Source organism: Bombus vancouverensis, chromosome 18 (assembly GCF_051014615.1).
Source record: "Bombus vancouverensis nearcticus chromosome 18, iyBomVanc1_principal, whole genome shotgun sequence".
In the NCBI taxonomy this organism is placed as follows: Eukaryota; Metazoa; Arthropoda; class Insecta; order Hymenoptera; family Apidae; genus Bombus; species Bombus vancouverensis.
The window spans coordinates 4,505,066-4,642,092 of NC_134928.1; the positions used below are offsets into that span (position 1 = coordinate 4,505,066).

A 137,027-nucleotide genomic window follows, 5' to 3' on the forward strand; every position below is an offset into this window, starting at 1 on the left:
GTAACTTCCTTCCCGTTGGAGATATTTCGACGTTTAAGCGCTCGTTGAACTCCATTTCACAGTGCTAATGCGATGCACAACCATTTAAGCGTCGAAACAAGCAAAATATCTCGCAATTCGCGAAAATTTCGATTTTTTGGACGATAAATGGCCGTAACTTCCTTCCCGTTGGAGATATTTCGACGTTTCAGCGCTCGTTGAACTCCATTTCACAGTGCTAATGCGATGCACAACCATTTAAGCGTCGAAACAAGCAAAATATCTCGCAAATCGCGAAAATTTCGATTTTTTGGACGATAAATGGCCGTAACTTCCTTCCCGTTGGAGATATTTCGACGTTTAAGCGCTCGTTGAACTCCATTTCACAGTGCTAATGCGATGCACAACCATTTAAGCGTCGAAACAAGCAAAATATCTCGCAAATCGCGAAAATTTCGATTTTTTGGACGATAAATGGCCGTAACTTCCTTCCCGTTGGAGATATTTCGACGTTTAAGCGCTCGTTGAACTCCATTTCACAGTGCTAATGCGATGCACAACCATTTAAGCGTCGAAACAAGCAAAATATCTCGCAAATCGCGAAAATTTCGATTTTTTGGACGATAAATGGCCGTAACTTCCTTCCCGTTGGAGATATTTCGACGTTTAAGCGCTCGTTGAACTCCATTTCACAGTGCTAATGCGATGCACAACCATTTAAGCGTCGAAACAAGCAAAATATCTCGCAAATCGCGAAAATTTCGATTTTTTGGACGATAAATGGCCGTAACTTCCTTCCCGTTGGAGATATTTCGACGTTTAAGCGCTCGTTGAACTCCATTTCACAGTGCTAATGCGATGCACAACCATTTAAGCGTCGAAACAAGCAAAATATCTCGCAAATCGCGAAAATTTCGATTTTTTGGACGATAAATGGCCGTAACTTCCTTCCCGTTGGAGATATTTCGACGTTTAAGCGCTCGTTGAACTCCATTTCACAGTGCTAATGCGATGCACAACCATTTAAGCGTCGAAACAAGCAAAATATCTCGCAAATCGCGAAAATTTCGATTTTTTGGACGATAAATGGCCGTAACTTCCTTCCCGTTGGAGATTTTTCGACGTTTAAGCGCTCGTTGAACTCCATTTCACAGTGCTAATGCGATGCACAACCATTTAAGCGTCGAAACAAGCAAAATATCTCGCAAATCGCGAAAATTTCGATTTTTTGGACGATAAATGGCCGTAACTTCCTTCCCGTTGGAGATATTTCGACGTTTAAGCGCTCGTTGAACTCCATTTCACAGTGCTAATGCGATGCACAACCATTTAAGCGTCGAAACAAGCAAAATATCTCGCAAATCGCGAAAATTTCGATTTTTTGGACGATAAATGGCCGTAACTTCCTTCCCGTTGGAGATTTTTCGACGTTTAAGCGCTCGTTGTACTCCATTTCACAGTGCTAATGCGATGCACAACCATTTAAGCGTCGAAACAAGCAAAATATCTCGCAAATCGCGAAAATTTCGATTTTTTGGACGATAAATGGCCGTAACTTCCTTCCCGTTGGAGATATTTCGACGTTTAAGCGCTCGTTGAACTCCATTTCACAGTGCTAATGCGATGCACAACCATTTAAGCGTCGAAACAAGCAAAATATCTCGCAAATCGCGAAAATTTCGATTTTTTGGACGATAAATGGCCGTAACTTCCTTCCCGTTGGAGATATTTCGACGTTTAAGCGCTCGTTGAACTCCATTTCACAGTGCTAATGCGATGCACAACCATTTAAGCGTCGAAACAAGCAAAATATCTCGCAAATCGCGAAAATTTCGATTTTTTGGACGATAAATGGCCGTAACTTCCTTCCCGTTGGAGATATTTCGACGTTTAAGCGCTCGTTGAACTCCATTTCACAGTGCTAATGCGATGCACAACCATTTAAGCGTCGAAACAAGCAAAATATCTCGCAATTCGCGAAAATTTCGATTTTTTGGACGATAAATGGCCGTAACTTCCTTCCCGTTGGAGATATTTCGACGTTTCAGCGCTCGTTGAACTCCATTTCACAGTGCTAATGCGATGCACAACCATTTAAGCGTCGAAACAAGCAAAATATCTCGCAAATCGCGAAAATTTCGATTTTTTGGACGATAAATGGCCGTAACTTCCTTCCCGTTGGAGATATTTCGACGTTTAAGCGCTCGTTGAACTCCATTTCACAGTGCTAATGCGATGCACAACCATTTAAGCGTCGAAACAAGCAAAATATCTCGCAAATCGCGAAAATTTCGATTTTTTGGACGATAAATGGCCGTAACGTCCTTCCCGTTGGAGATATTTCGACGTTTAAGCGCTCGTTGAACTCCATTTCACAGTGCTAATGCGATGCACAACCATTTAAGCGTCGAAACAAGCAAAATATCTCGCAAATCGCGAAAATTTCGATTTTTTGGACGATAAATGGCCGTAACTTCCTTCCCGTTGGAGATATTTCGACGTTTAAGCGCTCGTTGAACTCCATTTCACAGTGCTAATGCAAGGAACAACCATTTAAGCGTCGAAACAAGCAAAATATCTCGCAAATCGCGAAAATTTCGATTTTTTGGACGATAAATGGCCGTAACTTCCTTCCCGTTGGAGATATTTCGACGTTTAAGCGCTCGTTGAACTCCATTTCACAGTGCTAATGCAATGCACAACCATTTAAGCGTCGAAACCAGCAAAATATCTCGCAAATCGCGAAAATTTCGATTTTTTGGACGATAAATGGCCGTAACTTCCTTCCCGTTGGAGATATTTCGACGTTTAAGCGCTCGTTGAACTCCATTTCACAGTGCTAATGCGATGCACAACCATTTAAGCGTCGAAACAAGCAAAATATCTCGCAAATCGCGAAAATTTCGATTTTTTGGACGATAAATGGCCGTAACGTCCTTCCCGTTGGAGATATTTCGACGTTTAAGCGCTCGTTGAACTCCATTTCACAGTGCTAATGCGATGCACAACCATTTAAGCGTCGAAACAAGCAAAATATCTCGCAAATCGCGAAAATTTCGATTTTTTGGACGATAAATGGCCGTAACTTCCTTCCCGTTGGAGATATTTCGACGTTTAAGCGCTCGTTGAACTCCATTTCACAGTGCTAATGCAATGAACAACCATTTAAGCGTCGAAACAAGCAAAATATCTCGCAAATCGCGAAAATTTCGATTTTTTGGACGATAAATGGCCGTAACTTCCTTCCCGTTGGAGATATTTCGACGTTTAAGCGCTCGTTGAACTCCATTTCACAGTGCTAATGCAATGCACAACCATTTAAGCGTCGAAACCAGCAAAATATCTCGCAAATCGCGAAAATTTCGATTTTTTGGACGATAAATGGCCGTAACTTCCTTCCCGTTGGAGATATTTCGACGTTTAAGCGCTCGTTGAACTCCATTTCACAGTGCTAATGCAATGCACAACCATTTAAGCGTCGAAACAAGCAAAATATCTCGCAAATCGCGAAAATTTCGATTTTTTGGACGATAAATGGCCGTAACTTCCTTCCCGTTGGAGATATTTCGACGTTTAAGCGCTCGTTGAACTCCATTTCACAGTGATAATGCAATGCACAACCATTTAAGCGTCGAAACAAGCAAAATATCTCGCAAATCGCGAAAATTTCGATTTTTTGGACGATAAATGGCCGTAACTTCCTTCCCGTTGGAGATATTTCGACGTTTAAGCGCTCGTTGAACTCCATTTCACAGTGCTAATGCAATGCACAACCATTTAAGCGTCGAAACAAGCAAAATATCTCGCAAATCGCGAAAATTTCGATTTTTTGGACGATAAATGGCCGTAACTTCCTTCCCGTTGGAGATATTTCGACGTTTAAGCGCTCGTTGAACTCCATTTCACAGTGCTAATGCAATGCGCAACCATTTAAGCGTCGAAACAAGCAAAATATCTCGCAAATCGCGAAAATTTCGATTTTTTGGACGATAAATGGCCGTAACTTCCTTCCCGATGGAGATATTTCGACGTTTAAGCGCTCGTTGAACTCCATTTCACAGTGCTAATGCAATGCACAACCATTTAAGCGTAGAAATAAGCAAAATATCTCGCAAATCGCGAAAATTTCGATTTTTTGGACGATAAATGGCCGTAACTTCCTTCCCGTTGGAGATATTTCGACGTTTAAGCGCTCGTTGAACTCCATTTCACAGTGCTAATGCAATGCACAACCATTTAAGCGTCGAAACAAGCAAAATATCTCGCAAATCGCGAAAATTTCGATTTTTTGGACGATAAATGGCCGTAACTTCCTTCCCGTTGGAGATATTTCGACGCTTAAGCGCTCGTTGAACTCCATTTCACAGTGCTAATGCAATGCACAACCATTTAAGCGTCGAAACAAGCAAAATATCTCGCAAATCGCGAAAATTTCGATTTTTTGGACGATAAATGGCCGTAACTTCCTTCCCGTTGGAGATATTTCGACGTTTAAGCGCTCGTTGAACTCCATTTCACAGTGCTAATGCAATGCACAACCATTTAAGCGTCGAAACAAGCAAAATATCTCGCAAATCGCGAAAATTTCGATTTTTTGGACGATAAATGGCCGTAACTTCCTTCCCGTTGGAGATATTTCGACGTTTAAGCGCTCGTTGAACTCCATTTCACAGTGCTAATGCAATGCACAACCATTTAAGCGTCGAAACAAGCAAAATATCTCGCAAATCGCGAAAATTTCGATTTTTTGGACGATAAATGGCCGTAACTTCCTTCCCGTTGGAGATATTTCGACGTTTAAGCGCTCGTTGAACTCCATTTCACAGTGCTAATGCAATGCACAACCATTTAAGCGTCGAAACAAGCAAAATATCTCGCAAATCGCGGAAATTTCGATTTTTTGGACGATAAATGGCCGTAACTTCCTTCCCGTTGGAGATATTTCGACGTTTAAGCGCTCGTTGAACTCCATTTCACAGTGCTAATGCAATGCACAGCCATTTAAGCGTCGAAACAAGCAAAATATCTCGCAAATCGCGAAAATTTCGATTTTTTGGACGATAAATGGCCGTAACTTCCTTCCCGTTGGAGATATTTCGACGTTTAAGCGCTCGTTGAACTCCATTTCACAGTGCTAATGCAATGCACAACCATTTAAGCGTCGAAACAAGCAAAATATCTGGCAAATCGCGAAAATTTCGATTTTTTGGTCGATAAATGGTCGTAACTTCCTTCCCGTTGGAGATATTTCGACGTTTAAGCGCTCGTTGAACTCCATTTCACAGTGCTAATGCAATGCACAACCATTTAAGCGTCGAAACAAGCAAAATATCTCGCAAATCGCGAAAATTTCGATTTTTTGGACGATAAATGGCCGTAACTTCCTTCTCGTTGGAGATATTTCGACGTTTAAGCGCTCGTTGAACTCCATTTCACAGTGCTAATGCAATGCACAACCATTTAAGCGTCGAAACCAGCAAAATATCTCGCAAATCGCGAAAATTTCGATTTTTTGGACGATAAATGGCCGTAACTTCCTTCCCGTTGGAGATATTTCGACGTTTAAGCGCTCGTTGAACTCCATTTCACAGTGCTAATGCAATGCACAACCATTTAAGCGTCGAAACAAGCAAAATATCTCGCAAATCGCGAAAATTTCGATTTTTTGGACGATAAATGGCCGTAACTTCCTTCCCGTTGGAGATATTTCGACGTTTAAGCGCTCGTTGAACTCCATTTCACAGTGATCATGCAATGCACAACCATTTAAGCGTCGAAACAAGCAAAATATCTCGCAAATCGCGAAAATTTCGATTTTTTGGACGATAAATGGCCGTAACTTCCTTCCCGTTGGAGATATTTCGACGTTTAAGCGCTCGTTGAACTCCATTTCACAGTGCTAATGCAATGCACAACCATTTAAGCGTCGGAACAAGCAAAATATCTCGCAAATCGCGAAAATTTCGATTTTTTGGACGATAAATGGCCGTAACTTCCTTCCCGTTGGAGATATTTCGACGTTTAAGCGCTCGTTGAACTCCATTTCACAGTGCAAATGCAATGCACAACCATTTAAGCGTCGAAACAAGCAAAATATCTCGCAAATCGCGAAAATTTCGATTTTTTGGACGATAAATGGCCGTAACTTCCTTCCCGTTGGAGATATTTCGACGTTTAAGCGCTCGTTGAACTCCACTTCACAGTGCTAATGCAATGCACAACCATTTAAGCGTCGAAACAAGCAAAATATCTCGCAAATCGCGGAAATTTCGATTTTTTGGACGATGAATGGCCGTAACTTCCTTCCCGTTGGAGATATTTCGACGTTTAAGCGCTCGTTCAACTCCATTTCACAGTGCTAATGCAATGCACAACCATTTAAGCGTCGAAACAAGCAAAATATCTCGCAAAACGCGAAAATTTCGATTTTTTGGACGATAAATGGCCGTAACTTCCTTCCCGTTGGAGATATTTCGACGTTTAAGCGCTCGTTGAACTCCATTTCAGAGTGCTAATGCAATGCACAACCATTTAAGCGTCGAAACAAGCAAAATATCTCGCAAATCGCGAAGATATCGTTTATTTCGACGAAAAATGGCCGTCATTTCCTTCCCGTTGGAGATATTTCGACGCTTAAGCGCTCGTTGAACTCCATTTCACAGTGCTAATATAATGCACAATCATTTAAGCGTCGAAACAAGCAAAATATCTCGCGAATCGCGAAGATTTCGTTTATTCTGACGAAAAATTGCCGTCCTTTCCTTCCCGTTGAAGATATTTCGACGTTTAAGCGCTCGTTGAACTCCATTTCACAGTGCTAATGCAATGCACAACCATTTAAGCGTCGAAACAAGCGAAATAGCTCGCAAATCGCGAAGTGTTACGTATCAATTTGTTTGTTTAAATCGATCAAATTTTAAATTTAAATTTTATTGAAATTTTTTTTTTTCGTTTGAGTTTGAATTTAATCGGAAGGGAAATAAATTGAAATGATATTATTGTGTATGTAATACTGATTTAAATTTCTAATTAATACGGTAGTTACTGCCACCAGAAATAGTCTAAGGACTATTTCAAAATATTTTATTTGTATTATTTTTTTTTTTTACGTTTAATGGGTAACGTTAACTGACGTTTAATGCAACTGGTAAACGAATTCCACTTTTCGGCTAACCTGCTATGTGCAGGGATACTTGCACGGGAGAGGATTAAAGCTGGGTACAATAAATATTTTTCCTCGTTGAACGGATTTTTATTTGAATGTAGAATTGCTTAGATTATTACCTATATATATATTTTATTAGCTGGATATATATATTTTAGCGTTGCTGGATTGGATAGGAATGTGAGATTTTTCGTTGTTTTATATAAATTTATTTTTACGTTTGTTTAAAGTTTAAACAATGATTCTATCTTCAAAACCCTTCACGGAAATAAAACGAGATCGATGATAGGAAGTTCTAGTTTGATTCTCGAGTGCAACGAAATTATCAGAGAAGAAGGAATTTTCAAAATTAATTTTCTTACCTTGAGGACAAAAGTGCTGTCGGGTGCCATTACTTCGCCTGCTCCGGTGATCGTTGGTGTTTTACTTCTGGGTTTTTTTTTTTACTTGAACTTGAATATAGTTAATTTCCAATTTTCTTTATTTATCTTGTCTAGATACACGCCTTACAATTTACTAATCTGATTAATACAGTAAATGCTATATGAAAGTAATAACAAGCACGATAGAAATGAGTACAAAGAATTAAAATAACAAAGATCACAATAATGAGCACAATATGGTACGTAAATTATAATCAAAAAGCGCTCTGCTCTATGTTGCTACGCTTATTTATAATGCCATCCCCCACGGGGTGGTGGTCCACTGGGGGTATGCTTCCGTGGGAATCGGGATGTTGCAGTTTGGATTTCTTGAAATCGTACGTGAGAGAATGCGGGTTCCATACGTCGACTTAGTTCCTATCAGTCCTGTGCTTCTGCTGAGCTAGCGTCTAGGAGGCTCGAAGCATTCCATGCTGATCTAGTCCTTTCCGCGAGAAACTTCCACGTGCTGTACCGTGGGAATTATCTGTGTTTCTTCGGCGCGTGTAAGGGCTGGCGGCCGCAGCATCATTATCACTTCGATGCTTGCTCGGGCAACACGCGCAACTCCGCTGCTCTCCCACAACCAGGACCTCCTTCTTTGAGTTATTTTTCGTAAGTTTGGATATTCGCATATTATGGTTGTTTTTGCGATTTAAATGTTTTTCCCTTTTTTGTTGTTCCCCTAGGCTTCGGTGATCGACGTTCGGACAATGTTTGCGGAGGCATTTCCATCAGAGGTTCCTTATTATTATTATTTTTAGATGTATATATATGTCGGAGATGAAAGGAAAGCCGAAGCCCTTCCTTGGAAATTTTGGGAACATCCTCTAGTACCTTGGCCTAGATTTTATTATAGTTGTAATTGTTTAAGATTTGTAATAAGCGAGATTGGGTTCGAGGTGACAATCGGTCGCTGAACGTAGCCACGGTCACGGGATGGATGTTTTATCTAACGGAGGTCTGGAGTGGTTGTATGTGTTTTCCGAGAAGTGTGGTTGTGGCGGCATGCGGCCTCGAGAGCGGGCCGAGCCACGTGTGATGTTGCCTCGGAGGTGCCGATGCAATGGGACATACATTGTATTTAGTAACCAAAACTCCAGGCAGAAACTGCCTAGCAACGGCGTTTGGAACTCTCTCGATGCTTCCAACGAGTGTGCCTAGCAACGGCGTTTGGAACCTTCTCGATGCTTCCAAACGGGGATAGAAAACAAAATGCAATCGTACAGGGAGAAAAATCTCCACGAGGCTGGCATTCTTGCGATTGCCTTGGAGAGTGATACATCGAGCGTTTTCGAGGATCGCATTTGCGTCTAAGTTAGTTTCGCTTAGTAAGGAGTTATCCCGGTGACCGTGGATTCGTTTGAACTCAAACATTGCTAATAGTATTATTTAATTTAATTATTCGTAGATCGTATTATTCATTAGGCTTAGTGTTTGTTAGACTTATTATTAGTTGTACTTATTATTTGTTAAGCTTAGTGATAGACCTGTATATACGTGTAAATAAAATCTCGGCTTTGTGAAACGATGGCTAGTCCACATGAAGAGTCGTCGCGCGCCCAAAATTCGAATCCTGATCCGACATATATATATATATATATATATTTTAAATGTGTTATCTATTTTATGTTTGTTAAATATATTTAATTTTATATTTCCCCCCTTTTAATTAATTATATATATATATATATATATATGTCGGGTTTACATTAGAATTAGGGTTAGGGGCGTGAAACGAATCTTCGTTTGGGTTACACGTTGTCGTTATGCAATAGAGGAGACATTGACTAGTGCAAATACGATTATTATAGAACCGGACAAGTAACCGTGGTAGTTAGGTACTCGAGAAACTAATGACAATGATCCTAGGTTCAATAACGAATCCGCGGTCGACGGGATGATAGATGAACGTACACACAAAATCTAAGTCGGACGCGTAATATTCACTGGTCGTAAAGAGTTACTACTTTCATCAATGAGATCGCGAGCGAGAATGCCTTTCCCGTCCCGATGATGCCACAGAGGAAAACTATAACGGGGTGTGTCTAAGGATACGAGATCATCGGATTCGTCGAGAAAAGCCTTCGTTCAGAAAGTAAGGGAAATTGACGTTGCTGCTAATTGGTCAATCTCCATATCGGTGGTTAGAAAAAGATGCTAGTCGCCCTCGAGGGAAAGTTGCTAGTGGGAGACGCCGCTCGTTGAAAAATATGTCTCCCCTATCTTCCCGTAGTTGGGACAAAGACTGTTTGTCTGTTTGAAGGACTTTAGTTAACTAAACCTTAAGATTTATAACGGGCCCTCGGGCTAGCCGAACATGTACTGCGGAGACGCATCGACATCTGACAATCATCTTACTCGAAGAATAGGGTCTGCGCGTGGCGAGCCACGGGACAGAAACCGTTGGAATGTATTTTGTATATAGTATAGTGTGATACCATCCATATTTTCCTGGGGGAATCATAAGATCAGCACTACTTACTATGTTACCTACGTCAAATATTAGATGTAGTAACCAATAAAGTATTTTTAATCCAATTATAATCCAATGGCTAGCGTATTTATTCAAGTTTTTATATATATCTTCGACTGGTGATTCCCTGTTTTCTCCCTTCTGATTTCTTTGAGCTCGTTGAACTTGCGTTTCTTCAGCTTGAAAATGTTTAGAATCCTTTTCCTTAGTTACCCTTTTTTCTTCTTCATTTACTTTATTCACAGCACCTTTATTTTTCTCTACCTTTTCAGGATGAATAGTTTTACTGGAAGTGCTTATTATAATTAAATTATTATTTATTTGTATGGAACGTTTAGGAATATTTTTGGTAGATTTGGAATTATTCTTTGAATTTTTATTACAAACCTTTTTGCTTATAGATTCTGTTTTGGATTTAGGGATAGCTATATTTTTATTTTCTATAGTGTGATCTTCTTTGCAATTTAATGATTTGGCTTTGAGTTCGATAAAGTTTCCCTCTGATGGTTTTATAGAAGTTTTTGAGTGAGATACACTCGCTATCTCTTTTCCTATTATGGTTGAGACATTCACGAAATTCGTGGAGTCTTGCTTTTGTATCTTTGCCAAGTCGAACGTGGAGAGGCAATTCGCACTTCCCAGCGGGTCCAATATCTCTGTGATATTAGGCAGTGGATAAGCGTTGCCTGTCGTCTCGTCGTTCAATTTCCTAGTTTCTGCTTCGTCTGAAGGTTCTTTGGCACTAATATTATTTATCTTGTTTGGCAACTCAGAAAATTTCTCACCCATGATCCTATCTATGGCACCGTGCGTCCTCTTATTATTTAACGTGAAATTATCCCTTATCACAGCAACGGAGTGGTGTTTGCATTGAAAAGTTGGTTGGTTGAAATGATCAGCATCTCTCCTTTGATTTAGATCTCTATCGAGGTATTTATTTGTGCGTTTTTCTTCCCAAGTTATTGCTCTTGTTTCTCTCCTGACATTTTCTTCTATTCCCGGGTTGTTTAGGTGTTTCCGCGACGGCGGTACAAATCTCCAGTCCTGGCGGTTGTTTCGGTTATAATTATTCGAAGGTGTCGGATGTTGGTATCGAAATCTATCGTTCGCTTGTTTTAATTCTCGCGTTGTTTTCACGGCTTGGCGGTACGCATCGTCCAAGGATTGGTATCCTGCTATTTTTACTCGTAAATACACCTCGTTTGGGAGCCCCTTAACGAAAGCTTCCCTCGTGTCTCGATCTATCCTATCTTGAAATACGGTGCCGTACTCGTACCTTTCCCCGTTCATTATTGCCAGTCTGAGATCTTTGACGCGCTCTATGTAGTCCAAAATATCTTCTCCCGGTCGTTGAAATATTGTAGCTAATTCCCCTTTATATTCGTTAACCGTTTTTCCCGGATCGAACATATCTTTTAATTTATTCCCGAAATCGTTTAAACTTATTATTTCTGTGTCTTCTATGGCGAGGAACGCGTGCCCGCGAAGCTTATTTGTTAATAATTTTACTAACTGAGATTCTTGATGCCTAGGAACCATGTTTCGTGCGCGCTCGCATGCTCTTAAAAATCGAAATACCGAGGGTCGATGTCCGTCGAACACTGGTACTGTCTCTATTGCATCTTTTAACTTAATTGATTGGGGATTAACTTCTATCGGTATTGTCGCTTGCGAAATTATCGGCGATGATACGGGTGTCTTGATTTCCTTTTTTATTTTCAGTGAACGCACATCGTCTTGTAATTTATTCATTGTTGTACTCATGTCGCGAAAATTCGCATCCCATGCTTTAAGTTTTTCCGATAACACCAAGATCATGTCTTTGTCCAACGATTTTAATTTAGTCGCCATTGTTTCTCAAATATACATCTTATTGACAAACGTGACAACCTTAGTCCTCTGTGGAGCGTATCGAACCGTTTAAACCAACTTTAATCCTCCGTGAAGCGTATCCCACCGCTGCCACCAAAATATTTACTATATATATATTAAATGTTACGTATTAGTTTATCGACATCGATCAAATTTTAAATTTAGAGTTTACTGAAAAATTTTTTTTTGTTGTTGAGTTTGAATTTAGTCTGAAGGAAAATAATTTGAAATGATATTATTGTGTATGTAATACTAGTTTAGATTTCTAATTAAATACGGTAGTTGCTGCCACCAGAAATAGTCTAAGGACTATTTCAAAATATTTTATTTCTATTAATTTCCGTTTAATAGGTAGCGTTAACTGATGCTTAATGCAACTGGTAAACGAATTTCACTTTTCGGCTAACCTGCGATGTGCAGGAATACTGGCACGGGAGAGGATTTAAGCTGGGATTAATAATTATTTGTAGTCGTTGAACGGATTTTATTTGAATGTGTAATCTCCTAGATTATTACCTATATATATATATTTCATTAACCGGATATATGTATTTTTAGCGTTGCTGGATCGGATAGGAATGTGAGATTTTTCGTCGTATATATATATATATATATATATATATATATATATATATATATATATAATTTATTTTTACGTTCGACTTCTTCTTCTCTTTTAGTTTCACTGTAACAGGTTGCCGTTAGAACCGAAACTCAATTCATTTCCTACGATGGATTTTGTTACCACGATCTTCTTGCCTTTCGAGTTTAATAATCGAGGATGATTCTAACGATCCTCTCTGTGTGGGACTCGTGTGATTTCGCAAGCCTTGCCCAAAGACGGGTAGTATTTTACCAACAGTGGGAGGAGGAATGCGAAGATCGACGGGTGTTTTGATAATCGAAAACACCGTTTGCACAAGCCAACACAGCGAACGATCCTTTGATTAAATTTCCGAAGGGAAATTGTTCTCCTATTACTCTCTTACAATCGCATGCGACGGTGGCAAGAATATCGGTTATTAGCAATGCCGGTATCTCTCTTAATTTTCGATTGACCCCGACGATGTATTTAATAGTCCTCTCTGTGCGGGATTTGTGTGATTTCGCAAGCCTTGCCCAAAGACGGGCAATATTCTGCCAACAATGGGAGGAGGAATGCGAAGATCAGTGGGTGGTTCAGTAGCTGAAAACACCGTTCGCACAAGCCGACACAGCGGACAACTCCTTTTTATTTAAAGGTTAAACGATGATTCTATCTTCGAAACCGTTCGCGAAAATAAAACGAGACCGATGATACGAAGTTCTAATTCGATTCTCGAGGGCAACGAAATTATCAGAGAAGAAGGAAATTCTCAAAATTAATTTTCTTACCTTGAGGAGTAGGCGCTGTCTGGCGCCATTTACCTCAGCTGCTCCGTTGGTCGTCGAAGGTTTTACTGGGTTTATTACTTGAACTCGAATATAGTTTACTATCAACGTTTACTTTATTTTTCTATTTCGATACGGACAGAACAATTTACTGACTAGATTAATACCGCAATTACAATGCGCGTTCAAGATAAAATTTTCTTTTTACTTAGTCGCGGCTCTCTTTTCTTGACGGAAAACTATAGACTCCGAAGCGCAAAATACTATACAAAATTTCTAAAGATGAGCGCAATAACGAACGTAGTAACGAAATAATTAACAAAAGTGAACAAAATAATTATAAACCGTAATAACGAAGATCGCAATAACAATGAACAAAGAATAATGTAATAAGAATATTCACCAGGATGTTAATGATGATCGATAATTGGTGAGTATTATAACGATAATGTTAATGAGTGAGCAACGTAATAAGAATATTCACCGGAATAATAAATGATAATTGAGCTTTGAGAATTGATAATTAATAATGTTCACCAGAATAATAATGTTAATCGCTAAATGATAGTTATCGAGTCTTTTTTGCTCTACGTTGCTTGCTTATTTATAATGCCGTCCCCCACGGGCTGGTGGTTCGCTGGGGGTACGCTAATGATTGTTTTTGCGATTTTGATGGTTTCCCTTTCTTGTTGTTTCCCTAGGTTTCGGTGATCGACGTTCGAACAATGTTTGCGGAGGCATTACCATCGGAAGTTCCTTATTATTATTTTTCTTTTAAACGGCTTTTGTTTTTATGTATGATAAATATATATATATATATTTTAAATATGATATCTATTTTATGTTTGTTAAATATATGTATTTTAATTCTATATTTCCTCCTTTTTAATTGATTATATATATATTTTTACATTTGTAGTTGCGCACATATTTTATTAAAGAAAAGTGTTAACAATATGTTTTCATGATTTATTTCTCGCGCCCGACTTCCATTGATCCTTAATATTCCTGTCGCCGTGACGCGTGTAAATCTAACATGGCTGCTCATAAATGTCATCAGCAAAGTTATAGTAACGGGTCTTTAAATTTTGTTTAATATCGAAGTAATTGTCTGCCGCTCGTTTTCCTTACTCTACCGCAATTAGACATTTACTTATTAATATTGCTTTAAAGTATTGTTCGTGTGAATATACGCATATATATATATTTTATGTTGTGTGTTTGTAATTCTTCGATTGCGTTATTTATTGTTTTGAGTAGTTTATTTTATAGAGTATTCGATAATATAAAACATACGCGCACACATGCATATATATATGTCGGATCACGATTCGAATTTTGGGCGCGCGACGACTCTTCATGTGGGCTAGCCATCGTTTCACAAAGCCGAGATTTTATTTACACGTATATACAGGTCTATCACTAAGCTTAACAAATAATAAGTACAACTAATAATAAGTCTAACAAACACTAAGCCTAATGAATAATACGATCTACGAATAATTAAATTAAATAATACTATTAGCAATGTTTGAGTTCAAACAAATCCACGGTCACCGGGATAACTCCTTACTAAGCGAAACTAACTTAGACGCAAATGCGATCGTCGAAAATGCTCGATGTATCACTCTCCAAGGCAATCGCAAGAATGCCAGCCTCGTGGAGATTTTTCTCCCTGTACGATTGCATTTTGTTTTCTATACCCGTTTGGAAGCATCGAGAAGGTTCCAAACGCCGTTGCTAGGCACACTCGTTGGAAGCATCGAGAAAGTTCCAAACGCCGTTGCTAGGCAGTTTCTGCCTGGAGTTTTGATTACTAATACAATGTATGTCCCATTGCATCGGCACCTCCGAGGCAACATCACACGTGGCTCGGCCCGCTCTCGAGGCCGCATGCCGCCACAACCACATTTCTCAGAAAACACATACAACCACTCCAGACCTCCGTTAGATAAAACATCCATCCCGTGACCGTGGCTACGTTCAGCGACCGATTGTCACCTCGAACCCAATCGCGCTTATTACAAATCTTAAGCAATTACAACTATAATAAAATCTAGGCTAAGGTACTAGAGGATGTTCCCAAAATTTCCAAGGAAGGGCTTCGGCTTTCCTTTCATCTCCGACATATATACATATATATATATATATATATATGTAATATCGAAAAATAAGGATAGAAATTTTTTTTTGATTACTTACAATTTATTAATATTAAATTGAATATACAGATATAAATTGAACAGAGAACGATATTTATTTAACGGAACTAAATGCAATACTCGTATCTATATCAAATAACTTTACAGTTATTTGATCACTCTCGTCACAACGAATCTAACACACACACTCTCTCTCTCTAACAACTCTATCAATTCTCACGACTCTACTCTTCGACGACTCGTAACCTCTAACGACTCTACTCTTCGACAACTCGAAACCTCTAACGACTCTACTCTTCAACGACTCAATTAGCTCTGCTCTTCGCCAATACAATCCTGCCCGGTCGTGCTCGCTCTTGCTCTCGTCCTCTCACACACACACACTTTTCGGCTCACATACTTTGGCCTCTCGATTCCTTGAAATATGAAACCGTACCTCTGTTTTGACACTGCTTATCCTTTCTCGCGTCGCTGTTACTATTTCTTTTGTAGATTATTAGTAGTAGTTTTAGTTTAGAAAATAGATTATTTATATGTTTATATAGAGACATGCATGTTTCGTAATGTAGTTCTTATTTTATAATCCTTTACCGGAATGTAGGCTAGTTTTAAGTATGTATCTTAGATTATCGATTTGAATCAATAATGTAGAATGCGCATACATTAATAGTAGTTTAGTTTAGAATATAATTTATATATTTATATATAGACATGTAGTATCGTGGACGAAAAGCCTAAGAGATATCGGGCGAACCATGAACAATGTCGCGAGAGCCGAGGCGCCGTCGAGTCCATCAATGTGTCATCGGTCTTTTCAAGTGCATAGTTTCGTAGAAAAGACCTACGTGACCCTGGCTACGAGCGTCTGCAGAACACATGTGCCTAAAAAAAAGACAACAGAATGCGACAACGGCCAGAGAGTCAGTCGAGGAGCAGAGTGCGAGTCGAGAAACAGAGTTTGCGAGTGGCGTTGCCGAGAGAGTGTTGATTGCATTTTGTGAAAGTCGAGTCGTTATCTAATTATTTAGTTGTGCTGTTTTCTGTACGTTTGGCGTGAATAGTTCAGGTTGAACAACAATCGTCTTTTTCTGTCCGATTAACATCTGTATCATCCATTCCTTGTAAATATATTATATCACGATATTACAGACATGCATGTTTCGTAATGTAGTTCTTATTTTATAATTCTTTACCGGAATGTAGGCTAGTTTTAAGTATGTATCTTAGATTATTTATTTGATAGAATGCGCACACATATATGTCGGAGATGAAAGAACACCGGAGTCTGTAATTGAACAATTGTAGTTATTCAATCCGATTGTAATTGTTCGAGAGTTGTGATAATGAGCTTGGGCTCGAGGCGACAGTCAGTCGCCGAACGCAGCCGCGGTCACGGGACGAACGCTTTGCCTAGCAAAGGTATGGAGTAATCCTATAGCTCTCCTTAAAGGAAATATTCGTGGCGACACGCGACAGTAAACATTCCAACGGTTTCTGTCCCGTGCCTCGCCACACGCAGACCCTATTCTTCGAGTAAGATGATTGCCAGATGTCGATGCGTCTCCGCAGTACATGTTCGGCTAGCCCGAGGGCCCGTTATAAATCTTAAGGTTTAGTTAACTAAAGTCCTTCAAACAGACAAACAGTCTTTGTCCCAACTACGGGAAGATAGGGGAGACATATTTTTCAACGAGCGGCGTCTCCCACTAGCAACTTTCCCTCGAAGGCGGCTAGCATCTTTTTCTAACCACCGATATGGAGATTGACCAATTAGCAGCAACGCCAATTTCCCTTACTTTCTGAACGAAGGCTTTTCTCGACGAATCCGATGATCTCGTATCCTTAGACACACCCCATTATAGTTTTCCTCTGTAGCATCATCGGGACGGGAAAGGCATTCTCGTTCGCGATCTCACTGATGAAAGGAGTAACCCTTTACGACCAGTGAATATCACGCATCCGACTTAGATTTTGTGAGTACGTTCATCTATCATCCCGTCGACCGCGGATTCGTTATTGAACCTAGGATCATTGTCATTAGTTTCTCGAGTGCCTAACTACCACGGTTACTTGTCCGGCTCTATAATAATCGTATTTGCACTAGTCAATGTCTTCTCTATTGCATAACGACAACGTGTAACCCAAACGAAGATTCGTTTCACGCCCCTAACCCTAATTCTAATGTCCGCTCCGACATATATATATTTTAAATATGATATCTATTTTATGTTTGTTAAATATATGTATTTTAATTCTATATTTCCTCCTTTTTAATTGATTATATATATATATATATTTTTACATTTGTAGTTGCGCACATATTTTATTAAAGAAAAGTGTTAACAATATGTTTTCATGATTTATTTCTCGCGCCCGACTTCCATTGATCCTTAATATTCCTGTCGCCGTGACGCGTGTAAATCTAACATGGCTGCTCATAAATGTCATCAGCAAAGTTATAGTAACGGGTCTTTAAATTTTGTTTAATATCGAAGTAATTGTCTGCCGCTCGTTTTCCTTACTCTACCGCAATTAGACATTTACTTATTAATATTGCTTTAAAGTATTGTTCGTGTGAATATACGCATATATATACATTTTATGTTGTGTGTTTGTAATTCTTCGATTGCGTTATTTATTATTTTGAGTAGTTTATTTTATAGAGTATTCGATAATATAAAGCATACGCGCACACATGCATATATATATATACGTATCCATATGCATATTTTCTTGGCGGTGTAGTATTCATACGAAATGAAATGTCGATTATTTATTTATCCTTTACCGGAATGTAGGCTAGTTTTAAGTATGTATCTTAGATTATCGGTTTGATAGAATTCGCACACATATATATATTTCTGACAACGTAACCTTCATTTTCTAATAATAATACGATATTGTATGTTTTATGTATTCGTTAAACTATTAGTAGTTATTCTTATTTCCTGTTTTATTTAGAATTGTTTGTATTATGTATTTTATTTATTGGTTGGATCTGTTAATCGCCCTCGTTTGTTAATCCTTCCTTTCGTTTCGTGATGCCGCGTGTTCGTTTGTGCATCCAAATCCTTACTCGCGTGTTTTGTATAGAATGGTTTCTTGTTCTTGTTACGGCGCGTGCAGAGCGCGGGACGTGACACCCCCGCCCCTGGAGTTCAAATTTCCATAGGAAATTTGACTGATGGTATCTCTGAGTTTGCTCAAGGCGAACGCAGGTGTCGGTACTTGAATGACTACCGGTGCTATCGATATCCCTTGAGGTTGTGCTGTTTCATCATCGATATCTCGTCTTCTTTTGAGGTATAGTAGCGGATGGGTGACTGGGCCGTATATTGCTCCACATCCGTAAGTTTCACGTAGCTGGTATCCGTGTGCGGCTATATCTATTATTGTCTTAATTAATTTAAATATTGTGAGTATTCCAAATATTGCTGCACTGACAGTTCCAAATTCCATAAAACCTGTCCATAAACCTGATACGGCAATTTTCGCTATTGTCGTTAATGTGTTTTTGTCCATCATTCCCAGGATGTTTACTGTTCCAGGGACGATTGTTTTTCCTGTTGCTCCTCTGGCCAATGTGTTCAAGACTGCAGAATTTTCTGCCGGGAACATGACGTGGTCCAGTAGTGCATCGAAGTCTTTTGGGTATATATTCTGCTCGTGGCCAATGACGATGGTGCTGAGTATCGCCACGTTTGGCGCACGTCCGGGTGGAGTTCCTTTACTTGTACTGGAATGCATTTGACTATATGGACCGCTTCTCCTACGATCAAAGCCATGTGTTTTTGGTTGTGGTGTATGCGAATTCATCGGGCGGTAAGTTTGCCAAGCTTAAAGCGTTCTCTATTAGTTTCTTCTGTGTGGTGTATCATGGTATAATGTTGTCGTTTGTCGTTTCGCTTTCGAGTTTATCAGAAATAAGAATAACCTTTTATCATCATTAATATATGTATATATATAGAAAGAAAATTTTTATATTTATATGTATTATTATTTTTTTTATTTATTTTTTTTTTATTGTTAAAACCTTGTTTTATTTTAGGTTTTATGTACATGTTATCGGTAAAAATAAATATCATGAATTCTACTTGAGTTATAATTATATAGATATATGCATACGTACTGGTAAGTAGTATGAATGAGATTTGTTTTATTGTTATAAATATATAAATATATATTATCGATAGGAATAAATATTACAAGTGTACCTTGTCTTCGAGTATATATATATATATATATGTGCGTGCAATGGTAAATACGACGACTCAATTTTATGAGTCACTTGCATTATCAATGGAAGTGAATGTCATAAATATCGCCTATTTTACAACATGCGTGTATATATATATTGGTGAACATAAGTGAAAATTATATGCATAGTTATAAATGTTGTTTGTTTACAGGTGGATAGCATCAGTACTTGGTTTCGTGGGTAGCGTACCAATACTTTACAGTTCCTCTGTGCGGATTGCTATTCGTGTTCTTCCGTCAGTCGTTCAGAGAATGGTTGATGAGTTCGCCATCAGTTCTGTACACACATATAAAAATAGTTAATATATATATAATATCATTTATATAATTTTCTTTTGGATCTGTTCCCTTGTATGAATACTGTATCTTTGTATATAATATAATATATATAATATGTTATAATTATGTTAGTTGTTATTTATTCCTTAACTCTCTCCCCTTTTCTTGTGTGTGTTTTTTTTTTTTTTTTTTTTTTTATTAGTACCTAACATTGCTATTATGATGCCGTATTATATTGCATTGGCTGTTATTTGTATGTGCGCGCGACAAATTTTTCAACATGGTCGCTCGCTTGTCTCTTTGTTATGGCGTTGGTTTAATGTCAACAGTGACGTGTTGTTGAAATAACTAATTAATTGTTAATCACTATAATTTTATTTGGTAGTGTTCTGTAATATTGTTTTGTGTATTGTGTTACCAGTTATTTCGTGTGGCATAACTTTATTCCTTTGCACTGAGTTCAATCATGTCTTGTCGCCAATATTCAGTTAGTCCATCTTGGTTAATTTCTAACCCATTTATGTGTTTATTGACCTTTCCTTATTTTCCCTATTAATTTATTATTGCATGTACTTGCTATTTGTTATTATTTTATGTAATGGAACAGTTCCTTATTAGTGATTAAAATTTATTTGTTAGATTAACATTGTCTGTAATTCTTTAGATTCTACTTATTTGATGCTGCGTCACTTACCTGGATCATTCCCACAACGTCGTCCAATTCTTCGATATGCCTTGGATACTTACTACGGTTGCCTTCAATCGTCTTATATCTGTGGCTATAAAGGTACTGTTTAATTCATTTAATTTAATATGTGTATAGTGCATTGTGTGTGCGACCGCTATTGTGCATTACAAAATCCACTTCTACATGTTAGATGTAATAATATAACAATACTACGTAGATTAATACATAATAAAATATCCTTTTACTCCGGTTATATTTATTACTAACTCTCAATTAATCTATCTTAATTATTTTCTAACCACTTTCTATCTTCATCAGCTATTTTATTCCTTCTTGTTAATCTGCGAAATTCATGCATGTACACTTCCTTGTGCGGTGATTGATTGTTTGCGAGGTGAGTTGCGCTTTCGTTGTTGTTGAACTAGCACGTTTTACTTGCAAACAGTAATTGGAGCATTCGTAATAGACTTCTTTTCCTTTTCCAAGTTTCCGCTGTCTGTGTCATTCGACGAACAATGTCAAGCCTCCACAGCACCGTGGTAACATTTAGCAATGCTGCTCTTTGCATTAAGGCTATTGAAGTTAATTCGTTCGTTTATTTCCAGCTGGTGCATGGTGTTCCGCTAGTAGGGAGCCATAACCTATTTTGCACGTAGACCTTCTTTTATGGTGATTACTTGTTTACAAGGTAACTTTCACTTTCCCTCTTTTAATTATTTACTGAATCGACACGTTGTATATTTAAACAATAATTGGAGTACACATAATAATTTTCCTTTTTCTTTTTAGGTTTTCGCTATCTGTATTGTTCGATGAACGGTGTCACACCCCCTTTTGATTTATCCATAATATAGTTATAACATTTAGTAACCTTGTATTTTGCACTGAGACAATTGAAACTAATTTATTCACTTATTTCAGGTAGCTGTCATACATTGCGTTCCACGAACAACAATCCATAACTTATACCTGCACGTACACTTTCTTGTGTGCTGATCACTTGTTCACAAGGTAACTCCCACTTTCGCTAGTTAATTGTTCATTGAGTTAACACGTTTTATATTTGAGCAGTAATTGAAACACGTATAATAATTTTCCTTTTTCCTTTTAGGTGTTCGGTATCTGCGTTATTCGACGAACAGCACTATAACATATACTACCGCACTACGTTGTCCAATGAAATCGCTTTATTCATTGCTTATTTCGATTATGCGCCAGTTTCAACTTGTTTAAGTGCACTGTTCGCGGAATCCCTTTTACTTCAATCTTGACGTTTTGTTCTGCAAGATTTCTAGCACTTTGTGTCGTCTAATATATTGATCGGAGAATTTTCCTTACTAGGTTCTTTTAGTAGATATATCGAATCTCCTATTTTAAAATCTTGGGGGCTGATTCGTCGGTCGTAATATTCTTTTGATCTTAGTTTGGATTTTATCAATTTTTCTCTTGCCATTCGTTGTACAGTGTTAATTTTATTGAACAGATCTTCGAGATATTCTGCGTATGTTGGTTCCATGTTCTCTTCGATTGTTACTTCACCAATAGGTTCTCTGGCTAGGTGTCTAAAACTAATTTGTGCGGGGAGAGTTTCGTTCCTTTCCTTCATTTTAGTTTTTATTTTGCGCCAAGACGCAGGTTTACTGACATCGATCCAATTATCCAATTGCTTGCTAATAGCATTTAAGATACAAATTTTTGAGAGTGCCGCAGCCATATTAACCCAAAAATATTTTGTATATAGTATAGTGTGATACCATCCATATTTTCCTGGGGGAATCATAAGATCAGCACTACTTACTATGTTACCTACGTCAAATATTAGATGTAGTAACCAATAAAGTATTTTTAATCCAATTATAATCCAATGGCTAGCGTATTTATTCAAGTTTTTATATATATCTTCGACTGGTGATTCCCTGTTTTCTCCCTTCTGATTTCTTTGAGCTCGTTGAACTTGCGTTTCTTCAGCTTGAAAATGTTTAGAATCCTTTTCCTTAGTTACCCTTTTTTCTTCTTCATTTACTTTATTCACAGCACCTTTATTTTTCTCTACCTTTTCAGGATGAATAGTTTTACTGGAAGTGCTTATTATAATTAAATTATTATTTATTTGTATGGAACGTTTAGGAATATTTTTGGTAGATTTGGAATTATTCTTTGAATTTTTATTACAAACCTTTTTGCTTATAGATTCTGTTTTGGATTTAGGGATAGCTATATTTTTATTTTCTATAGTGTGATCTTCTTTGCAATTTAATGATTTGGCTTTGAGTTCGATAAAGTTTCCCTCTGATGGTTTTATAGAAGTTTTTGAGTGAGATACACTCGCTATCTCTTTTCCTATTATGGTTGAGACATTCACGAAATTCGTGGAGTCTTGCTTTTGTATCTTTGCCAAGTCGAACGTGGAGAGGCAATTCGCACTTCCCAGCGGGTCCAATATCTCTGTGATATTAGGCAGTGGATAAGCGTTGCCTGTCGTCTCGTCGTTCAATTTCCTAGTTTCTGCTTCGTCTGAAGGTTCTTTGGCACTAATATTATTTATCTTGTTTGGCAACTCAGAAAATTTCTCACCCATGATCCTATCTATGGCACCGTGCGTCCTCTTATTATTTAACGTGAAATTATCCCTTATCACAGCAACGGAGTGGTGTTTGCATTGAAAAGTTGGTTGGTTGAAATGATCAGCATCTCTCCTTTGATTTAGATCTCTATCGAGGTATTTATTTGTGCGTTTTTCTTCCCAAGTTATTGCTCTTGTTTCTCTCCTGACATTTTCTTCTATTCCCGGGTTGTTTAGGTGTTTCCGCGACGGCGGTACAAATCTCCAGTCCTGGCGGTTGTTTCGGTTATAATTATTCGAAGGTGTCGGATGTTGGTATCGAAATCTATCGTTCGCTTGTTTTAATTCTCGCGTTGTTTTCACGGCTTGGCGGTACGCATCGTCCAAGGATTGGTATCCTGCTATTTTTACTCGTAAATACACCTCGTTTGGGAGCCCCTTAACGAAAGCTTCCCTCGTGTCTCGATCTATCCTATCTTGAAATACGGTGCCGTACTCGTACCTTTCCCCGTTCATTATTGCCAGTCTGAGATCTTTGACGCGCTCTATGTAGTCCAAAATATCTTCTCCCGGTCGTTGAAATATTGTAGCTAATTCCCCTTTATATTCGTTAACCGTTTTTCCCGGATCGAACATATCTTTTAATTTATTCCCGAAATCGTTTAAACTTATTATTTCTGTGTCTTCTATGGCGAGGAACGCGTGCCCGCGAAGCTTATTTGTTAATAATTTTACTAACTGAGATTCTTGATGCCTAGGAACCATGTTTCGTGCGCGCTCGCATGCTCTTAAAAATCGAAATACCGAGGGTCGATGTCCGTCGAACACTGGTACTGTCTCTATTGCATCTTTTAACTTAATTGATTGGGGATTAACTTCTATCGGTATTGTCGCTTGCGAAATTATCGGCGATGATACGGGTGTCTTGATTTCCTTTTTTATTTTCAGTGAACGCACATCGTCTTGTAATTTATTCATTGTTGTACTCATGTCGCGAAAATTCGCATCCCATGCTTTAAGTTTTTCCGATAACACCAAGATCATGTCTTTGTCCAACGATTTTAATTTAGTCGCCATTGTTTCTCAAATATACATCTTATTGACAAACGTGACAACCTTAGTCCTCTGTGGAGCGTATCGAACCGTTTAAACCAACTTTAATCCTCCGTGAAGCGTATCCCACCGCTGCCACCAAAATATTTACTATATATATATTAAATGTTACGTATTAGTTTATCGACATCGATCAAATTTTAAATTTAGAGTTTACTGAAAAATTTTTTTTTGTTGTTGAGTTTGAATTTAGTCTGAAGGAAAATAATTTGAAATGATATTATTGTGTATGTAATACTAGTTTAGATTTCTAATTAAATACGGTAGTTGCTGCCACCAGAAATAGTCTAAGGACTATTTCAAAATATTTTATTTCTATTAATTTCCGTTTAATAGGTAGCGTTAACTGATGCTTAATGCAACTGGTAAACGAATTTCACTTTTCGGCTAACCTGCGATGTGCAGGAATACTGGCACGGGAGAGGATTTAAGCTGGGATTAATAATTATTTGTAGTCGTTGAACGGATTTTATTTGAATGTGTAATCGCCTAGATTATTACCTATATATATATATTTCATTAACCGGATATATGTATTTTTAGCGTTGCTGGATCGGATAGGAATGTGAGATTTTTCGTCGTTTATATATATATATATATATATATATATATATATATATATATATATATTTATTTTTACGTTCGACTTCTTCTTCTCTTTTAGTTTCACTGTAACAGGTTGCCGTTAGAACCGAAACTCAATTCATTTCCTACGATGGATTTTGTTACCACGATCTTCTTGCCTTTCGAGTTTAATAATCGAGGATGATTCTAACGATCCTCTCTGTGTGGGACTCGTGTGATTTCGCAAGCCTTGCCCAAAGACGGGTAGTATTTTACCAACAGTGGGAGGAGGAATGCGAAGATCGACGGGTGTTTTGATAATCGAAAACACCGTTTGCACAAGCCAACACAGCGAACGATCCTTTGATTAAATTTCCGAAGGGAAATTGTTCTCCTATTACTCTCTTACAATCGCATGCGACGGTGGCAAGAATATCGGTTATTAGCAATGCCGGTATCTCTCTTAATTTTCGATTGACCCCGACGATGTATTTAATAGTCCTCTCTGTGCGGGATTTGTGTGATTTCGCAAGCCTTGCCCAAAGACGGGCAATATTCTGCCAACAATGGGAGGAGGAATGCGAAGATCAGTGGGTGGTTCAGTAGCTGAAAACACCGTTCGCACAAGCCGACACAGCGGACAACTCCTTTTTATTTAAAGGTTAAACGATGATTCTATCTTCGAAACCGTTCGCGAAAATAAAACGAGACCGATGATACGAAGTTCTAATTCGATTCTCGAGGGCAACGAAATTATCAGAGAAGAAGGAAATTCTCAAAATTAATTTTCTTACCTTGAGGAGTAGGCGCTGTCTGGCGCCATTTACCTCAGCTGCTCCGTTGGTCGTCGAAGGTTTTACTGGGTTTATTACTTGAACTCGAATATAGTTTACTATCAACGTTTACTTTATTTTTCTATTTCGATACGGACAGAACAATTTACTGACTAGATTAATACCGCAATTACAATGCGCGTTCAAGATAAAATTTTCTTTTTACTTAGTCGCGGCTCTCTTTTCTTGACGGAAAACTATAGACTCCGAAGCGCAAAATACTATACAAAATTTCTAAAGATGAGCGCAATAACGAACGTAGTAACGAAATAATTAACAAAAGTGAACAAAATAATTATAAACCGTAATAACGAAGATCGCAATAACAATGAACAAAGAATAATGTAATAAGAATATTCACCAGGATGTTAATGATGATCGATAATTGGTGAGTATTATAACGATAATGTTAATGAGTGAGCAACGTAATAAGAATATTCACCGGAATAATAAATGATAATTGAGCTTTGAGAATTGATAATTAATAATGTTCACCAGAATAATAATGTTAATCGCTAAATGATAGTTATCGAGTCTTTTTTGCTCTACGTTGCTTGCTTATTTATAATGCCGTCCCCCACGGGCTGGTGGTTCGCTGGGGGTACGCTAATGATTGTTTTTGCGATTTTGATGGTTTCCCTTTCTTGTTGTTTCCCTAGGTTTCGGTGATCGACGTTCGAACAATGTTTGCGGAGGCATTACCATCGGAAGTTCCTTATTATTATTTTTCTTTTAAACGGCTTTTGTTTTTATGTATGATAATATATATATATATATATTTTAAATATGATATCTATTTTATGTTTGTTAAATATATGTATTTTAATTCTATATTTCCTCCTTTTTAATTGATTATATATATATTTTTACATTTGTAGTTGCGCACATATTTTATTAAAGAAAAGTGTTAACAATATGTTTTCATGATTTATTTCTCGCGCCCGACTTCCATTGATCCTTAATATTCCTGTCGCCGTGACGCGTGTAAATCTAACATGGCTGCTCATAAATGTCATCAGCAAAGTTATAGTAACGGGTCTTTAAATTTTGTTTAATATCGAAGTAATTGTCTGCCGCTCGTTTTCCTTACTCTACCGCAATTAGACATTTACTTATTAATATTGCTTTAAAGTATTGTTCGTGTGAATATACGCATATATATATATTTTATGTTGTGTGTTTGTAATTCTTCGATTGCGTTATTTATTGTTTTGAGTAGTTTATTTTATAGAGTATTCGATAATATAAAACATACGCGCACACATGCATATATATATGTCGGATCACGATTCGAATTTTGGGCGCGCGACGACTCTTCATGTGGGCTAGCCATCGTTTCACAAAGCCGAGATTTTATTTACACGTATATACAGGTCTATCACTAAGCTTAACAAATAATAAGTACAACTAATAATAAGTCTAACAAACACTAAGCCTAATGAATAATACGATCTACGAATAATTAAATTAAATAATACTATTAGCAATGTTTGAGTTCAAACAAATCCACGGTCACCGGGATAACTCCTTACTAAGCGAAACTAACTTAGACGCAAATGCGATCGTCGAAAATGCTCGATGTATCACTCTCCAAGGCAATCGCAAGAATGCCAGCCTCGTGGAGATTTTTCTCCCTGTACGATTGCATTTTGTTTTCTATACCCGTTTGGAAGCATCGAGAAGGTTCCAAACGCCGTTGCTAGGCACACTCGTTGGAAGCATCGAGAAAGTTCCAAACGCCGTTGCTAGGCAGTTTCTGCCTGGAGTTTTGATTACTAATACAATGTATGTCCCATTGCATCGGCACCTCCGAGGCAACATCACACGTGGCTCGGCCCGCTCTCGAGGCCGCATGCCGCCACAACCACATTTCTCAGAAAACACATACAACCACTCCAGACCTCCGTTAGATAAAACATCCATCCCGTGACCGTGGCTACGTTCAGCGACCGATTGTCACCTCGAACCCAATCGCGCTTATTACAAATCTTAAGCAATTACAACTATAATAAAATCTAGGCTAAGGTACTAGAGGATGTTCCCAAAATTTCCAAGGAAGGGCTTCGGCTTTCCTTTCATCTCCGACATATATACATATATATATATATATATATATGTAATATCGAAAAATAAGGATAGAAATTTTTTTTTGATTACTTACAATTTATTAATATTAAATTGAATATACAGATATAAATTGAACAGAGAACGATATTTATTTAACGGAACTAAATGCAATACTCGTATCTATATCAAATAACTTTACAGTTATTTGATCACTCTCGTCACAACGAATCTAACACACACACTCTCTCTCTCTAACAACTCTATCAATTCTCACGACTCTACTCTTCGACGACTCGTAACCTCTAACGACTCTACTCTTCGACAACTCGAAACCTCTAACGACTCTACTCTTCAACGACTCAATTAGCTCTGCTCTTCGCCAATACAATCCTGCCCGGTCGTGCTCGCTCTTGCTCTCGTCCTCTCACACACACACACTTTTCGGCTCACATACTTTGGCCTCTCGATTCCTTGAAATATGAAACCGTACCTCTGTTTTGACACTGCTTATCCTTTCTCGCGTCGCTGTTACTATTTCTTTTGTAGATTATTAGTAGTAGTTTTAGTTTAGAAAATAGATTATTTATATGTTTATATAGAGACATGCATGTTTCGTAATGTAGTTCTTATTTTATAATCCTTTACCGGAATGTAGGCTAGTTTTAAGTATGTATCTTAGATTATCGATTTGAATCAATAATGTAGAATGCGCATACATTAATAGTAGTTTAGTTTAGAATATAATTTATATATTTATATATAGACATGTAGTATCGTGGACGAAAAGCCTAAGAGATATCGGGCGAACCATGAACAATGTCGCGAGAGCCGAGGCGCCGTCGAGTCCATCAATGTGTCATCGGTCTTTTCAAGTGCATAGTTTCGTAGAAAAGACCTACGTGACCCTGGCTACGAGCGTCTGCAGAACACATGTGCCTAAAAAAAAGACAACAGAATGCGACAACGGCCAGAGAGTCAGTCGAGGAGCAGAGTGCGAGTCGAGAAACAGAGTTTGCGAGTGGCGTTGCCGAGAGAGTGTTGATTGCATTTTGTGAAAGTCGAGTCGTTATCTAATTATTTAGTTGTGCTGTTTTCTGTACGTTTGGCGTGAATAGTTCAGGTTGAACAACAATCGTCTTTTTCTGTCCGATTAACATCTGTATCATCCATTCCTTGTAAATATATTATATCACGATATTACAGACATGCATGTTTCGTAATGTAGTTCTTATTTTATAATTCTTTACCGGAATGTAGGCTAGTTTTAAGTATGTATCTTAGATTATTTATTTGATAGAATGCGCACACATATATGTCGGAGATGAAAGAACACCGGAGTCTGTAATTGAACAATTGTAGTTATTCAATCCGATTGTAATTGTTCGAGAGTTGTGATAATGAGCTTGGGCTCGAGGCGACAGTCAGTCGCCGAACGCAGCCGCGGTCACGGGACGAACGCTTTGCCTAGCAAAGGTATGGAGTAATCCTATAGCTCTCCTTAAAGGAAATATTCGTGGCGACACGCGACAGTAAACATTCCAACGGTTTCTGTCCCGTGCCTCGCCACACGCAGACCCTATTCTTCGAGTAAGATGATTGCCAGATGTCGATGCGTCTCCGCAGTACATGTTCGGCTAGCCCGAGGGCCCGTTATAAATCTTAAGGTTTAGTTAACTAAAGTCCTTCAAACAGACAAACAGTCTTTGTCCCAACTACGGGAAGATAGGGGAGACATATTTTTCAACGAGCGGCGTCTCCCACTAGCAACTTTCCCTCGAAGGCGGCTAGCATCTTTTTCTAACCACCGATATGGAGATTGACCAATTAGCAGCAACGCCAATTTCCCTTACTTTCTGAACGAAGGCTTTTCTCGACGAATCCGATGATCTCGTATCCTTAGACACACCCCATTATAGTTTTCCTCTGTAGCATCATCGGGACGGGAAAGGCATTCTCGTTCGCGATCTCACTGATGAAAGGAGTAACCCTTTACGACCAGTGAATATCACGCATCCGACTTAGATTTTGTGAGTACGTTCATCTATCATCCCGTCGACCGCGGATTCGTTATTGAACCTAGGATCATTGTCATTAGTTTCTCGAGTGCCTAACTACCACGGTTACTTGTCCGGCTCTATAATAATCGTATTTGCACTAGTCAATGTCTTCTCTATTGCATAACGACAACGTGTAACCCAAACGAAGATTCGTTTCACGCCCCTAACCCTAATTCTAATGTCCGCTCCGACATATATATATTTTAAATATGATATCTATTTTATGTTTGTTAAATATATGTATTTTAATTCTATATTTCCTCCTTTTTAATTGATTATATATATATATATATTTTTACATTTGTAGTTGCGCACATATTTTATTAAAGAAAAGTGTTAACAATATGTTTTCATGATTTATTTCTCGCGCCCGACTTCCATTGATCCTTAATATTCCTGTCGCCGTGACGCGTGTAAATCTAACATGGCTGCTCATAAATGTCATCAGCAAAGTTATAGTAACGGGTCTTTAAATTTTGTTTAATATCGAAGTAATTGTCTGCCGCTCGTTTTCCTTACTCTACCGCAATTAGACATTTACTTATTAATATTGCTTTAAAGTATTGTTCGTGTGAATATACGCATATATATACATTTTATGTTGTGTGTTTGTAATTCTTCGATTGCGTTATTTATTATTTTGAGTAGTTTATTTTATAGAGTATTCGATAATATAAAGCATACGCGCACACATGCATATATATATATACGTATCCATATGCATATTTTCTTGGCGGTGTAGTATTCATACGAAATGAAATGTCGATTATTTATTTATCCTTTACCGGAATGTAGGCTAGTTTTAAGTATGTATCTTAGATTATCGGTTTGATAGAATTCGCACACATATATATATTTCTGACAACGTAACCTTCATTTTCTAATAATAATACGATATTGTATGTTTTATGTATTCGTTAAACTATTAGTAGTTATTCTTATTTCCTGTTTTATTTAGAATTGTTTGTATTATGTATTTTATTTATTGGTTGGATCTGTTAATCGCCCTCGTTTGTTAATCCTTCCTTTCGTTTCGTGATGCCGCGTGTTCGTTTGTGCATCCAAATCCTTACTCGCGTGTTTTGTATAGAATGGTTTCTTGTTCTTGTTACGGCGCGTGCAGAGCGCGGGACGTGACACCCCCGCCCCTGGAGTTCAAATTTCCATAGGAAATTTGACTGATGGTATCTCTGAGTTTGCTCAAGGCGAACGCAGGTGTCGGTACTTGAATGACTACCGGTGCTATCGATATCCCTTGAGGTTGTGCTGTTTCATCATCGATATCTCGTCTTCTTTTGAGGTATAGTAGCGGATGGGTGACTGGGCCGTATATTGCTCCACATCCGTAAGTTTCACGTAGCTGGTATCCGTGTGCGGCTATATCTATTATTGTCTTAATTAATTTAAATATTGTGAGTATTCCAAATATTGCTGCACTGACAGTTCCAAATTCCATAAAACCTGTCCATAAACCTGATACGGCAATTTTCGCTATTGTCGTTAATGTGTTTTTGTCCATCATTCCCAGGATGTTTACTGTTCCAGGGACGATTGTTTTTCCTGTTGCTCCTCTGGCCAATGTGTTCAAGACTGCAGAATTTTCTGCCGGGAACATGACGTGGTCCAGTAGTGCATCGAAGTCTTTTGGGTATATATTCTGCTCGTGGCCAATGACGATGGTGCTGAGTATCGCCACGTTTGGCGCACGTCCGGGTGGAGTTCCTTTACTTGTACTGGAATGCATTTGACTATATGGACCGCTTCTCCTACGATCAAAGCCATGTGTTTTTGGTTGTGGTGTATGCGAATTCATCGGGCGGTAAGTTTGCCAAGCTTAAAGCGTTCTCTATTAGTTTCTTCTGTGTGGTGTATCATGGTATAATGTTGTCGTTTGTCGTTTCGCTTTCGAGTTTATCAGAAATAAGAATAACCTTTTATCATCATTAATATATGTATATATATAGAAAGAAAATTTTTATATTTATATGTATTATTATTTTTTTTATTTATTTTTTTTTTATTGTTAAAACCTTGTTTTATTTTAGGTTTTATGTACATGTTATCGGTAAAAATAAATATCATGAATTCTACTTGAGTTATAATTATATAGATATATGCATACGTACTGGTAAGTAGTATGAATGAGATTTGTTTTATTGTTATAAATATATAAATATATATTATCGATAGGAATAAATATTACAAGTGTACCTTGTCTTCGAGTATATATATATATATATATGTGCGTGCAATGGTAAATACGACGACTCAATTTTATGAGTCACTTGCATTATCAATGGAAGTGAATGTCATAAATATCGCCTATTTTACAACATGCGTGTATATATATATTGGTGAACATAAGTGAAAATTATATGCATAGTTATAAATGTTGTTTGTTTACAGGTGGATAGCATCAGTACTTGGTTTCGTGGGTAGCGTACCAATACTTTACAGTTCCTCTGTGCGGATTGCTATTCGTGTTCTTCCGTCAGTCGTTCAGAGAATGGTTGATGAGTTCGCCATCAGTTCTGTACACACATATAAAAATAGTTAATATATATATAATATCATTTATATAATTTTCTTTTGGATCTGTTCCCTTGTATGAATACTGTATCTTTGTATATAATATAATATATATAATATGTTATAATTATGTTAGTTGTTATTTATTCCTTAACTCTCTCCCCTTTTCTTGTGTGTGTTTTTTTTTTTTTTTTTTTTTTTATTAGTACCTAACATTGCTATTATGATGCCGTATTATATTGCATTGGCTGTTATTTGTATGTGCGCGCGACAAATTTTTCAACATGGTCGCTCGCTTGTCTCTTTGTTATGGCGTTGGTTTAATGTCAACAGTGACGTGTTGTTGAAATAACTAATTAATTGTTAATCACTATAATTTTATTTGGTAGTGTTCTGTAATATTGTTTTGTGTATTGTGTTACCAGTTATTTCGTGTGGCATAACTTTATTCCTTTGCACTGAGTTCAATCATGTCTTGTCGCCAATATTCAGTTAGTCCATCTTGGTTAATTTCTAACCCATTTATGTGTTTATTGACCTTTCCTTATTTTCCCTATTAATTTATTATTGCATGTACTTGCTATTTGTTATTATTTTATGTAATGGAACAGTTCCTTATTAGTGATTAAAATTTATTTGTTAGATTAACATTGTCTGTAATTCTTTAGATTCTACTTATTTGATGCTGCGTCACTTACCTGGATCATTCCCACAACGTCGTCCAATTCTTCGATATGCCTTGGATACTTACTACGGTTGCCTTCAATCGTCTTATATCTGTGGCTATAAAGGTACTGTTTAATTCATTTAATTTAATATGTGTATAGTGCATTGTGTGTGCGACCGCTATTGTGCATTACAAAATCCACTTCTACATGTTAGATGTAATAATATAACAATACTACGTAGATTAATACATAATAAAATATCCTTTTACTCCGGTTATATTTATTACTAACTCTCAATTAATCTATCTTAATTATTTTCTAACCACTTTCTATCTTCATCAGCTATTTTATTCCTTCTTGTTAATCTGCGAAATTCATGCATGTACACTTCCTTGTGCGGTGATTGATTGTTTGCGAGGTGAGTTGCGCTTTCGTTGTTGTTGAACTAGCACGTTTTACTTGCAAACAGTAATTGGAGCATTCGTAATAGACTTCTTTTCCTTTTCCAAGTTTCCGCTGTCTGTGTCATTCGACGAACAATGTCAAGCCTCCACAGCACCGTGGTAACATTTAGCAATGCTGCTCTTTGCATTAAGGCTATTGAAGTTAATTCGTTCGTTTATTTCCAGCTGGTGCATGGTGTTCCGCTAGTAGGGAGCCATAACCTATTTTGCACGTAGACCTTCTTTTATGGTGATTACTTGTTTACAAGGTAACTTTCACTTTCCCTCTTTTAATTATTTACTGAATCGACACGTTGTATATTTAAACAATAATTGGAGTACACATAATAATTTTCCTTTTTCTTTTTAGGTTTTCGCTATCTGTATTGTTCGATGAACGGTGTCACACCCCCTTTTGATTTATCCATAATATAGTTATAACATTTAGTAACCTTGTATTTTGCACTGAGACAATTGAAACTAATTTATTCACTTATTTCAGGTAGCTGTCATACATTGCGTTCCACGAACAACAATCCATAACTTATACCTGCACGTACACTTTCTTGTGTGCTGATCACTTGTTCACAAGGTAACTCCCACTTTCGCTAGTTAATTGTTCATTGAGTTAACACGTTTTATATTTGAGCAGTAATTGAAACACGTATAATAATTTTCCTTTTTCCTTTTAGGTGTTCGGTATCTGCGTTATTCGACGAACAGCACTATAACATATACTACCGCACTACGTTGTCCAATGAAATCGCTTTATTCATTGCTTATTTCGATTATGCGCCAGTTTCAACTTGTTTAAGTGCACTGTTCGCGGAATCCCTTTTACTTCAATCTTGACGTTTTGTTCTGCAAGATTTCTAGCACTTTGTGTCGTCTAATATATTGATCGGAGAATTTTCCTTACTAGGTTCTTTTAGTAGATATATCGAATCTCCTATTTTAAAATCTTGGGGGCTGATTCGTCGGTCGTAATATTCTTTTGATCTTAGTTTGGATTTTATCAATTTTTCTCTTGCCATTCGTTGTACAGTGTTAATTTTATTGAACAGATCTTCGAGATATTCTGCGTATGTTGGTTCCATGTTCTCTTCGATTGTTACTTCACCAATAGGTTCTCTGGCTAGGTGTCTAAAACTAATTTGTGCGGGGAGAGTTTCGTTCCTTTCCTTCATTTTAGTTTTTATTTTGCGCCAAGACGCAGGTTTACTGACATCGATCCAATTATCCAATTGCTTGCTAATAGCATTTAAGATACAAATTTTTGAGAGTGCCGCAGCCATATTAACCCAAAAATATTTTGTATATAGTATAGTGTGATACCATCCATATTTTCCTGGGGGAATCATAAGATCAGCACTACTTACTATGTTACCTACGTCAAATATTAGATGTAGTAACCAATAAAGTATTTTTAATCCAATTATAATCCAATGGCTAGCGTATTTATTCAAGTTTTTATATATATCTTCGACTGGTGATTCCCTGTTTTCTCCCTTCTGATTTCTTTGAGCTCGTTGAACTTGCGTTTCTTCAGCTTGAAAATGTTTAGAATCCTTTTCCTTAGTTACCCTTTTTTCTTCTTCATTTACTTTATTCACAGCACCTTTATTTTTCTCTACCTTTTCAGGATGAATAGTTTTACTGGAAGTGCTTATTATAATTAAATTATTATTTATTTGTATGGAACGTTTAGGAATATTTTTGGTAGATTTGGAATTATTCTTTGAATTTTTATTACAAACCTTTTTGCTTATAGATTCTGTTTTGGATTTAGGGATAGCTATATTTTTATTTTCTATAGTGTGATCTTCTTTGCAATTTAATGATTTGGCTTTGAGTTCGATAAAGTTTCCCTCTGATGGTTTTATAGAAGTTTTTGAGTGAGATACACTCGCTATCTCTTTTCCTATTATGGTTGAGACATTCACGAAATTCGTGGAGTCTTGCTTTTGTATCTTTGCCAAGTCGAACGTGGAGAGGCAATTCGCACTTCCCAGCGGGTCCAATATCTCTGTGATATTAGGCAGTGGATAAGCGTTGCCTGTCGTCTCGTCGTTCAATTTCCTAGTTTCTGCTTCGTCTGAAGGTTCTTTGGCACTAATATTATTTATCTTGTTTGGCAACTCAGAAAATTTCTCACCCATGATCCTATCTATGGCACCGTGCGTCCTCTTATTATTTAACGTGAAATTATCCCTTATCACAGCAACGGAGTGGTGTTTGCATTGAAAAGTTGGTTGGTTGAAATGATCAGCATCTCTCCTTTGATTTAGATCTCTATCGAGGTATTTATTTGTGCGTTTTTCTTCCCAAGTTATTGCTCTTGTTTCTCTCCTGACATTTTCTTCTATTCCCGGGTTGTTTAGGTGTTTCCGCGACGGCGGTACAAATCTCCAGTCCTGGCGGTTGTTTCGGTTATAATTATTCGAAGGTGTCGGATGTTGGTATCGAAATCTATCGTTCGCTTGTTTTAATTCTCGCGTTGTTTTCACGGCTTGGCGGTACGCATCGTCCAAGGATTGGTATCCTGCTATTTTTACTCGTAAATACACCTCGTTTGGGAGCCCCTTAACGAAAGCTTCCCTCGTGTCTCGATCTATCCTATCTTGAAATACGGTGCCGTACTCGTACCTTTCCCCGTTCATTATTGCCAGTCTGAGATCTTTGACGCGCTCTATGTAGTCCAAAATATCTTCTCCCGGTCGTTGAAATATTGTAGCTAATTCCCCTTTATATTCGTTAACCGTTTTTCCCGGATCGAACATATCTTTTAATTTATTCCCGAAATCGTTTAAACTTATTATTTCTGTGTCTTCTATGGCGAGGAACGCGTGCCCGCGAAGCTTATTTGTTAATAATTTTACTAACTGAGATTCTTGATGCCTAGGAACCATGTTTCGTGCGCGCTCGCATGCTCTTAAAAATCGAAATACCGAGGGTCGATGTCCGTCGAACACTGGTACTGTCTCTATTGCATCTTTTAACTTAATTGATTGGGGATTAACTTCTATCGGTATTGTCGCTTGCGAAATTATCGGCGATGATACGGGTGTCTTGATTTCCTTTTTTATTTTCAGTGAACGCACATCGTCTTGTAATTTATTCATTGTTGTACTCATGTCGCGAAAATTCGCATCCCATGCTTTAAGTTTTTCCGATAACACCAAGATCATGTCTTTGTCCAACGATTTTAATTTAGTCGCCATTGTTTCTCAAATATACATCTTATTGACAAACGTGACAACCTTAGTCCTCTGTGGAGCGTATCGAACCGTTTAAACCAACTTTAATCCTCCGTGAAGCGTATCCCACCGCTGCCACCAAAATATTTACTATATATATATTAAATGTTACGTATTAGTTTATCGACATCGATCAAATTTTAAATTTAGAGTTTACTGAAAAATTTTTTTTTGTTGTTGAGTTTGAATTTAGTCTGAAGGAAAATAATTTGAAATGATATTATTGTGTATGTAATACTAGTTTAGATTTCTAATTAAATACGGTAGTTGCTGCCACCAGAAATAGTCTAAGGACTATTTCAAAATATTTTATTTCTATTAATTTCCGTTTAATAGGTAGCGTTAACTGATGCTTAATGCAACTGGTAAACGAATTTCACTTTTCGGCTAACCTGCGATGTGCAGGAATACTGGCACGGGAGAGGATTTAAGCTGGGATTAATAATTATTTGTAGTCGTTGAACGGATTTTATTTGAATGTGTAATCGCCTAGATTATTACCTATATATATATATTTCATTAACCGGATATATGTATTTTTAGCGTTGCTGGATCGGATAGGAATGTGAGATTTTTCGTCGTTTATATATATATATATATATATATATATATATATATATATATATATAAATTTATTTTTACGTTCGACTTCTTCTTCTCTTTTAGTTTCACTGTAACAGGTTGCCGTTAGAACCGAAACTCAATTCATTTCCTACGATGGATTTTGTTACCACGATCTTCTTGCTTTTCGAGTTTAATAATCGAGGATGATTCTAACGATCCTCTCTGTGTGGGACTCGTGTGATTTCGCAAGCCTTGCCCAAAGACGGGTAGTATTTTACCAACAGTGGGAGGAGGAATGCGAAGATCGACGGGTGTTTTGATAATCGAAAACACCGTTTGCACAAGCCAACACAGCGAACGATCCTTTGATTAAATTTCCGAAGGGAAATTGTTCTCCTATTACTCTCTTACAATCGCATGCGACGGTGGCAAGAATATCGGTTATTAGCAATGCCGGTATCTCTCTTAATTTTCGATTGACCCCGACGATGTATTTAATAGTCCTCTCTGTGCGGGATTTGTGTGATTTCGCAAGCCTTGCCCAAAGACGGGCAATATTCTGCCAACAATGGGAGGAGGAATGCGAAGATCAGTGGGTGGTTCAGTAGCTGAAAACACCGTTCGCACAAGCCGACACAGCGGACAACTCCTTTTTATTTAAAGGTTAAACGATGATTCTATCTTCGAAACCGTTCGCGAAAATAAAACGAGACCGATGATACGAAGTTCTAATTCGATTCTCGAGGGCAACGAAATTATCAGAGAAGAAGGAAATTCTCAAAATTAATTTTCTTACCTTGAGGAGTAGGCGCTGTCTGGCGCCATTTACCTCAGCTGCTCCGTTGGTCGTCGAAGGTTTTACTGGGTTTATTACTTGAACTCGAATATAGTTTACTATCAACGTTTACTTTATTTTTCTATTTCGATACGGACAGAACAATTTACTGACTAGATTAATACCGCAATTACAATGCGCGTTCAAGATAAAATTTTCTTTTTACTTAGTCGCGGCTCTCTTTTCTTGACGGAAAACTATAGACTCCGAAGCGCAAAATACTATACAAAATTTCTAAAGATGAGCGCAATAACGAACGTAGTAACGAAATAATTAACAAAAGTGAACAAAATAATTATAAACCGTAATAACGAAGATCGCAATAACAATGAACAAAGAATAATGTAATAAGAATATTCACCAGGATGTTAATGATGATCGATAATTGGTGAGTATTATAACGATAATGTTAATGAGTGAGCAACGTAATAAGAATATTCACCGGAATAATAAATGATAATTGAGCTTTGAGAATTGATAATTAATAATGTTCACCAGAATAATAATGTTAATCGCTAAATGATAGTTATCGAGTCTTTTTTGCTCTACGTTGCTTGCTTATTTATAATGCCGTCCCCCACGGGCTGGTGGTTCGCTGGGGGTACGCTAATGATTGTTTTTGCGATTTTGATGGTTTCCCTTTCTTGTTGTTTCCCTAGGTTTCGGTGATCGACGTTCGAACAATGTTTGCGGAGGCATTACCATCGGAAGTTCCTTATTATTATTTTTCTTTTAAACGGCTTTTGTTTTTATGTATGATAAATATATATATATATATATTTTAAATATGATATCTATTTTATGTTTGTTAAATATATGTATTTTAATTCTATATTTCCTCCTTTTTAATTGATTATATATATATTTTTACATTTGTAGTTGCGCACATATTTTATTAAAGAAAAGTGTTAACAATATGTTTTCATGATTTATTTCTCGCGCCCGACTTCCATTGATCCTTAATATTCCTGTCGCCGTGACGCGTGTAAATCTAACATGGCTGCTCATAAATGTCATCAGCAAAGTTATAGTAACGGGTCTTTAAATTTTGTTTAATATCGAAGTAATTGTCTGCCGCTCGTTTTCCTTACTCTACCGCAATTAGACATTTACTTATTAATATTGCTTTAAAGTATTGTTCGTATGAATATACGCATATATATATATTTTATGTTGTGTGTTTGTAATTCTTCGATTGCGTTATTTATTGTTTTGAGTAGTTTATTTTATAGAGTATTCGATAATATAAAACATACGCGCACACATGCATATATATATGTCGGATCACGATTCGAATTTTGGGCGCGCGACGACTCTTCATGTGGGCTAGCCATCGTTTCACAAAGCCGAGATTTTATTTACACGTATATACAGGTCTATCACTAAGCTTAACAAATAATAAGTACAACTAATAATAAGTCTAACAAACACTAAGCCTAATGAATAATACGATCTACGAATAATTAAATTAAATAATACTATTAGCAATGTTTGAGTTCAAACAAATCCACGGTCACCGGGATAACTCCTTACTAAGCGAAACTAACTTAGACGCAAATGCGATCGTCGAAAATGCTCGATGTATCACTCTCCAAGGCAATCGCAAGAATGCCAGCCTCGTGGAGATTTTTCTCCCTGTACGATTGCATTTTGTTTTCTATACCCGTTTGGAAGCATCGAGAAGGTTCCAAACGCCGTTGCTAGGCACACTCGTTGGAAGCATCGAGAAAGTTCCAAACGCCGTTGCTAGGCAGTTTCTGCCTGGAGTTTTGATTACTAATACAATGTATGTCCCATTGCATCGGCACCTCCGAGGCAACATCACACGTGGCTCGGCCCGCTCTCGAGGCCGCATGCCGCCACAACCACATTTCTCAGAAAACACATACAACCACTCCAGACCTCCGTTAGATAAAACATCCATCCCGTGACCGTGGCTACGTTCAGCGACCGATTGTCACCTCGAACCCAATCGCGCTTATTACAAATCTTAAGCAATTACAACTATAATAAAATCTAGGCTAAGGTACTAGAGGATGTTCCCAAAATTTCCAAGGAAGGGCTTCGGCTTTCCTTTCATCTCCGACATATATACATATATATATATATATATATATGTAATATCGAAAAATAAGGATAGAAATTTTTTTTTGATTACTTACAATTTATTAATATTAAATTGAATATACAGATATAAATTGAACAGAGAACGATATTTATTTAACGGAACTAAATGCAATACTCGTATCTATATCAAATAACTTTACAGTTATTTGATCACTCTCGTCACAACGAATCTAACACACACACTCTCTCTCTCTAACAACTCTATCAATTCTCACGACTCTACTCTTCGACGACTCGTAACCTCTAACGACTCTACTCTTCGACAACTCGAAACCTCTAACGACTCTACTCTTCAACGACTCAATTAGCTCTGCTCTTCGCCAATACAATCCTGCCCGGTCGTGCTCGCTCTTGCTCTCGTCCTCTCACACACACACACTTTTCGGCTCACATACTTTGGCCTCTCGATTCCTTGAAATATGAAACCGTACCTCTGTTTTGACACTGCTTATCCTTTCTCGCGTCGCTGTTACTATTTCTTTTGTAGATTATTAGTAGTAGTTTTAGTTTAGAAAATAGATTATTTATATGTTTATATAGAGACATGCATGTTTCGTAATGTAGTTCTTATTTTATAATCCTTTACCGGAATGTAGGCTAGTTTTAAGTATGTATCTTAGATTATCGATTTGAATCAATAATGTAGAATGCGCATACATTAATAGTAGTTTAGTTTAGAATATAATTTATATATTTATATATAGACATGTAGTATCGTGGACGAAAAGCCTAAGAGATATCGGGCGAACCATGAACAATGTCGCGAGAGCCGAGGCGCCGTCGAGTCCATCAATGTGTCATCGGTCTTTTCAAGTGCATAGTTTCGTAGAAAAGACCTACGTGACCCTGGCTACGAGCGTCTGCAGAACACATGTGCCTAAAAAAAAGACAACAGAATGCGACAACGGCCAGAGAGTCAGTCGAGGAGCAGAGTGCGAGTCGAGAAACAGAGTTTGCGAGTGGCGTTGCCGAGAGAGTGTTGATTGCATTTTGTGAAAGTCGAGTCGTTATCTAATTATTTAGTTGTGCTGTTTTCTGTACGTTTGGCGTGAATAGTTCAGGTTGAACAACAATCGTCTTTTTCTGTCCGATTAACATCTGTATCATCCATTCCTTGTAAATATATTATATCACGATATTACAGACATGCATGTTTCGTAATGTAGTTCTTATTTTATAATTCTTTACCGGAATGTAGGCTAGTTTTAAGTATGTATCTTAGATTATTTATTTGATAGAATGCGCACACATATATGTCGGAGATGAAAGAACACCGGAGTCTGTAATTGAACAATTGTAGTTATTCAATCCGATTGTAATTGTTCGAGAGTTGTGATAATGAGCTTGGGCTCGAGGCGACAGTCAGTCGCCGAACGCAGCCGCGGTCACGGGACGAACGCTTTGCCTAGCAAAGGTATGGAGTAATCCTATAGCTCTCCTTAAAGGAAATATTCGTGGCGACACGCGACAGTAAACATTCCAACGGTTTCTGTCCCGTGCCTCGCCACACGCAGACCCTATTCTTCGAGTAAGATGATTGCCAGATGTCGATGCGTCTCCGCAGTACATGTTCGGCTAGCCCGAGGGCCCGTTATAAATCTTAAGGTTTAGTTAACTAAAGTCCTTCAAACAGACAAACAGTCTTTGTCCCAACTACGGGAAGATAGGGGAGACATATTTTTCAACGAGCGGCGTCTCCCACTAGCAACTTTCCCTCGAAGGCGGCTAGCATCTTTTTCTAACCACCGATATGGAGATTGACCAATTAGCAGCAACGCCAATTTCCCTTACTTTCTGAACGAAGGCTTTTCTCGACGAATCCGATGATCTCGTATCCTTAGACACACCCCATTATAGTTTTCCTCTGTAGCATCATCGGGACGGGAAAGGCATTCTCGTTCGCGATCTCACTGATGAAAGGAGTAACCCTTTACGACCAGTGAATATCACGCATCCGACTTAGATTTTGTGAGTACGTTCATCTATCATCCCGTCGACCGCGGATTCGTTATTGAACCTAGGATCATTGTCATTAGTTTCTCGAGTGCCTAACTACCACGGTTACTTGTCCGGCTCTATAATAATCGTATTTGCACTAGTCAATGTCTTCTCTATTGCATAACGACAACGTGTAACCCAAACGAAGATTCGTTTCACGCCCCTAACCCTAATTCTAATGTCCGCTCCGACATATATATATTTTAAATATGATATCTATTTTATGTTTGTTAAATATATGTATTTTAATTCTATATTTCCTCCTTTTTAATTGATTATATATATATATATATTTTTACATTTGTAGTTGCGCACATATTTTATTAAAGAAAAGTGTTAACAATATGTTTTCATGATTTATTTCTCGCGCCCGACTTCCATTGATCCTTAATATTCCTGTCGCCGTGACGCGTGTAAATCTAACATGGCTGCTCATAAATGTCATCAGCAAAGTTATAGTAACGGGTCTTTAAATTTTGTTTAATATCGAAGTAATTGTCTGCCGCTCGTTTTCCTTACTCTACCGCAATTAGACATTTACTTATTAATATTGCTTTAAAGTATTGTTCGTGTGAATATACGCATATATATACATTTTATGTTGTGTGTTTGTAATTCTTCGATTGCGTTATTTATTATTTTGAGTAGTTTATTTTATAGAGTATTCGATAATATAAAGCATACGCGCACACATGCATATATATATATACGTATCCATATGCATATTTTCTTGGCGGTGTAGTATTCATACGAAATGAAATGTCGATTATTTATTTATCCTTTACCGGAATGTAGGCTAGTTTTAAGTATGTATCTTAGATTATCGGTTTGATAGAATTCGCACACATATATATATTTCTGACAACGTAACCTTCATTTTCTAATAATAATACGATATTGTATGTTTTATGTATTCGTTAAACTATTAGTAGTTATTCTTATTTCCTGTTTTATTTAGAATTGTTTGTATTATGTATTTTATTTATTGGTTGGATCTGTTAATCGCCCTCGTTTGTTAATCCTTCCTTTCGTTTCGTGATGCCGCGTGTTCGTTTGTGCATCCAAATCCTTACTCGCGTGTTTTGTATAGAATGGTTTCTTGTTCTTGTTACGGCGCGTGCAGAGCGCGGGACGTGACACCCCCGCCCCTGGAGTTCAAATTTCCATAGGAAATTTGACTGATGGTATCTCTGAGTTTGCTCAAGGCGAACGCAGGTGTCGGTACTTGAATGACTACCGGTGCTATCGATATCCCTTGAGGTTGTGCTGTTTCATCATCGATATCTCGTCTTCTTTTGAGGTATAGTAGCGGATGGGTGACTGGGCCGTATATTGCTCCACATCCGTAAGTTTCACGTAGCTGGTATCCGTGTGCGGCTATATCTATTATTGTCTTAATTAATTTAAATATTGTGAGTATTCCAAATATTGCTGCACTGACAGTTCCAAATTCCATAAAACCTGTCCATAAACCTGATACGGCAATTTTCGCTATTGTCGTTAATGTGTTTTTGTCCATCATTCCCAGGATGTTTACTGTTCCAGGGACGATTGTTTTTCCTGTTGCTCCTCTGGCCAATGTGTTCAAGACTGCAGAATTTTCTGCCGGGAACATGACGTGGTCCAGTAGTGCATCGAAGTCTTTTGGGTATATATTCTGCTCGTGGCCAATGACGATGGTGCTGAGTATCGCCACGTTTGGCGCACGTCCGGGTGGAGTTCCTTTACTTGTACTGGAATGCATTTGACTATATGGACCGCTTCTCCTACGATCAAAGCCATGTGTTTTTGGTTGTGGTGTATGCGAATTCATCGGGCGGTAAGTTTGCCAAGCTTAAAGCGTTCTCTATTAGTTTCTTCTGTGTGGTGTATCATGGTATAATGTTGTCGTTTGTCGTTTCGCTTTCGAGTTTATCAGAAATAAGAATAACCTTTTATCATCATTAATATATGTATATATATAGAAAGAAAATTTTTATATTTATATGTATTATTATTTTTTTTATTTATTTTTTTTTTATTGTTAAAACCTTGTTTTATTTTAGGTTTTATGTACATGTTATCGGTAAAAATAAATATCATGAATTCTACTTGAGTTATAATTATATAGATATATGCATACGTACTGGTAAGTAGTATGAATGAGATTTGTTTTATTGTTATAAATATATAAATATATATTATCGATAGGAATAAATATTACAAGTGTACCTTGTCTTCGAGTATATATATATATATATATGTGCGTGCAATGGTAAATACGACGACTCAATTTTATGAGTCACTTGCATTATCAATGGAAGTGAATGTCATAAATATCGCCTATTTTACAACATGCGTGTATATATATATTGGTGAACATAAGTGAAAATTATATGCATAGTTATAAATGTTGTTTGTTTACAGGTGGATAGCATCAGTACTTGGTTTCGTGGGTAGCGTACCAATACTTTACAGTTCCTCTGTGCGGATTGCTATTCGTGTTCTTCCGTCAGTCGTTCAGAGAATGGTTGATGAGTTCGCCATCAGTTCTGTACACACATATAAAAATAGTTAATATATATATAATATCATTTATATAATTTTCTTTTGGATCTGTTCCCTTGTATGAATACTGTATCTTTGTATATAATATAATATATATAATATGTTATAATTATGTTAGTTGTTATTTATTCCTTAACTCTCTCCCCTTTTCTTGTGTGTGTTTTTTTTTTTTTTTTTTTTTTTATTAGTACCTAACATTGCTATTATGATGCCGTATTATATTGCATTGGCTGTTATTTGTATGTGCGCGCGACAAATTTTTCAACATGGTCGCTCGCTTGTCTCTTTGTTATGGCGTTGGTTTAATGTCAACAGTGACGTGTTGTTGAAATAACTAATTAATTGTTAATCACTATAATTTTATTTGGTAGTGTTCTGTAATATTGTTTTGTGTATTGTGTTACCAGTTATTTCGTGTGGCATAACTTTATTCCTTTGCACTGAGTTCAATCATGTCTTGTCGCCAATATTCAGTTAGTCCATCTTGGTTAATTTCTAACCCATTTATGTGTTTATTGACCTTTCCTTATTTTCCCTATTAATTTATTATTGCATGTACTTGCTATTTGTTATTATTTTATGTAATGGAACAGTTCCTTATTAGTGATTAAAATTTATTTGTTAGATTAACATTGTCTGTAATTCTTTAGATTCTACTTATTTGATGCTGCGTCACTTACCTGGATCATTCCCACAACGTCGTCCAATTCTTCGATATGCCTTGGATACTTACTACGGTTGCCTTCAATCGTCTTATATCTGTGGCTATAAAGGTACTGTTTAATTCATTTAATTTAATATGTGTATAGTGCATTGTGTGTGCGACCGCTATTGTGCATTACAAAATCCACTTCTACATGTTAGATGTAATAATATAACAATACTACGTAGATTAATACATAATAAAATATCCTTTTACTCCGGTTATATTTATTACTAACTCTCAATTAATCTATCTTAATTATTTTCTAACCACTTTCTATCTTCATCAGCTATTTTATTCCTTCTTGTTAATCTGCGAAATTCATGCATGTACACTTCCTTGTGCGGTGATTGATTGTTTGCGAGGTGAGTTGCGCTTTCGTTGTTGTTGAACTAGCACGTTTTACTTGCAAACAGTAATTGGAGCATTCGTAATAGACTTCTTTTCCTTTTCCAAGTTTCCGCTGTCTGTGTCATTCGACGAACAATGTCAAGCCTCCACAGCACCGTGGTAACATTTAGCAATGCTGCTCTTTGCATTAAGGCTATTGAAGTTAATTCGTTCGTTTATTTCCAGCTGGTGCATGGTGTTCCGCTAGTAGGGAGCCATAACCTATTTTGCACGTAGACCTTCTTTTATGGTGATTACTTGTTTACAAGGTAACTTTCACTTTCCCTCTTTTAATTATTTACTGAATCGACACGTTGTATATTTAAACAATAATTGGAGTACACATAATAATTTTCCTTTTTCTTTTTAGGTTTTCGCTATCTGTATTGTTCGATGAACGGTGTCACACCCCCTTTTGATTTATCCATAATATAGTTATAACATTTAGTAACCTTGTATTTTGCACTGAGACAATTGAAACTAATTTATTCACTTATTTCAGGTAGCTGTCATACATTGCGTTCCACGAACAACAATCCATAACTTATACCTGCACGTACACTTTCTTGTGTGCTGATCACTTGTTCACAAGGTAACTCCCACTTTCGCTAGTTAATTGTTCATTGAGTTAACACGTTTTATATTTGAGCAGTAATTGAAACACGTATAATAATTTTCCTTTTTCCTTTTAGGTGTTCGGTATCTGCGTTATTCGACGAACAGCACTATAACATATACTACCGCACTACGTTGTCCAATGAAATCGCTTTATTCATTGCTTATTTCGATTATGCGCCAGTTTCAACTTGTTTAAGTGCACTGTTCGCGGAATCCCTTTTACTTCAATCTTGACGTTTTGTTCTGCAAGATTTCTAGCACTTTGTGTCGTCTAATATATTGATCGGAGAATTTTCCTTACTAGGTTCTTTTAGTAGATATATCGAATCTCCTATTTTAAAATCTTGGGGGCTGATTCGTCGGTCGTAATATTCTTTTGATCTTAGTTTGGATTTTATCAATTTTTCTCTTGCCATTCGTTGTACAGTGTTAATTTTATTGAACAGATCTTCGAGATATTCTGCGTATGTTGGTTCCATGTTCTCTTCGATTGTTACTTCACCAATAGGTTCTCTGGCTAGGTGTCTAAAACTAATTTGTGCGGGGAGAGTTTCGTTCCTTTCCTTCATTTTAGTTTTTATTTTGCGCCAAGACGCAGGTTTACTGACATCGATCCAATTATCCAATTGCTTGCTAATAGCATTTAAGATACAAATTTTTGAGAGTGCCGCAGCCATATTAACCCAAAAATATTTTGTATATAGTATAGTGTGATACCATCCATATTTTCCTGGGGGAATCATAAGATCAGCACTACTTACTATGTTACCTACGTCAAATATTAGATGTAGTAACCAATAAAGTATTTTTAATCCAATTATAATCCAATGGCTAGCGTATTTATTCAAGTTTTTATATATATCTTCGACTGGTGATTCCCTGTTTTCTCCCTTCTGATTTCTTTGAGCTCGTTGAACTTGCGTTTCTTCAGCTTGAAAATGTTTAGAATCCTTTTCCTTAGTTACCCTTTTTTCTTCTTCATTTACTTTATTCACAGCACCTTTATTTTTCTCTACCTTTTCAGGATGAATAGTTTTACTGGAAGTGCTTATTATAATTAAATTATTATTTATTTGTATGGAACGTTTAGGAATATTTTTGGTAGATTTGGAATTATTCTTTGAATTTTTATTACAAACCTTTTTGCTTATAGATTCTGTTTTGGATTTAGGGATAGCTATATTTTTATTTTCTATAGTGTGATCTTCTTTGCAATTTAATGATTTGGCTTTGAGTTCGATAAAGTTTCCCTCTGATGGTTTTATAGAAGTTTTTGAGTGAGATACACTCGCTATCTCTTTTCCTATTATGGTTGAGACATTCACGAAATTCGTGGAGTCTTGCTTTTGTATCTTTGCCAAGTCGAACGTGGAGAGGCAATTCGCACTTCCCAGCGGGTCCAATATCTCTGTGATATTAGGCAGTGGATAAGCGTTGCCTGTCGTCTCGTCGTTCAATTTCCTAGTTTCTGCTTCGTCTGAAGGTTCTTTGGCACTAATATTATTTATCTTGTTTGGCAACTCAGAAAATTTCTCACCCATGATCCTATCTATGGCACCGTGCGTCCTCTTATTATTTAACGTGAAATTATCCCTTATCACAGCAACGGAGTGGTGTTTGCATTGAAAAGTTGGTTGGTTGAAATGATCAGCATCTCTCCTTTGATTTAGATCTCTATCGAGGTATTTATTTGTGCGTTTTTCTTCCCAAGTTATTGCTCTTGTTTCTCTCCTGACATTTTCTTCTATTCCCGGGTTGTTTAGGTGTTTCCGCGACGGCGGTACAAATCTCCAGTCCTGGCGGTTGTTTCGGTTATAATTATTCGAAGGTGTCGGATGTTGGTATCGAAATCTATCGTTCGCTTGTTTTAATTCTCGCGTTGTTTTCACGGCTTGGCGGTACGCATCGTCCAAGGATTGGTATCCTGCTATTTTTACTCGTAAATACACCTCGTTTGGGAGCCCCTTAACGAAAGCTTCCCTCGTGTCTCGATCTATCCTATCTTGAAATACGGTGCCGTACTCGTACCTTTCCCCGTTCATTATTGCCAGTCTGAGATCTTTGACGCGCTCTATGTAGTCCAAAATATCTTCTCCCGGTCGTTGAAATATTGTAGCTAATTCCCCTTTATATTCGTTAACCGTTTTTCCCGGATCGAACATATCTTTTAATTTATTCCCGAAATCGTTTAAACTTATTATTTCTGTGTCTTCTATGGCGAGGAACGCGTGCCCGCGAAGCTTATTTGTTAATAATTTTACTAACTGAGATTCTTGATGCCTAGGAACCATGTTTCGTGCGCGCTCGCATGCTCTTAAAAATCGAAATACCGAGGGTCGATGTCCGTCGAACACTGGTACTGTCTCTATTGCATCTTTTAACTTAATTGATTGGGGATTAACTTCTATCGGTATTGTCGCTTGCGAAATTATCGGCGATGATACGGGTGTCTTGATTTCCTTTTTTATTTTCAGTGAACGCACATCGTCTTGTAATTTATTCATTGTTGTACTCATGTCGCGAAAATTCGCATCCCATGCTTTAAGTTTTTCCGATAACACCAAGATCATGTCTTTGTCCAACGATTTTAATTTAGTCGCCATTGTTTCTCAAATATACATCTTATTGACAAACGTGACAACCTTAGTCCTCTGTGGAGCGTATCGAACCGTTTAAACCAACTTTAATCCTCCGTGAAGCGTATCCCACCGCTGCCACCAAAATATTTACTATATATATATTAAATGTTACGTATTAGTTTATCGACATCGATCAAATTTTAAATTTAGAGTTTACTGAAAAATTTTTTTTTGTTGTTGAGTTTGAATTTAGTCTGAAGGAAAATAATTTGAAATGATATTATTGTGTATGTAATACTAGTTTAGATTTCTAATTAAATACGGTAGTTGCTGCCACCAGAAATAGTCTAAGGACTATTTCAAAATATTTTATTTCTATTAATTTCCGTTTAATAGGTAGCGTTAACTGATGCTTAATGCAACTGGTAAACGAATTTCACTTTTCGGCTAACCTGCGATGTGCAGGAATACTGGCACGGGAGAGGATTTAAGCTGGGATTAATAATTATTTGTAGTCGTTGAACGGATTTTATTTGAATGTGTAATCGCCTAGATTATTACCTATATATATATATTTCATTAACCGGATATATGTATTTTTAGCGTTGCTGGATCGGATAGGAATGTGAGATTTTTCGTCGTTTATATATATATATATATATATATATATATATAAATTTATTTTTACGTTCGACTTCTTCTTCTCTTTTAGTTTCACTGTAACAGGTTGCCGTTAGAACCGAAACTCAATTCATTTCCTACGATGGATTTTGTTACCACGATCTTCTTGCCTTTCGAGTTTAATAATCGAGGATGATTCTAACGATCCTCTCTGTGTGGGACTCGTGTGATTTCGCAAGCCTTGCCCAAAGACGGGTAGTATTTTACCAACAGTGGGAGGAGGAATGCGAAGATCGACGGGTGTTTTGATAATCGAAAACACCGTTTGCACAAGCCAACACAGCGAACGATCCTTTGATTAAATTTCCGAAGGGAAATTGTTCTCCTATTACTCTCTTACAATCGCATGCGACGGTGGCAAGAATATCGGTTATTAGCAATGCCGGTATCTCTCTTAATTTTCGATTGACCCCGACGATGTATTTAATAGTCCTCTCTGTGCGGGATTTGTGTGATTTCGCAAGCCTTGCCCAAAGACGGGCAATATTCTGCCAACAATGGGAGGAGGAATGCGAAGATCAGTGGGTGGTTCAGTAGCTGAAAACACCGTTCGCACAAGCCGACACAGCGGACAACTCCTTTTTATTTAAAGGTTAAACGATGATTCTATCTTCGAAACCGTTCGCGAAAATAAAACGAGACCGATGATACGAAGTTCTAATTCGATTCTCGAGGGCAACGAAATTATCAGAGAAGAAGGAAATTCTCAAAATTAATTTTCTTACCTTGAGGAGTAGGCGCTGTCTGGCGCCATTTACCTCAGCTGCTCCGTTGGTCGTCGAAGGTTTTACTGGGTTTATTACTTGAACTCGAATATAGTTTACTATCAACGTTTACTTTATTTTTCTATTTCGATACGGACAGAACAATTTACTGACTAGATTAATACCGCAATTACAATGCGCGTTCAAGATAAAATTTTCTTTTTACTTAGTCGCGGCTCTCTTTTCTTGACGGAAAACTATAGACTCCGAAGCGCAAAATACTATACAAAATTTCTAAAGATGAGCGCAATAACGAACGTAGTAACGAAATAATTAACAAAAGTGAACAAAATAATTATAAACCGTAATAACGAAGATCGCAATAACAATGAACAAAGAATAATGTAATAAGAATATTCACCAGGATGTTAATGATGATCGATAATTGGTGAGTATTATAACGATAATGTTAATGAGTGAGCAACGTAATAAGAATATTCACCGGAATAATAAATGATAATTGAGCTTTGAGAATTGATAATTAATAATGTTCACCAGAATAATAATGTTAATCGCTAAATGATAGTTATCGAGTCTTTTTTGCTCTACGTTGCTTGCTTATTTATAATGCCGTCCCCCACGGGCTGGTGGTTCGCTGGGGGTACGCTAATGATTGTTTTTGCGATTTTGATGGTTTCCCTTTCTTGTTGTTTCCCTAGGTTTCGGTGATCGACGTTCGAACAATGTTTGCGGAGGCATTACCATCGGAAGTTCCTTATTATTATTTTTCTTTTAAACGGCTTTTGTTTTTATGTATGATAAATATATATATATATATATTTTAAATATGATATCTATTTTATGTTTGTTAAATATATGTATTTTAATTCTATATTTCCTCCTTTTTAATTGATTATATATATATTTTTACATTTGTAGTTGCGCACATATTTTATTAAAGAAAAGTGTTAACAATATGTTTTCATGATTTATTTCTCGCGCCCGACTTCCATTGATCCTTAATATTCCTGTCGCCGTGACGCGTGTAAATCTAACATGGCTGCTCATAAATGTCATCAGCAAAGTTATAGTAACGGGTCTTTAAATTTTGTTTAATATCGAAGTAATTGTCTGCCGCTCGTTTTCCTTACTCTACCGCAATTAGACATTTACTTATTAATATTGCTTTAAAGTATTGTTCGTATGAATATACGCATATATATATATTTTATGTTGTGTGTTTGTAATTCTTCGATTGCGTTATTTATTGTTTTGAGTAGTTTATTTTATAGAGTATTCGATAATATAAAACATACGCGCACACATGCATATATATATGTCGGATCACGATTCGAATTTTGGGCGCGCGACGACTCTTCATGTGGGCTAGCCATTGTTTCACAAAGCCGAGATTTTATTTACACGTATATACAGGTCTATCACTAAGCTTAACAAATAATAAGTACAACTAATAATAAGTCTAACAAACACTAAGCCTAATGAATAATACGATCTACGAATAATTAAATTAAATAATACTATTAGCAATGTTTGAGTTCAAACAAATCCACGGTCACCGGGATAACTCCTTACTAAGCGAAACTAACTTAGACGCAAATGCGATCGTCGAAAATGCTCGATGTATCACTCTCCAAGGCAATCGCAAGAATGCCAGCCTCGTGGAGATTTTTCTCCCTGTACGATTGCATTTTGTTTTCTATACCCGTTTGGAAGCATCGAGAAGGTTCCAAACGCCGTTGCTAGGCACACTCGTTGGAAGCATCGAGAAAGTTCCAAACGCCGTTGCTAGGCAGTTTCTGCCTGGAGTTTTGATTACTAATACAATGTATGTCCCATTGCATCGGCACCTCCGAGGCAACATCACACGTGGCTCGGCCCGCTCTCGAGGCCGCATGCCGCCACAACCACATTTCTCAGAAAACACATACAACCACTCCAGACCTCCGTTAGATAAAACATCCATCCCGTGACCGTGGCTACGTTCAGCGACCGATTGTCACCTCGAACCCAATCGCGCTTATTACAAATCTTAAGCAATTACAACTATAATAAAATCTAGGCTAAGGTACTAGAGGATGTTCCCAAAATTTCCAAGGAAGGGCTTCGGCTTTCCTTTCATCTCCGACATATATACATATATATATATATATATATATGTAATATCGAAAAATAAGGATAGAAATTTTTTTTTGATTACTTACAATTTATTAATATTAAATTGAATATACAGATATAAATTGAACAGAGAACGATATTTATTTAACGGAACTAAATGCAATACTCGTATCTATATCAAATAACTTTACAGTTATTTGATCACTCTCGTCACAACGAATCTAACACACACACTCTCTCTCTCTAACAACTCTATCAATTCTCACGACTCTACTCTTCGACGACTCGTAACCTCTAACGACTCTACTCTTCGACAACTCGAAACCTCTAACGACTCTACTCTTCAACGACTCAATTAGCTCTGCTCTTCGCCAATACAATCCTGCCCGGTCGTGCTCGCTCTTGCTCTCGTCCTCTCACACACACACACTTTTCGGCTCACATACTTTGGCCTCTCGATTCCTTGAAATATGAAACCGTACCTCTGTTTTGACACTGCTTATCCTTTCTCGCGTCGCTGTTACTATTTCTTTTGTAGATTATTAGTAGTAGTTTTAGTTTAGAAAATAGATTATTTATATGTTTATATAGAGACATGCATGTTTCGTAATGTAGTTCTTATTTTATAATCCTTTACCGGAATGTAGGCTAGTTTTAAGTATGTATCTTAGATTATCGATTTGAATCAATAATGTAGAATGCGCATACATTAATAGTAGTTTAGTTTAGAATATAATTTATATATTTATATATAGACATGTAGTATCGTGGACGAAAAGCCTAAGAGATATCGGGCGAACCATGAACAATGTCGCGAGAGCCGAGGCGCCGTCGAGTCCATCAATGTGTCATCGGTCTTTTCAAGTGCATAGTTTCGTAGAAAAGACCTACGTGACCCTGGCTACGAGCGTCTGCAGAACACATGTGCCTAAAAAAAAGACAACAGAATGCGACAACGGCCAGAGAGTCAGTCGAGGAGCAGAGTGCGAGTCGAGAAACAGAGTTTGCGAGTGGCGTTGCCGAGAGAGTGTTGATTGCATTTTGTGAAAGTCGAGTCGTTATCTAATTATTTAGTTGTGCTGTTTTCTGTACGTTTGGCGTGAATAGTTCAGGTTGAACAACAATCGTCTTTTTCTGTCCGATTAACATCTGTATCATCCATTCCTTGTAAATATATTATATCACGATATTACAGACATGCATGTTTCGTAATGTAGTTCTTATTTTATAATTCTTTACCGGAATGTAGGCTAGTTTTAAGTATGTATCTTAGATTATTTATTTGATAGAATGCGCACACATATATGTCGGAGATGAAAGAACACCGGAGTCTGTAATTGAACAATTGTAGTTATTCAATCCGATTGTAATTGTTCGAGAGTTGTGATAATGAGCTTGGGCTCGAGGCGACAGTCAGTCGCCGAACGCAGCCGCGGTCACGGGACGAACGCTTTGCCTAGCAAAGGTATGGAGTAATCCTATAGCTCTCCTTAAAGGAAATATTCGTGGCGACACGCGACAGTAAACATTCCAACGGTTTCTGTCCCGTGCCTCGCCACACGCAGACCCTATTCTTCGAGTAAGATGATTGCCAGATGTCGATGCGTCTCCGCAGTACATGTTCGGCTAGCCCGAGGGCCCGTTATAAATCTTAAGGTTTAGTTAACTAAAGTCCTTCAAACAGACAAACAGTCTTTGTCCCAACTACGGGAAGATAGGGGAGACATATTTTTCAACGAGCGGCGTCTCCCACTAGCAACTTTCCCTCGAAGGCGGCTAGCATCTTTTTCTAACCACCGATATGGAGATTGACCAATTAGCAGCAACGCCAATTTCCCTTACTTTCTGAACGAAGGCTTTTCTCGACGAATCCGATGATCTCGTATCCTTAGACACACCCCATTATAGTTTTCCTCTGTAGCATCATCGGGACGGGAAAGGCATTCTCGTTCGCGATCTCACTGATGAAAGGAGTAACCCTTTACGACCAGTGAATATCACGCATCCGACTTAGATTTTGTGAGTACGTTCATCTATCATCCCGTCGACCGCGGATTCGTTATTGAACCTAGGATCATTGTCATTAGTTTCTCGAGTGCCTAACTACCACGGTTACTTGTCCGGCTCTATAATAATCGTATTTGCACTAGTCAATGTCTTCTCTATTGCATAACGACAACGTGTAACCCAAACGAAGATTCGTTTCACGCCCCTAACCCTAATTCTAATGTCCGCTCCGACATATATATATTTTAAATATGATATCTATTTTATGTTTGTTAAATATATGTATTTTAATTCTATATTTCCTCCTTTTTAATTGATTATATATATATATATATTTTTACATTTGTAGTTGCGCACATATTTTATTAAAGAAAAGTGTTAACAATATGTTTTCATGATTTATTTCTCGCGCCCGACTTCCATTGATCCTTAATATTCCTGTCGCCGTGACGCGTGTAAATCTAACATGGCTGCTCATAAATGTCATCAGCAAAGTTATAGTAACGGGTCTTTAAATTTTGTTTAATATCGAAGTAATTGTCTGCCGCTCGTTTTCCTTACTCTACCGCAATTAGACATTTACTTATTAATATTGCTTTAAAGTATTGTTCGTGTGAATATACGCATATATATACATTTTATGTTGTGTGTTTGTAATTCTTCGATTGCGTTATTTATTATTTTGAGTAGTTTATTTTATAGAGTATTCGATAATATAAAGCATACGCGCACACATGCATATATATATATACGTATCCATATGCATATTTTCTTGGCGGTGTAGTATTCATACGAAATGAAATGTCGATTATTTATTTATCCTTTACCGGAATGTAGGCTAGTTTTAAGTATGTATCTTAGATTATCGGTTTGATAGAATTCGCACACATATATATATTTCTGACAACGTAACCTTCATTTTCTAATAATAATACGATATTGTATGTTTTATGTATTCGTTAAACTATTAGTAGTTATTCTTATTTCCTGTTTTATTTAGAATTGTTTGTATTATGTATTTTATTTATTGGTTGGATCTGTTAATCGCCCTCGTTTGTTAATCCTTCCTTTCGTTTCGTGATGCCGCGTGTTCGTTTGTGCATCCAAATCCTTACTCGCGTGTTTTGTATAGAATGGTTTCTTGTTCTTGTTACGGCGCGTGCAGAGCGCGGGACGTGACACCCCCGCCCCTGGAGTTCAAATTTCCATAGGAAATTTGACTGATGGTATCTCTGAGTTTGCTCAAGGCGAACGCAGGTGTCGGTACTTGAATGACTACCGGTGCTATCGATATCCCTTGAGGTTGTGCTGTTTCATCATCGATATCTCGTCTTCTTTTGAGGTATAGTAGCGGATGGGTGACTGGGCCGTATATTGCTCCACATCCGTAAGTTTCACGTAGCTGGTATCCGTGTGCGGCTATATCTATTATTGTCTTAATTAATTTAAATATTGTGAGTATTCCAAATATTGCTGCACTGACAGTTCCAAATTCCATAAAACCTGTCCATAAACCTGATACGGCAATTTTCGCTATTGTCGTTAATGTGTTTTTGTCCATCATTCCCAGGATGTTTACTGTTCCAGGGACGATTGTTTTTCCTGTTGCTCCTCTGGCCAATGTGTTCAAGACTGCAGAATTTTCTGCCGGGAACATGACGTGGTCCAGTAGTGCATCGAAGTCTTTTGGGTATATATTCTGCTCGTGGCCAATGACGATGGTGCTGAGTATCGCCACGTTTGGCGCACGTCCGGGTGGAGTTCCTTTACTTGTACTGGAATGCATTTGACTATATGGACCGCTTCTCCTACGATCAAAGCCATGTGTTTTTGGTTGTGGTGTATGCGAATTCATCGGGCGGTAAGTTTGCCAAGCTTAAAGCGTTCTCTATTAGTTTCTTCTGTGTGGTGTATCATGGTATAATGTTGTCGTTTGTCGTTTCGCTTTCGAGTTTATCAGAAATAAGAATAACCTTTTATCATCATTAATATATGTATATATATAGAAAGAAAATTTTTATATTTATATGTATTATTATTTTTTTTATTTATTTTTTTTTTATTGTTAAAACCTTGTTTTATTTTAGGTTTTATGTACATGTTATCGGTAAAAATAAATATCATGAATTCTACTTGAGTTATAATTATATAGATATATGCATACGTACTGGTAAGTAGTATGAATGAGATTTGTTTTATTGTTATAAATATATAAATATATATTATCGATAGGAATAAATATTACAAGTGTACCTTGTCTTCGAGTATATATATATATATATATGTGCGTGCAATGGTAAATACGACGACTCAATTTTATGAGTCACTTGCATTATCAATGGAAGTGAATGTCATAAATATCGCCTATTTTACAACATGCGTGTATATATATATTGGTGAACATAAGTGAAAATTATATGCATAGTTATAAATGTTGTTTGTTTACAGGTGGATAGCATCAGTACTTGGTTTCGTGGGTAGCGTACCAATACTTTACAGTTCCTCTGTGCGGATTGCTATTCGTGTTCTTCCGTCAGTCGTTCAGAGAATGGTTGATGAGTTCGCCATCAGTTCTGTACACACATATAAAAATAGTTAATATATATATAATATCATTTATATAATTTTCTTTTGGATCTGTTCCCTTGTATGAATACTGTATCTTTGTATATAATATAATATATATAATATGTTATAATTATGTTAGTTGTTATTTATTCCTTAACTCTCTCCCCTTTTCTTGTGTGTGTTTTTTTTTTTTTTTTTTTTTTTATTAGTACCTAACATTGCTATTATGATGCCGTATTATATTGCATTGGCTGTTATTTGTATGTGCGCGCGACAAATTTTTCAACATGGTCGCTCGCTTGTCTCTTTGTTATGGCGTTGGTTTAATGTCAACAGTGACGTGTTGTTGAAATAACTAATTAATTGTTAATCACTATAATTTTATTTGGTAGTGTTCTGTAATATTGTTTTGTGTATTGTGTTACCAGTTATTTCGTGTGGCATAACTTTATTCCTTTGCACTGAGTTCAATCATGTCTTGTCGCCAATATTCAGTTAGTCCATCTTGGTTAATTTCTAACCCATTTATGTGTTTATTGACCTTTCCTTATTTTCCCTATTAATTTATTATTGCATGTACTTGCTATTTGTTATTATTTTATGTAATGGAACAGTTCCTTATTAGTGATTAAAATTTATTTGTTAGATTAACATTGTCTGTAATTCTTTAGATTCTACTTATTTGATGCTGCGTCACTTACCTGGATCATTCCCACAACGTCGTCCAATTCTTCGATATGCCTTGGATACTTACTACGGTTGCCTTCAATCGTCTTATATCTGTGGCTATAAAGGTACTGTTTAATTCATTTAATTTAATATGTGTATAGTGCATTGTGTGTGCGACCGCTATTGTGCATTACAAAATCCACTTCTACATGTTAGATGTAATAATATAACAATACTACGTAGATTAATACATAATAAAATATCCTTTTACTCCGGTTATATTTATTACTAACTCTCAATTAATCTATCTTAATTATTTTCTAACCACTTTCTATCTTCATCAGCTATTTTATTCCTTCTTGTTAATCTGCGAAATTCATGCATGTACACTTCCTTGTGCGGTGATTGATTGTTTGCGAGGTGAGTTGCGCTTTCGTTGTTGTTGAACTAGCACGTTTTACTTGCAAACAGTAATTGGAGCATTCGTAATAGACTTCTTTTCCTTTTCCAAGTTTCCGCTGTCTGTGTCATTCGACGAACAATGTCAAGCCTCCACAGCACCGTGGTAACATTTAGCAATGCTGCTCTTTGCATTAAGGCTATTGAAGTTAATTCGTTCGTTTATTTCCAGCTGGTGCATGGTGTTCCGCTAGTAGGGAGCCATAACCTATTTTGCACGTAGACCTTCTTTTATGGTGATTACTTGTTTACAAGGTAACTTTCACTTTCCCTCTTTTAATTATTTACTGAATCGACACGTTGTATATTTAAACAATAATTGGAGTACACATAATAACTTTCCTTTTTCTTTTTAGGTTTTCGCTATCTGTATTGTTCGATGAACGGTGTCACACCCCCTTTTGATTTATCCATAATATAGTTATAACATTTAGTAACCTTGTATTTTGCACTGAGACAATTGAAACTAATTTATTCACTTATTTCAGGTAGCTGTCATACATTGCGTTCCACGAACAACAATCCATAACTTATACCTGCACGTACACTTTCTTGTGTGCTGATCACTTGTTCACAAGGTAACTCCCACTTTCGCTAGTTAATTGTTCATTGAGTTAACACGTTTTATATTTGAGCAGTAATTGAAACACGTATAATAATTTTCCTTTTTCCTTTTAGGTGTTCGGTATCTGCGTTATTCGACGAACAGCACTATAACATATACTACCGCACTACGTTGTCCAATGAAATCGCTTTATTCATTGCTTATTTCGATTATGCGCCAGTTTCAACTTGTTTAAGTGCACTGTTCGCGGAATCCCTTTTACTTCAATCTTGACGTTTTGTTCTGCAAGATTTCTAGCACTTTGTGTCGTCTAATATATTGATCGGAGAATTTTCCTTACTAGGTTCTTTTAGTAGATATATCGAATCTCCTATTTTAAAATCTTGGGGGCTGATTCGTCGGTCGTAATATTCTTTTGATCTTAGTTTGGATTTTATCAATTTTTCTCTTGCCATTCGTTGTACAGTGTTAATTTTATTGAACAGATCTTCGAGATATTCTGCGTATGTTGGTTCCATGTTCTCTTCGATTGTTACTTCACCAATAGGTTCTCTGGCTAGGTGTCTAAAACTAATTTGTGCGGGGAGAGTTTCGTTCCTTTCCTTCATTTTAGTTTTTATTTTGCGCCAAGACGCAGGTTTACTGACATCGATCCAATTATCCAATTGCTTGCTAATAGCATTTAAGATACAAATTTTTGAGAGTGCCGCAGCCATATTAACCCAAAAATATTTTGTATATAGTATAGTGTGATACCATCCATATTTTCCTGGGGGAATCATAAGATCAGCACTACTTACTATGTTACCTACGTCAAATATTAGATGTAGTAACCAATAAAGTATTTTTAATCCAATTATAATCCAATGGCTAGCGTATTTATTCAAGTTTTTATATATATCTTCGACTGGTGATTCCCTGTTTTCTCCCTTCTGATTTCTTTGAGCTCGTTGAACTTGCGTTTCTTCAGCTTGAAAATGTTTAGAATCCTTTTCCTTAGTTACCCTTTTTTCTTCTTCATTTACTTTATTCACAGCACCTTTATTTTTCTCTACCTTTTCAGGATGAATAGTTTTACTGGAAGTGCTTATTATAATTAAATTATTATTTATTTGTATGGAACGTTTAGGAATATTTTTGGTAGATTTGGAATTATTCTTTGAATTTTTATTACAAACCTTTTTGCTTATAGATTCTGTTTTGGATTTAGGGATAGCTATATTTTTATTTTCTATAGTGTGATCTTCTTTGCAATTTAATGATTTGGCTTTGAGTTCGATAAAGTTTCCCTCTGATGGTTTTATAGAAGTTTTTGAGTGAGATACACTCGCTATCTCTTTTCCTATTATGGTTGAGACATTCACGAAATTCGTGGAGTCTTGCTTTTGTATCTTTGCCAAGTCGAACGTGGAGAGGCAATTCGCACTTCCCAGCGGGTCCAATATCTCTGTGATATTAGGCAGTGGATAAGCGTTGCCTGTCGTCTCGTCGTTCAATTTCCTAGTTTCTGCTTCGTCTGAAGGTTCTTTGGCACTAATATTATTTATCTTGTTTGGCAACTCAGAAAATTTCTCACCCATGATCCTATCTATGGCACCGTGCGTCCTCTTATTATTTAACGTGAAATTATCCCTTATCACAGCAACGGAGTGGTGTTTGCATTGAAAAGTTGGTTGGTTGAAATGATCAGCATCTCTCCTTTGATTTAGATCTCTATCGAGGTATTTATTTGTGCGTTTTTCTTCCCAAGTTATTGCTCTTGTTTCTCTCCTGACATTTTCTTCTATTCCCGGGTTGTTTAGGTGTTTCCGCGACGGCGGTACAAATCTCCAGTCCTGGCGGTTGTTTCGGTTATAATTATTCGAAGGTGTCGGATGTTGGTATCGAAATCTATCGTTCGCTTGTTTTAATTCTCGCGTTGTTTTCACGGCTTGGCGGTACGCATCGTCCAAGGATTGGTATCCTGCTATTTTTACTCGTAAATACACCTCGTTTGGGAGCCCCTTAACGAAAGCTTCCCTCGTGTCTCGATCTATCCTATCTTGAAATACGGTGCCGTACTCGTACCTTTCCCCGTTCATTATTGCCAGTCTGAGATCTTTGACGCGCTCTATGTAGTCCAAAATATCTTCTCCCGGTCGTTGAAATATTGTAGCTAATTCCCCTTTATATTCGTTAACCGTTTTTCCCGGATCGAACATATCTTTTAATTTATTCCCGAAATCGTTTAAACTTATTATTTCTGTGTCTTCTATGGCGAGGAACGCGTGCCCGCGAAGCTTATTTGTTAATAATTTTACTAACTGAGATTCTTGATGCCTAGGAACCATGTTTCGTGCGCGCTCGCATGCTCTTAAAAATCGAAATACCGAGGGTCGATGTCCGTCGAACACTGGTACTGTCTCTATTGCATCTTTTAACTTAATTGATTGGGGATTAACTTCTATCGGTATTGTCGCTTGCGAAATTATCGGCGATGATACGGGTGTCTTGATTTCCTTTTTTATTTTCAGTGAACGCACATCGTCTTGTAATTTATTCATTGTTGTACTCATGTCGCGAAAATTCGCATCCCATGCTTTAAGTTTTTCCGATAACACCAAGATCATGTCTTTGTCCAACGATTTTAATTTAGTCGCCATTGTTTCTCAAATATACATCTTATTGACAAACGTGACAACCTTAGTCCTCTGTGGAGCGTATCGAACCGTTTAAACCAACTTTAATCCTCCGTGAAGCGTATCCCACCGCTGCCACCAAAATATTTACTATATATATATTAAATGTTACGTATTAGTTTATCGACATCGATCAAATTTTAAATTTAGAGTTTACTGAAAAATTTTTTTTTGTTGTTGAGTTTGAATTTAGTCTGAAGGAAAATAATTTGAAATGATATTATTGTGTATGTAATACTAGTTTAGATTTCTAATTAAATACGGTAGTTGCTGCCACCAGAAATAGTCTAAGGACTATTTCAAAATATTTTATTTCTATTAATTTCCGTTTAATAGGTAGCGTTAACTGATGCTTAATGCAACTGGTAAACGAATTTCACTTTTCGGCTAACCTGCGATGTGCAGGAATACTGGCACGGGAGAGGATTTAAGCTGGGATTAATAATTATTTGTAGTCGTTGAACGGATTTTATTTGAATGTGTAATCGCCTAGATTATTACCTATATATATATATTTCATTAACCGGATATATGTATTTTTAGCGTTGCTGGATCGGATAGGAATGTGAGATTTTTCGTCGTTTATATATATATATATATATATATATATATATATATATATATATAATTTATTTTTACGTTCGACTTCTTCTTCTCTTTTAGTTTCACTGTAACAGGTTGCCGTTAGAACCGAAACTCAATTCATTTCCTACGATGGATTTTGTTACCACGATCTTCTTGCCTTTCGAGTTTAATAATCGAGGATGATTCTAACGATCCTCTCTGTGTGGGACTCGTGTGATTTCGCAAGCCTTGCCCAAAGACGGGTAGTATTTTACCAACAGTGGGAGGAGGAATGCGAAGATCGACGGGTGTTTTGATAATCGAAAACACCGTTTGCACAAGCCAACACAGCGAACGATCCTTTGATTAAATTTCCGAAGGGAAATTGTTCTCCTATTACTCTCTTACAATCGCATGCGACGGTGGCAAGAATATCGGTTATTAGCAATGCCGGTATCTCTCTTAATTTTCGATTGACCCCGACGATGTATTTAATAGTCCTCTCTGTGCGGGATTTGTGTGATTTCGCAAGCCTTGCCCAAAGACGGGCAATATTCTGCCAACAATGGGAGGAGGAATGCGAAGATCAGTGGGTGGTTCAGTAGCTGAAAACACCGTTCGCACAAGCCGACACAGCGGACAACTCCTTTTTATTTAAAGGTTAAACGATGATTCTATCTTCGAAACCGTTCGCGAAAATAAAACGAGACCGATGATACGAAGTTCTAATTCGATTCTCGAGGGCAACGAAATTATCAGAGAAGAAGGAAATTCTCAAAATTAATTTTCTTACCTTGAGGAGTAGGCGCTGTCTGGCGCCATTTACCTCAGCTGCTCCGTTGGTCGTCGAAGGTTTTACTGGGTTTATTACTTGAACTCGAATATAGTTTACTATCAACGTTTACTTTATTTTTCTATTTCGATACGGACAGAACAATTTACTGACTAGATTAATACCGCAATTACAATGCGCGTTCAAGATAAAATTTTCTTTTTACTTAGTCGCGGCTCTCTTTTCTTGACGGAAAACTATAGACTCCGAAGCGCAAAATACTATACAAAATTTCTAAAGATGAGCGCAATAACGAACGTAGTAACGAAATAATTAACAAAAGTGAACAAAATAATTATAAACCGTAATAACGAAGATCGCAATAACAATGAACAAAGAATAATGTAATAAGAATATTCACCAGGATGTTAATGATGATCGATAATTGGTGAGTATTATAACGATAATGTTAATGAGTGAGCAACGTAATAAGAATATTCACCGGAATAATAAATGATAATTGAGCTTTGAGAATTGATAATTAATAATGTTCACCAGAATAATAATGTTAATCGCTAAATGATAGTTATCGAGTCTTTTTTGCTCTACGTTGCTTGCTTATTTATAATGCCGTCCCCCACGGGCTGGTGGTTCGCTGGGGGTACGCTAATGATTGTTTTTGCGATTTTGATGGTTTCCCTTTCTTGTTGTTTCCCTAGGTTTCGGTGATCGACGTTCGAACAATGTTTGCGGAGGCATTACCATCGGAAGTTCCTTATTATTATTTTTCTTTTAAACGGCTTTTGTTTTTATGTATGATAAATATATATATATATATATTTTAAATATGATATCTATTTTATGTTTGTTAAATATATGTATTTTAATTCTATATTTCCTCCTTTTTAATTGATTATATATATATTTTTACATTTGTAGTTGCGCACATATTTTATTAAAGAAAAGTGTTAACAATATGTTTTCATGATTTATTTCTCGCGCCCGACTTCCATTGATCCTTAATATTCCTGTCGCCGTGACGCGTGTAAATCTAACATGGCTGCTCATAAATGTCATCAGCAAAGTTATAGTAACGGGTCTTTAAATTTTGTTTAATATCGAAGTAATTGTCTGCCGCTCGTTTTCCTTACTCTACCGCAATTAGACATTTACTTATTAATATTGCTTTAAAGTATTGTTCGTATGAATATACGCATATATATATATTTTATGTTGTGTGTTTGTAATTCTTCGATTGCGTTATTTATTGTTTTGAGTAGTTTATTTTATAGAGTATTCGATAATATAAAACATACGCGCACACATGCATATATATATGTCGGATCACGATTCGAATTTTGGGCGCGCGACGACTCTTCATGTGGGCTAGCCATCGTTTCACAAAGCCGAGATTTTATTTACACGTATATACAGGTCTATCACTAAGCTTAACAAATAATAAGTACAACTAATAATAAGTCTAACAAACACTAAGCCTAATGAATAATACGATCTACGAATAATTAAATTAAATAATACTATTAGCAATGTTTGAGTTCAAACAAATCCACGGTCACCGGGATAACTCCTTACTAAGCGAAACTAACTTAGACGCAAATGCGATCGTCGAAAATGCTCGATGTATCACTCTCCAAGGCAATCGCAAGAATGCCAGCCTCGTGGAGATTTTTCTCCCTGTACGATTGCATTTTGTTTTCTATACCCGTTTGGAAGCATCGAGAAGGTTCCAAACGCCGTTGCTAGGCACACTCGTTGGAAGCATCGAGAAAGTTCCAAACGCCGTTGCTAGGCAGTTTCTGCCTGGAGTTTTGATTACTAATACAATGTATGTCCCATTGCATCGGCACCTCCGAGGCAACATCACACGTGGCTCGGCCCGCTCTCGAGGCCGCATGCCGCCACAACCACATTTCTCAGAAAACACATACAACCACTCCAGACCTCCGTTAGATAAAACATCCATCCCGTGACCGTGGCTACGTTCAGCGACCGATTGTCACCTCGAACCCAATCGCGCTTATTACAAATCTTAAGCAATTACAACTATAATAAAATCTAGGCTAAGGTACTAGAGGATGTTCCCAAAATTTCCAAGGAAGGGCTTCGGCTTTCCTTTCATCTCCGACATATATACATATATATATATATATATATATATATATGTAATATCGAAAAATAAGGATAGAAATTTTTTTTTGATTACTTACAATTTATTAATATTAAATTGAATATACAGATATAAATTGAACAGAGAACGATATTTATTTAACGGAACTAAATGCAATACTCGTATCTATATCAAATAACTTTACAGTTATTTGATCACTCTCGTCACAACGAATCTAACACACACACTCTCTCTCTCTAACAACTCTATCAATTCTCACGACTCTACTCTTCGACGACTCGTAACCTCTAACGACTCTACTCTTCGACAACTCGAAACCTCTAACGACTCTACTCTTCAACGACTCAATTAGCTCTGCTCTTCGCCAATACAATCCTGCCCGGTCGTGCTCGCTCTTGCTCTCGTCCTCTCACACACACACACTTTTCGGCTCACATACTTTGGCCCCTCGATTCCTTGAAATATGAAACCGTACCTCTGTTTTGACACTGCTTATCCTTTCTCGCGTCGCTGTTACTATTTCTTTTGTAGATTATTAGTAGTAGTTTTAGTTTAGAAAATAGATTATTTATATGTTTATATAGAGACATGCATGTTTCGTAATGTAGTTCTTATTTTATAATCCTTTACCGGAATGTAGGCTAGTTTTAAGTATGTATCTTAGATTATCGATTTGAATCAATAATGTAGAATGCGCATACATTAATAGTAGTTTAGTTTAGAATATAATTTATATATTTATATATAGACATGTAGTATCGTGGACGAAAAGCCTAAGAGATATCGGGCGAACCATGAACAATGTCGCGAGAGCCGAGGCGCCGTCGAGTCCATCAATGTGTCATCGGTCTTTTCAAGTGCATAGTTTCGTAGAAAAGACCTACGTGACCCTGGCTACGAGCGTCTGCAGAACACATGTGCCTAAAAAAAAGACAACAGAATGCGACAACGGCCAGAGAGTCAGTCGAGGAGCAGAGTGCGAGTCGAGAAACAGAGTTTGCGAGTGGCGTTGCCGAGAGAGTGTTGATTGCATTTTGTGAAAGTCGAGTCGTTATCTAATTATTTAGTTGTGCTGTTTTCTGTACGTTTGGCGTGAATAGTTCAGGTTGAACAACAATCGTCTTTTTCTGTCCGATTAACATCTGTATCATCCATTCCTTGTAAATATATTATATCACGATATTACAGACATGCATGTTTCGTAATGTAGTTCTTATTTTATAATTCTTTACCGGAATGTAGGCTAGTTTTAAGTATGTATCTTAGATTATTTATTTGATAGAATGCGCACACATATATGTCGGAGATGAAAGAACACCGGAGTCTGTAATTGAACAATTGTAGTTATTCAATCCGATTGTAATTGTTCGAGAGTTGTGATAATGAGCTTGGGCTCGAGGCGACAGTCAGTCGCCGAACGCAGCCGCGGTCACGGGACGAACGCTTTGCCTAGCAAAGGTATGGAGTAATCCTATAGCTCTCCTTAAAGGAAATATTCGTGGCGACACGCGACAGTAAACATTCCAACGGTTTCTGTCCCGTGCCTCGCCACACGCAGACCCTATTCTTCGAGTAAGATGATTGCCAGATGTCGATGCGTCTCCGCAGTACATGTTCGGCTAGCCCGAGGGCCCGTTATAAATCTTAAGGTTTAGTTAACTAAAGTCCTTCAAACAGACAAACAGTCTTTGTCCCAACTACGGGAAGATAGGGGAGACATATTTTTCAACGAGCGGCGTCTCCCACTAGCAACTTTCCCTCGAAGGCGGCTAGCATCTTTTTCTAACCACCGATATGGAGATTGACCAATTAGCAGCAACGCCAATTTCCCTTACTTTCTGAACGAAGGCTTTTCTCGACGAATCCGATGATCTCGTATCCTTAGACACACCCCATTATAGTTTTCCTCTGTAGCATCATCGGGACGGGAAAGGCATTCTCGTTCGCGATCTCACTGATGAAAGGAGTAACCCTTTACGACCAGTGAATATCACGCATCCGACTTAGATTTTGTGAGTACGTTCATCTATCATCCCGTCGACCGCGGATTCGTTATTGAACCTAGGATCATTGTCATTAGTTTCTCGAGTGCCTAACTACCACGGTTACTTGTCCGGCTCTATAATAATCGTATTTGCACTAGTCAATGTCTTCTCTATTGCATAACGACAACGTGTAACCCAAACGAAGATTCGTTTCACGCCCCTAACCCTAATTCTAATGTCCGCTCCGACATATATATATTTTAAATATGATATCTATTTTATGTTTGTTAAATATATGTATTTTAATTCTATATTTCCTCCTTTTTAATTGATTATATATATATATATATTTTTACATTTGTAGTTGCGCACATATTTTATTAAAGAAAAGTGTTAACAATATGTTTTCATGATTTATTTCTCGCGCCCGACTTCCATTGATCCTTAATATTCCTGTCGCCGTGACGCGTGTAAATCTAACATGGCTGCTCATAAATGTCATCAGCAAAGTTATAGTAACGGGTCTTTAAATTTTGTTTAATATCGAAGTAATTGTCTGCCGCTCGTTTTCCTTACTCTACCGCAATTAGACATTTACTTATTAATATTGCTTTAAAGTATTGTTCGTGTGAATATACGCATATATATATATTTTATGTTGTGTGTTTGTAATTCTTCGATTGCGTTATTTATTGTTTTGAGTAGTTTATTTTATAGAGTATTCGATAATATAAAACATACGCGCACACATGCATATATATATGTCGGATCACGATTCGAATTTTGGGCGCGCGACGACTCTTCATGTGGGCTAGCCATCGTTTCACAAAGCCGAGATTTTATTTACACGTATATACAGGTCTATCACTAAGCTTAACAAATAATAAGTACAACTAATAATAAGTCTAACAAACACTAAGCCTAATGAATAATACGATCTACGAATAATTAAATTAAATAATACTATTAGCAATGTTTGAGTTCAAACAAATCCACGGTCACCGGGATAACTCCTTACTAAGCGAAACTAACTTAGACGCAAATGCGATCGTCGAAAATGCTCGATGTATCACTCTCCAAGGCAATCGCAAGAATGCCAGCCTCGTGGAGATTTTTCTCCCTGTACGATTGCATTTTGTTTTCTATACCCGTTTGGAAGCATCGAGAAGGTTCCAAACGCCGTTGCTAGGCACACTCGTTGGAAGCATCGAGAAAGTTCCAAACGCCGTTGCTAGGCAGTTTCTGCCTGGAGTTTTGATTACTAATACAATGTATGTCCCATTGCATCGGCACCTCCGAGGCAACATCACACGTGGCTCGGCCCGCTCTCGAGGCCGCATGCCGCCACAACCACATTTCTCAGAAAACACATACAACCACTCCAGACCTCCGTTAGATAAAACATCCATCCCGTGACCGTGGCTACGTTCAGCGACCGATTGTCACCTCGAACCCAATCGCGCTTATTACAAATCTTAAGCAATTACAACTATAATAAAATCTAGGCTAAGGTACTAGAGGATGTTCCCAAAATTTCCAAGGAAGGGCTTCGGCTTTCCTTTCATCTCCGACATATATACATATATATATATATATATATATATGTAATATCGAAAAATAAGGATAGAAATTTTTTTTTGATTACTTACAATTTATTAATATTAAATTGAATATACAGATATAAATTGAACAGAGAACGATATTTATTTAACGGAACTAAATGCAATACTCGTATCTATATCAAATAACTTTACAGTTATTTGATCACTCTCGTCACAACGAATCTAACACACACACTCTCTCTCTCTAACAACTCTATCAATTCTCACGACTCTACTCTTCGACGACTCGTAACCTCTAACGACTCTACTCTTCGACAACTCGAAACCTCTAACGACTCTACTCTTCAACGACTCAATTAGCTCTGCTCTTCGCCAATACAATCCTGCCCGGTCGTGCTCGCTCTTGCTCTCGTCCTCTCACACACACACACTTTTCGGCTCACATACTTTGGCCTCTCGATTCCTTGAAATATGAAACCGTACCTCTGTTTTGACACTGCTTATCCTTTCTCGCGTCGCTGTTACTATTTCTTTTGTAGATTATTAGTAGTAGTTTTAGTTTAGAAAATAGATTATTTATATGTTTATATAGAGACATGCATGTTTCGTAATGTAGTTCTTATTTTATAATCCTTTACCGGAATGTAGGCTAGTTTTAAGTATGTATCTTAGATTATCGATTTGAATCAATAATGTAGAATGCGCATACATTAATAGTAGTTTAGTTTAGAATATAATTTATATATTTATATATAGACATGTAGTATCGTGGACGAAAAGCCTAAGAGATATCGGGCGAACCATGAACAATGTCGCGAGAGCCGAGGCGCCGTCGAGTCCATCAATGTGTCATCGGTCTTTTCAAGTGCATAGTTTCGTAGAAAAGACCTACGTGACCCTGGCTACGAGCGTCTGCAGAACACATGTGCCTAAAAAAAAGACAACAGAATGCGACAACGGCCAGAGAGTCAGTCGAGGAGCAGAGTGCGAGTCGAGGAGCAGAGTGCGAGTCGAGAAACAGAGTTTGCGAGTGGCGTTGCCGAGAGAGTGTTGATTGCATTTTGTGAAAGTCGAGTCGTTATCTAATTATTTAGTTGTGCTGTTTTCTGTACGTTTGGCGTGAATAGTTCAGGTTGAACAACAATCGTCTTTTTCTGTCCGATTAACATCTGTATCATCCATTCCTTGTAAATATATTATATCACGATATTACAGACATGCATGTTTCGTAATGTAGTTCTTATTTTATAATTCTTTACCGGAATGTAGGCTAGTTTTAAGTATGTATCTTAGATTATTTATTTGATAGAATGCGCACACATATATGTCGGAGATGAAAGAACACCGGAGTCTGTAATTGAACAATTGTAGTTATTCAATCCGATTGTAATTGTTCGAGAGTTGTGATAATGAGCTTGGGCTCGAGGCGACAGTCAGTCGCCGAACGCAGCCGCGGTCACGGGACGAACGCTTTGCCTAGCAAAGGTATGGAGTAATCCTATAGCTCTCCTTAAAGGAAATATGTGGCGACACGCGACAGTAAACATTCCAACGGTTTCTGTCCCGTGCCTCGCCACACGCAGACCCTATTCTTCGAGTAAGATGATTGCCAGATGTCGATGCGTCTCCGCAGTACATGTTCGGCTAGCCCGAGGGCCCGTTATAAATCTTAAGGTTTAGTTAACTAAAGTCCTTCAAACAGACAAACAGTCTTTGTCCCAACTACGGGAAGATAGGGGAGACATATTTTTCAACGAGCGGCGTCTCCCACTAGCAACTTTCCCTCGAAGGCGGCTAGCATCTTTTTCTAACCACCGATATGGAGATTGACCAATTAGCAGCAACGCCAATTTCCCTTACTTTCTGAACGAAGGCTTTTCTCGACGAATCCGATGATCTCGTATCCTTAGACACACCCCATTATAGTTTTCCTCTGTAGCATCATCGGGACGGGAAAGGCATTCTCGTTCGCGATCTCACTGATGAAAGGAGTAACCCTTTACGACCAGTGAATATCACGCATCCGACTTAGATTTTGTGAGTACGTTCATCTATCATCCCGTCGACCGCGGATTCGTTATTGAACCTAGGATCATTGTCATTAGTTTCTCGAGTGCCTAACTACCACGGTTACTTGTCCGGCTCTATAATAATCGTATTTGCACTAGTCAATGTCTTCTCTATTGCATAACGACAACGTGTAACCCAAACGAAGATTCGTTTCACGCCCCTAACCCTAATTCTAATGTCCGCTCCGACATATATATATTTTAAATATGATATCTATTTTATGTTTGTTAAATATATGTATTTTAATTCTATATTTCCTCCTTTTTAATTGATTATATATATATATATATTTTTACATTTGTAGTTGCGCACATATTTTATTAAAGAAAAGTGTTAACAATATGTTTTCATGATTTATTTCTCGCGCCCGACTTCCATTGATCCTTAATATTCCTGTCGCCGTGACGCGTGTAAATCTAACATGGCTGCTCATAAATGTCATCAGCAAAGTTATAGTAACGGGTCTTTAAATTTTGTTTAATATCGAAGTAATTGTCTGCCGCTCGTTTTCCTTACTCTACCGCAATTAGACATTTACTTATTAATATTGCTTTAAAGTATTGTTCGTGTGAATATACGCATATATATACATTTTATGTTGTGTGTTTGTAATTCTTCGATTGCGTTATTTATTATTTTGAGTAGTTTATTTTATAGAGTATTCGATAATATAAAGCATACGCGCACACATGCATATATATATATACGTATCCATATGCATATTTTCTTGGCGGTGTAGTATTCATACGAAATGAAATGTCGATTATTTATTTATCCTTTACCGGAATGTAGGCTAGTTTTAAGTATGTATCTTAGATTATCGGTTTGATAGAATTCGCACACATATATATATTTCTGACAACGTAACCTTCATTTTCTAATAATAATACGATATTGTATGTTTTATGTATTCGTTAAACTATTAGTAGTTATTCTTATTTCCTGTTTTATTTAGAATTGTTTGTATTATGTATTTTATTTATTGGTTGGATCTGTTAATCGCCCTCGTTTGTTAATCCTTCCTTTCGTTTCGTGATGCCGCGTGTTCGTTTGTGCATCCAAATCCTTACTCGCGTGTTTTGTATAGAATGGTTTCTTGTTCTTGTTACGGCGCGTGCAGAGCGCGGGACGTGACACCCCCGCCCCTGGAGTTCAAATTTCCATAGGAAATTTGACTGATGGTATCTCTGAGTTTGCTCAAGGCGAACGCAGGTGTCGGTACTTGAATGACTACCGGTGCTATCGATATCCCTTGAGGTTGTGCTGTTTCATCATCGATATCTCGTCTTCTTTTGAGGTATAGTAGCGGATGGGTGACTGGGCCGTATATTGCTCCACATCCGTAAGTTTCACGTAGCTGGTATCCGTGTGCGGCTATATCTATTATTGTCTTAATTAATTTAAATATTGTGAGTATTCCAAATATTGCTGCACTGACAGTTCCAAATTCCATAAAACCTGTCCATAAACCTGATACGGCAATTTTCGCTATTGTCGTTAATGTGTTTTTGTCCATCATTCCCAGGATGTTTACTGTTCCAGGGACGATTGTTTTTCCTGTTGCTCCTCTGGCCAATGTGTTCAAGACTGCAGAATTTTCTGCCGGGAACATGACGTGGTCCAGTAGTGCATCGAAGTCTTTTGGGTATATATTCTGCTCGTGGCCAATGACGATGGTGCTGAGTATCGCCACGTTTGGCGCACGTCCGGGTGGAGTTCCTTTACTTGTACTGGAATGCATTTGACTATATGGACCGCTTCTCCTACGATCAAAGCCATGTGTTTTTGGTTGTGGTGTATGCGAATTCATCGGGCGGTAAGTTTGCCAAGCTTAAAGCGTTCTCTATTAGTTTCTTCTGTGTGGTGTATCATGGTATAATGTTGTCGTTTGTCGTTTCGCTTTCGAGTTTATCAGAAATAAGAATAACCTTTTATCATCATTAATATATGTATATATATAGAAAGAAAATTTTTATATTTATATGTATTATTATTTTTTTTATTTATTTTTTTTTTATTGTTAAAACCTTGTTTTATTTTAGGTTTTATGTACATGTTATCGGTAAAAATAAATATAATGAATTCTACTTGAGTTATAATTATATAGATATATGCATACGTACTGGTAAGTAGTATGAATGAGATTTGTTTTATTGTTATAAATATATAAATATATATTATCGATAGGAATAAATATTACAAGTGTACCTTGTCTTCGAGTATATATATATATATATGTGCGTGCAATGGTAAATACGACGACTCAATTTTATGAGTCACTTGCATTATCAATGGAAGTGAATGTCATAAATATCGCCTATTTTACAACATGCGTGTATATATATATTGGTGAACATAAGTGAAAATTATATGCATAGTTATAAATGTTGTTTGTTTACAGGTGGATAGCATCAGTACTTGGTTTCGTGGGTAGCGTACCAATACTTTACAGTTCCTCTGTGCGGATTGCTATTCGTGTTCTTCCGTCAGTCGTTCAGAGAATGGTTGATGAGTTCGCCATCAGTTCTGTACACACATATAAAAATAGTTAATATATATATAATATCATTTATATAATTTTCTTTTGGATCTGTTCCCTTGTATGAATACTGTATCTTTGTATATAATATAATATATATAATATGTTATAATTATGTTAGTTGTTATTTATTCCTTAACTCTCTCCCCTTTTCTTGTGTGTGTTTTTTTTTTTTTTTTTTTTTTTATTAGTACCTAACATTGCTATTATGATGCCGTATTATATTGCATTGGCTGTTATTTGTATGTGCGCGCGACAAATTTTTCAACATGGTCGCTCGCTTGTCTCTTTGTTATGGCGTTGGTTTAATGTCAACAGTGACGTGTTGTTGAAATAACTAATTAATTGTTAATCACTATAATTTTATTTGGTAGTGTTCTGTAATATTGTTTTGTGTATTGTGTTACCAGTTATTTCGTGTGGCATAACTTTATTCCTTTGCACTGAGTTCAATCATGTCTTGTCGCCAATATTCAGTTAGTCCATCTTGGTTAATTTCTAACCCATTTATGTGTTTATTGACCTTTCCTTATTTTCCCTATTAATTTATTATTGCATGTACTTGCTATTTGTTATTATTTTATGTAATGGAACAGTTCCTTATTAGTGATTAAAATTTATTTGTTAGATTAACATTGTCTGTAATTCTTTAGATTCTACTTATTTGATGCTGCGTCACTTACCTGGATCATTCCCACAACGTCGTCCAATTCTTCGATATGCCTTGGATACTTACTACGGTTGCCTTCAATCGTCTTATATCTGTGGCTATAAAGGTACTGTTTAATTCATTTAATTTAATATGTGTATAGTGCATTGTGTGTGCGACCGCTATTGTGCATTACAAAATCCACTTCTACATGTTAGATGTAATAATATAACAATACTACGTAGATTAATACATAATAAAATATCCTTTTACTCCGGTTATATTTATTACTAACTCTCAATTAATCTATCTTAATTATTTTCTAACCACTTTCTATCTTCATCAGCTATTTTATTCCTTCTTGTTAATCTGCGAAATTCATGCATGTACACTTCCTTGTGCGGTGATTGATTGTTTGCGAGGTGAGTTGCGCTTTCGTTGTTGTTGAACTAGCACGTTTTACTTGCAAACAGTAATTGGAGCATTCGTAATAGACTTCTTTTCCTTTTCCAAGTTTCCGCTGTCTGTGTCATTCGACGAACAATGTCAAGCCTCCACAGCACCGTGGTAACATTTAGCAATGCTGCTCTTTGCATTAAGGCTATTGAAGTTAATTCGTTCGTTTATTTCCAGCTGGTGCATGGTGTTCCGCTAGTAGGGAGCCATAACCTATTTTGCACGTAGACCTTCTTTTATGGTGATTACTTGTTTACAAGGTAACTTTCACTTTCCCTCTTTTAATTATTTACTGAATCGACACGTTGTATATTTAAACAATAATTGGAGTACACATAATAACTTTCCTTTTTCTTTTTAGGTTTTCGCTATCTGTATTGTTCGATGAACGGTGTCACACCCCCTTTTGATTTATCCATAATATAGTTATAACATTTAGTAACCTTGTATTTTGCACTGAGACAATTGAAACTAATTTATTCACTTATTTCAGGTAGCTGTCATACATTGCGTTCCACGAACAACAATCCATAACTTATACCTGCACGTACACTTTCTTGTGTGCTGATCACTTGTTCACAAGGTAACTCCCACTTTCGCTAGTTAATTGTTCATTGAGTTAACACGTTTTATATTTGAGCAGTAATTGAAACACGTATAATAATTTTCCTTTTTCCTTTTAGGTGTTCGGTATCTGCGTTATTCGACGAACAGCACTATAACATATACTACCGCACTACGTTGTCCAATGAAATCGCTTTATTCATTGCTTATTTCGATTATGCGCCAGTTTCAACTTGTTTAAGTGCACTGTTCGCGGAATCCCTTTTACTTCAATCTTGACGTTTTGTTCTGCAAGATTTCTAGCACTTTGTGTCGTCTAATATATTGATCGGAGAATTTTCCTTACTAGGTTCTTTTAGTAGATATATCGAATCTCCTATTTTAAAATCTTGGGGGCTGATTCGTCGGTCGTAATATTCTTTTGATCTTAGTTTGGATTTTATCAATTTTTCTCTTGCCATTCGTTGTACAGTGTTAATTTTATTGAACAGATCTTCGAGATATTCTGCGTATGTTGGTTCCATGTTCTCTTCGATTGTTACTTCACCAATAGGTTCTCTGGCTAGGTGTCTAAAACTAATTTGTGCGGGGAGAGTTTCGTTCCTTTCCTTCATTTTAGTTTTTATTTTGCGCCAAGACGCAGGTTTACTGACATCGATCCAATTATCCAATTGCTTGCTAATAGCATTTAAGATACAAATTTTTGAGAGTGCCGCAGCCATATTAACCCAAAAATATTTTGTATATAGTATAGTGTGATACCATCCATATTTTCCTGGGGGAATCATAAGATCAGCACTACTTACTATGTTACCTACGTCAAATATTAGATGTAGTAACCAATAAAGTATTTTTAATCCAATTATAATCCAATGGCTAGCGTATTTATTCAAGTTTTTATATATATCTTCGACTGGTGATTCCCTGTTTTCTCCCTTCTGATTTCTTTGAGCTCGTTGAACTTGCGTTTCTTCAGCTTGAAAATGTTTAGAATCCTTTTCCTTAGTTACCCTTTTTTCTTCTTCATTTACTTTATTCACAGCACCTTTATTTTTCTCTACCTTTTCAGGATGAATAGTTTTACTGGAAGTGCTTATTATAATTAAATTATTATTTATTTGTATGGAACGTTTAGGAATATTTTTGGTAGATTTGGAATTATTCTTTGAATTTTTATTACAAACCTTTTTGCTTATAGATTCTGTTTTGGATTTAGGGATAGCTATATTTTTATTTTCTATAGTGTGATCTTCTTTGCAATTTAATGATTTGGCTTTGAGTTCGATAAAGTTTCCCTCTGATGGTTTTATAGAAGTTTTTGAGTGAGATACACTCGCTATCTCTTTTCCTATTATGGTTGAGACATTCACGAAATTCGTGGAGTCTTGCTTTTGTATCTTTGCCAAGTCGAACGTGGAGAGGCAATTCGCACTTCCCAGCGGGTCCAATATCTCTGTGATATTAGGCAGTGGATAAGCGTTGCCTGTCGTCTCGTCGTTCAATTTCCTAGTTTCTGCTTCGTCTGAAGGTTCTTTGGCACTAATATTATTTATCTTGTTTGGCAACTCAGAAAATTTCTCACCCATGATCCTATCTATGGCACCGTGCGTCCTCTTATTATTTAACGTGAAATTATCCCTTATCACAGCAACGGAGTGGTGTTTGCATTGAAAAGTTGGTTGGTTGAAATGATCAGCATCTCTCCTTTGATTTAGATCTCTATCGAGGTATTTATTTGTGCGTTTTTCTTCCCAAGTTATTGCTCTTGTTTCTCTCCTGACATTTTCTTCTATTCCCGGGTTGTTTAGGTGTTTCCGCGACGGCGGTACAAATCTCCAGTCCTGGCGGTTGTTTCGGTTATAATTATTCGAAGGTGTCGGATGTTGGTATCGAAATCTATCGTTCGCTTGTTTTAATTCTCGCGTTGTTTTCACGGCTTGGCGGTACGCATCGTCCAAGGATTGGTATCCTGCTATTTTTACTCGTAAATACACCTCGTTTGGGAGCCCCTTAACGAAAGCTTCCCTCGTGTCTCGATCTATCCTATCTTGAAATACGGTGCCGTACTCGTACCTTTCCCCGTTCATTATTGCCAGTCTGAGATCTTTGACGCGCTCTATGTAGTCCAAAATATCTTCTCCCGGTCGTTGAAATATTGTAGCTAATTCCCCTTTATATTCGTTAACCGTTTTTCCCGGATCGAACATATCTTTTAATTTATTCCCGAAATCGTTTAAACTTATTATTTCTGTGTCTTCTATGGCGAGGAACGCGTGCCCGCGAAGCTTATTTGTTAATAATTTTACTAACTGAGATTCTTGATGCCTAGGAACCATGTTTCGTGCGCGCTCGCATGCTCTTAAAAATCGAAATACCGAGGGTCGATGTCCGTCGAACACTGGTACTGTCTCTATTGCATCTTTTAACTTAATTGATTGGGGATTAACTTCTATCGGTATTGTCGCTTGCGAAATTATCGGCGATGATACGGGTGTCTTGATTTCCTTTTTTATTTTCAGTGAACGCACATCGTCTTGTAATTTATTCATTGTTGTACTCATGTCGCGAAAATTCGCATCCCATGCTTTAAGTTTTTCCGATAACACCAAGATCATGTCTTTGTCCAACGATTTTAATTTAGTCGCCATTGTTTCTCAAATATACATCTTATTGACAAACGTGACAACCTTAGTCCTCTGTGGAGCGTATCGAACCGTTTAAACCAACTTTAATCCTCCGTGAAGCGTATCCCACCGCTGCCACCAAAATATTTACTATATATATATTAAATGTTACGTATTAGTTTATCGACATCGATCAAATTTTAAATTTAGAGTTTACTGAAAAATTTTTTTTTGTTGTTGAGTTTGAATTTAGTCTGAAGGAAAATAATTTGAAATGATATTATTGTGTATGTAATACTAGTTTAGATTTCTAATTAAATACGGTAGTTGCTGCCACCAGAAATAGTCTAAGGACTATTTCAAAATATTTTATTTCTATTAATTTCCGTTTAATAGGTAGCGTTAACTGATGCTTAATGCAACTGGTAAACGAATTTCACTTTTCGGCTAACCTGCGATGTGCAGGAATACTGGCACGGGAGAGGATTTAAGCTGGGATTAATAATTATTTGTAGTCGTTGAACGGATTTTATTTGAATGTGTAATCGCCTAGATTATTACCTATATATATATATTTCATTAACCGGATATATGTATTTTTAGCGTTGCTGGATCGGATAGGAATGTGAGATTTTTCGTCGTTATATATATATATATATATATATATATATATATATATATATATAATTTATTACGTTCGACTTCTTCTTCTCTTTTAGTTTCACTGTAACAGGTTGCCGTTAGAACCGAAACTCAATTCATTTCCTACGATGGATTTTGTTACCACGATCTTCTTGCCTTTCGAGTTTAATAATCGAGGATGATTCTAACGATCCTCTCTGTGTGGGACTCGTGTGATTTCGCAAGCCTTGCCCAAAGACGGGTAGTATTTTACCAACAGTGGGAGGAGGAATGCGAAGATCGACGGGTGTTTTGATAATCGAAAACACCGTTTGCACAAGCCAACACAGCGAACGATCCTTTGATTAAATTTCCGAAGGGAAATTGTTCTCCTATTACTCTCTTACAATCGCATGCGACGGTGGCAAGAATATCGGTTATTAGCAATGCCGGTATCTCTCTTAATTTTCGATTGACCCCGACGATGTATTTAATAGTCCTCTCTGTGCGGGATTTGTGTGATTTCGCAAGCCTTGCCCAAAGACGGGCAATATTCTGCCAACAATGGGAGGAGGAATGCGAAGATCAGTGGGTGGTTCAGTAGCTGAAAACACCGTTCGCACAAGCCGACACAGCGGACAACTCCTTTTTATTTAAAGGTTAAACGATGATTCTATCTTCGAAACCGTTCGCGAAAATAAAACGAGACCGATGATACGAAGTTCTAATTCGATTCTCGAGGGCAACGAAATTATCAGAGAAGAAGGAAATTCTCAAAATTAATTTTCTTACCTTGAGGAGTAGGCGCTGTCTGGCGCCATTTACCTCAGCTGCTCCGTTGGTCGTCGAAGGTTTTACTGGGTTTATTACTTGAACTCGAATATAGTTTACTATCAACGTTTACTTTATTTTTCTATTTCGATACGGACAGAACAATTTACTGACTAGATTAATACCGCAATTACAATGCGCGTTCAAGATAAAATTTTCTTTTTACTTAGTCGCGGCTCTCTTTTCTTGACGGAAAACTATAGACTCCGAAGCGCAAAATACTATACAAAATTTCTAAAGATGAGCGCAATAACGAACGTAGTAACGAAATAATTAACAAAAGTGAACAAAATAATTATAAACCGTAATAACGAAGATCGCAATAACAATGAACAAAGAATAATGTAATAAGAATATTCACCAGGATGTTAATGATGATCGATAATTGGTGAGTATTATAACGATAATGTTAATGAGTGAGCAACGTAATAAGAATATTCACCGGAATAATAAATGATAATTGAGCTTTGAGAATTGATAATTAATAATGTTCACCAGAATAATAATGTTAATCGCTAAATGATAGTTATCGAGTCTTTTTTGCTCTACGTTGCTTGCTTATTTATAATGCCGTCCCCCACGGGCTGGTGGTTCGCTGGGGGTACGCTAATGATTGTTTTTGCGATTTTGATGGTTTCCCTTTCTTGTTGTTTCCCTAGGTTTCGGTGATCGACGTTCGAACAATGTTTGCGGAGGCATTACCATCGGAAGTTCCTTATTATTATTTTTCTTTTAAACGGCTTTTGTTTTTATGTATGATAAATATATATATATATATATTTTAAATATGATATCTATTTTATGTTTGTTAAATATATGTATTTTAATTCTATATTTCCTCCTTTTTAATTGATTATATATATATTTTTACATTTGTAGTTGCGCACATATTTTATTAAAGAAAAGTGTTAACAATATGTTTTCATGATTTATTTCTCGCGCCCGACTTCCATTGATCCTTAATATTCCTGTCGCCGTGACGCGTGTAAATCTAACATGGCTGCTCATAAATGTCATCAGCAAAGTTATAGTAACGGGTCTTTAAATTTTGTTTAATATCGAAGTAATTGTCTGCCGCTCGTTTTCCTTACTCTACCGCAATTAGACATTTACTTATTAATATTGCTTTAAAGTATTGTTCGTATGAATATACGCATATATATATATTTTATGTTGTGTGTTTGTAATTCTTCGATTGCGTTATTTATTGTTTTGAGTAGTTTATTTTATAGAGTATTCGATAATATAAAACATACGCGCACACATGCATATATATATGTCGGATCACGATTCGAATTTTGGGCGCGCGACGACTCTTCATGTGGGCTAGCCATCGTTTCACAAAGCCGAGATTTTATTTACACGTATATACAGGTCTATCACTAAGCTTAACAAATAATAAGTACAACTAATAATAAGTCTAACAAACACTAAGCCTAATGAATAATACGATCTACGAATAATTAAATTAAATAATACTATTAGCAATGTTTGAGTTCAAACAAATCCACGGTCACCGGGATAACTCCTTACTAAGCGAAACTAACTTAGACGCAAATGCGATCGTCGAAAATGCTCGATGTATCACTCTCCAAGGCAATCGCAAGAATGCCAGCCTCGTGGAGATTTTTCTCCCTGTACGATTGCATTTTGTTTTCTATACCCGTTTGGAAGCATCGAGAAGGTTCCAAACGCCGTTGCTAGGCACACTCGTTGGAAGCATCGAGAAAGTTCCAAACGCCGTTGCTAGGCAGTTTCTGCCTGGAGTTTTGATTACTAATACAATGTATGTCCCATTGCATCGGCACCTCCGAGGCAACATCACACGTGGCTCGGCCCGCTCTCGAGGCCGCATGCCGCCACAACCACATTTCTCAGAAAACACATACAACCACTCCAGACCTCCGTTAGATAAAACATCCATCCCGTGACCGTGGCTACGTTCAGCGACCGATTGTCACCTCGAACCCAATCGCGCTTATTACAAATCTTAAGCAATTACAACTATAATAAAATCTAGGCTAAGGTACTAGAGGATGTTCCCAAAATTTCCAAGGAAGGGCTTCGGCTTTCCTTTCATCTCCGACATATATACATATATATATATATATATATATGTAATATCGAAAAATAAGGATAGAAATTTTTTTTTGATTACTTACAATTTATTAATATTAAATTGAATATACAGATATAAATTGAACAGAGAACGATATTTATTTAACGGAACTAAATGCAATACTCGTATCTATATCAAATAACTTTACAGTTATTTGATCACTCTCGTCACAACGAATCTAACACACACACTCTCTCTCTCTAACAACTCTATCAATTCTCACGACTCTACTCTTCGACGACTCGTAACCTCTAACGACTCTACTCTTCGACAACTCGAAACCTCTAACGACTCTACTCTTCAACGACTCAATTAGCTCTGCTCTTCGCCAATACAATCCTGCCCGGTCGTGCTCGCTCTTGCTCTCGTCCTCTCACACACACACACTTTTCGGCTCACATACTTTGGCCTCTCGATTCCTTGAAATATGAAACCGTACCTCTGTTTTGACACTGCTTATCCTTTCTCGCGTCGCTGTTACTATTTCTTTTGTAGATTATTAGTAGTAGTTTTAGTTTAGAAAATAGATTATTTATATGTTTATATAGAGACATGCATGTTTCGTAATGTAGTTCTTATTTTATAATCCTTTACCGGAATGTAGGCTAGTTTTAAGTATGTATCTTAGATTATCGATTTGAATCAATAATGTAGAATGCGCATACATTAATAGTAGTTTAGTTTAGAATATAATTTATATATTTATATATAGACATGTAGTATCGTGGACGAAAAGCCTAAGAGATATCGGGCGAACCATGAACAATGTCGCGAGAGCCGAGGCGCCGTCGAGTCCATCAATGTGTCATCGGTCTTTTCAAGTGCATAGTTTCGTAGAAAAGACCTACGTGACCCTGGCTACGAGCGTCTGCAGAACACATGTGCCTAAAAAAAAGACAACAGAATGCGACAACGGCCAGAGAGTCAGTCGAGGAGCAGAGTGCGAGTCGAGAAACAGAGTTTGCGAGTGGCGTTGCCGAGAGAGTGTTGATTGCATTTTGTGAAAGTCGAGTCGTTATCTAATTATTTAGTTGTGCTGTTTTCTGTACGTTTGGCGTGAATAGTTCAGGTTGAACAACAATCGTCTTTTTCTGTCCGATTAACATCTGTATCATCCATTCCTTGTAAATATATTATATCACGATATTACAGACATGCATGTTTCGTAATGTAGTTCTTATTTTATAATTCTTTACCGGAATGTAGGCTAGTTTTAAGTATGTATCTTAGATTATTTATTTGATAGAATGCGCACACATATATGTCGGAGATGAAAGAACACCGGAGTCTGTAATTGAACAATTGTAGTTATTCAATCCGATTGTAATTGTTCGAGAGTTGTGATAATGAGCTTGGGCTCGAGGCGACAGTCAGTCGCCGAACGCAGCCGCGGTCACGGGACGAACGCTTTGCCTAGCAAAGGTATGGAGTAATCCTATAGCTCTCCTTAAAGGAAATATTCGTGGCGACACGCGACAGTAAACATTCCAACGGTTTCTGTCCCGTGCCTCGCCACACGCAGACCCTATTCTTCGAGTAAGATGATTGCCAGATGTCGATGCGTCTCCGCAGTACATGTTCGGCTAGCCCGAGGGCCCGTTATAAATCTTAAGGTTTAGTTAACTAAAGTCCTTCAAACAGACAAACAGTCTTTGTCCCAACTACGGGAAGATAGGGGAGACATATTTTTCAACGAGCGGCGTCTCCCACTAGCAACTTTCCCTCGAAGGCGGCTAGCATCTTTTTCTAACCACCGATATGGAGATTGACCAATTAGCAGCAACGCCAATTTCCCTTACTTTCTGAACGAAGGCTTTTCTCGACGAATCCGATGATCTCGTATCCTTAGACACACCCCATTATAGTTTTCCTCTGTAGCATCATCGGGACGGGAAAGGCATTCTCGTTCGCGATCTCACTGATGAAAGGAGTAACCCTTTACGACCAGTGAATATCACGCATCCGACTTAGATTTTGTGAGTACGTTCATCTATCATCCCGTCGACCGCGGATTCGTTATTGAACCTAGGATCATTGTCATTAGTTTCTCGAGTGCCTAACTACCACGGTTACTTGTCCGGCTCTATAATAATCGTATTTGCACTAGTCAATGTCTTCTCTATTGCATAACGACAACGTGTAACCCAAACGAAGATTCGTTTCACGCCCCTAACCCTAATTCTAATGTCCGCTCCGACATATATATATTTTAAATATGATATCTATTTTATGTTTGTTAAATATATGTATTTTAATTCTATATTTCCTCCTTTTTAATTGATTATATATATATATATATATTTTTACATTTGTAGTTGCGCACATATTTTATTAAAGAAAAGTGTTAACAATATGTTTTCATGATTTATTTCTCGCGCCCGACTTCCATTGATCCTTAATATTCCTGTCGCCGTGACGCGTGTAAATCTAACATGGCTGCTCATAAATGTCATCAGCAAAGTTATAGTAACGGGTCTTTAAATTTTGTTTAATATCGAAGTAATTGTCTGCCGCTCGTTTTCCTTACTCTACCGCAATTAGACATTTACTTATTAATATTGCTTTAAAGTATTGTTCGTGTGAATATACGCATATATATACATTTTATGTTGTGTGTTTGTAATTCTTCGATTGCGTTATTTATTGTTTTGAGTAGTTTATTTTATAGAGTATTCGATAATATAAAGCATACGCGCACACATGCATATATATATATACGTATCCATATGCATATTTTCTTGGCGGTGTAGTATTCATACGAAATGAAATGTCGATTATTTATTTATCCTTTACCGGAATGTAGGCTAGTTTTAAGTATGTATCTTAGATTATCGGTTTGATAGAATTCGCACACATATATATATTTCTGACAACGTAACCTTCATTTTCTAATAATAATACGATATTGTATGTTTTATGTATTCGTTAAACTATTAGTAGTTATTCTTATTTCCTGTTTTATTTAGAATTGTTTGTATTATGTATTTTATTTATTGGTTGGATCTGTTAATCGCCCTCGTTTGTTAATCCTTCCTTTCGTTTCGTGATGCCGCGTGTTCGTTTGTGCATCCAAATCCTTACTCGCGTGTTTTGTATAGAATGGTTTCTTGTTCTTGTTACGGCGCGTGCAGAGCGCGGGACGTGACACCCCCGCCCCTGGAGTTCAAATTTCCATAGGAAATTTGACTGATGGTATCTCTGAGTTTGCTCAAGGCGAACGCAGGTGTCGGTACTTGAATGACTACCGGTGCTATCGATATCCCTTGAGGTTGTGCTGTTTCATCATCGATATCTCGTCTTCTTTTGAGGTATAGTAGCGGATGGGTGACTGGGCCGTATATTGCTCCACATCCGTAAGTTTAACGTAGCTGGTATCCGTGTGCGGCTATATCTATTATTGTCTTAATTAATTTAAATATTGTGAGTATTCCAAATATTGCTGCACTGACAGTTCCAAATTCCATAAAACCTGTCCATAAACCTGATACGGCAATTTTCGCTATTGTCGTTAATGTGTTTTTGTCCATCATTCCCAGGATGTTTACTGTTCCAGGGACGATTGTTTTTCCTGTTGCTCCTCTGGCCAATGTGTTCAAGACTGCAGAATTTTCTGCCGGGAACATGACGTGGTCCAGTAGTGCATCGAAGTCTTTTGGGTATATATTCTGCTCGTGGCCAATGACGATGGTGCTGAGTATCGCCACGTTTGGCGCACGTCCGGGTGGAGTTCCTTTACTTGTACTGGAATGCATTTGACTATATGGACCGCTTCTCCTACGATCAAAGCCATGTGTTTTTGGTTGTGGTGTATGCGAATTCATCGGGCGGTAAGTTTGCCAAGCTTAAAGCGTTCTCTATTAGTTTCTTCTGTGTGGTGTATCATGGTATAATGTTGTCGTTTGTCGTTTCGCTTTCGAGTTTATCAGAAATAAGAATAACCTTTTATCATCATTAATATATGTATATATATAGAAAGAAAATTTTTATATTTATATGTATTATTATTTTTTTTATTTATTTTTTTTTTATTGTTAAAACCTTGTTTTATTTTAGGTTTTATGTACATGTTATCGGTAAAAATAAATATAATGAATTCTACTTGAGTTATAATTATATAGATATATGCATACGTACTGGTAAGTAGTATGAATGAGATTTGTTTTATTGTTATAAATATATAAATATATATTATCGATAGGAATAAATATTACAAGTGTACCTTGTCTTCGAGTATATATATATATATATGTGCGTGCAATGGTAAATACGACGACTCAATTTTATGAGTCACTTGCATTATCAATGGAAGTGAATGTCATAAATATCGCCTATTTTACAACATGCGTGTATATATATATTGGTGAACATAAGTGAAAATTATATGCATAGTTATAAATGTTGTTTGTTTACAGGTGGATAGCATCAGTACTTGGTTTCGTGGGTAGCGTACCAATACTTTACAGTTCCTCTGTGCGGATTGCTATTCGTGTTCTTCCGTCAGTCGTTCAGAGAATGGTTGATGAGTTCGCCATCAGTTCTGTACACACATATAAAAATAGTTAATATATATATAATATCATTTATATAATTTTCTTTTGGATCTGTTCCCTTGTATGAATACTGTATCTTTGTATATAATATAATATATATAATATGTTATAATTATGTTAGTTGTTATTTATTCCTTAACTCTCTCCCCTTTTCTTGTGTGTGTTTTTTTTTTTTTTTTTTTTTTTTTATTAGTACCTAACATTGCTATTATGATGCCGTATTATATTGCATTGGCTGTTATTTGTATGTGCGCGCGACAAATTTTTCAACATGGTCGCTCGCTTGTCTCTTTGTTATGGCGTTGGTTTAATGTCAACAGTGACGTGTTGTTGAAATAACTAATTAATTGTTAATCACTATAATTTTATTTGGTAGTGTTCTGTAATATTGTTTTGTGTATTGTGTTACCAGTTATTTCGTGTGGCATAACTTTATTCCTTTGCACTGAGTTCAATCATGTCTTGTCGCCAATATTCAGTTAGTCCATCTTGGTTAATTTCTAACCCATTTATGTGTTTATTGACCTTTCCTTATTTTCCCTATTAATTTATTATTGCATGTACTTGCTATTTGTTATTATTTTATGTAATGGAACAGTTCCTTATTAGTGATTAAAATTTATTTGTTAGATTAACATTGTCTGTAATTCTTTAGATTCTACTTATTTGATGCTGCGTCACTTACCTGGATCATTCCCACAACGTCGTCCAATTCTTCGATATGCCTTGGATACTTACTACGGTTGCCTTCAATCGTCTTATATCTGTGGCTATAAAGGTACTGTTTAATTCATTTAATTTAATATGTGTATAGTGCATTGTGTGTGCGACCGCTATTGTGCATTACAAAATCCACTTCTACATGTTAGATGTAATAATATAACAATACTACGTAGATTAATACATAATAAAATATCCTTTTACTCCGGTTATATTTATTACTAACTCTCAATTAATCTATCTTAATTATTTTCTAACCACTTTCTATCTTCATCAGCTATTTTATTCCTTCTTGTTAATCTGCGAAATTCATGCATGTACACTTCCTTGTGCGGTGATTGATTGTTTGCGAGGTGAGTTGCGCTTTCGTTGTTGTTGAACTAGCACGTTTTACTTGCAAACAGTAATTGGAGCATTCGTAATAGACTTCTTTTCCTTTTCCAAGTTTCCGCTGTCTGTGTCATTCGACGAACAATGTCAAGCCTCCACAGCACCGTGGTAACATTTAGCAATGCTGCTCTTTGCATTAAGGCTATTGAAGTTAATTCGTTCGTTTATTTCCAGCTGGTGCATGGTGTTCCGCTAGTAGGGAGCCATAACCTATTTTGCACGTAGACCTTCTTTTATGGTGATTACTTGTTTACAAGGTAACTTTCACTTTCCCTCTTTTAATTATTTACTGAATCGACACGTTGTATATTTAAACAATAATTGGAGTACACATAATAACTTTCCTTTTTCTTTTTAGGTTTTCGCTATCTGTATTGTTCGATGAACGGTGTCACACCCCCTTTTGATTTATCCATAATATAGTTATAACATTTAGTAACCTTGTATTTTGCACTGAGACAATTGAAACTAATTTATTCACTTATTTCAGGTAGCTGTCATACATTGCGTTCCACGAACAACAATCCATAACTTATACCTGCACGTACACTTTCTTGTGTGCTGATCACTTGTTCACAAGGTAACTCCCACTTTCGCTAGTTAATTGTTCATTGAGTTAACACGTTTTATATTTGAGCAGTAATTGAAACACGTATAATAATTTTCCTTTTTCCTTTTAGGTGTTCGGTATCTGCGTTATTCGACGAACAGCACTATAACATATACTACCGCACTACGTTGTCCAATGAAATCGCTTTATTCATTGCTTATTTCGATTATGCGCCAGTTTCAACTTGTTTAAGTGCACTGTTCGCGGAATCCCTTTTACTTCAATCTTGACGTTTTGTTCTGCAAGATTTCTAGCACTTTGTGTCGTCTAATATATTGATCGGAGAATTTTCCTTACTAGGTTCTTTTAGTAGATATATCGAATCTCCTATTTTAAAATCTTGGGGGCTGATTCGTCGGTCGTAATATTCTTTTGATCTTAGTTTGGATTTTATCAATTTTTCTCTTGCCATTCGTTGTACAGTGTTAATTTTATTGAACAGATCTTCGAGATATTCTGCGTATGTTGGTTCCATGTTCTCTTCGATTGTTACTTCACCAATAGGTTCTCTGGCTAGGTGTCTAAAACTAATTTGTGCGGGGAGAGTTTCGTTCCTTTCCTTCATTTTAGTTTTTATTTTGCGCCAAGACGCAGGTTTACTGACATCGATCCAATTATCCAATTGCTTGCTAATAGCATTTAAGATACAAATTTTTGAGAGTGCCGCAGCCATATTAACCCAAAAATATTTTGTATATAGTATAGTGTGATACCATCCATATTTTCCTGGGGGAATCATAAGATCAGCACTACTTACTATGTTACCTACGTCAAATATTAGATGTAGTAACCAATAAAGTATTTTTAATCCAATTATAATCCAATGGCTAGCGTATTTATTCAAGTTTTTATATATATCTTCGACTGGTGATTCCCTGTTTTCTCCCTTCTGATTTCTTTGAGCTCGTTGAACTTGCGTTTCTTCAGCTTGAAAATGTTTAGAATCCTTTTCCTTAGTTACCCTTTTTTCTTCTTCATTTACTTTATTCACAGCACCTTTATTTTTCTCTACCTTTTCAGGATGAATAGTTTTACTGGAAGTGCTTATTATAATTAAATTATTATTTATTTGTATGGAACGTTTAGGAATATTTTTGGTAGATTTGGAATTATTCTTTGAATTTTTATTACAAACCTTTTTGCTTATAGATTCTGTTTTGGATTTAGGGATAGCTATATTTTTATTTTCTATAGTGTGATCTTCTTTGCAATTTAATGATTTGGCTTTGAGTTCGATAAAGTTTCCCTCTGATGGTTTTATAGAAGTTTTTGAGTGAGATACACTCGCTATCTCTTTTCCTATTATGGTTGAGACATTCACGAAATTCGTGGAGTCTTGCTTTTGTATCTTTGCCAAGTCGAACGTGGAGAGGCAATTCGCACTTCCCAGCGGGTCCAATATCTCTGTGATATTAGGCAGTGGATAAGCGTTGCCTGTCGTCTCGTCGTTCAATTTCCTAGTTTCTGCTTCGTCTGAAGGTTCTTTGGCACTAATATTATTTATCTTGTTTGGCAACTCAGAAAATTTCTCACCCATGATCCTATCTATGGCACCGTGCGTCCTCTTATTATTTAACGTGAAATTATCCCTTATCACAGCAACGGAGTGGTGTTTGCATTGAAAAGTTGGTTGGTTGAAATGATCAGCATCTCTCCTTTGATTTAGATCTCTATCGAGGTATTTATTTGTGCGTTTTTCTTCCCAAGTTATTGCTCTTGTTTCTCTCCTGACATTTTCTTCTATTCCCGGGTTGTTTAGGTGTTTCCGCGACGGCGGTACAAATCTCCAGTCCTGGCGGTTGTTTCGGTTATAATTATTCGAAGGTGTCGGATGTTGGTATCGAAATCTATCGTTCGCTTGTTTTAATTCTCGCGTTGTTTTCACGGCTTGGCGGTACGCATCGTCCAAGGATTGGTATCCTGCTATTTTTACTCGTAAATACACCTCGTTTGGGAGCCCCTTAACGAAAGCTTCCCTCGTGTCTCGATCTATCCTATCTTGAAATACGGTGCCGTACTCGTACCTTTCCCCGTTCATTATTGCCAGTCTGAGATCTTTGACGCGCTCTATGTAGTCCAAAATATCTTCTCCCGGTCGTTGAAATATTGTAGCTAATTCCCCTTTATATTCGTTAACCGTTTTTCCCGGATCGAACATATCTTTTAATTTATTCCCGAAATCGTTTAAACTTATTATTTCTGTGTCTTCTATGGCGAGGAACGCGTGCCCGCGAAGCTTATTTGTTAATAATTTTACTAACTGAGATTCTTGATGCCTAGGAACCATGTTTCGTGCGCGCTCGCATGCTCTTAAAAATCGAAATACCGAGGGTCGATGTCCGTCGAACACTGGTACTGTCTCTATTGCATCTTTTAACTTAATTGATTGGGGATTAACTTCTATCGGTATTGTCGCTTGCGAAATTATCGGCGATGATACGGGTGTCTTGATTTCCTTTTTTATTTTCAGTGAACGCACATCGTCTTGTAATTTATTCATTGTTGTACTCATGTCGCGAAAATTCGCATCCCATGCTTTAAGTTTTTCCGATAACACCAAGATCATGTCTTTGTCCAACGATTTTAATTTAGTCGCCATTGTTTCTCAAATATACATCTTATTGACAAACGTGACAACCTTAGTCCTCTGTGGAGCGTATCGAACCGTTTAAACCAACTTTAATCCTCCGTGAAGCGTATCCCACCGCTGCCACCAAAATATTTACTATATATATATTAAATGTTACGTATTAGTTTATCGACATCGATCAAATTTTAAATTTAGAGTTTACTGAAAAATTTTTTTTTGTTGTTGAGTTTGAATTTAGTCTGAAGGAAAATAATTTGAAATGATATTATTGTGTATGTAATACTAGTTTAGATTTCTAATTAAATACGGTAGTTGCTGCCACCAGAAATAGTCTAAGGACTATTTCAAAATATTTTATTTCTATTAATTTCCGTTTAATAGGTAGCGTTAACTGATGCTTAATGCAACTGGTAAACGAATTTCACTTTTCGGCTAACCTGCGATGTGCAGGAATACTGGCACGGGAGAGGATTTAAGCTGGGATTAATAATTATTTGTAGTCGTTGAACGGATTTTATTTGAATGTGTAATCGCCTAGATTATTACCTATATATATATATTTCATTAACCGGATATATGTATTTTTAGCGTTGCTGGATCGGATAGGAATGTGAGATTTTTCGTCGTTTATATATATATATATATATATATATATATATATATATATATATAATTTATTTTTACGTTCGACTTCTTCTTCTCTTTTAGTTTCACTGTAACAGGTTGCCGTTAGAACCGAAACTCAATTCATTTCCTACGATGGATTTTGTTACCACGATCTTCTTGCCTTTCGAGTTTAATAATCGAGGATGATTCTAACGATCCTCTCTGTGTGGGACTCGTGTGATTTCGCAAGCCTTGCCCAAAGACGGGTAGTATTTTACCAACAGTGGGAGGAGGAATGCGAAGATCGACGGGTGTTTTGATAATCGAAAACACCGTTTGCACAAGCCAACACAGCGAACGATCCTTTGATTAAATTTCCGAAGGGAAATTGTTCTCCTATTACTCTCTTACAATCGCATGCGACGGTGGCAAGAATATCGGTTATTAGCAATGCCGGTATCTCTCTTAATTTTCGATTGACCCCGACGATGTATTTAATAGTCCTCTCTGTGCGGGATTTGTGTGATTTCGCAAGCCTTGCCCAAAGACGGGCAATATTCTGCCAACAATGGGAGGAGGAATGCGAAGATCAGTGGGTGGTTCAGTAGCTGAAAACACCGTTCGCACAAGCCGACACAGCGGACAACTCCTTTTTATTTAAAGGTTAAACGATGATTCTATCTTCGAAACCGTTCGCGAAAATAAAACGAGACCGATGATACGAAGTTCTAATTCGATTCTCGAGGGCAACGAAATTATCAGAGAAGAAGGAAATTCTCAAAATTAATTTTCTTACCTTGAGGAGTAGGCGCTGTCTGGCGCCATTTACCTCAGCTGCTCCGTTGGTCGTCGAAGGTTTTACTGGGTTTATTACTTGAACTCGAATATAGTTTACTATCAACGTTTACTTTATTTTTCTATTTCGATACGGACAGAACAATTTACTGACTAGATTAATACCGCAATTACAATGCGCGTTCAAGATAAAATTTTCTTTTTACTTAGTCGCGGCTCTCTTTTCTTGACGGAAAACTATAGACTCCGAAGCGCAAAATACTATACAAAATTTCTAAAGATGAGCGCAATAACGAACGTAGTAACGAAATAATTAACAAAAGTGAACAAAATAATTATAAACCGTAATAACGAAGATCGCAATAACAATGAACAAAGAATAATGTAATAAGAATATTCACCAGGATGTTAATGATGATCGATAATTGGTGAGTATTATAACGATAATGTTAATGAGTGAGCAACGTAATAAGAATATTCACCGGAATAATAAATGATAATTGAGCTTTGAGAATTGATAATTAATAATGTTCACCAGAATAATAATGTTAATCGCTAAATGATAGTTATCGAGTCTTTTTTGCTCTACGTTGCTTGCTTATTTATAATGCCGTCCCCCACGGGCTGGTGGTTCGCTGGGGGTACGCTAATGATTGTTTTTGCGATTTTGATGGTTTCCCTTTCTTGTTGTTTCCCTAGGTTTCGGTGATCGACGTTCGAACAATGTTTGCGGAGGCATTACCATCGGAAGTTCCTTATTATTATTTTTCTTTTAAACGGCTTTTGTTTTTATGTATGATAATATATATATATATATATTTTAAATATGATATCTATTTTATGTTTGTTAAATATATGTATTTTAATTCTATATTTCCTCCTTTTTAATTGATTATATATATATTTTTACATTTGTAGTTGCGCACATATTTTATTAAAGAAAAGTGTTAACAATATGTTTTCATGATTTATTTCTCGCGCCCGACTTCCATTGATCCTTAATATTCCTGTCGCCGTGACGCGTGTAAATCTAACATGGCTGCTCATAAATGTCATCAGCAAAGTTATAGTAACGGGTCTTTAAATTTTGTTTAATATCGAAGTAATTGTCTGCCGCTCGTTTTCCTTACTCTACCGCAATTAGACATTTACTTATTAATATTGCTTTAAAGTATTGTTCGTATGAATATACGCATATATATATATTTTATGTTGTGTGTTTGTAATTCTTCGATTGCGTTATTTATTGTTTTGAGTAGTTTATTTTATAGAGTATTCGATAATATAAAACATACGCGCACACATGCATATATATATGTCGGATCACGATTCGAATTTTGGGCGCGCGACGACTCTTCATGTGGGCTAGCCATCGTTTCACAAAGCCGAGATTTTATTTACACGTATATACAGGTCTATCACTAAGCTTAACAAATAATAAGTACAACTAATAATAAGTCTAACAAACACTAAGCCTAATGAATAATACGATCTACGAATAATTAAATTAAATAATACTATTAGCAATGTTTGAGTTCAAACAAATCCACGGTCACCGGGATAACTCCTTACTAAGCGAAACTAACTTAGACGCAAATGCGATCGTCGAAAATGCTCGATGTATCACTCTCCAAGGCAATCGCAAGAATGCCAGCCTCGTGGAGATTTTTCTCCCTGTACGATTGCATTTTGTTTTCTATACCCGTTTGGAAGCATCGAGAAGGTTCCAAACGCCGTTGCTAGGCACACTCGTTGGAAGCATCGAGAAAGTTCCAAACGCCGTTGCTAGGCAGTTTCTGCCTGGAGTTTTGATTACTAATACAATGTATGTCCCATTGCATCGGCACCTCCGAGGCAACATCACACGTGGCTCGGCCCGCTCTCGAGGCCGCATGCCGCCACAACCACATTTCTCAGAAAACACATACAACCACTCCAGACCTCCGTTAGATAAAACATCCATCCCGTGACCGTGGCTACGTTCAGCGACCGATTGTCACCTCGAACCCAATCGCGCTTATTACAAATCTTAAGCAATTACAACTATAATAAAATCTAGGCTAAGGTACTAGAGGATGTTCCCAAAATTTCCAAGGAAGGGCTTCGGCTTTCCTTTCATCTCCGACATATATACATATATATATATATATATATATGTAATATCGAAAAATAAGGATAGAAATTTTTTTTTGATTACTTACAATTTATTAATATTAAATTGAATATACAGATATAAATTGAACAGAGAACGATATTTATTTAACGGAACTAAATGCAATACTCGTATCTATATCAAATAACTTTACAGTTATTTGATCACTCTCGTCACAACGAATCTAACACACACACTCTCTCTCTCTAACAACTCTATCAATTCTCACGACTCTACTCTTCGACGACTCGTAACCTCTAACGACTCTACTCTTCGACAACTCGAAACCTCTAACGACTCTACTCTTCAACGACTCAATTAGCTCTGCTCTTCGCCAATACAATCCTGCCCGGTCGTGCTCGCTCTTGCTCTCGTCCTCTCACACACACACACTTTTCGGCTCACATACTTTGGCCTCTCGATTCCTTGAAATATGAAACCGTACCTCTGTTTTGACACTGCTTATCCTTTCTCGCGTCGCTGTTACTATTTCTTTTGTAGATTATTAGTAGTAGTTTTAGTTTAGAAAATAGATTATTTATATGTTTATATAGAGACATGCATGTTTCGTAATGTAGTTCTTATTTTATAATCCTTTACCGGAATGTAGGCTAGTTTTAAGTATGTATCTTAGATTATCGATTTGAATCAATAATGTAGAATGCGCATACATTAATAGTAGTTTAGTTTAGAATATAATTTATATATTTATATATAGACATGTAGTATCGTGGACGAAAAGCCTAAGAGATATCGGGCGAACCATGAACAATGTCGCGAGAGCCGAGGCGCCGTCGAGTCCATCAATGTGTCATCGGTCTTTTCAAGTGCATAGTTTCGTAGAAAAGACCTACGTGACCCTGGCTACGAGCGTCTGCAGAACACATGTGCCTAAAAAAAAGACAACAGAATGCGACAACGGCCAGAGAGTCAGTCGAGGAGCAGAGTGCGAGTCGAGGAGCAGAGTGCGAGTCGAGAAACAGAGTTTGCGAGTGGCGTTGCCGAGAGAGTGTTGATTGCATTTTGTGAAAGTCGAGTCGTTATCTAATTATTTAGTTGTGCTGTTTTCTGTACGTTTGGCGTGAATAGTTCAGGTTGAACAACAATCGTCTTTTTCTGTCCGATTAACATCTGTATCATCCATTCCTTGTAAATATATTATATCACGATATTACAGACATGCATGTTTCGTAATGTAGTTCTTATTTTATAATTCTTTACCGGAATGTAGGCTAGTTTTAAGTATGTATCTTAGATTATTTATTTGATAGAATGCGCACACATATATGTCGGAGATGAAAGAACACCGGAGTCTGTAATTGAACAATTGTAGTTATTCAATCCGATTGTAATTGTTCGAGAGTTGTGATAATGAGCTTGGGCTCGAGGCGACAGTCAGTCGCCGAACGCAGCCGCGGTCACGGGACGAACGCTTTGCCTAGCAAAGGTATGGAGTAATCCTATAGCTCTCCTTAAAGGAAATATTCGTGGCGACACGCGACAGTAAACATTCCAACGGTTTCTGTCCCGTGCCTCGCCACACGCAGACCCTATTCTTCGAGTAAGATGATTGCCAGATGTCGATGCGTCTCCGCAGTACATGTTCGGCTAGCCCGAGGGCCCGTTATAAATCTTAAGGTTTAGTTAACTAAAGTCCTTCAAACAGACAAACAGTCTTTGTCCCAACTACGGGAAGATAGGGGAGACATATTTTTCAACGAGCGGCGTCTCCCACTAGCAACTTTCCCTCGAAGGCGGCTAGCATCTTTTTCTAACCACCGATATGGAGATTGACCAATTAGCAGCAACGCCAATTTCCCTTACTTTCTGAACGAAGGCTTTTCTCGACGAATCCGATGATCTCGTATCCTTAGACACACCCCATTATAGTTTTCCTCTGTAGCATCATCGGGACGGGAAAGGCATTCTCGTTCGCGATCTCACTGATGAAAGGAGTAACCCTTTACGACCAGTGAATATCACGCATCCGACTTAGATTTTGTGAGTACGTTCATCTATCATCCCGTCGACCGCGGATTCGTTATTGAACCTAGGATCATTGTCATTAGTTTCTCGAGTGCCTAACTACCACGGTTACTTGTCCGGCTCTATAATAATCGTATTTGCACTAGTCAATGTCTTCTCTATTGCATAACGACAACGTGTAACCCAAACGAAGATTCGTTTCACGCCCCTAACCCTAATTCTAATGTCCGCTCCGACATATATATATTTTAAATATGATATCTATTTTATGTTTGTTAAATATATGTATTTTAATTCTATATTTCCTCCTTTTTAATTGATTATATATATATATATATATTTTTACATTTGTAGTTGCGCACATATTTTATTAAAGAAAAGTGTTAACAATATGTTTTCATGATTTATTTCTCGCGCCCGACTTCCATTGATCCTTAATATTCCTGTCGCCGTGACGCGTGTAAATCTAACATGGCTGCTCATAAATGTCATCAGCAAAGTTATAGTAACGGGTCTTTAAATTTTGTTTAATATCGAAGTAATTGTCTGCCGCTCGTTTTCCTTACTCTACCGCAATTAGACATTTACTTATTAATATTGCTTTAAAGTATTGTTCGTGTGAATATACGCATATATATACATTTTATGTTGTGTGTTTGTAATTCTTCGATTGCGTTATTTATTGTTTTGAGTAGTTTATTTTATAGAGTATTCGATAATATAAAGCATACGCGCACACATGCATATATATATATACGTATCCATATGCATATTTTCTTGGCGGTGTAGTATTCATACGAAATGAAATGTCGATTATTTATTTATCCTTTACCGGAATGTAGGCTAGTTTTAAGTATGTATCTTAGATTATCGGTTTGATAGAATTCGCACACATATATATATTTCTGACAACGTAACCTTCATTTTCTAATAATAATACGATATTGTATGTTTTATGTATTCGTTAAACTATTAGTAGTTATTCTTATTTCCTGTTTTATTTAGAATTGTTTGTATTATGTATTTTATTTATTGGTTGGATCTGTTAATCGCCCTCGTTTGTTAATCCTTCCTTTCGTTTCGTGATGCCGCGTGTTCGTTTGTGCATCCAAATCCTTACTCGCGTGTTTTGTATAGAATGGTTTCTTGTTCTTGTTACGGCGCGTGCAGAGCGCGGGACGTGACACCCCCGCCCCTGGAGTTCAAATTTCCATAGGAAATTTGACTGATGGTATCTCTGAGTTTGCTCAAGGCGAACGCAGGTGTCGGTACTTGAATGACTACCGGTGCTATCGATATCCCTTGAGGTTGTGCTGTTTCATCATCGATATCTCGTCTTCTTTTGAGGTATAGTAGCGGATGGGTGACTGGGCCGTATATTGCTCCACATCCGTAAGTTTAACGTAGCTGGTATCCGTGTGCGGCTATATCTATTATTGTCTTAATTAATTTAAATATTGTGAGTATTCCAAATATTGCTGCACTGACAGTTCCAAATTCCATAAAACCTGTCCATAAACCTGATACGGCAATTTTCGCTATTGTCGTTAATGTGTTTTTGTCCATCATTCCCAGGATGTTTACTGTTCCAGGGACGATTGTTTTTCCTGTTGCTCCTCTGGCCAATGTGTTCAAGACTGCAGAATTTTCTGCCGGGAACATGACGTGGTCCAGTAGTGCATCGAAGTCTTTTGGGTATATATTCTGCTCGTGGCCAATGACGATGGTGCTGAGTATCGCCACGTTTGGCGCACGTCCGGGTGGAGTTCCTTTACTTGTACTGGAATGCATTTGACTATATGGACCGCTTCTCCTACGATCAAAGCCATGTGTTTTTGGTTGTGGTGTATGCGAATTCATCGGGCGGTAAGTTTGCCAAGCTTAAAGCGTTCTCTATTAGTTTCTTCTGTGTGGTGTATCATGGTATAATGTTGTCGTTTGTCGTTTCGCTTTCGAGTTTATCAGAAATAAGAATAACCTTTTATCATCATTAATATATGTATATATATAGAAAGAAAATTTTTATATTTATATGTATTATTATTTTTTTTATTTATTTTTTTTTTATTGTTAAAACCTTGTTTTATTTTAGGTTTTATGTACATGTTATCGGTAAAAATAAATATAATGAATTCTACTTGAGTTATAATTATATAGATATATGCATACGTACTGGTAAGTAGTATGAATGAGATTTGTTTTATTGTTATAAATATATAAATATATATTATCGATAGGAATAAATATTACAAGTGTACCTTGTCTTCGAGTATATATATATATATATGTGCGTGCAATGGTAAATACGACGACTCAATTTTATGAGTCACTTGCATTATCAATGGAAGTGAATGTCATAAATATCGCCTATTTTACAACATGCGTGTATATATATATTGGTGAACATAAGTGAAAATTATATGCATAGTTATAAATGTTGTTTGTTTACAGGTGGATAGCATCAGTACTTGGTTTCGTGGGTAGCGTACCAATACTTTACAGTTCCTCTGTGCGGATTGCTATTCGTGTTCTTCCGTCAGTCGTTCAGAGAATGGTTGATGAGTTCGCCATCAGTTCTGTACACACATATAAAAATAGTTAATATATATATAATATCATTTATATAATTTTCTTTTGGATCTGTTCCCTTGTATGAATACTGTATCTTTGTATATAATATAATATATATAATATGTTATAATTATGTTAGTTGTTATTTATTCCTTAACTCTCTCCCCTTTTCTTGTGTGTGTTTTTTTTTTTTTTTTTTTTTTTTTTATTAGTACCTAACATTGCTATTATGATGCCGTATTATATTGCATTGGCTGTTATTTGTATGTGCGCGCGACAAATTTTTCAACATGGTCGCTCGCTTGTCTCTTTGTTATGGCGTTGGTTTAATGTCAACAGTGACGTGTTGTTGAAATAACTAATTAATTGTTAATCACTATAATTTTATTTGGTAGTGTTCTGTAATATTGTTTTGTGTATTGTGTTACCAGTTATTTCGTGTGGCATAACTTTATTCCTTTGCACTGAGTTCAATCATGTCTTGTCGCCAATATTCAGTTAGTCCATCTTGGTTAATTTCTAACCCATTTATGTGTTTATTGACCTTTCCTTATTTTCCCTATTAATTTATTATTGCATGTACTTGCTATTTGTTATTATTTTATGTAATGGAACAGTTCCTTATTAGTGATTAAAATTTATTTGTTAGATTAACATTGTCTGTAATTCTTTAGATTCTACTTATTTGATGCTGCGTCACTTACCTGGATCATTCCCACAACGTCGTCCAATTCTTCGATATGCCTTGGATACTTACTACGGTTGCCTTCAATCGTCTTATATCTGTGGCTATAAAGGTACTGTTTAATTCATTTAATTTAATATGTGTATAGTGCATTGTGTGTACGACCGCTATTGTGCATTACAAAATCCACTTCTACATGTTAGATGTAATAATATAACAATACTACGTAGATTAATACATAATAAAATATCCTTTTACTCCGGTTATATTTATTACTAACTCTCAATTAATCTATCTTAATTATTTTCTAACCACTTTCTATCTTCATCAGCTATTTTATTCCTTCTTGTTAATCTGCGAAATTCATGCATGTACACTTCCTTGTGCGGTGATTGATTGTTTGCGAGGTGAGTTGCGCTTTCGTTGTTGTTGAACTAGCACGTTTTACTTGCAAACAGTAATTGGAGCATTCGTAATAGACTTCTTTTCCTTTTCCAAGTTTCCGCTGTCTGTGTCATTCGACGAACAATGTCAAGCCTCCACAGCACCGTGGTAACATTTAGCAATGCTGCTCTTTGCATTAAGGCTATTGAAGTTAATTCGTTCGTTTATTTCCAGCTGGTGCATGGTGTTCCGCTAGTAGGGAGCCATAACCTATTTTGCACGTAGACCTTCTTTTATGGTGATTACTTGTTTACAAGGTAACTTTCACTTTCCCTCTTTTAATTATTTACTGAATCGACACGTTGTATATTTAAACAATAATTGGAGTACACATAATAACTTTCCTTTTTCTTTTTAGGTTTTCGCTATCTGTATTGTTCGATGAACGGTGTCACACCCCCTTTTGATTTATCCATAATATAGTTATAACATTTAGTAACCTTGTATTTTGCACTGAGACAATTGAAACTAATTTATTCACTTATTTCAGGTAGCTGTCATACATTGCGTTCCACGAACAACAATCCATAACTTATACCTGCACGTACACTTTCTTGTGTGCTGATCACTTGTTCACAAGGTAACTCCCACTTTCGCTAGTTAATTGTTCATTGAGTTAACACGTTTTATATTTGAGCAGTAATTGAAACACGTATAATAATTTTCCTTTTTCCTTTTAGGTGTTCGGTATCTGCGTTATTCGACGAACAGCACTATAACATATACTACCGCACTACGTTGTCCAATGAAATCGCTTTATTCATTGCTTATTTCGATTATGCGCCAGTTTCAACTTGTTTAAGTGCACTGTTCGCGGAATCCCTTTTACTTCAATCTTGACGTTTTGTTCTGCAAGATTTCTAGCACTTTGTGTCGTCTAATATATTGATCGGAGAATTTTCCTTACTAGGTTCTTTTAGTAGATATATCGAATCTCCTATTTTAAAATCTTGGGGGCTGATTCGTCGGTCGTAATATTCTTTTGATCTTAGTTTGGATTTTATCAATTTTTCTCTTGCCATTCGTTGTACAGTGTTAATTTTATTGAACAGATCTTCGAGATATTCTGCGTATGTTGGTTCCATGTTCTCTTCGATTGTTACTTCACCAATAGGTTCTCTGGCTAGGTGTCTAAAACTAATTTGTGCGGGGAGAGTTTCGTTCCTTTCCTTCATTTTAGTTTTTATTTTGCGCCAAGACGCAGGTTTACTGACATCGATCCAATTATCCAATTGCTTGCTAATAGCATTTAAGATACAAATTTTTGAGAGTGCCGCAGCCATATTAACCCAAAAATATTTTGTATATAGTATAGTGTGATACCATCCATATTTTCCTGGGGGAATCATAAGATCAGCACTACTTACTATGTTACCTACGTCAAATATTAGATGTAGTAACCAATAAAGTATTTTTAATCCAATTATAATCCAATGGCTAGCGTATTTATTCAAGTTTTTATATATATCTTCGACTGGTGATTCCCTGTTTTCTCCCTTCTGATTTCTTTGAGCTCGTTGAACTTGCGTTTCTTCAGCTTGAAAATGTTTAGAATCCTTTTCCTTAGTTACCCTTTTTTCTTCTTCATTTACTTTATTCACAGCACCTTTATTTTTCTCTACCTTTTCAGGATGAATAGTTTTACTGGAAGTGCTTATTATAATTAAATTATTATTTATTTGTATGGAACGTTTAGGAATATTTTTGGTAGATTTGGAATTATTCTTTGAATTTTTATTACAAACCTTTTTGCTTATAGATTCTGTTTTGGATTTAGGGATAGCTATATTTTTATTTTCTATAGTGTGATCTTCTTTGCAATTTAATGATTTGGCTTTGAGTTCGATAAAGTTTCCCTCTGATGGTTTTATAGAAGTTTTTGAGTGAGATACACTCGCTATCTCTTTTCCTATTATGGTTGAGACATTCACGAAATTCGTGGAGTCTTGCTTTTGTATCTTTGCCAAGTCGAACGTGGAGAGGCAATTCGCACTTCCCAGCGGGTCCAATATCTCTGTGATATTAGGCAGTGGATAAGCGTTGCCTGTCGTCTCGTCGTTCAATTTCCTAGTTTCTGCTTCGTCTGAAGGTTCTTTGGCACTAATATTATTTATCTTGTTTGGCAACTCAGAAAATTTCTCACCCATGATCCTATCTATGGCACCGTGCGTCCTCTTATTATTTAACGTGAAATTATCCCTTATCACAGCAACGGAGTGGTGTTTGCATTGAAAAGTTGGTTGGTTGAAATGATCAGCATCTCTCCTTTGATTTAGATCTCTATCGAGGTATTTATTTGTGCGTTTTTCTTCCCAAATTATTGCTCTTGTTTCTCTCCTGACATTTTCTGCTATTCCCGGGTTGTTTAGGTGTTACCGCGACGGCGGTACAAATCTCCAGTCCTGGCGGTTGTTTCGGTTATAATTATTCGAAGGTGTCGGATGTTGGTATCGAAATCTATCGTTCGCTTGTTTTAATTCTCGCGTTGTTTTCACGGCTTGGCGGTACGCATCGTCCAAGGATTGGTATCCTGCTATTTTTACTCGTAAATACACCTCGTTTGGGAGCCCCTTAACGAAAGCTTCCCTCGTGTCTCGATCTATCCTATCTTGAAATACGGTGCCGTACTCGTACCTTTCCCCGTTCATTATTGCCAGTCTGAGATCTTTGACGCGCTCTATGTAGTCCAAAATATCTTCTCCCGGTCGTTGAAATATTGTAGCTAATTCCCCTTTATATTCGTTAACCGTTTTTCCCGGATCGAACATATCTTTTAATTTATTCCCGAAATCGTTTAAACTTATTATTTCTGTGTCTTCTATGGCGAGGAACGCGTGCCCGCGAAGCTTATTTGTTAATAATTTTACTAACTGAGATTCTTGATGCCTAGGAACCATGTTTCGCGCGCGCTCGCATGCTCTTAAAAATCGAAATACCGAGGGTCGATGTCCGTCGAACACTGGTACTGTCTCTATTGCATCTTTTAACTTAATTGAGTGGGGATTAACTTCTATCGGTATTGTCGCTTGCGAAATTATCGGCGATGATACGGGTGTCTTGATTTCCTTTTTTATTTTCAGTGAACGCACATCGTCTTGTAATTTATTCATTGTTGTACTCATGTCGCGAAAATTCGCATCCCATGCTTTAAGTTTTTCCGATAACACCAAGATCATGTCTTTGTCCAACGATTTTAATTTAGTCGCCATTGTTTCTCAAATATACATCTTATTGACAAACGTGACAACCTTAGTCCTCTGTGGAGCGTATCGAACCGTTTAAACCAACTTTAATCCTCCGTGAAGCGTATCCCACCGCTGCCACCAAAATATTTACTATATATATATTAAATGTTACGTATTAGTTTATCGACATCGATCAAATTTTAAATTTAGAGTTTACTGAAAAATTTTTTTTTGTTGTTGAGTTTGAATTTAGTCTGAAGGAAAATAATTTGAAATGATATTATTGTGTATGTAATACTAGTTTAGATTTCTAATTAAATACGGTAGTTGCTGCCACCAGAAATAGTCTAAGGACTATTTCAAAATATTTTATTTCTATTAATTTCCGTTTAATAGGTAGCGTTAACTGATGCTTAATGCAACTGGTAAACGAATTTCACTTTTCGGCTAACCTGCGATGTGCAGGAATACTGGCACGGGAGAGGATTTAAGCTGGGATTAATAATTATTTGTAGTCGTTGAACGGATTTTATTTGAATGTGTAATCGCCTAGATTATTACCTATATATATATATTTCATTAACCGGATATATGTATTTTTAGCGTTGCTGGATCGGATAGGAATGTGAGATTTTTCGTCGTTTATATATATATATATATATATATATATATATATAAATTTATTTTTACGTTCGACTTCTTCTTCTCTTTTAGTTTCACTGTAACAGGTTGCCGTTAGAACCGAAACTCAATTCATTTCCTACGATGGATTTTGTTACCACGATCTTCTTGCCTTTCGAGTTTAATAATCGAGGATGATTCTAACGATCCTCTCTGTGTGGGACTCGTGTGATTTCGCAAGCCTTGCCCAAAGACGGGTAGTATTTTACCAACAGTGGGAGGAGGAATGCGAAGATCGACGGGTGTTTTGATAATCGAAAACACCGTTTGCACAAGCCAACACAGCGAACGATCCTTTGATTAAATTTCCGAAGGGAAATTGTTCTCCTATTACTCTCTTACAATCGCATGCGACGGTGGCAAGAATATCGGTTATTAGCAATGCCGGTATCTCTCTTAATTTTCGATTGACCCCGACGATGTATTTAATAGTCCTCTCTGTGCGGGATTTGTGTGATTTCGCAAGCCTTGCCCAAAGACGGGCAATATTCTGCCAACAATGGGAGGAGGAATGCGAAGATCAGTGGGTGGTTCAGTAGCTGAAAACACCGTTCGCACAAGCCGACACAGCGGACAACTCCTTTTTATTTAAAGGTTAAACGATGATTCTATCTTCGAAACCGTTCGCGAAAATAAAACGAGACCGATGATACGAAGTTCTAATTCGATTCTCGAGGGCAACGAAATTATCAGAGAAGAAGGAAATTCTCAAAATTAATTTTCTTACCTTGAGGAGTAGGCGCTGTCTGGCGCCATTTACCTCAGCTGCTCCGTTGGTCGTCGAAGGTTTTACTGGGTTTATTACTTGAACTCGAATATAGTTTACTATCAACGTTTACTTTATTTTTCTATTTCGATACGGACAGAACAATTTACTGACTAGATTAATACCGCAATTACAATGCGCGTTCAAGATAAAATTTTCTTTTTACTTAGTCGCGGCTCTCTTTTCTTGACGGAAAACTATAGACTCCGAAGCGCAAAATACTATACAAAATTTCTAAAGATGAGCGCAATAACGAACGTAGTAACGAAATAATTAACAAAAGTGAACAAAATAATTATAAACCGTAATAACGAAGATCGCAATAACAATGAACAAAGAATAATGTAATAAGAATATTCACCAGGATGTTAATGATGATCGATAATTGGTGAGTATTATAACGATAATGTTAATGAGTGAGCAACGTAATAAGAATATTCACCGGAATAATAAATGATAATTGAGCTTTGAGAATTGATAATAAATAATGTTCACCAGAATAATAATGTTAATCGCTAAATGATAGTTATCGAGTCTTTTTTGCTCTACGTTGCTTGCTTATTTATAATGCCGTCCCCCACGGGCTGGTGGTTCGCTGGGGGTACGCTAATGATTGTTTTTGCGATTTTGATGGTTTCCCTTTCTTGTTGTTTCCCTAGGTTTCGGTGATCGACGTTCGAACAATGTTTGCGGAGGCATTACCATCGGAAGTTCCTTATTATTATTTTTCTTTTAAACGGCTTTTGTTTTTATGTATGATAAATATATATATATATATATTTTAAATATGATATCTATTTTATGTTTGTTAAATATATGTATTTTAATTCTATATTTCCTCCTTTTTAATTGATTATATATATATTTTTACATTTGTAGTTGCGCACATATTTTATTAAAGAAAAGTGTTAACAATATGTTTTCATGATTTATTTCTCGCGCCCGACTTCCATTGATCCTTAATATTCCTGTCGCCGTGACGCGTGTAAATCTAACATGGCTGCTCATAAATGTCATCAGCAAAGTTATAGTAACGGGTCTTTAAATTTTGTTTAATATCGAAGTAATTGTCTGCCGCTCGTTTTCCTTACTCTACCGCAATTAGACATTTACTTATTAATATTGCTTTAAAGTATTGTTCGTATGAATATACGCATATATATATATTTTATGTTGTGTGTTTGTAATTCTTCGATTGCGTTATTTATTGTTTTGAGTAGTTTATTTTATAGAGTATTCGATAATATAAAACATACGCGCACACATGCATATATATATGTCGGATCACGATTCGAATTTTGGGCGCGCGACGACTCTTCATGTGGGCTAGCCATCGTTTCACAAAGCCGAGATTTTATTTACACGTATATACAGGTCTATCACTAAGCTTAACAAATAATAAGTACAACTAATAATAAGTCTAACAAACACTAAGCCTAATGAATAATACGATCTACGAATAATTAAATTAAATAATACTATTAGCAATGTTTGAGTTCAAACAAATCCACGGTCACCGGGATAACTCCTTACTAAGCGAAACTAACTTAGACGCAAATGCGATCGTCGAAAATGCTCGATGTATCACTCTCCAAGGCAATCGCAAGAATGCCAGCCTCGTGGAGATTTTTCTCCCTGTACGATTGCATTTTGTTTTCTATACCCGTTTGGAAGCATCGAGAAGGTTCCAAACGCCGTTGCTAGGCACACTCGTTGGAAGCATCGAGAAAGTTCCAAACGCCGTTGCTAGGCAGTTTCTGCCTGGAGTTTTGATTACTAATACAATGTATGTCCCATTGCATCGGCACCTCCGAGGCAACATCACACGTGGCTCGGCCCGCTCTCGAGGCCGCATGCCGCCACAACCACATTTCTCAGAAAACACATACAACCACTCCAGACCTCCGTTAGATAAAACATCCATCCCGTGACCGTGGCTACGTTCAGCGACCGATTGTCACCTCGAACCCAATCGCGCTTATTACAAATCTTAAGCAATTACAACTATAATAAAATCTAGGCTAAGGTACTAGAGGATGTTCCCAAAATTTCCAAGGAAGGGCTTCGGCTTTCCTTTCATCTCCGACATATATACATATATATATATATATATATATGTAATATCGAAAAATAAGGATAGAAATTTTTTTTTGATTACTTACAATTTATTAATATTAAATTGAATATACAGATATAAATTGAACAGAGAACGATATTTATTTAACGGAACTAAATGCAATACTCGTATCTATATCAAATAACTTTACAGTTATTTGATCACTCTCGTCACAACGAATCTAACACACACACTCTCTCTCTCTAACAACTCTATCAATTCTCACGACTCTACTCTTCGACGACTCGTAACCTCTAACGACTCTACTCTTCGACAACTCGAAACCTCTAACGACTCTACTCTTCAACGACTCAATTAGCTCTGCTCTTCGCCAATACAATCCTGCCCGGTCGTGCTCGCTCTTGCTCTCGTCCTCTCACACACACACACTTTTCGGCTCACATACTTTGGCCTCTCGATTCCTTGAAATATGAAACCGTACCTCTGTTTTGACACTGCTTATCCTTTCTCGCGTCGCTGTTACTATTTCTTTTGTAGATTATTAGTAGTAGTTTTAGTTTAGAAAATAGATTATTTATATGTTTATATAGAGACATGCATGTTTCGTAATGTAGTTCTTATTTTATAATCCTTTACCGGAATGTAGGCTAGTTTTAAGTATGTATCTTAGATTATCGATTTGAATCAATAATGTAGAATGCGCATACATTAATAGTAGTTTAGTTTAGAATATAATTTATATATTTATATATAGACATGTAGTATCGTGGACGAAAAGCCTAAGAGATATCGGGCGAACCATGAACAATGTCGCGAGAGCCGAGGCGCCGTCGAGTCCATCAATGTGTCATCGGTCTTTTCAAGTGCATAGTTTCGTAGAAAAGACCTACGTGACCCTGGCTACGAGCGTCTGCAGAACACATGTGCCTAAAAAAAAGACAACAGAATGCGACAACGGCCAGAGAGTCAGTCGAGGAGCAGAGTGCGAGTCGAGGAGCAGAGTGCGAGTCGAGGAGTTTGCGAGTGGCGTTGCCGAGAGAGTGTTGATTGCATTTTGTGAAAGTCGAGTCGTTATCTAATTATTTAGTTGTGCTGTTTTCTGTACGTTTGGCGTGAATAGTTCAGGTTGAACAACAATCGTCTTTTTCTGTCCGATTAACATCTGTATCATCCATTCCTTGTAAATATATTATATCACGATATTACAGACATGCATGTTTCGTAATGTAGTTCTTATTTTATAATTCTTTACCGGAATGTAGGCTAGTTTTAAGTATGTATCTTAGATTATTTATTTGATAGAATGCGCACACATATATGTCGGAGATGAAAGAACACCGGAGTCTGTAATTGAACAATTGTAGTTATTCAATCCGATTGTAATTGTTCGAGAGTTGTGATAATGAGCTTGGGCTCGAGGCGACAGTCAGTCGCCGAACGCAGCCGCGGTCACGGGACGAACGCTTTGCCTAGCAAAGGTATGGAGTAATCCTATAGCTCTCCTTAAAGGAAATATTCGTGGCGACACGCGACAGTAAACATTCCAACGGTTTCTGTCCCGTGCCTCGCCACACGCAGACCCTATTCTTCGAGTAAGATGATTGCCAGATGTCGATGCGTCTCCGCAGTACATGTTCGGCTAGCCCGAGGGCCCGTTATAAATCTTAAGGTTTAGTTAACTAAAGTCCTTCAAACAGACAAACAGTCTTTGTCCCAACTACGGGAAGATAGGGGAGACATATTTTTCAACGAGCGGCGTCTCCCACTAGCAACTTTCCCTCGAAGGCGGCTAGCATCTTTTTCTAACCACCGATATGGAGATTGACCAATTAGCAGCAACGCCAATTTCCCTTACTTTCTGAACGAAGGCTTTTCTCGACGAATCCGATGATCTCGTATCCTTAGACACACCCCATTATAGTTTTCCTCTGTAGCATCATCGGGACGGGAAAGGCATTCTCGTTCGCGATCTCACTGATGAAAGGAGTAACCCTTTACGACCAGTGAATATCACGCATCCGACTTAGATTTTGTGAGTACGTTCATCTATCATCCCGTCGACCGCGGATTCGTTATTGAACCTAGGATCATTGTCATTAGTTTCTCGAGTGCCTAACTACCACGGTTACTTGTCCGGCTCTATAATAATCGTATTTGCACTAGTCAATGTCTTCTCTATTGCATAACGACAACGTGTAACCCAAACGAAGATTCGTTTCACGCCCCTAACCCTAATTCTAATGTCCGCTCCGACATATATATATTTTAAATATGATATCTATTTTATGTTTGTTAAATATATGTATTTTAATTCTATATTTCCTCCTTTTTAATTGATTATATATATATATATATTTTTACATTTGTAGTTGCGCACATATTTTATTAAAGAAAAGTGTTAACAATATGTTTTCATGATTTATTTCTCGCGCCCGACTTCCATTGATCCTTAATATTCCTGTCGCCGTGACGCGTGTAAATCTAACATGGCTGCTCATAAATGTCATCAGCAAAGTTATAGTAACGGGTCTTTAAATTTTGTTTAATATCGAAGTAATTGTCTGCCGCTCGTTTTCCTTACTCTACCGCAATTAGACATTTACTTATTAATATTGCTTTAAAGTATTGTTCGTGTGAATATACGCATATATATACATTTTATGTTGTGTGTTTGTAATTCTTCGATTGCGTTATTTATTATTTTGAGTAGTTTATTTTATAGAGTATTCGATAATATAAAGCATACGCGCACACATGCATATATATATATACGTATCCATATGCATATTTTCTTGGCGGTGTAGTATTCATACGAAATGAAATGTCGATTATTTATTTATCCTTTACCGGAATGTAGGCTAGTTTTAAGTATGTATCTTAGATTATCGGTTTGATAGAATTCGCACACATATATATATTTCTGACAACGTAACCTTCATTTTCTAATAATAATACGATATTGTATGTTTTATGTATTCGTTAAACTATTAGTAGTTATTCTTATTTCCTGTTTTATTTAGAATTGTTTGTATTATGTATTTTATTTATTGGTTGGATCTGTTAATCGCCCTCGTTTGTTAATCCTTCCTTTCGTTTCGTGATGCCGCGTGTTCGTTTGTGCATCCAAATCCTTACTCGCGTGTTTTGTATAGAATGGTTTCTTGTTCTTGTTACGGCGCGTGCAGAGCGCGGGACGTGACACCCCCGCCCCTGGAGTTCAAATTTCCATAGGAAATTTGACTGATGGTATCTCTGAGTTTGCTCAAGGCGAACGCAGGTGTCGGTACTTGAATGACTACCGGTGCTATCGATATCCCTTGAGGTTGTGCTGTTTCATCATCGATATCTCGTCTTCTTTTGAGGTATAGTAGCGGATGGGTGACTGGGCCGTATATTGCTCCACATCCGTAAGTTTCACGTAGCTGGTATCCGTGTGCGGCTATATCTATTATTGTCTTAATTAATTTAAATATTGTGAGTATTCCAAATATTGCTGCACTGACAGTTCCAAATTCCATAAAACCTGTCCATAAACCTGATACGGCAATTTTCGCTATTGTCGTTAATGTGTTTTTGTCCATCATTCCCAGGATGTTTACTGTTCCAGGGACGATTGTTTTTCCTGTTGCTCCTCTGGCCAATGTGTTCAAGACTGCAGAATTTTCTGCCGGGAACATGACGTGGTCCAGTAGTGCATCGAAGTCTTTTGGGTATATATTCTGCTCGTGGCCAATGACGATGGTGCTGAGTATCGCCACGTTTGGCGCACGTCCGGGTGGAGTTCCTTTACTTGTACTGGAATGCATTTGACTATATGGACCGCTTCTCCTACGATCAAAGCCATGTGTTTTTGGTTGTGGTGTATGCGAATTCATCGGGCGGTAAGTTTGCCAAGCTTAAAGCGTTCTCTATTAGTTTCTTCTGTGTGGTGTATCATGGTATAATGTTGTCGTTTGTCGTTTCGCTTTCGAGTTTATCAGAAATAAGAATAACCTTTTATCATCATTAATATATGTATATATATAGAAAGAAAATTTTTATATTTATATGTATTATTATTTTTTTTATTTATTTTTTTTTTATTGTTAAAACCTTGTTTTATTTTAGGTTTTATGTACATGTTATCGGTAAAAATAAATATCATGAATTCTACTTGAGTTATAATTATATAGATATATGCATACGTACTGGTAAGTAGTATGAATGAGATTTGTTTTATTGTTATAAATATATAAATATATATTATCGATAGGAATAAATATTACAAGTGTACCTTGTCTTCGAGTATATATATATATATATATATGTGCGTGCAATGGTAAATACGACGACTCAATTTTATGAGTCACTTGCATTATCAATGGAAGTGAATGTCATAAATATCGCCTATTTTACAACATGCGTGTATATATATATTGGTGAACATAAGTGAAAATTATATGCATAGTTATAAATGTTGTTTGTTTACAGGTGGATAGCATCAGTACTTGGTTTCGTGGGTAGCGTACCAATACTTTACAGTTCCTCTGTGCGGATTGCTATTCGTGTTCTTCCGTCAGTCGTTCAGAGAATGGTTGATGAGTTCGCCATCAGTTCTGTACACACATATAAAAATAGTTAATATATATATAATATCATTTATATAATTTTCTTTTGGATCTGTTCTCTTGTATGAATACTGTATCTTTGTATATAATATAATATATATAATATGTTATAATTATGTTAGTTGTTATTTATTCCTTAACTCTCTCCCCTTTTCTTGTGTGTGTTTTTTTTTTTTTTTTTTTTTTTATTAGTACCTAACATTGCTATTATGATGCCGTATTATATTGCATTGGCTGTTATTTGTATGTGCGCGCGACAAATTTTTCAACATGGTCGCTCGCTTGTCTCTTTGTTATGGCGTTGGTTTAATGTCAACAGTGACGTGTTGTTGAAATAACTAATTAATTGTTAATCACTATAATTTTATTTGGTAGTGTTCTGTAATATTGTTTTGTGTATTGTGTTACCAGTTATTTCGTGTGGCATAACTTTATTCCTTTGCACTGAGTTCAATCATGTCTTGTCGCCAATATTCAGTTAGTCCATCTTGGTTAATTTCTAACCCATTTATGTGTTTATTGACCTTTCCTTATTTTCCCTATTAATTTATTATTGCATGTACTTGCTATTTGTTATTATTTTATGTAATGGAACAGTTCCTTATTAGTGATTAAAATTTATTTGTTAGATTAACATTGTCTGTAATTCTTTAGATTCTACTTATTTGATGCTGCGTCACTTACCTGGATCATTCCCACAACGTCGTCCAATTCTTCGATATGCCTTGGATACTTACTACGGTTGCCTTCAATCGTCTTATATCTGTGGCTATAAAGGTACTGTTTAATTCATTTAATTTAATATGTGTATAGTGCATTGTGTGTGCGACCGCTATTGTGCATTACAAAATCCACTTCTACATGTTAGATGTAATAATATAACAATACTACGTAGATTAATACATAATAAAATATCCTTTTACTCCGGTTATATTTATTACTAACTCTCAATTAATCTATCTTAATTATTTTCTAACCACTTTCTATCTTCATCAGCTATTTTATTCCTTCTTGTTAATCTGCGAAATTCATGCATGTACACTTCCTTGTGCGGTGATTGATTGTTTGCGAGGTGAGTTGCGCTTTCGTTGTTGTTGAACTAGCACGTTTTACTTGCAAACAGTAATTGGAGCATTCGTAATAGACTTCTTTTCCTTTTCCAAGTTTCCGCTGTCTGTGTCATTCGACGAACAATGTCAAGCCTCCACAGCACCGTGGTAACATTTAGCAATGCTGCTCTTTGCATTAAGGCTATTGAAGTTAATTCGTTCGTTTATTTCCAGCTGGTGCATGGTGTTCCGCTAGTAGGGAGCCATAACCTATTTTGCACGTAGACCTTCTTTTATGGTGATTACTTGTTTACAAGGTAACTTTCACTTTCCCTCTTTTAATTATTTACTGAATCGACACGTTGTATATTTAAACAATAATTGGAGTACACATAATAATTTTCCTTTTTCTTTTTAGGTTTTCGCTATCTGTATTGTTCGATGAAAGGTGTCACACCCCCTTTTGATTTATCCATAATATAGTTATAACATTTAGTAACCTTGTATTTTGCACTGAGACAATTGAAACTAATTTATTCACTTATTTCAGGTAGCTGTCATACATTGCGTTCCACGAACAACAATCCATAACTTATACCTGCACGTACACTTTCTTGTGTGCTGATCACTTGTTCACAAGGTAACTCCCACTTTCGCTAGTTAATTGTTCATTGAGTTAACACGTTTTATATTTGAGCAGTAATTGAAACACGTATAATAATTTTCCTTTTTCCTTTTAGGTGTTCGGTATCTGCGTTATTCGACGAACAGCACTATAACATATACTACCGCACTACGTTGTCCAATGAAATCGCTTTATTCATTGCTTATTTCGATTATGCGCCAGTTTCAACTTGTTTAAGTGCACTGTTCGCGGAATCCCTTTTACTTCAATCTTGACGTTTTGTTCTGCAAGATTTCTAGCACTTTGTGTCGTCTAATATATTGATCGGAGAATTTTCCTTACTAGGTTCTTTTAGTAGATATATCGAATCTCCTATTTTAAAATCTTGGGGGCTGATTCGTCGGTCGTAATATTCTTTTGATCTTAGTTTGGATTTTATCAATTTTTCTCTTGCCATTCGTTGTACAGTGTTAATTTTATTGAACAGATCTTCGAGATATTCTGCGTATGTTGGTTCCATGTTCTCTTCGATTGTTACTTCACCAATAGGTTCTCTGGCTAGGTGTCTAAAACTAATTTGTGCGGGGAGAGTTTCGTTCCTTTCCTTCATTTTAGTTTTTATTTTGCGCCAAGACGCAGGTTTACTGACATCGATCCAATTATCCAATTGCTTGCTAATAGCATTTAAGATACAAATTTTTGAGAGTGCCGCAGCCATATTAACCCAAAAATATTTTGTATATAGTATAGTGTGATACCATCCATATTTTCCTGGGGGAATCATAAGATCAGCACTACTTACTATGTTACCTACGTCAAATATTAGATGTAGTAACCAATAAAGTATTTTTAATCCAATTATAATCCAATGGCTAGCGTATTTATTCAAGTTTTTATATATATCTTCGACTGGTGATTCCCTGTTTTCTCCCTTCTGATTTCTTTGAGCTCGTTGAACTTGCGTTTCTTCAGCTTGAAAATGTTTAGAATCCTTTTCCTTAGTTACCCTTTTTTCTTCTTCATTTACTTTATTCACAGCACCTTTATTTTTCTCTACCTTTTCAGGATGAATAGTTTTACTGGAAGTGCTTATTATAATTAAATTATTATTTATTTGTATGGAACGTTTAGGAATATTTTTGGTAGATTTGGAATTATTCTTTGAATTTTTATTACAAACCTTTTTGCTTATAGATTCTGTTTTGGATTTAGGGATAGCTATATTTTTATTTTCTATAGTGTGATCTTCTTTGCAATTTAATGATTTGGCTTTGAGTTCGATAAAGTTTCCCTCTGATGGTTTTATAGAAGTTTTTGAGTGAGATACACTCGCTATCTCTTTTCCTATTATGGTTGAGACATTCACGAAATTCGTGGAGTCTTGCTTTTGTATCTTTGCCAAGTCGAACGTGGAGAGGCAATTCGCACTTCCCAGCGGGTCCAATATCTCTGTGATATTAGGCAGTGGATAAGCGTTGCCTGTCGTCTCGTCGTTCAATTTCCTAGTTTCTGCTTCGTCTGAAGGTTCTTTGGCACTAATATTATTTATCTTGTTTGGCAACTCAGAAAATTTCTCACCCATGATCCTATCTATGGCACCGTGCGTCCTCTTATTATTTAACGTGAAATTATCCCTTATCACAGCAACGGAGTGGTGTTTGCATTGAAAAGTTGGTTGGTTGAAATGATCAGCATCTCTCCTTTGATTTAGATCTCTATCGAGGTATTTATTTGTGCGTTTTTCTTCCCAAATTATTGCTCTTGTTTCTCTCCTGACATTTTCTGCTATTCCCGGGTTGTTTAGGTGTTACCGCGACGGCGGTACAAATCTCCAGTCCTGGCGGTTGTTTCGGTTATAATTATTCGAAGGTGTCGGATGTTGGTATCGAAATCTATCGTTCGCTTGTTTTAATTCTCGCGTTGTTTTCACGGCTTGGCGGTACGCATCGTCCAAGGATTGGTATCCTGCTATTTTTACTCGTAAATACACCTCGTTTGGGAGCCCCTTAACGAAAGCTTCCCTCGTGTCTCGATCTATCCTATCTTGAAATACGGTGCCGTACTCGTACCTTTCCCCGTTCATTATTGCCAGTCTGAGATCTTTGACGCGCTCTATGTAGTCCAAAATATCTTCTCCCGGTCGTTGAAATATTGTAGCTAATTCCCCTTTATATTCGTTAACCGTTTTTCCCGGATCGAACATATCTTTTAATTTATTCCCGAAATCGTTTAAACTTATTATTTCTGTGTCTTCTATGGCGAGGAACGCGTGCCCGCGAAGCTTATTTGTTAATAATTTTACTAACTGAGATTCTTGATGCCTAGGAACCATGTTTCGTGCGCGCTCGCATGCTCTTAAAAATCGAAATACCGAGGGTCGATGTCCGTCGAACACTGGTACTGTCTCTATTGCATCTTTTAACTTAATTGATTGGGGATTAACTTCTATCGGTATTGTCGCTTGCGAAATTATCGGCGATGATACGGGTGTCTTGATTTCCTTTTTTATTTTCAGTGAACGCACATCGTCTTGTAATTTATTCATTGTTGTACTCATGTCGCGAAAATTCGCATCCCATGCTTTAAGTTTTTCCGATAACACCAAGATCATGTCTTTGTCCAACGATTTTAATTTAGTCGCCATTGTTTCTCAAATATACATCTTATTGACAAACGTGACAACCTTAGTCCTCTGTGGAGCGTATCGAACCGTTTAAACCAACTTTAATCCTCCGTGAAGCGTATCCCACCGCTGCCACCAAAATATTTACTATATATATATTAAATGTTACGTATTAGTTTATCGACATCGATCAAATTTTAAATTTAGAGTTTACTGAAAAATTTTTTTTTGTTGTTGAGTTTGAATTTAGTCTGAAGGAAAATAATTTGAAATGATATTATTGTGTATGTAATACTAGTTTAGATTTCTAATTAAATACGGTAGTTGCTGCCACCAGAAATAGTCTAAGGACTATTTCAAAATATTTTATTTCTATTAATTTCCGTTTAATAGGTAGCGTTAACTGATGCTTAATGCAACTGGTAAACGAATTTCACTTTTCGGCTAACCTGCGATGTGCAGGAATACTGGCACGGGAGAGGATTTAAGCTGGGATTAATAATTATTTGTAGTCGTTGAACGGATTTTATTTGAATGTGTAATCGCCTAGATTATTACCTATATATATATATTTCATTAACCGGATATATGTATTTTTAGCGTTGCTGGATCGGATAGGAATGTGAGATTTTTCGTCGTTTATATATATATATATATATATATATATAAATTTATTTTTACGTTCGACTTCTTCTTCTCTTTTAGTTTCACTGTAACAGGTTGCCGTTAGAACCGAAACTCAATTCATTTCCTACGATGGATTTTGTTACCACGATCTTCTTGCCTTTCGAGTTTAATAATCGAGGATGATTCTAACGATCCTCTCTGTGTGGGACTCGTGTGATTTCGCAAGCCTTGCCCAAAGACGGGTAGTATTTTACCAACAGTGGGAGGAGGAATGCGAAGATCGACGGGTGTTTTGATAATCGAAAACACCGTTTGCACAAGCCAACACAGCGAACGATCCTTTGATTAAATTTCCGAAGGGAAATTGTTCTCCTATTACTCTCTTACAATCGCATGCGACGGTGGCAAGAATATCGGTTATTAGCAATGCCGGTATCTCTCTTAATTTTCGATTGACCCCGACGATGTATTTAATAGTCCTCTCTGTGCGGGATTTGTGTGATTTCGCAAGCCTTGCCCAAAGACGGGCAATATTCTGCCAACAATGGGAGGAGGAATGCGAAGATCAGTGGGTGGTTCAGTAGCTGAAAACACCGTTCGCACAAGCCGACACAGCGGACAACTCCTTTTTATTTAAAGGTTAAACGATGATTCTATCTTCGAAACCGTTCGCGAAAATAAAACGAGACCGATGATACGAAGTTCTAATTCGATTCTCGAGGGCAACGAAATTATCAGAGAAGAAGGAAATTCTCAAAATTAATTTTCTTACCTTGAGGAGTAGGCGCTGTCTGGCGCCATTTACCTCAGCTGCTCCGTTGGTCGTCGAAGGTTTTACTGGGTTTATTACTTGAACTCGAATATAGTTTACTATCAACGTTTACTTTATTTTTCTATTTCGATACGGACAGAACAATTTACTGACTAGATTAATACCGCAATTACAATGCGCGTTCAAGATAAAATTTTCTTTTTACTTAGTCGCGGCTCTCTTTTCTTGACGGAAAACTATAGACTCCGAAGCGCAAAATACTATACAAAATTTCTAAAGATGAGCGCAATAACGAACGTAGTAACGAAATAATTAACAAAAGTGAACAAAATAATTATAAACCGTAATAACGAAGATCGCAATAACAATGAACAAAGAATAATGTAATAAGAATATTCACCAGGATGTTAATGATGATCGATAATTGGTGAGTATTATAACGATAATGTTAATGAGTGAGCAACGTAATAAGAATATTCACCGGAATAATAAATGATAATTGAGCTTTGAGAATTGATAATTAATAATGTTCACCAGAATAATAATGTTAATCGCTAAATGATAGTTATCGAGTCTTTTTTGCTCTACGTTGCTTGCTTATTTATAATGCCGTCCCCCACGGGCTGGTGGTTCGCTGGGGGTACGCTAATGATTGTTTTTGCGATTTTGATGGTTTCCCTTTCTTGTTGTTTCCCTAGGTTTCGGTGATCGACGTTCGAACAATGTTTGCGGAGGCATTACCATCGGAAGTTCCTTATTATTATTTTTCTTTTAAACGGCTTTTGTTTTTATGTATGATAAATATATATATATATATTTTAAATATGATATCTATTTTATGTTTGTTAAATATATGTATTTTAATTCTATATTTCCTCCTTTTTAATTGATTATATATATATTTTTACATTTGTAGTTGCGCACATATTTTATTAAAGAAAAGTGTTAACAATATGTTTTCATGATTTATTTCTCGCGCCCGACTTCCATTGATCCTTAATATTCCTGTCGCCGTGACGCGTGTAAATCTAACATGGCTGCTCATAAATGTCATCAGCAAAGTTATAGTAACGGGTCTTTAAATTTTGTTTAATATCGAAGTAATTGTCTGCCGCTCGTTTTCCTTACTCTACCGCAATTAGACATTTACTTATTAATATTGCTTTAAAGTATTGTTCGTGTGAATATACGCATATATATACATTTTATGTTGTGTGTTTGTAATTCTTCGATTGCGTTATTTATTATTTTGAGTAGTTTATTTTATAGAGTATTCGATAATATAAAGCATACGCGCACACATGCATATATATATATACGTATCCATATGCATATTTTCTTGGCGGTGTAGTATTCATACGAAATGAAATGTCGATTATTTATTTATCCTTTACCGGAATGTAGGCTAGTTTTAAGTATGTATCTTAGATTATCGGTTTGATAGAATTCGCACACATATATATATTTCTGACAACGTAACCTTCATTTTCTAATAATAATACGATATTGTATGTTTTATGTATTCGTTAAACTATTAGTAGTTATTCTTATTTCCTGTTTTATTTAGAATTGTTTGTATTATGTATTTTATTTATTGGTTGGATCTGTTAATCGCCCTCGTTTGTTAATCCTTCCTTTCGTTTCGTGATGCCGCGTGTTCGTTTGTGCATTCAAATCCTTACTCAGTTCGCTGTGGAGTGCCGAAGCGTGCAGACGTGTCTCTAGTGCCCAGCGTAGTCCGAAAACAACACGTGTCGCCCAACCGTCGAAAGAGAACACAGCTAAGTGTCCCTTACCCTTTAGGGAGAAGAAAATCCCACGCACCTAAGCCCAACCCGAATACTAGCCTCACAGCCTCACGACTAGTTGTTCATTCCGAATTAACTAGCTCGATGATGGCCCAGCAACCGCGACCAGGCTCTCCGGAGCAGACTCGCAGCTACCCCGTGGCAGAAGTGTAGCAGAACTCTCCGCACTAACGACGCTAATACTACAAAGAAAAAGAAAATAGAAACAGCAACGCAAATAAACACACACAACAGGTTCGCCGTATTGGAATCCTCAAACGACGCCATGGAAATCGTAGAACCGCCACCAAACCAACACTCACAGAGAATCCCCCCTCCCCCACCAATATTTGTGGACGACGTCATTGACATACAGACAATGATCAAGTCCCTAGAGAGAGATATCAGCAAGGAGGAATATAACCTTAAGATAAGCAACAATAAAGTAAAAATACTGCCGACGAACCCAGAAGCTTACAGAAAACTCACCAAGACACTCAGGACCCTGAACGCCAACTTCCACACCTACCAACTCAAACAGGAAAGGCCTTTCCGGGTGGTCCTACGAAACATACACCACTCAGCAGACATAGACGAACTCAAATACGAACTCTCAAAACTCGGCCACGAAGTCATCAACGTAAGTAATATAAGGCATAGAGTCTCGAAAGACCCGTTATCCTTATTCTTCCTAGACATTAAACAAAAGCCGAACAATAAGGAAATCTACAACATCAGTCGCCTAATGAACGCGATAGTAAAGATCGAACCACCGCTCGTGAAAAAAGAAATAGTGCAATGCAAAAGGTGCCAAAGGTACGGTCATACGCAGAAATACTGCAACCATACTTTCCGCTGCGTTAAATGCGCAGGCACTCACCCCACTGACCAGTGCGCCAAATCACCGGAAACCCCAGCGAAATGCATCCACTGCCAAGGGGACCACCCTGCCAACTACAAAGGCTGCCCAGCATATAAAACACTATACACGAACAGGTACCCTAAGCTCAGAGCAAAAGAGGTATCCAACCAAACACCCAGCCCGCCGAAATTCACGACTACCCCAACCCCCTCAACCAACCAAACACCCAGTCCTACCAAATTCATCTCCACCTCAACCTCCTATGCCCAAGCAGTACAAGGCATCCAAAATAACCCGAACAGCCAAAGGAACCTTCCCCAAAACAGTGTCCCCAACCCACCTAACACAGACAACTCCTCAAGGCTTGAAAAGCTAATAGAGAAACAATCAGAGCAAATAAATCACTTGCTATCGCTACTAACACTCATCGTGGAAAAATTAGCACGCCCCGACTCAAAATAAAACCAAGGCGCATAGCACTCTGGAACGCCAACGGTCTAGCGCAACACAAACTTGAACTAGAACTCTTCTTAAAACACCAGCAAATCGACGTAATGCTCGTATCGGAAACCCACTTCACCGACAAGAGCTACCTGAAAATAAATGGTTACAAATTCTACCATACCCAACACCCCAGCGGAAAGGCCCACGGTGGCACCGGAATAATAATCAAAGCAAGTATTAAGCACTACGAACTTCCATCATTCCAGAAAGACTACCTCCAAGCAACAAACGTAGCAATAGAAGACTGTCATGGCTCAATCACCACCTCAGCAGTATACTGCCCTCCCAGACACTCCATCGCCAAAGAAGACTTTGATAACTTCCTGGACACCCTGGGCAATAGATTCATAGTTGGAGGAGACTATAACGCCAAGCACATCCAATGGGGCAGCAGACTGGTTACAGCAAGAGGCAAAAACCTCTTAAACAGCATAATAAACAACAACCTCAACTACCTCACCACATACGAACCCACATACTGGCCCACTGACACCAACAAAATACCCGACCTTCTCGACTTCTTCATAACTAAAAATATCCCATCAAGACACGTCCAGATCAACTCCTCGGCTGATCTCTCCTCTGATCATTCTCCCGTGATAGCAACAGTCAGTTCAACAATCATCGAGAATACACCTAAGGGCTCCATTTACAACCAACACACCAACTGGCAGCTCTTCAGAGAAGTCTTTACACACTCAACCTCAGCCTTCACCCCACTAAAAACAAAGGAAGATATCGAAGCAGCCACGGAATACTTAAACACGAGCATAATAAACGCAATCCGCCTCTCCACACCGACAAAGCCATCCAACAGCAAACAAGAATATCCCCAATACATACTAAAAAAAATAGCAGAAAAACGTAGACTAAGAAGAGTATGGCAGACCCATAGAACACCGGAGGACAAACGCAAACTTAACAACGCAACTAGAAAGCTATCCAGAACCTTAAAAAACTATAAAAACGACTGTTTCCATAAATACCTCGCCAGCTTATCCCCCACAGCCGACGCCAACTACTCACTATGGAAGGCCTCCAGGAAACTCACACGCCCCCCACAAATAATCCCACCTATCCGCCGTCCGCAAGGTGGATGGGCGCGAAGCCCTATAGAAAAAGCCGACCTGTTTGCTAAACACTTGTCAAAAGTAAATACTTAATAAATAAACCCCATTCCCCCAAAGCCGCCGCGGACGTTACTGAATACCTGCACACCCCCTTCCAAATGTCCCCTCCTATCGAACCCTTCTCCTCTGCAGAGACTATAGAAACAATCAGTCGCCTAAACCCCAAGAAAGCAGCAGGACACGACCTAATAAGCAATAAAGCAATCAAGGAACTTCCCACAAAAGGGATAGCACTCATCACATCGATTTTTAATGCTATCCTTCGCCTGGAACACTATCCTAAGGCCTGGAAAATCTCATTGATTACCCTCATCCCTAAACCCGGTAAACCGATATACGAAACCTGCTCCTATCGCCCAATCAGGGTAGGTAAAAACCTACCCTGTCCAAACTATTCGAGAAGATGCTCACGAACCGACTCCTTCCAATCCTAGAGAACTTGAAAACACTTGAACAGATCACCAATTCGGCTTCCGAAAACATCATTCTACAGTAGAGCAAATCCACCGCTTAACTCATACGATCAGCTAAACACTCGAAAAGAAAAATATTGCTCAGCGGTTTTCCTAGACATCCAACAGGCATTCGACAAAGTATGGCATGAAGGGCTACTATACAAGATTAAAAAGATCCTACCTCACCCCTACTACTCCATCCTAAAATCTTACCTAACCAATAGACAATTCATGGTTAAATGCCTAGACGCCACTTCCGCAACATTCCCAATAGAAGCCGGCATACCCCAAGGTAGTGTCCTCGGACCCCTACTGTACTCCATCTACACTGCCGACCTACCTATATCAAACGATATAACAATAGCGACATTTGCAGACGACACAGCGCTATTAGCTACCCACGCAGACCCGGTAATAGCCTCATCCACTCTCCAGCGAAGTCTCGACTCCATGGAAAAGTGGTTTCACAAATGGGGCTTCAAAGTCAACGAAAAGAAATCCTCACATGTAACCTTCACGCTCCGAAAACAAACCTGCCCCCAGGTCACCATCAACAATGCAACAGTTCCTAGCAGAGACACAGTCCGATACCTGGGCATGACCCTGGACAGGAGACTAACGTGGAAGACACACATCTCAGATAAAACGAAGCAACTAAAGGACAAACTAAAAAAACTCTATTGGCTCACGGGCCGACGCTCCAAACTAAACATACAGAATAAAATTACCCTCTACAAGACCGTAATAAAACCTGTCTGGACCTACGGAATCCAACTATGGGGAACAGCAAGTAACTCCAACATTGAAATACTCCAACGCTTTCAATCGAAAACGCTAAGATCCCTAATTGACGCACCTTGGTATGTAACCAATGAAACAATACACCGCGACCTCAAGATACCCACCGTCAAAGAGGAAATAGCAAAATATAGCGACAGATATAGCAAAAGAATCAACAAACACCGAAACCCCCTAATCTCTGGACTACTCGATACGACGGACCAGATTCGCAGGCTGAAGAGGCACTACCCGCTAGACCTAAACGTTAGATTCATTTAATTATCCAAATTAAGCATATACACTTACTTATAATACTTATAAATTATACCTATCTATAATAAGTATTAACTTATTGTAAATAAACAGCCATGTCACTGCGCCACGCCAGAAAAATTACTGAAAATTCTCAACGCGAGAATTGATTGTAATTTCAACAAATAAAATAAAAATCCTTACTCGCGTGTTTTGTATAGAGTGATTTTCTTTTTCTTGCTACGGCGCGTGCGGAGCGCGGGACGTGACACTAGCCGTCATTTCCTTCCCGTTGGAGATATTTCGACGTTTAAGCGCTCGTTGAACTCCATTTTACACTGCAAATGCAATGCACTACCGTTTAAGCGTCGAAACAAGCAAAATAGCTCCCAAATCGCGAAGATTTCGTCGATTTTGATGAAATCTAGCCGTCATTTCCTTCCCGTTGGAGATATTTCGACGTTTAAGCGCTCTTTGATCTCCATTTTACACTGCAAATGTAATGTACTACCGTTTAAGCGTCGAAACAAGCGAAATAGCTCGCAAATCGCGAAGTGTTACGTATCAATTTGTTTGTTTAAATCGATCAAATTTTAAATTTAAATTTTATTGAAATTTTTTTTTTTCGTTTGAGTTTGAATTTAATCGGAAGGGAAATAAATTGAAATGATATTATTGTGTATGTAATACTGATTTAAATTTCTAATTAATACGGTAGTTACTGCCACCAGAAATAGTCTAAGGACTATTTCAAAATATTTTATTTTTATTATTTTTTTTTTTACGTTTAATGGGTAACGTTAACTGACGTTTAATGCAACTGGTAAACGAATTCCACTTTTCGGCTAACCTGCTATGTGCAGGGATACTGGCACGGGAGAGGATTAAAGCTGGGTACAATAAATATTTTTCCTCGTTGAACGGATTTTTATTTGAATGTAGAATTGCTTAGATTATTACCTATATATATATTTTATTAGCTGGATATATATATTTTAGCGTTGCTGGATTGGATAGGAATGTGAGATTTTTCGTTGTTTTATATAAATTTATTTTTACGTTTGTTTAAAGTTTAAACAATGATTCTATCTTCAAAACCCTTCACGGAAATAAAACGAGATCGATGATAGGAAGTTCTAGTTTGATTCTCGAGTGCAACGAAATTATCAGAGAAGAAGGAATTTTCAAAATTAATTTTCTTACCTTGAGGACAAAAGTGCTGTCGGGTGCCATTATTTCGCCTGCTCCGGTGATCGTTGGTGTTTTACTTCTGGGTTTTTTTTTACTTGAACTTGAATATAGTTAATTTCCAATTTTCTTTATTTATCTTGTCTAGATACACGCCTTACAATTTACTAATCTGATTAATACAGTAAATGCTATATGAAAGTAATAACAAGCACGATAGAAATGAGTACAAAGAATTAAAATAACAAAGATCACAATAATGAGCACAATATGGTACGTAAATTATAATCAAAAAGCGCTCTGCTCTATGTTGCTACGCTTATTTATAATGCCATCCCCCACGGGGTGGTGGTCCACTGGGGGTATGCTTCCGTGGGAATCGGGATGTTGCAGTTTGGATTTCTTGAAATCGTACGTGAGAGAATGCGGGTTCCATACGTCGACTTAGTTCCTATCAGTCCTGTGCTTCTGCTGAGCTAGCGTCTAGGAGGCTCGAAGCATTCCATGCTGATCTAGTCCTTTCCGCGAGAAACTTCCACGTGCTGTACCGTGGGAATTATCTGTGTTTCTTCGGCGCGTGTAAGAGCTGGCGGCCGCAGCATCATTATCACTTCGATGCTTGCTCGGGCAACACGCGCAACTCCGCTGCTCTCCCACAACCAGGACCTCCTTCTTTGAGTTATTTTTCGTAAGTTTGGATATTCGCATATTATGGTTGTTTTTGCGATTTAAATGTTTTTCCCTTTTTTGTTGTTCCCCTAGGCTTCGGTGATCGACGTTCGGACAATGTTTGCGGAGGCATTTCCATCAGAGGTTCCTTATTATTATTATTTTTAGATGTATATATATATATATATATTTTAAATGTGTTATCTATTTTATGTTTGTTAAATATATTTAATTTTATATTTCCCCCCTTTTAATTAATTATATATATATATATATATGTCGGAGATGAAAGGACACCGGAACCTTCGGATAGCCCCGCAACATTGCAATCTAAAGTCTACTATAACTGTAACTAAACTATTGTAGTTATTCAATCCGATTGTAATTGTTCGAGATTAGTGACGGTGAGCTTTGGCTCGAGGCGACAGTCTGTCGCCCAACGTAGCCGCGGTCAAGGGACGAACGTTTTGCCCAACAAACATATGGAATAATTCTATAGCTCTCCTTAAAAGAAATATTCGTGGCAACACGTGACAGTAAACATTCCAACGGTTTCTGTCCCGTAGCTCGCCACACGCTGACCCTATTCTTCGAGTAAGATGATTACCAGATGTCGATGCGTCTCCGCAGTACATGTTCGGCTAGCCCGAGGGCCCGTAATAAATCTTACGCTTTAGTTAACTAAAGTCCTTCAAACAGACATACAGTCTTTGTCCCAACTACGGGAAGATAGGGGAGACATATTTTTCAACGAACGACGTCTCCCACTAGCAACTTTCCCTCGAGGGCGGCTAGCATCCTTTTCTAACCACCGATATGGAGATTGACCAATTAGCAGCAACGTCAATTTCCCTTACTTCCTAAACGAAGGCTTTCCTCGACGAATCCGATGATCTTGTGTCCTTAGACACACCCCAGTATAGTTTTCCTCTGTGGAATCATCGGGACGGGACGGGCATTCTTGGACGCGCTCCCGTCGACTAAAGAGTAACGTCTTTACGCTCAGCAATTATCGTTTACGAGTCAGACTTAGATTCAGCGAGAACGCCTATCTGTCATCCCGTTGCCCGCGGATTCGTCATTGAACCTGAGATCACTGTCACTAGTGTCGCGGACATCTCACCGCCGTGATAGATTGTCAAACCTGTGTTATTCATACCTGTGTCAATAAATCGTATCTTCGCTACACCGCAACGATGGCTACCTTCAATGAAGACTCCTCAAACACCGACAACCCTATCCCCACTGCTTCTCCGACATCAGAAGTGGGATCCGCACGGATTCAAGAGATGCAAGGGCGGATCAACGCCATGGAAGAGCTAATTCGGACACTGACGCAAAGGCCGAGTACGGAGACGACGAGTGTAGCGCTACCCCGTTTCAACCCCGGGAACGCGGGCACCAGCCCAGCTTCGTGGTGCGCGGCTGTTAGTGCGGTTATGGACAAAGTGTCCCTACGAGACTACGAGTTATATATTGCTATAAGTCGTGCTTTAGAGGGTACCGCGGCAGAGTGGCTTACGCATGTCCCGGTCAACGGCCTTACTTGGACAAAGTTTAGGGAACTTTTTCTTGCTCGCTACGGAGGCACGGAGACGGCAACCTCGGTGCTAATCAGGGTGCTCGACGAATCACCACTGGAAGACGAAACCGCTGGGGCTTTCGGAAATCGCCTCCACTCCCTTCTGTCGGCCAAGTGGGCAGGTCTATCCGATGTCGAGCTGATCAACGCCGTTATCCTTCTGCGACTGATCCGGTACGACCAGCGTTTCGAAAGAATAGCATTCGGGGACGATATTCGGACCCTCGAGCAATTCCAGAGGGAAATGAGAATCTTCTCTCACGCGAAGAAGAGGCCAGTACCTTCGCCAAATAATCCATCGGCGGAGCCAGAAGCAAAGCGACGTCACTCGTCGGGCCGCCTCCCGAGATGCCTTCACTGTGGCAAACCAGGACATAAGCTCGCGGATTGTAGGACGAGGAAGCGTGAGCAACAGCAGAGGAGTACACAACGCCAGGGAGGAAGGCGACCGGACGCATCGCCTCAGGTGGTTTGCTTTAAGTGTCAGGCGGAGGGCCATATCGCACCTGACTGCCCGCTACGACGGGACAAAAAGGCCAGTACCAAGAATGAACGTGTAGTCAACTGCTGCGCGGTGGAGTCCCCAGCTGGTACCCTAAGTCATCTGGGTGAGTCGTTCCCATTTTACTTCGATTCCGGAGCCGAGTGCTCATTAATTAGAGAGTCGGCTGCCTCGAAATTCTCCGGTAAGAGGACGACTGAGCTAGTAGTAATGCGAGGAATAGGAAACACCCGTGTTGAGAGTACGTCCCAGATCTTGTCCACGGTATGCATAAACGGTCTTACATTGGAGATAACCTTCCATGTTCTTGCCGATACTTATCTGAATTACGATATCATGGTTGGTCGCGAGATTTTAAGCCAGGGTTTCGACGTGTACATTACACGAAATAGCGTCGATATTTGTAGAACAAAGGTGGTCAACACCTGTAGTAAAACCCCCGAAGACGAGATCGATATTAACGCGGCCGATACTGACGTGATCGGTAACGATAAAAGTCGGTTAATTTCTGTTCTCGAGAAGTTCAAAGGTTCATTCATTACGGGCTTCCCACGTGCCCGCGTAAGCACGGGGCAGTTAGAAATACGGTTAATCGATCCTAATGTCACCGTGCAAAGAAGTCCTTACAGACTTAGCGAGGAAGAGCGGAGGGTAGTGCGTGAGAGAATAGACGAGTTAATCAAAGCGAAGATTGTAAGGCCTAGTAACTCACCGTTCGCGAGCCCTATACTACTCGTGAAGAAAAAGGACGGCTCGGATAGACTGTGTGTAGACTTTCGAGCATTGAACAAAAATACGGTCGCGGACCGGTATCCCCTACCCCTTATCGCGGATCAAATCGCGAGATTACAGAAGGCGAGATACTTCATTAGCCTAGACATGGCCAGCGGATTCCACCAAATCCCCATTCATCCCAATTCGACGGAATACACGGCGTTCGTTACACCCGACGGGCAATACGAGTACGTAACTATGCCTTTCGGATTGAAAAATGCACCATCCGTTTTCCAGAGGGCCATTCTCAACGCCTTAGGCGACCTCGCGTATTCGTTCGTTGTTGTTTACTTGGACGACGTCCTAATTATTGCCGACTCAGTAGGTCAAGCCCTGGAAAGGTTGACCACCGTATTAGATACCCTCGTGAAAGCCGGATTCTCCTTTAACTTTGCAAAGTGTTCCTTTTTAAAGACATCGGTACTCTATTTGGGATATGTAATTTGTAACGGAGAAGTCCGCCCAAACCCGGGTAAAATACAAGCCTTGAGTTCTTTACCTGCACCGTCGACCGTCACACAACTCAGACAATTCATAGGTTTGGCCTCTTACTTCCGAAACTTCATTCCCAAATTCTCACAAGTAATGAAACCCCTGTACGCACTCACCTCGAGTAACAAGAATATACCTTGGACGGACCGGCACGAACAGATAAGACAAAAGGTAATTTCCGTCCTGACTGACGCGCCGGTGCTCATGATATTTGACCCCAATTACCCAATAGAACTACATACGGATGCTAGCTCGGAAGGATATGGGGCCATTTTAATGCACAGGGTTGAAGGTAAAAATCGAGTAGTGGAATATTACAGCAAAAGAACTAGCCCTGCAGAATCTAGGTATCATTCCTACGAATTAGAAACGCTAGCAGTCGTAAACGCCGTGAAGCACTTCCGTCATTACTTACACGGACGAGAATTTCTTGTTGTCACCGACTGCAACTCCCTGAAAGCATCCCGCAATAAGGTACACTTGAACGACAGGGTTTACAGGTGGTGGGCTTACCTGCAAACTTTTACCTTTGACATTATGTACCGGGAGGGTAAACGAATGACCCACGTAGATTTCTTTTCGCGAAATCCCGTAGACTTAGATCGCGGTACGTTCAGCAAAATTGCAGAGAAAGAAATTAACCTAACCGAAATCTCCGACGATTGGCTACTAGCGGAACAACGTCGCGACCCACAAATTTCGGAGATCGTCAATAAATTACAGAACGAAGAGCTCGCGGAAGACGTCGCGAATACGTATGAGTTGCGGTCCGGCACTCTTCATCGCAGAATACAGAGAAAAGGTAGGACTCTCTGCCTGCCCATCGTGCCGAGGGGGTTTAGGTGGTCTGTTATTAACCATGTGCACCAGTCCATTATGCACTTAGGTTGGGATAAAACGCTTGAGAAACTGTACGAGTATTATTGGTTCGAAGGAATGGCGAAGTATGTTCGCAAATTCGTAGAGAACTGTCATGCTTGTCGAGTTTCAAAGGCAAGTTCGGGTCGAGTACAAGCCGAATTACACCCCATACCTAAGACCAGCATACCTTGGCACACGGTTCATATGGACATAACGGGCAAACTAAGCGGTAAGAACGATTCGAAGGAATACGTCATTGTGTTGGTCGACGCCTTCACCAAGTTCGTATACTTGCATCATACCCGTAAGCTAGATTCCATTAACACCATTAAAGCGCTTAAGTCCGCTATATTTTTGTTCGGCAGTCCCTGCCGGGTAATAGCGGATCAGGGAAGATGTTTTACGGGCAAAGAATTTCGAGACTTTTGTCAAGATAAATACATTAAACTCCATTTAATTGCGACCGGAGCTAGTAGGGCCAACGGACAGGTAGAGCGTGTTATGAGTACGCTAAAAAACATGTTCACAACGATAGAAACCACTGGGCGGTCCTGGCAGGACGCGATCGGGGAAATACAACTGGCCTTAAACTGTACCACCAACCGCGTGACTAAGTTAAGCCCGTTGGAACTACTAATCGGTAGAACAGCGAGACCCTACGGCTTATCCCTACCCGACAATATCGAAGAAAGAGAAGTAAATATCTCCCATGTAAGACAGCAGGCGATAAAGAATATAGAAGCAAGCGCCAAATACGATAAAGATAAGTTCGATGAAAACAAAGCTAAAATAACTAGGTTCAACCTTGGCGATTTCGTGTTACGCAAAAACGAGGAAAGGAACCAGACGAAGTTAGATCCGAAATTCAGGGGTCCGTTCGAGATAGCAGAGATTTTGGAAGGAGATAGGTATATCTTAAAAACTCTAGACGGAAAACGATCATATAAGGACAGACATGACAGACTGAGAAAGATGCCGGAAGGCTGCGTCCCTGCTGAGTTGGACGTCTGCGGTGATGACGACGACGGTGATAATATCGATGCAAGTACACCGACCTCAGAGGATCACTAACATTGCGTTGTAGTTGTAGTATATATCCACAGTGACGTTTTGCACATACGCAATATATCCACTGTGATGTCTCGTATATCTGTAATATATCCACAGTGACGTTTTGCACATACGCAATATATCCACTGTGATGTCTCATGTATCTGTAATATATCCACAGTGACGTTTTGCACATACGCAATATATCCACTGTGATGTCTCATGTATCTGTAATATATCCACAGTGACGTTTTGCACATACGCAATATATCCACTGTGATGTCTCATGTATCTGTAATATATCCACAGTGACGTTTTGCACATACGCAATATATCCACTGTGATGTCTCATGTATCTGTAATATATCCACAGTGACGTTTTGCACATACGCAATATATCCACTGTGATGTCTCATGTATCTGTAATATATCCACAGTGACGTTTTGCACGTACGCAATATATCCACTGTGATGTCTCATATATCTGTAATATATCCACAGTGACGTTTTGCACACACGCAATATATCCACTGTGATGTCTCATACATCTGTAATATATCCACAGTGACGTTTTGCACATACACAATATACCCACTGTGATGCCTCATACATCTGTAACATACCCACAGTGATACACCCAACGCAGTAACATGATCCAACAAACTGAGACTCTTCGGTGTACGAAATCGAAATGATCTGCCGTGTCATTATGGTCTGACTGGTAACTCACAGAACGCAACTAGCTCTTTAAACACAAATTATAGCGCTACTAATTCGAGCCCTCTTTCATTTCCTTGCATGTCAAACCTCCGAACAGAACCTCGTTGTTGAAATGGACCCTTGACTTTCTTGGACACTTAGTTAAATTGTAAATAATGTCAGTTGCATCGAAGCTAATGTAAGAAAACACGATATTTTAGCCACACACGAGGACGTGTGATAGTCAGGATGGCCGTGTCGGAGATGAAAGGACACCGGAACCTTCGGATAGCCCCGCAACATTGCAATCTAAAGTCTACTATAACTGTAACTAAACTATTGTAGTTATTCAATCCGATTGTAATTGTTCGAGATTAGTGACGGTGAGCTTTGGCTCGAGGCGACAGTCTGTCGCCCAACGTAGCCGCGGTCAAGGGACGAACGTTTTGCCCAACAAACATATGGAATAATTCTATAGCTCTCCTTAAAAGAAATATTCGTGGCAACACGTGACAGTAAACATTCCAACGGTTTCTGTCCCGTAGCTCGCCACACGCTGACCCTATTCTTCGAGTAAGATGATTACCAGATGTCGATGCGTCTCCGCAGTACATGTTCGGCTAGCCCGAGGGCCCGTAATAAATCTTACGCTTTAGTTAACTAAAGTCCTTCAAACAGACATACAGTCTTTGTCCCAACTACGGGAAGATAGGGGAGACATATTTTTCAACGAACGACGTCTCCCACTAGCAACTTTCCCTCGAGGGCGGCTAGCATCCTTTTCTAACCACCGATATGGAGATTGACCAATTAGCAGCAACGTCAATTTCCCTTACTTCCTAAACGAAGGCTTTCCTCGACGAATCCGATGATCTTGTGTCCTTAGACACACCCCAGTATAGTTTTCCTCTGTGGAATCATCGGGACGGGACGGGCATTCTTGGACGCGCTCCCGTCGACTAAAGAGTAACGTCTTTACGCTCAGCAATTATCGTTTACGAGTCAGACTTAGATTCAGCGAGAACGCCTATCTGTCATCCCGTTGCCCGCGGATTCGTCATTGAACCTGAGATCACTGTCACTAGTGTCGCGGACATCTCACCGCCGTGATAGATTGTCAAACCTGTGTTATTCATACCTGTGTCAATAAATCGTATCTTCGCTACACCGCAACGATGGCTACCTTCAATGAAGACTCCTCAAACACCGACAACCCTATCCCCACTGCTTCTCCGACATATATATATATATATATATATATATATATATATATGTCGGGTTTACATTAGAATTAGGGTTAGGGGCGTGAAACGAATCTTCGTTTGGGTTACACGTTGTCGTTATGCAATAGAGAAGACATTGACTAGTGCAAATACGATTATTATAGAGCCGGACAAGAAACCGTGGTAGTTAGGTACTCGAGAAACTAATGACAATGATCCTAGGTTCAATAACGAATCCGCGGTCGACGGGATGATAGATGAACGTACTCACAAAATCTAAGTCGGATGCGTGATATTCACTGGTCGTAAAGGGTTACTCCTTTCATCAGTGAGATCGCGAACGAGAATGCCTTTCCCGTCCCGATGATGCTACAGAGGAAAACTATAATGGGGTGTGTCTAAGGATACGAGATCATCGGATTCGTCGAGAAAAGCCTTCGTTCAGAAAGTAAGGGAAATTGGCGTTGCTGCTAATTGGTCAATCTCCATATCGGTGGTTAGAAAAAGATGCTAGCCGCCTTCGAGGGAAAGTTGCTAGTGGGAGACGCCGCTCGTTGAAAAATATGTCTCCCCTATCTTCCCGTAGTTGGGACAAAGACTGTTTGTCTGTTTGAAGGACTTTAGTTAACTAAACCTTAAGATTTATAACGGGCCCTCGGGCTAGCCGAACATGTACTGCGGAGACGCATCGACATCTGGCAATCATCTTACTCGAAGAATAGGGTCTGCGTGTGGCGAGCCACGGGACAGAAACCGTTGGAATGTTTACTGTCGCGTGTCGCCACGAATATTTCCTTTAAGGAGAGCTATAGGATTACTCCATACCTTTGCTAGGCAAAGCGTTCGTCCCGTGACAGCGGCTGCGTTCGGCGACTGACTGACGCCTCGAGCCCAAGCTCATTATCACAACTCTCGAACAATTACAATCGGATTGAATAACTACAATTGTTCAATTACAGACTCCGGTGTTCTTTCATCTCCGACACGGCCATCCTGACTATATTGACACGACCTCGTGTGCAACTAAAATATCGTGCTTTTTCACATTAGATTCGATGCAACTGACATTATTTACGATTTAAGTAAATGTCCAAGTAAGTCAAGGGTCCAGTGCAATAACAAAATTTCGTTCGGAGGCTTGACAACACAAAACTAAAAGAGAACAAGAATTTGTAGCGTTAGAATTTGTATTCAAAGTGCTAGCGTTCTGTGAGTCGCCAGACCGTAATGACATGACAGATCATGTTTGATTTCGTACACTGATGAATCTCAGTTGGTTGGATCATATTGCTACGTTGGGTGTATCACTGTGGGTATATTGCAGATGCATGAAACATCACAGTGGATATATTGCAGACACGCAAAACGTCACTGTGGGTATATTACAGATGCATGAAACATCACAGTGAATATATTGCAGATACGCAAAACGTCACTGTGGGTATATTACAGATGTATGAAACATCACAGTGGATATATTGCAGACACGCAAAACGTCACTGTGGGTGTATTACAGATGTATGAGACATCACAGTGGATATATTGCAGACACGCAAAACGTCACTGTGGGTGTATTACAGATGTATGAGACATCACAGTGAATATATTGCAGATACGCAAAACGTCACTGTGGGTATATTACAGATGTATGAGACATCACAGTGGATATATTGCAGACACGCAAAACGTCACTGTGGGTATATTACAGATGTATGAGACATCACAGTGGATATATTGCAGACACGCAAAACGTCACTGTGGGTATATTACAGATGTATGAGACATCACAGTGGATATATTGCAGATACGCAAAACGTCACTGTGGGTATATACTACGACCACAACGTGGTGTTAATGATCCTCTAAGGTCAGTGCACTTGCATCATTATTACCACCATCGTTGTCATCACCGCAGACGTCCATCTCAGCAGGGGCGCAACTTTCTAGCATTTTTCTCAGTCTGTCATGTCTGTCCTTATATGATTGTTTGCCGTCTAAGGTTTTAAAAGTATATCTATCTCCTTCCAAAATCTTTGCTATCTCGAATGGACCCCTGAATTTCGGATCTAACTTCGTCTGGTTTCTCTCCTCGTTTTTGCATAATACAAAATCACCAAGGTTAAACCTAACTACCTTAGCTTTAGTTTTGTCAACTCCACCTTTATCGTACCTAGCACTAATTTCTATATCCTCTATTGCCCGCTGTCTTACATCAGAGATATCTACTTCTTTTTCTTCGATATTATCGGGTATCAACGAGTCGTAACGTCTTTGCTGTTCCACCAATTAATAGTTCCAATGGGCTCGATTTAGTCACGCGGTTGGTGGTGCAATTCGAAGCCAGCTGTATTTTGCCAACCGCGTCTAGCCACGATCGCCCGGTCGTTTCTATGATCGTGAACATAATTTTCAACGTACCCGTAATACGCTCTACCTGACCGTTGGCCCTACTCGCACCGGTTGAGATTAAGTGGAGTTTTAGTGTTCACCTTGCCAGAAATCTTGGAATTCTTTACCCGTTAGGACACCTCTCTTGATCCGCTATTATCCGGCAAGGACTGCCGAATAAAAATATAGTACTTAAGTGTTTTAACGGTACTAAGGAAATCTACTTTACGAGTATGATGCAGATATGCGAATTTAGTGAAGACGTCGACCAAAACAATGACATATTTTTTCGAACCACTTTTACCGCTTAGTTTGCCCGTTATGTCCACGCGAACTGTATGCCAAGGTATGCTGGTCTTAGGTATAGGATGTAATTCAGCTCGTATTTTACCTGAACTGGCCTTCGAAACTTGACAAGCGTGACAGTTCTCTACGAATTCGCGAACATACTCCGCCATTTCTTCGAACCAGTGACACTCGCACAGTTTCTCAAGCGTTTTATCCCAACCTAAGTGCATAATTGACTGTTGCACATGGTTAATAACGGACCACTTAAGCCCTCTTGGAGCGATGGGCAAGCAGAGAGTTTTACCTTTTCTCTGTATTTTACGATGAAGGGTACCGGACCGTAACTCATACGTATTCGCGACGTCTTCCGCGAGCTCTTCGTTCTGTAATTTATTGACGATCCCAGAAATTTGGGAGTCGCGACGTTATTCCATTAATAGCTCGTCTTCGGAGATTTCGGTCAGATTGATTTCCTTCTCTATGACTTCGTTGATCGTAAGGTGATCTAAGTCTACGGGATTTCGCGAGACAAAATTTACGTGGGCCATTCGTTTACCTTCCCGGTACAGAATGTCAAAAGTAAAAGTTTGTAAGTAAGCCCACCACCTGTAAACCCTGTCATTTAAATTTACCTTACTACTGGATGCCTTCAAAGGATTACAATCGTAGACGACAAGAAATTCTCGTCCGCGGAGTTAATGACGGAAATGCTTGACGGCGTTCACAACTGCTAACGTTTCTAGTTCGTAAGAATGATACCTAGATTCCGCAGGGCTACTTCTTATACTGTAATATTCTATTACTCTATTTTTATCTTCAATCTTGTGCATTAAAATAACCTCATATCCATCCGAACTAGCGTCGATACGAAGTTCTATCGGGTAGTTCGGGTCAAATACCATTAACACCGGCGCGTCGGTCAGGGCGTAAATTACCTTTTGCCTTATTTTTCCATGCCTATCTGTCCAAGTCATGTTTTTATTTTCGGAAGTAAGCGCATACAAGGGTTTCATTACCCGTGAAAATTTAGGGACGAATTTTCGGAAACAAAGGGCTAAACCTATGAACTGCCTGAGCTGTGTGACGGTCGTTGACGCAGGTAAAGAACTCAAGGCGTGCATTTTACCCGGATTGGGACGAACTTCTCCGTCGTAAATTACATATTCCAAATAGAGTACCGATACCTTTAGAAAAGAACATTTTGAAAAGTTAAAGGAGAATCCGGCTTTTACAACGGTATCTAGTACGGTGTGCAATACTTTTAGAGCTTGATCTATCGAGTCGGCAATAATTAGGACATCATCCAAATAGACGACAACGTACGAATGGCACGTTGACTGTTACACGTGTTTTCAAAGGAATCTCAAGAATGATCTCTCGTTTCGTTTGTTCGCAACATCGAAATCAGCAGCCGCTGCTGAATACAATGAAGGAAAGTGTAGTACAGATCACTCTGACCAAATGATTTCTTATGTCACCACAATTAAAAAGGGTCAAATGCTACAGAAGACTTGGCACGCGACTACTCCTGAGGATTTCCGTAGTAAACGTTTTGATGGTTTACAAAATTGTAGCAAGGAAGAACATAAATATTAGAATATTTAGACAAGTATGAGCTGCACAATTATTAGGGTTGTCCGAAAGTATAAGAATCCCCATTTTCGACGGGGTCAGCCTAGTATCGCCGTCCCGAAAATGACTTCCGGAAGAAACATTAAACGCGCACGCACTTATGTTATGCAAATAAAGGACATCGAATGGATCGAACAAAGGCACAAAAGAATTCGAAGAAAACAACAACTTATTATCCAAATTGTTCATCGAGAGTAATCAATGCTGTATACTTCCTAGAATTAGGATGAATAGGAATTTGGAGAAACCCACCGGCCATGTCCAGAATAATAAAATATCTCGCTCAGGCAATCTCGCGACTTGATCCGCAATGAGGGGTAAAGGATACCGATCCGCGACCGTATATTTATTTAGTTCTCGAAAATCTACCTATCATGTATCTGAACCATTGTTCGTCTTCACGAGTAACACAGGGCTCGCGAACGGTGAATTACTAGGCTTTATGATTTTTGGCTGTAATTAAGTCGCTTGTTCTATCACGTACTATTCTGCGCTCGCGAAGTCTATTAGGACTCCTTGTACGGCGATGTTAGGATCAATTAATTGTACTTCTAACTGGCCTGTATTTTTTGTACGAGTACGTAGGGAACCCGTAACGGATGAATCTCTGAATTTTCGAAAAGAAAGATTAATCGACTTTTATCGCTACCACGTATCACATTGTCAACTTCATTAACATCGATCTCGTTTTCAGCGGTTTTATTACAGGCATTAATTATTTTTGTTTTACACATAGCGAGGCTATTTTGTGTAATATTACGTCAAAATCTTGGCTTAAAATTTAATGAGTAATCGCGATATCGTATTGTTAAATAACTATCAGCGAGAACATGAAAAGTTTATCTCTAACCACCGACACCTGCAACGGACATGATTTGAGCGATACGTTTAGTACCGATATTTCTTATTCCTCGTATTACTACTATATCAATCGTTCTTTTGCCAGAAATTCTCAAGACTACGGATTCTTTAATTAGCGAACACTCGGCTCCGAGATCGGGGTAAAATGGAAACGACTCACCCGGATGGCTTGATCTACCAGTTAGCGCCTCCACTACGTAGAAGTCAATTCGACACTCGGTATTGAAATTATATTCAGGGCACTGCTTTGTAAAGGATCTTCCTCCATAATCAGATTGGTAGCTGCCCACCAGGCAGCGGAGTCGAAAAATTGTTAGGTTCCACACTCGATTTTTGCACTAGCGACGGAATTAACTCGCGCACGATGGTCGTAAGCTCTTGCACTGTTATAACCGGCACTGATCCCACTTCTGATGTCGGGTTTACATTAGAATTAGGGTTAGGGGCGTGAAACGAATCTTCGTTTGGGTTACACGTTGTCGTTATGCAATAGAGAAGACATTGACTAGTGCAAATACGATTATTATAGAGCCGGACAAGTAACCGTGGTAGTTAGGCACTCGAGAAACTAATGACAATGATCCTAGGTTCAATAACGAATCCGCGGTCGACGGGATGATAGATGAACGTACTCACAAAATCTAAGTCGGATGCGTGATATTCACTGGTCGTAAAGGGTTACTCCTTTCATCAGTGAGATCGCGAACGAGAATGCCTTTCCCGTCCCGATGATGCTACAGAGGAAAACTATAATGGGGTGTGTCTAAGGATACGAGATCATCGGATTCGTCGAGAAAAGCCTTCGTTCAGAAAGTAAGGGAAATTGGCGTTGCTGCTAA

The 137,027-nt window shown here is 37.8% G+C and overlaps 3 protein-coding genes across 16 annotated transcripts; 1 reads left to right on the top strand and 2 right to left on the bottom strand.

Annotated features, from left to right (window-relative positions):
• Window positions 1-13,379: 13,379 nt before the first annotated feature.
• On the bottom strand, window positions 13,380-26,498 carry LOC143303989 (uncharacterized). The gene is made up of 2 exons (XM_076626251.1): window positions 20,189-26,498; window positions 13,380-19,981 (listed from the first exon to the last, which is right to left on the bottom strand). The coding sequence occupies exon 1, from the start codon at window positions 24,309-24,311 to the stop codon at window positions 21,963-21,965; it is 2,349 nt and encodes a 782-aa protein (XP_076482366.1). The 5' UTR covers window positions 24,312-26,498; the 3' UTR covers window positions 13,380-19,981; window positions 20,189-21,962.
• On the top strand, window positions 19,495-117,078 carry LOC117165626 (uncharacterized). 14 transcript variants are annotated; one of them, XM_076626254.1, is made up of 16 exons: window positions 19,495-19,578; window positions 19,857-20,002; window positions 20,648-20,770; window positions 33,066-33,188; window positions 45,487-45,609; window positions 57,894-58,016; window positions 73,888-74,010; window positions 86,304-86,426; window positions 98,743-98,865; window positions 111,168-111,290; window positions 111,678-111,730; window positions 111,797-111,879; window positions 111,981-112,010; window positions 112,113-112,202; window positions 112,303-116,636; window positions 116,908-117,078. In XM_076626254.1, exons 1-12 carry the CDS (start codon window positions 19,565-19,567, stop codon window positions 111,845-111,847), a joined length of 1,248 nt encoding a protein of 415 aa, XP_076482369.1. In that variant the 5' UTR covers window positions 19,495-19,564; the 3' UTR covers window positions 111,848-111,879; window positions 111,981-112,010; window positions 112,113-112,202; window positions 112,303-116,636; window positions 116,908-117,078. The 14 variants fall into 14 exon arrangements, with proteins under 14 accessions (XP_076482369.1, XP_076482368.1, XP_076482371.1 ...); XM_076626253.1 differs by lacking the exon at window positions 111,981-112,010; XM_076626256.1 differs by lacking the exon at window positions 111,678-111,730.
• LOC143303988 (uncharacterized) lies at window positions 38,217-51,899 on the bottom strand. Its single transcript, XM_076626250.1, has 2 exons — window positions 45,028-51,899; window positions 38,217-44,820 (listed from the first exon to the last, which is right to left on the bottom strand). The coding sequence occupies exon 1, from the start codon at window positions 49,148-49,150 to the stop codon at window positions 46,802-46,804; it is 2,349 nt and encodes a 782-aa protein (XP_076482365.1). The 5' UTR covers window positions 49,151-51,899; the 3' UTR covers window positions 38,217-44,820; window positions 45,028-46,801.
• Window positions 117,079-137,027: the final 19,949 nt, after the last annotated feature.

Coding starts and splice junctions, on each gene's coding strand:
- LOC143303988 (XM_076626250.1), bottom strand. CDS start 49,150: ATGGCGACTAAATTAAAATCGTTGGACAAAGACATGATCTTGGTGTTA.
- LOC143303989 (XM_076626251.1), bottom strand. CDS start 24,311: ATGGCGACTAAATTAAAATCGTTGGACAAAGACATGATCTTGGTGTTA.
- LOC117165626 (XM_076626254.1), top strand. Junction 86,427..98,742: donor TTATATCTGTGGCTATAAAG/GTACTGTTTAAT, acceptor GTAATTCTTTAG/ATTCTACTTATTTGATGCTG. Junction 111,291..111,677: donor TTATATCTGTGGCTATAAAG/GTACTGTTTAAT, acceptor TCCTTTTCCAAG/TTTCCGCTGTCTGTGTCATT.